This window comes from Hibiscus syriacus, unplaced genomic scaffold, assembly GCF_006381635.1.
Source record: "Hibiscus syriacus cultivar Baekdansim isolate YM2019G1 unplaced genomic scaffold, ASM638163v2 tig00112114_pilon, whole genome shotgun sequence".
In the NCBI taxonomy this organism is placed as follows: domain Eukaryota; kingdom Viridiplantae; phylum Streptophyta; class Magnoliopsida; order Malvales; family Malvaceae; genus Hibiscus; species Hibiscus syriacus.
In genome coordinates, this window is record NW_024063255.1 from 27,050 (window position 1) to 171,228 (window position 144,179).

Genomic DNA, 144,179 nt, shown 5'->3' on the forward strand with positions numbered 1-144,179 from the left:
GAAGGACCTATCCAGAGGTCACAAAGACCCCGGTAACTATCCAGAGGTCATAAAGATCCTCGGTAACTATCCAGAGGTCATAAAGATCCTCGGTAACTGTCCAGAGGTCATAAAGATCCTCGGTAACTGTCCAGAGGTCATAAAGATCCTCGGTAACTGTCCATAGGTCCCGAAGAACCTAGGTAAACTGTCCATATGTCTCGAAAGACATAGGTAAAACTGTCCATATGTTCCGTAGAACATAGGTAAACCCTCGACTCTTGGCATGCCAACTATACCCCTAGCTCTCATGACACATAACATGGGCGTTATCATTTATTTCATTTCACATATTCACATAAACTTGTAATTCACTTTCCCATATCACGTATCACATAGCTTCTTTTCATATTATCACATAGTCACGTAGTTCATGTTTTCATATAATTCTATCATTTCTCACCCAATCACATTTATTCATGTAAACATACTTATCATATCTTATTCACATAAGATCATATACTTCATATAATATATAGAAACACCTAGAACACTTTCACGTAGCTTATAGTCGTAGGTCTTATCTCATAACATGTACTTGTTTTCAAATATATATATTTCATATCATTTCTTATACCATCACATAATTCATTTAACATACATAACATATCAGGTAACATTATAATAGAAATACCTATAAGTCATATCACTTAGAGCACATATACTTATAGTCACATTGCTTATATCTTACTCTTATGCCTTCTCTTAGATATATATATATCCTCACGATTTATCCTAATATAAATCCTATAGCACTCTTATAATTCATATTCATATTCATCTATGGCAGACTTATAAACACATCTCACTTCTATTACTTCTTTATATATATAATCTAATCTGTTTACTTAAATCAATTTCATATAACTCCTATAATCTTCTCATATAACTTCATAACCTTTCTTATGTAATTACTTATACTTTATCATCTAACACATAAAAGAACATATCAATCCATATAATCAAGCATACATACATGCATATTCCACTCATGCCTTTAATCATGAATTCATGTGTAACACTTTAGGAAATAGACTCATCGCAAGTCTTATTCCCATCGCACATCGTATACTATTGAATATGCACTCACCTGGCCTCACTAGTCAATTCCAATCTCTTATCTTTCCCCTTGATCGATCTTACTTGCCAAACGTTCTGGAATTGCTTTATGCGTAGAATCTACATAAATGTACATTTTGAGGCAATCATTAGATACCTACACCTTGTAATTGGATACTAGCAACGTAAACGAACTTATTAAACCCATATTCACAATTTCCTTTAGGGGGAATCGGTTCCCTACTATGGGGGTATCGATTCCCTCAAGATATTCTAGAATTCTGTCGTTTGAAGGGGTATCGGTTCCCCTTGAATGGGTACCGATTCCCCTTGCCCAGAAATCATATTTCAGCCCGAAAATTACTTCATTTTCTCTCAAACACTTCATATATCATCCCCTTTTTCATTCTTAACTCTAGTACACATACTTAAACCAATCTATATTCATTTATTTCATCTTAAACCTCAAAATCCTATCTTCCATATGAGATTCAAAAATCATACCAAATTTTCAATGTGTTCTAATTCCAATTCTAACACTTCATACTTCTTAATTAGATTTATGACAAGTCAAATTCATTCTTAGAATTTCAAAAACCTTACCATATCAAAATTTCATCTTAAAACTCATATTGCAAATTCCTTCATAATTCCTTTATCTTATTGTTTAAATCCCATATAAGCTTTCCTTAAGCTTATTTAATACCCAAAGAATCAAAACTAAGCTTAAAATTCAAGAATTAACCAACTGAAATTAAACTTACCTTTGCATTGCTCTCCCACGTATGAAGAAGAAGAAAGGAGCAGAGAACTCTGGATGCTTCTCAAATTTCCCACGTTTATATTACCTTAAAAAAAGTATAAAAATCTTTCTGGTCAAATGACCATAATACCCTTAATTTCCTTTAATAATTACCAAATAACCTTCAATATATATTCAAATAATCATTGAATTCTTTCATTCTTCTACTTTAGTCACCAAATTCTGAAACTTTACAATTTGGTCACTAACCCGGTATTGTGGATGTTACAGATTTATTCGGAGAAAATTATTAAAATATGTTGAACGTCAAGAATTAAAGTCCTAAAACAATTTTATTCAAATAAAGTAAATTTGTTGAATCAACAAGAGTAAATCTTAAAACAGAATTAAATTCAACAATTGAACAATTTATGTTAAACTACGGAATTTAGTAAAACTAAAACCCGAAACAGAAATTCACAATTAACACAATTTTTGTTAAATCGGTTAAATGTCATGATTTAACAAAACTAAAATCCAAAACAAACCAACTTCTGTTGGACATCGGGATTAAAACCCGAATCAAAACCAATTTCTGTAAATGAAGAGAATTTAATAAATTAAATCTCAAAACATAATTTCAATGTAATATTATAAAAAAATATATGAAATGGATACACATACATTTTTGCTTTTTTTTTTTTATCGAAATTCACCATTCGTTACAAAAAAATACGAGCTTTATTATGTTACACCAAGGTTTGTGGATAGGGTAAAATTAGAAGTTCTTCTCTTTGAACCTACAAAAGGTTGTTAATGGGACTTTAACTTTTGCATCCATAGCGCCTTCAACTTCCTTAAGGATTGGAGCATGAAGATAACTACTCGTTGATCTTCTAAGAGCCTTTTACACGTGCAATGTATTTTCTATCCGGTCAGTGTGATTTCAACCACCACAATTATTAGCCATTAGAAATGACTCGTCAAATTATTCATTTCCTCGTGTAATAACGCCAAAAAGTAAATAAATCAATGAATTTTAATATGACATAAAACCCAATAGATATGTAACCTTTTCCAAAGTTAACATGACTTTACAAAAAAGCTATATGTATTTGAAAAATCATTATAAATTTATGTGATAGAAATTTCTCACCATAAAAGCAAGAGAAAATAACCTCAGTGACCAAAAATCTCATATAATATACGATTTTAACCAACTTTTTCCGGATTTGCCAAAATGACCAACAAAATCGCAATGTGATCGCTAATTCGCAACGCGATCTCCATTATCGCAAATCAGTTTCCAGATTCGCAACGCGATTATGACTATCACAATGCGATTTTCCAATTTCGCGTTGCGATTTTCCCAATTCGCAATGCGAATACGTAAATCGCAATGCGAATTTGGAAAATCGCAATGCGATACTGACTTTCGCAACGCGATAATACAAAATCGCAACGAGATACTGACTTTCGCAACGCGATACTGACTTTCGCAACGCGATTCTGACTATCGCAACGAGATAATACAGAATCGTAATGCGATTTTCAAAGCGCCATTAGTATCGCAACACGTATTTTATTTTCGAATTCCAAACACGAATATTAATATATTGGAAAACTGACCCGTAATCGCAACTCATAACCTAAAACCTAAAATCACAACTCAGTCCCATCTCCATCTCTCACTCTCTACGGCGACATCCGTCCCCATCTCCGACGAAATCCGTCCCCATCTCCGGCGAAATCCGTCTATCTCCATCTCTCAGAGCCACCCTCACAATCATTCACGGTCAGAAATGAAAAATCAACCATCGAGGGTTAGTTTTTTTAATTATTTTTATTTTGAAATTTTTGCATTATTATTAGGTTTTTCATACTGAAATTGATGATAAGTTTATTGGTAATTTCAATAATAGATTAACCATTTCATTTAGATTGCTTATTAAATTCATTCGATTGCTGCCAATACTGCTAAACTGTTTAGTCTTTAACCCTGTGAAGTTAGTATTTGTCTTTGTTTTGTCTTTTGGTTGAAGTAATGCAATCCATTCAAGTTTCAATTTTAGTATTTGAAACCGAGAATCGCAACACGAAATGAGAATCGCAACGAGAAAATGACTATCGCAACGCGAAAATGACTATCGCAACGCGGAAATGACTATCGTAACGAGAGAATCACAATACGAATTAAAATCGCAACGAGAAAATCGCAACGCGAAACCAAATTCGCATTGCGATTTTCATTTTCGCATTGTGATTTTCTCGTTGCGATTTCAATTCGCATTGCGATTTTCTCGCTGCGATAGTCATTTCCGCGTTGCGATAGTCATTTTCGTGTTGCGATAGTCATTTTCTCGTTGCGATTTTAAGTTTCAGAAACTATTCTTCTTCTGCAAATTGAAACTTGAATGAATTGCATTACTTTAACCAAAAAACAAAGACAAATACTAAATTCACAGTGTTGCAAATTTAAGTTTGAAGAATAAACTTCTACTCTTTATGTTTATTGTTCTTGGTATATCTTCACAGTGTAGTTTTTGGTATATCTAACTTGGTATGTTTATTGTTTTTGTAGAACTTTTATTCGGCTCAATTGACCTTAAGAAATAAAGTAAGCCTGGCCAAAACAATTGCGTCGAAGCTTTCACCTGCACAAAGAAAAATGTTTGAGGATACTTGCTTCGGGCCATGGCTGAAAGTACAACATCCCGGTGGAGATGCGATGTTGACACACCTGTTTCTTCAAACCATGACTAGCGATCTACCAGAGACTATACAACGTCGTGATGAAGAGATATGGTTTGATTTTCCACCGGCGTATACGTGTTTTGGGCGGGAGGAGTTTTGCTTAATCACCGGTCTACGCTTCGGACACGATGATGTAGGTCGGTACACTAGACATATTACCCGCCCATCATGGTCATCCCGGGTTTTTCCTAAGCTGTCAATGGAGAAGTCGAATCTACACGTGGAAGACTTGACGAGATTATTGAATAAGAAAGATGGTTTTACTCGGATGAATGACGTCGATGTTATCCGAGTATGCCTTCTAATACTTTTGCATGCATGGAACCTGTTTTCGTGGGGTTCGTATTTATGGAAAGCTACATGGAATAAGTTATCGTCTGCCTTGGATGATCGAAAAAGTTTGCATGGCGATGGTTCCAAATACACTTTGACAGGCTATATTTGGGCCTTTAAGGTAAGAATTTTTATATAATATTTCCAAAATTATAATTAATTATTTAACAATTACTAATGTTTGTTATTATATTGTTTGTAGATTTGGATATTTGAGGCCTTTCCCGCCATGCAGACATATGCAATAAAAACTTCAAATGATATTCCCAGGGCTATTTCCTGGAAGAGGAAACGGACCTTGCAATGGGAAGATTTACTACGGTATACGGCAATAAATAATGTAAGTTAACATAAATACTACCATATGTTTATAAACAAGTTATTACTAGTACACGTTTAATTTTGTTTGAGCTTTTATATTGTTAGGAGGCCAACACTCCATTACAGAGGCTGACACCCACGGAAGCTGAGCTTGCCACTGATTGGTGGCAAGCTAGTAAGCGTTTTTTTGATGGCACGGATGATGAGCATCCTCCACTTCGAGAGTCATCACCTCACCCAGAGCCATCACCTCACCCAGAGCCATCACCTCACCCAGAGCCATCACCTCCACAACGACAGCCATCACCTATTCTGTCACATCATCGAGCCTCTTCTCCACCATCACCTCAAGATAGGCGACCGACAAAGATGCCACGACGTTTATCTCCCTGTTCTCCACCTCCACCTCCACGGGATGAGTTAGGGGAGTTACGTGATGAGGTCAATGCCTTGCGTGAGGAGGTCGGTACTTTACGCAAAGACAATGGTGCATGGCGTGTTGAGGATCTACTTTACGTGGTGAGGTAGCCGCTCTACGTGAGATGATAGCATCGTTGCAGAATGAGGTTCATACTCTACGCAACGAGGTAAGTTTAAGATTTTTCATATTTAACTTGATGATAAATTTACTCGTAATTTTACTTAGATTAACCATTTCACTTAGATTGCTTAGTAAATTCATTCGGTTGCTGCCAATACTGCTAAACTGTTTATTCTTTAACCCTGTGAAGTTAGTATTTGTTTTTGGTTTTGTCTTTTGGTTGAAGTAATGCAATCCATTCAAGTTTCAATTTGCAGAAGAAGAATAGTTTACTTTCGCAACACGAAACTTAAAATCGCAACGCGAAAATGACTATCGTAGCGCGGAAATGGCTATCGCAATGCAAAATGAAAATCGCAACGACAAAATCGCAACGCGAAACACAAATCGCAATTCGAAACTAAATTCGCATTGCGATTTTCATTTCGCGTTGCGATTTTCATTTCGCATTGCGATAGCCATTTCCGCGTTGCGATAGTCATTTTCTCGTTGCGATTTTAAATTTCGTGTTACGATTTTAAGTTTCATATTCTATTCTTCTTCTGGAATGTTTATATATGTTATCCTTTTAAATGTTTATATAAGTGCTTACTTCTGGAATGTTATCTGATGCATTTTGTGAACTATGATAGAATAATGACTTGGGTGAATACAATGCAAGTTTGAAACATATTTGTCTTTGTTTAATATCATGTCTGTTTATTTACTAATTTATGTATTAATTTTTTTTAACGGCCCGATAAGGTGGATGCTTTACGTCGGGTTTTTCTTGCACGACGGAGTTCACGCATCAGACGGCGTGCACGTGTTATTACGTCTTCGTTCACCCCAATGGTGCGAAGACTCCGCAAAAAGAAGCCCGACTCTCCTGTCATCCCTCAAGAGTCCCCTCCAATCGTTCAAGAGGCCCCTATCATCCCTCAAGAGTCACCTCCCACCGTTCAAGAGGCCACTGTCATCGTTGAAGAGGTCTCTCCCACCATTCCAGAGCCCGATTCACATGGGGTAATATATCGAATTATTGAGAAACCCCCACCGTTGCCGGACATGATGGATGAGAGTTGGCTCTCGTATGAGTTACCGGCTAGTACCCTTCTGGTATCTGAAGTGGAGAGGAGACAACTACCGGAAACAATTCATGATAATACCCTTTGGGCGAAGACCGCAGTTGATTTTTATCTACATGAGCGGAGCCAAGGGTGTTACACTGACATAAGTAAACTCAACGATGATATGTATGTGTTGCTTAATCGGTCTTGGTGGGGTGTGTTATTAGGGGTTGAAGACAATGGCTATTTGGATGGGGAGGTAAGTCTTATATTTTTCTTATATATGATTTTGATTAATTTTTTTAAAAATTTATGTAATTCACTAATATATGTCTTTTTTTGTAAAACAACATATCGATGCGTGGGTGTCACGTCTTCTAATAATAAGGAAACTTAGGAAAAATAAAAAAAATTCGCGATATACAATAATGTCGGCGGCTTTTCACGCAGTTCACTTGAAGAATCAACGAGATGAATCATTTGCGTTGGGCAATGGACAAGCTAAACTTTATCCTGCATGGTGGGAGGTCAATAAGGTTAGTATTTATTTTTTAAAGGTGTTCATAAATAAGTGCGCAAATAAATGAATTATTACTTATGATTGCAGGTGTTTATCCCTGTTTTAGAACGTCGTCATTGGCTTCTCGTCCAACTTCAGCTCCCATCCCTGAAGATAATTGTATATGACAGCATGATAAATTACATATCATTGTCTGATTTGAGAGATCTTATTAAGGGATGGAGCTCTCATTTGGCTAAATTCTTGGATGGGATTAATTATTGGACTCATTCTGGACACAAGAAGCCAAAGAAGTTCAATGTTACAGTTGTTAGAGACGAGACCACGCCACAACAATCGTCGGGAGCCAGAGGGGATTGTGGTCCTCTCATATGCATATGCTTGGCGCGTTTGACGACGGGAAGCATAGAATTTCTACTTCCCACCGATAGAGATAGAGCTGCTGTAGGCTTGTGGTTTCGGCATTATATGGCTAGAGCGATATATTCGAGACGCTGCCTACCTGCATCCGCGTTATGAAAGTATCCATTGTTTGGTAAGTCAAATGCAAGTTTTGTTAACATATATACTCCTTTTGGTTTGAAAATGTTTGGTTAAGTATCTAGAATTCAATAATTTGCCGTTTGTAGGTTTTAGATGTGTAGGAAGTCTTGTTTGAGCAAATGTTTGGTTTCTGCTGGTTAATCCTTAAGTGAGCTGCATGAAATGGATGTATGGGTGCAAAAGTTGATTCAAGAATTGATGAGGAAATAATTCTTATTATTATTTTTTAATTGTTTAATTGATTTGTAAAAGATGATTTGCAAATGTTGATTTGTTTAATTGATGTGTATATAATTCTTATTTGTTCTTGTTTAATTAATTGAAATGTAATAGTTGATTTGTTGATTTTCAATCTGTATTATGTTGAAGGCAAAACAGACTATCGCAACACAAAACTGACTATCGCAACGAGAGAATCGCAATGCGAAATGAAAATCGCAACGCGAAACTAAATTCGCATTGCGATTTTCATTTTCGCATTGCGATTATCATTTCGCATTGCGATTCTCTCGTTGCAATTTTCATTTTCGCATTGCGATTTTCATTTCGCATTGCGATTCTCTCGTTGCGATAGTCAAATTCGCGTTGCGATAGCCATTTCCGCGTTGCGACGGTCATTTTCGCGTTGCGATAGTCATTTCCTTGTTGCGATAGTCATATTCGCGTTGCGATTTCCCCGTTGCGATAGTCAAATGAATGTATAATAAGTGATAACAACTGAACAGATCATAACAATGTTCAAACTCAAGTTACTAATACATGCCTAACTGAAAATGTTAAAAGTGTACACATAAAATACACATAATACAACGTTTGCATTTAAAAATCACCTAAGTTAACAGTCCCAAAAGGTGAAGCCGGTTGTGATTGGGATTTTGAAGATGATTGCGATTTTGATTGCCTTTTGCTTGACACCATATGAGCTTTGGATTTTGATGAGGATCCATATTTTGGTAGAGGAAAAGATGATTGTGACGGCACTGGTGATCCACATGTCAACCTTGTATGACCACTTTCCTTGCACCGACTACATGTCGATCTCTTCTTCTCTTCACCCTTAGATGGTATATGATCGTGACTTTTTGGTCGGCCAGGTAGCCTTTTGTCCATGGCTGGTGGCAAAACTGTTTGTAAGTCATATGGTATGTCCCACTCAGAAGGATGTGGAATAGGGTAGATAATCTCGGCATAAGTCTGTCGATATACTTCTGTAGTGTAGCAATCCATAGCGTATGCGCTTGAATCATCTTGGTTTATATGAAGAGAAACTTTTATAACATGGCCACACGGATAACCAGATGTTTGCCATTTCATACAACTACACGTCTTTGCATTTAGATCGACAAGCCCATTTAAGTTATTATCCAGTACTTCAAACAAAGTGTTTGAACATGGTTCAACTCTCCATGACGTTGACCTCACAACACGTTTCGTTATCTTTTTTTCAGTCCACGGTGCAACACGATGTTCTAATGTTCCTGTAAATTTAAATAAATAATACTTAGTAAAATATATGATAAGTTACGAATTCAAAGAAATAATACCTGCATGGTTTCTTTTCTTGTAGTACCACTGTTGAATAGAGGCTTGAAAAAACTCCATTAACATAGTAATGGGTAATTTCTGGGAATGACGACTTAGAGCGTTGATTGATTCTGCACTATTAGACGTCATGAAACCATATCTTGCTCCAAGTTGATGTACTCTTGACCATCTTTCAAACTCGACATCTTCTAGTGTTTGAGCACACTGAGGCAAAACACGTCTTAAACATTTTATATGCTTATTGAAATCCACTTCCCGATAAGCTTTTACAGCATTCCAGTATGTCCATTTGTGCTTTTTTATACCAGCAGACCTTGATTTTAGATTTCTATACAAATGAACACCACAAAGTCCATGAAAAGCATCTGGGAAACACCTCCTAACAGCGTTGTCAATTGAGTTTGCCCTATCGGATATGATTGTTAGATTGCTAATAGGACCTATGCAATCCCTAAGATGCCCCATAAACCATGTCCATGAATCAGAGGTTTCAGATTTGCCAACCCCGTAAGCTATTGACAATATCCCATTGTTAGCATCCATGGTTACTGCTAATAAGTTTACTCCAAGGTATCGACCTTTCAAATGTGCTCCGTCAACTATAATAACTGGGCGCATGCAAGTAATAAATGAACGAATCTACAAAATAATATACACAAGAAATATAATCATTTAAATGTGAAATGCATGTAACTAACAAAAATGAGTCAACAAAATTATATTGATTTACTAACCGCAGCACCAATGGCGATAAACAACAACTCAAATCGTCCATCTCTATCTGTTTTGATATGAGTTACCGACCCAGGATTTTTCAGCTTTAAATTGTGACAATAAGCCGACAGTTGGGCAAACGATGCTTCTGGCGACCCCTCAACAATTCGAAGGCTTAACATTTGGCTCTCCAAGCTTGAGAATATGATATACTAATCTTGAACCGAGCATTCATGTCAGTCATAATTTCATGTCCCCGATATACCCTGCCATTCAAAAACATTAACTCAGCCAAAAAACCACCCAACACCTTTTTGTTTGCCTGTCTATGGTGAGGAAAAACTTGGGTTCTTGAACATGTATGTTTATCAACAAAAGTCCTAACTTGAAACATTTCGCAATCTTTTATCCTCTTTGCAATCATACGCCACGTACAGTTTTTGTCAATCATACACCTTGTTTCGAAACGATCTTTGCTTGATTTGTTAACTTTTAGTTGATAGCCATCTTCCACACATTTCGTATACAAAGCTATCTTCAAGTCTTCCTTTGTATCAAAACAATCATCTTTCTTGATACGAATAACTTTTGTGTAACAATCAACTGCTTTCTTTACCAACTCTTCTTCCGGTATCTGAAGTAATTCTGGCATATTCCAGTTATACTCCCGTGGCATTTTCTTCTTTTTCTTTTCTTCGGGGACTTTTTATTCTTCTTTTTCTTCTTCAGGATTATATGAATTACAGAATAGATGTTCAACATGTTCATTCACAGTCGTAACTTCCTCCTCATTATCATCAACAACATCTTCCTCGGCAACGGCTGTTTCATCATCAAAATTCGGGTATTGACCAATATCAAAATCATTACACGCATGGTCTGTTTCTTCTTCTGAAACATCATCAAAATCCGAGTATTGACCAAGATCAAAGTCCGGGTATTAACCAAGATAAAATTTCGAATACTGACTAGTACTCACAATTTTTTCAGTTGGCTCATCATCGTCTAACTGGTCAATACGAAAACCGGAATTTGGTGTTGAAAGTTGATTGGGATTTGGATTAGAGAAAGGTTGTAGGTTTTGAGAAAAACTTAGTTGATTACTACCCGCTACTGACCCAACAATATTACTTCTAGGTTCAACAACATACAATGTAACATCATCACTTGAAACACTAATGTAAGCAATGAATCGTTCAACATCTTCATTGTCGGTTAACAAATAAACTTTACCATTTCTCTGATAAGATAGCCTAAATCCACTTAGAGGCTCTAAATTCAATTTCTTTGAAACACGTAACATTAGAGTTTCATAAGTTAACTTTTTTAATGACAGTTTTAGTTGAAGATTCATGGGTAAAGGCATATATTGTAAAACACCATGAACATTCTCCCATGACCCTCCAAAACACAAATATATCCAAACATGATCAACATTAGATGATTTCATGGTTGTAAATTAATTTACTAAACAAACGAGCTGCGAAACTAAAACCTGTTGCCGGATGGGGAAGGATGTAGGAATGGATATAGGAACGGATGTCGCCGGAGAGAGTGATAGATGGAGATGGAATGAGTTGCGATTTAGGGATTTAGGTTATGAGTTGTTGCTGCTGCGTAGATATATACCCAAAACATTTGTGTTGCGAAACTAAAACCTGTTGCGAACTTTGAAAATCGCATTGTGATTCTGTATTATCTCGTTGCGATAGGCAGAATTGCGTTGCGATAGGCAGAATCGCGTTGCGAAAGTCAGTATCGCGTTGCGAAAGTCAGTATCGCATTGCGATTTTCCAAATTCGCATTGCGATTTTCCAAATTCGCATTGCGATTTACTTATTCGCATTGCGAATTGGGAAAATCGCAACGCGAAATTGGAAAATCGCATTGCGATAGTCATAATCGCGTTGCGAATCTGGAAACTGATTTGCGATAATGGAGATCGCGTTGCGAATTAGCGATCGCATTGCGATTTTGTTGGTCATTTTGGCAAATCCGGAAAAAGTTGGTTAAAATCGTATATTATATGGGATTTTTGGTCACTGAGGTTATTTTCTCTAAAAGCAATATGTATTGAAGTGCAATTACACCAAAATCAACTCTAAACGCATAATCCATCTTCAATGTACAAAAGCCAACTTGATTTTTAAGAACCTTTCTTTGGAGATAGAAGTCTTTTCCATCATGTCTATTCTTTCTTCACTCTAAATGAAAAATCAACATGTAACTTCCAATTGCAAAATTTTTTTATTGCTTTGAACCACATTTTTTTTGAATTTACAATATGCATTGCAAGTCAATAGTAATCATTAGATACATTAAAGCAATGTTATCTTATAGATAGACAATGCTTTATCTTGCCCATTGTCATTTGAATATGTTTTCAAAACCTCAATTTATTATTGAGGAATATGGACTTCATCGCATAAAGTACAATCTCCATATAAAAAGACATTTGAATGCTCCTACTATGGCAATAATTCTTTTTGCTTCATTCGTACGATTAAAATTAAACTTATAATCAAGTTCATATCGGATTTAAAATAAGAAAGAATCTATCTTAAGATTACTAAACAAAATGTTAATCCGATATAAAAATAAAAATAATAAACAAATATTATTATATAATCGAACGAAGCACAATAAATAAAGAGAATTAAAGTAAAGAAATGAAATTTTTTACTTGTATGTAGGTATGAAATGGGATGAACAGAATTAGAAATCAGAAGAAGAATTTTTGTTGAGGCATGTATGAACAGTTTCCTTAAGACAAATTCGTCATATCCTCAGTTTGAGTAACGTTGGACGTCGGTCTCCCAGGATACAACAACAAACGATCACAACAGTAAGCACAACCATAGTGATCAGTTGAACACAATCTTGTCTTTCTCTATCACCGGAAAAAACGAATTTGGAATGAACTTTCTAGGTGTTATCCTAATTCAACTTTGTGAATTGTGTCTCAAAGTTGTCTTTGTAGCTTGTGCTGTGCCTTAGAATTGTGCAAGTAACCTTTATATAGATCGAAAGTACCTAACCTTTCAATTAAATGACTTATCCTTTTGATGAAAATGGCTTAACCTTTTCATGAAAGGATTTAATCTTTTTATGAAGAGATTTGTTGAATAGGTATGATTGAATGAATGAAACTTTAAACAAAAAATAAGTCTATTCAGTAAGTGACATGACTTATTATTAATTAGTTATAAATAACACCAATTCATTAAATAATTTTTCTAATATGCCCTAGGAAGGTCTCTGGTCAGAAGTGGGTTCAAAGGGGGTAGTATTAAACCTGGCATGTTGTAGAAGTAGAAGGAAGTGTCTGAAGGTGTTATTAAGAGTAAGGAGGCCTTGAGGGGACTCAAGTGGTTGTTTCTCCTTTTACTGATGAAGGGTGAGTTCTAAGTTAAGGGAGTTGGCAGGGGAGTGTGCAAACTTAAATGGGTATACTAAGGGTCCGGGTAGGTTGAAGAACTCTGAAAATAGGTTTGCTATTTTAAGTGAACCTATAATTACTAATTTGGATTACACGATACAGGGGGTTGGGGATGGTGCATGAAGTGTTATTTCTTTAAAGAAGCATAGAACAGCTGCTGCAGGAGTGGCTGAATTGGTTAAGGAGTTTAAACAAGATAAAAGGTTCCAGTTGGATAGGAGGAGGGGTAGTAAGGTGGTGCAGGCTTCCTCTGGAAGTATTTATTAATTGTTCTTAAAAAATAGTTTAAGGGGTGGTATTGTTATGATAACTATATGAATGCTAGCAATTATAGGATTTGGATCTTATAGAGAGTATGGTTATTCGATGTGGTGGCTTTATCCGAACATAATATCACTTGTAGGTTTCAGCATATCGGTGAGAATGGTTTTTTCACTATTTTTTATGGGCACATTGATGGCATTGGTAGAAGGTTTCTATGGAGTCACTTGCAAGGGTTGTGTTTGATCATGGGGGATACCCTTTAGATTTTATCTAGGGACTTTAATGTTGTATTATGACCGTGAGAGAGCTCTGATTTCAGTGGTGAGTTTGACTTTACTAGGGACATGGAAGAGTTTTAAGAGTGTGTCCATGCTCTTGATCTCCTTTATCATGCATTTGTATGCTTATTTTTTGTTGGTACAATCACCAGCTGTATCGACTCTTAAGTAGGAAATTAGACCAGGTTAGGGTGAGCTCTAGTTGGTATTTTTTCTTTCTCACTATTTTATTGAATTATTGGCTCTTGAAGTTTCAGATCACTGCCCTATGTTTCATATCTCAAATTTTGGGAGACTAAATTTAAAGTTTTATTTAAACTTGGTTCTAGATGTGAATTTTTGAAAGTGTAGGGACTTGTGCTTGATTAACCCAAATTTTATAGTATTGAAATACTAATATGTTCTTTCTTTCCTTTTCTTCTCATTTGTTCAACTTCTAAAAGGTTTTCTTGTCTCCCTCTTTTTTTGTCTATTGTGTTTTCGTTCATTTCTTGTTTTTCAGGCTGTTGTGAGTCTCACCGACGACATCACTTGACTCGTCTCGTTATTCATGTTCGCTCGGTGCCCTTGTTTCTTCCGTCGTCATTTTCGTTAGTGATTGAGAAGGAGGGATTGTTTCATGTTTTACAAAAAACCCATCTCCATCGTCCACGACCAAAAAATAACTTCGATAATGGATTCCTCGTCTTTTAAAATGCAAATCTAAAATTTTTGGTGTGGGTGAGGTTTCTAGCAGACCGATCAAATCGATTTGAGGGATAAAATCGGTCTACCCCAAACCAAACTTGAACTGATGACCCAAACTAGATCTAAACCGCTGACTCGAATCAGTCCTGAATCGCTGACCCAAACCGGATGAACCGTTCTGACCTGAACCATTAATCATTGACTTTTGGATAAAAATATAATTTTAAGGATTAAATTGAACAAACATTAAATTTAAAAAAATTAAATAATGCGTAGGGATCAAATTGAAACAATTGCAAAATGTATAGCTAAAGTTAATCAAATTGGACTAAATTGCTTTCATTTGAAAAGTTGGTGAATAAAATTTTATAGAGTTTGGAGATTACAATATTTATAGGGTTTGGGGTTTATTATGTAATTTATACGTTTGGACTAAATTATAAAAAATAGAAATAAATATGTGCTGATTTCAGATAAAAATGTAATTTTAAAGACTAGAATGAACAAAAATATCACCATATTAAAATTATCAGACTAAATTACAAAAATTAAAAAATAAATAGGGATCAATTTGGGTTGAAAGCTTGAATTTACTCTTAAATTTTGATTAAATATTAATATTAATATAAATATAACATATAACCTATAAAGTATAAAGTATAAATGTTGATTTAATATAATTATATAGATAAACTTTTATGAAAAGTTTCTCTCTTCTCTCTTTCCTTACTTTTTAAAATTTTAATGAAGCTTTGAAATATGAACTTTTTCTTTCTCTATTTTCTCCCTACATTATTAAATGGTTTATACTTATCGATATTTTAAAATCATTTTATATAATCTAATGTATAATCTAATAAAATTAATAATCAATAAATAAATCATTTAATAAAAATAATTTAAATAAATTAATTAATAATTTAAAGTTACTATTATTAGTATTATAAAAATATAAATAATTTATTAATTATTATTTACACAAATATAAAGATTTTTTTAATTTAATAGTTATATTTAAATTTATTATTCTAATGGTCATAATAAATTATGTGCTTTAAATATTGAATAATTATTTTTAATATATTTATCGATTATAAATTATTATTTTAATTGAACTTTTAAATATATTTATAAATTACATTATAGAAAGTAAACTTATTGTGATCCTAATTAATAATCTGCCTTAAATGTGGAAGAAATATTTTGTCAATTGTCGTGTTAGAATATCAGTGGTCAATTACAATTTACAAATTTACAACTTACAAGACAGGTAAATATCAAGCTGAATTAATATCAGACCAGTTTAACAACAAGTTGGATAATTTACATGTTCGATCAATTAACATGTTGAGTAAATTACATGTTGAGTAAAATCAAATCTCGGATAGTTTAAAGTCGAGTTTTATCAGTTATTTACCAGTTTAATATCGGGTTGAGATTCATATTAAGTCGGATGCATGTCGAGTTCGGTCATCACATTATCATATTCACTTTAGATTTAGGTTGTTTTCGGGTGGGGTTTATATCCAAAATAACTAGGTACAATTCGGTTCAAATCAACATCAATTCCGAATTAAATCAATTTTAGGTTATCATCACCTCATATTATAAATAGATTAAATTTAAATTAATTTTTAAGTCGAGTAAATTTTTACATCCTAATTATTATGGTTGATTTGATATTAAAGAAATGTGAAGAAATAAAGGAAATGGACCGATTCGTTCGTTTTTTTTGAATTAATCACTGGTATCTGATTTATTGACCGACTAATTCAGATCGGGTATTCAGAGGCGAGGGCGACCCTCCCAACCCAGTTTATTCCATTTGCAAACGTCAAGATTCGAACTCCTGATCTTGCTTAAAGAACCTAGTACCTCATCTCACTAAATCAATTAATTTCTTATAATTTTAATAATTAATTTTTTAACAAAATATATATTTTTTATTCATAAGTTTATTTTCCACACTTACCAAATATTGGCCGCTTTAGCTGCAGGAATAAAATAATGAAAAGTACATTTCATCCACTAATTTTATCACCGAATTATTGAACAAAGACAAACCGATCATTTATCAGAATATCTCTCGCGTATTGATTTCGTCATTCTCTTGTTGTTAACAAACTTATTCATGAAGAAGACTGAGGCGGTCGTTATTGGACAGCTGGGATTGTCAAAGGAAAGCAATATTAATATAAAGTTAAAAAAACGACACAATAGGAGATCTGAAAAAATAAACTTTAATAAAAACTGAAACTTAATATATTAATTATAATAACGTAACTGATAAACTTATTTGATCGGTAAATATCAATATTTTTCTATAAGTATAGATACTTTCGAATTAAAAAAATGAAAAATAAGAAGGATGCAAAGTTTTAATATTTTTCCACAAATATCAATACTTTCGAATTAAAAAAAACATAGAAAATGAGAAGATTGCAAAATATAATTTTTTTTAAAAATAAATATCGATACTACGATATGATGGTCGATACTTTAACATGTGATGAATGGTAAAAATATCAATATTTTTTCTAAGATTACAGTGGCAGCGGAGAAAATTTTACTGCTAAGAGGAGGCATCCTACACTATTCGAAAGACTCGTGGAGCTGTAACGACTAGGTGTGAGACAATTCTTTCCTAATATTATTCTTGCAGATATCTCGATATTTTTTGAGTGGAGGTTTCTCAAAGTCCCGTAGAGTGGTAATGGAATAATTCCTATCACTAGGAAGAATGCGTCCCCATTTTATCGATTCGTGTTAGGAAGAATTTGTAAAGAAACAAAGATATTTCAACGTTCTCGACCAATTTAAATGTGATAACTTAGTTTGTGGCAACACACAATATGTATAGTGAAGATATCTCCACACTCTACATGTATAGTGATAATTTCCATAAGCAAAAGATTAGTTTTGCTACATCAAGGTGCATAATTAATTAAAAAAAGTGAGTTTTTTTGCGGTTGGTTTGGTATTAAAGAAATAAGAGGGTTGACCGATCCCACGTTTTAATTCTTCTATTGTTTTATTATTCTTAACTTTAGCTGCAGGTATAAAATAATAAAAAGTCCCTTTCATCCACTATTTTTATTAGCGAATGGACATTTTTCCTTGATATTAAACCATTGATTTCGTCATTCTCTTGTTGTTACCAAACTTATTCATAAACAAGACTGAGGCGGTCGTTATTGGACAGCTCTTTCCAAAGAACGTCCATTTTTTTCTGACCAAACTGAATGTGTGAACCTAATTAAAAATTACAGACGAAATAATGTGGAAAAAACCTTACAGTTTCAGCACATAAACAATTAATTACTAGGCAGATGCATCTATAATCCATGTTTGATTCGCGTGGGTATATATGCACACACACATCAGAATGTTAAGGAAAACACACCAGAAAACACTAAAGTACATAAGTTTGTAAAGAAATTAAGCAAGCACAATGACAGAAGCAAAGGTTCTCCGTATGAATGCAGCAGATCATGAAATTAGCTATGCTAATAATTCAGTTCTTCAAATCTGTTTTTGAACATTATTACATGATTTCTGCTTTATTGATATTCTTTTTTCCAACAAATATCATACTGACCAGTCTTTGTGCTTTCAGAAAGCAGTGATATCAAAGATAACACCAATCATTGAAGAATCGGTCAGAGATATGTTCAAGGAAATGGCTTCTGCTTGTATAAGGGTGGCAGACTTGGGATGCTCTTCAGGACCTAACACCTTCCACACTATATCTCAAGTTATAGACACTATCCAAGGGATATGTAAGCGAGAAGCGTTGCAGTTTCCAGAGTTTGAAGTGCTTCTAAATGACCTCCCGGACAATGACTTCAACTCTGTGTTCAAGTTGGTTCCTGATTTCATTGAGAAGCTGAAGAAAGAGAAAGGAGATACGGTACAAGAAAGGTGTTTTATAGGAGGAGTTGCGGGTTCTTTCTATGACAGACTCTTTTCAACTAGAAGCCTTCACTTTGTCAATTCTTCCTATGCTCTTCATTGGCTCACAAAGGTTGGTCACTTGACCAAAACCATTCTCTTTGATCTAATCAAGAATCTATTTTAATCTCATTTAACTTTGATTTTATCATCAGCTCCCATTTGGGCTAGAGAACAATAAGGGAAACGTATACATGGCAAGATCAAGTCCTCCCAATGTCTTCCAAGCTTATGCGGACCAATTTCAGAAAGACTTCACAAATTTTCTAAGCTTACGCTCCAAAGAAATCATACCCCAAGGCCGTATGGTGCTAACCTTTATGGCTAGGAAAAATGCCGACCCTTCCGACGAAGACTATGGTTGGGAGCTTGTTGCTAAATCACTTGTTGATTTGGTTGCACAGGTGCCATATAATCCATTTACTCTATTTCTACAATTATTCAATTGCAATAAATTAACTTAATTAAGAATTGCAGGGACTTGTAGAAGAGACAGATGTGGATTCATTCAACCTTCCTTTTTATACACCTTGCAAAGAAGAAGTGGCTGAGATTGTCTCCAAGGAAGGATCATTTGAAATTACTGATCTGCAAGTTTTTGAAGTGGACGCGGATCCTGTAAATACAAATGAGATACTCTGTAACAAAGACTTTGGTTTCAACATTTATACGCAAATGGGGAAAAATATTGCGAATACCATCAGAGCCGTTATAGAGCCAATGATCTGCAGTCATTTTGGAGATGCTATAATTGACAAGTTATTCACAAGGCTTGCTGCCAATGTGGAGGACGTTTTAATTGATTCCATGCTCAATAGGAGGGTTAACATTGTAGTTTCCTTGAAAAAAAAGTAGTTAATAAAGGAATTGATGGCTCAGAAGGCAACGAATAATGAAAGGTTTCTCAATTAAAATTTTTAAATATATTTTGAGTTTGAACATGTGTGTCTGATGTTGTATTCCCTCTCTCTCTATATATATAAATAAAGGTTGGTTTTGTAGCAAAATGATTACTGAATAAATGAGAGCAAGTGAACTAAAAATTCTTGCATCATATTTGCAAGTATTCATTTGTTGTATATAATGTTTTTACTATCTGCAACTTAAAACTGGAAATATTGATAAATAATAAATAAAGATATTCTGGACATAATATAAATACAATCCGTCAAGAGATTAATTCACCATAAATCCAACAATACAAGAGATTAAGTCCTCATCACATGAAGAACTATGCTCTCTTTCAATGCCTCCCTTTGACACAAGTTTGCTTAAATAGACTTCGTAAAATCGTCTGTGTTGGTTCAAACTCTGTATGGCTTTTTTCTTCACATGCGTTTGGGTTAGTGCCCACTGGGCCAACTATGTCTAAGTGTGTTTATGCATATTTTAACTTGTATGACACATAAATGCACGTTGAAATTTCAAACTGGGCCCATTGGATGAGTTTTGCACGTCTCAAGTGTTTTCCTGCTATACTTTGAATTAGTTTATTTCATTGTGTTTTGATGAGTTTTGAATTCGTATTGATTTGAAATTTGTATACTTTAGACTATAAAAGGAGGCAACCCCTTCTCTTGTACACACTATTTTAATCATTTTCTTTCTTGAATATATATACGTTTGGAGTATTTTTTTTTGGATAAATCAGATTTTATATCCAAAGAGCAAAGATTGCTTCAAAATTACAATCAGAGTTCCAAAACAATTACAAAATACTTACAAAAGAATCAATGTTCTTCAATACCCCATTGATTACATAAAGTAATATTAACAAGATCAATTCTATTGATATTTTTACCCCTTAGAATCAGACTGACAGTGTTTTTAATGGCTTGGATAATATCTTCAGCAGACCGAGCTCTTTGTTGGAACACCCTTTTGTTCCTCTCTTCCCAAATCAAGTAAACGGTGACGTTGAATGCTATCTTCATGATCATTGTGAGCAACGACTTACCTTTCCAAGTGGAGCTTGCCCAAACCGTGAAAACATCCCAAGAACAATCAGGGAAAATTAAACCAGAGAATGAGAACACTGCTTTCCAGATAAAGACAGCAGTAGGGCATTTAAGGAAAAGATGCTCCCTAGTTTCCGGAGCAGAGTTGCAGAAAATACAGTGGCTTTCATTGATGAGCCCTATTTGTTGAAGACGGACCTTCGTTGGGAGCTTATCAAGGAAAGCCATCCATGTTATCAGGTTGTGTTTAGGAAAGTGCAGGGGGAACCAAAGAAGTTTCTGCCAGTAAACCTTTGCCTTCTTCTCCCGAAGAGAATCCTAGATTTTACCAGCTTTGTTTGCAGCAGGGGTAAGAATTTGTTGAGCCTCAGGTCTGAGATTAAGGAGTTTTTTGAGGCTGCAACTTGCTGTGGAATTGATGTCGACAGACCAGAAGTCCTTATCCTTGAAGACGTAGTGATATAGCCAGGCAACCCAAAGGGAACATTCCCCAGCTAGAATGAGTTTAATAAGAGAGATCATGCAAGCTTTGTTCCATGATTTCATATCCTTAATCCCGAGCCCTCCTTCGGATTTCAAGAAGCATATATTTTCCAGCTTACTCTTGCTCCAGAAGCAGCAGTGTCAAACCCTTTCCAAAAAAATCGAGAGCAAAGTTGCTCTATACGCTTTAAGATCGAATTTGGCAGAAATATTTGTCTACACCAGAAATTAGAAATACTAGACAACACAGTCTTAATTAGCTCGAGTCTTCCAGCATAGCTAAGGTTCTTTGTGGATCAGTGGTGCAGTCTTGATTTAATGTTATCAATTAGGACCACACAATCCTTTTCAGAGATTTTCTTTGTGAGGAGTGGAATTCCTAAGTATCTCACTGGCAAAGTTCCTAGTTTGAAACCTCTTCTCTTATACACACACAATTTTAATCATTTTTTCTTGAATACATATACTTTTAGATTTTTTTTGCAAGTGATGATCCTTGTGCCTTCGAAGTTGTTCTTTAACATATTCTCTCTTCCCAGTTTTCATAATGAATTCTATCTTCACACATCGAATTGCTAAGAATCTATTCTTGGAGGGTCTTAGTGCCTTTGGCTGAGTTTATTTGAACAATCATATTCAAGAGGATTTCTAGGACAAAACCAACATCGCACCATCTTCATCTTCAAACTATCTCCATCACATCATGTAACCCCTAAACCTGATCTAGACGTTACGACCAAATCTAAAAGGTTACATTGATCACCGAAGTGATAAAATTTTGATAGATATGAAATCAGATTTTCAAATAATTTATAAAGTTATTATCACTTGAACAGAAAATAATTTTTTTTCTTCAAAAAAGTAATTTAAATTCGAGACTATGGTCCTCGAGATGTCAATATGGTCCTAACATCTTGAAATATCTAAAAGGGAGAAATAAAGGGACTGAGATATAAATCTCAATGCAGTCAAAATATGCGAATAAATAAAGTATTCAAAAAAAATCAATAAGCATAATCACAGTCCGAGTCATAATATTTATAGTACGAGTAAATATGCAGATATAAATGCACTCATACACCGTACACCGTCCGTAGAGTAGGTTCGAATCCGAAGTGAAAATCACCCCGTCGGGTGAACACACTAAACTTCCCTATCAATCCCAACCCAAAATGATATGATAACATAACATATATCCAATTTTCGATCTAATCCGAATGTAAAAAGAATTACATAATCACATAATCCAAATATATAACATAAAGTCGAAATTCAATAGACCAACGTGCGTCACATAACATATAACCAATTTGCATCTAATACACACAATTTTCACAAAACAGTCTTGCTTCCAATTCAATTTCCAATCAATCAATCAACAAGGAAAAAAAAAGATATTCATTTATATCACCACTATATCGACAATAATTTAATTATTCCAAATTCAACGGAAAAATTATCAAACATAATTGAAACAATTATAGCACGGCAACTAAATTACGCTTTGGACTAAATGGTTTATTAAGCAAGTGATTACTGACGACCAACTACTGCAAAACTGAATTGACACGAATCAAACTCATGATCACTAAGCAACATTCAATCGACTTCCTTACCGCCGAGGATTAACAATTTGAATGGATTAAAGGCTTGAAGACGCGGCAAGGGAAAGCTACAGGAATTCAAACAAACGGCGTTATAGAATTTAAAAATCTTATATAATTCAAGGAATTAAAGACGTTAAAAATCTTATATAATACTTTATAAAGTAATATCCACAAATTAAAATAAAATAGAATTTTAAAATGAATTCAATTCCAAAATAGATAATTCAAGGAATTTAGAAATCAAAATGTCTTTAAAATACCAAATTTAAAATTAAAGACGTTAAAAATTCTGAGACTAAAATATTAAGCTCGATTTTAGAGTTGTTTTCCAATTCTAGTAAATTCCAGATTTTCCATTTTATTCACTTTGCTCTTTCTTCTATTTTGATTATATATTCTTTTCTGCATCCGGAAATCTATTATTGAATAACGCATGACCACTTGTATTTTGTTGTATGTGTCGGTATAGAAAACAAAATATGAAGAAATAAAATGGACATTTTATTTATTTACTTCAATTTCAATATTGTTGAGTATAGGTAGTTATTATTAGATGCGACAGTTGAATCGTTCGGATTGTGTATGGGTTTTTTTTTTTTTTTTTTTTGTAAAATTGATACTTTGTATTCAAGATCACAAAGTACACCACCCAAGAACCTCGTTAAAAAACCCTCCTAGGCCTAATTGAGGGAAAAAGAGTGAACATCGGGATGGAAAGAATATACAGTCTTGAACCTTAAATCATCATAGCAGAGGTACAAAAAGACGAAGCTAAAACAGACCATAGTATCTACACAAATAAAGGTACATACTGCCCCCTACAAGAAAACTAAATTGAAATAGACACAACCAACCAATGCACATTTCCTGCTAAAGCGTCCGAGCAGCATAATCTGGAAACAGAACCATTGCTTCAAGATACCAGGCACTAGGAGGGTGAACGTCGAACGGAACAATTGTAAACAAATAACACAACCTGCAGAAAAATCTAACGCCGTGAAGAAGATATGCATCGACCAGGGAAACTCAGCAAAATTGCAACAGAAACACGAACAATAATTGAGCTATCGCAAAATATATAAACCCGGACAGACTGATAACCGAACCAAAACTGTATGAGGAACCGCCAACTCAGCATATAGGAAATGCTTCCTGGGCAAGGAGCAGAGACAAAGGCTGCACTGCTAGCAACCACCAGCAACAAACAGGAAATAACAAATCCCAACAACCGAGCAGACGACCATAAACATAAACAAAGAAGCACAACAAAAATCAGCAGCATCCAATCACTAAGGATTCGAGGCAGCGAACAAAGTCTTGCACACTCTGAATCAACGATGGCCAATTGGAATAAGCCCAAACACCTATTTGAATCATAGCTAAATTGAATATCTGATCAGCCGAAAAGGGGTTACCTTGAAACCTTATTTTATTCCTACAAAGCCAAATTTTCCAAATCAAACCGAAGAACCCGAGATTCCAAAGATCCCGAAGTTTCTTTTTGATATTTTGTGAAACCCAAATTTGCAGCAAATCCTTGACATTGCTAGGAAACACAATATTAATTTGCCACACCGAGCACCATCTTTGCCAAACCTTCCAGACGCATTCACAGTGACACAAGGTGATCAGAGTTGAGCACTCCTCGCTTTACCAGCTCTGTAGAAACCGGCAATCTTTGATGCACTGCTTTCCAAACAAAACCAGAAACTTTTGGAGGAACAAATTTACACCAAACCGCTTTCCAAATAGAATCTTCCATTTTACTAGCAGTAGCCACCTTAGAACAGAAAGATTTAGAAGTGTACCTGCCATTTTCTGCCCCTAACCAATGCAATCTGTCTTGAACGGGAGCTAAACTAACAGCTCTCGACAGGACCAAAAGAAACTCAGACCATAGCTCTTTTTCCCATTCGAAAAGCTCTCTCCTTAACTCAATATTCCATTCCTAGACCCCGTTCTCCCAATTCCCAAACTCAACAATCTTACCAGATTTTTTTAAAGCCAAACTGAAAATTCTGGGGAATGATGATTTAAGAGAAAACATGTCAATCCAGTGATCTGTCCAGAATTCAATTTTAGCACCATCTCCCATAACGCAAATAAAATCCGCAAACATGTTTCCTTCATTAGAAACGACAGGGTTGACAATATTACGCCACACCCAAGAAGATTTGTGCTTACATACCACATCTGGAACAATAGAATCTGGCCCGTACTTATATTTAGCAACAATTACTTTTTTCCAGAGACTATCATTCTCCTCACCAAATCTCCAAATCCACTTATTAAGCAATGCACGATTCCTAATTTTAACATCATCAAAACCCAAGCCCCCATGAGATTTGGGTCCACATATATTTTCCCACTTTAACCAGTGAATACCCCTTTCCGAATTACCCTTCCAAACAAAAGAAGCTATGACTTTATTAATGGCATCAGCTATGGACTTAGGAATAGGGAATAAGGACATATAATAGACAAGTAAATTCGATAATACTGATCTAATGAGAGTAATCTTGCCCTCAAAGGATAAAAATTTACCTTTCCAGCCCTGTAATCGAGAGTATATCTTGTCCAACACAGGTTGCCACAAGGCCGAAGAGTTCTTTTTGTGACCTAACGGAAGACCCAAATAAGTCGTAGGAAACGAAGCCCAACCGCAATTAATAGTATCAGCCCATCTAATAATTCTGCTTTCTTCAACGTTAATACCAAAAATCTTAGACTTCTTCATATTTAATTTCAACCCCGCAACCAACTCAAATATTTTAAGAACACGATTGAAATTCTTTAAACTATTTTCATTTGCTGCTGAAAATAATAGAAGATCATCGGCAAATTGAATATGCGAAATTTCTACATTTCCAGACCCAACTCCAACACCACCGCACAACCCAGTAGCGATTGCTTTGTTTAACATGACACTAAGGGCCTCTCCCACAACGTTAAATAGCAGCGGCGATAATGGGCAACCCTGCCTAAGACCCCTTTTATTACAAAATTAGTCGACGGGCAGCCGTTGACTAAAACGGCAATGGACGGAGACGAGATACAAAAATGGACCCATTCCTCCATCTTTTTTCGAAACCCATTTTCATTAGAATCAGGTTCAGAAAATTCCAATCTACTGTGTCATACGCTTTACTAAAGTCTGCTTTAAAAAGCACTGCCTCTTTCTTGCTTTTAGAGAAGTCGTCAATAACTTCGTTCGCAATCAAGATACAATCCGTAATCTGTTTACCGGAAGTAAAAGCGAATGGATTCTCCCCCACCACTTCATTAAGACAACTAGCCATTCTTTTTGCCATAACTCGAGCCACTATTTTGTACAAACTCCCCACCAAGGAAATTGGCATGTAGTCCTCCGGGAAAATCGGCTCATTTTTTTTCGGGATGAGCGCGATATAAGAGTTATTAAAAGAAAGATCCTCAACTCTGTCCCAATAAAAATCAGTCATGAACAACATGACATCAACCTTTATAACCCTCTAGAATTTTTTGAAAAAATCCAAGCTACAACCATCCGGACTCGGCGCTCTCGACCCATCAGAAGAATTAATAACAAGGTGTATGGGTTTTATTATTTCAGATTTAAACTGTATTCAGTTTTATAAATTTTTAATTATAAATTTTATTATCAGATTTTTAACTATAAATATAATATTTTCATTGAATTTTTATAATGTAATAATTATATTTGAATGAATATTGATTTAACTAGTTTTATACATGAGATAATATTTTCGCTTTAAATCATAAGTAAAAATAAACTATTTTTATATTAAATTTAAGTAATAATATTTTTCATGTATGGAAAAAAATAAAATGATTTAAAAAATTATGTAATTGTTTTGAACTCTAGTTTTCTCTTTTTTTGTGCCGCTGTTATTTTTTTTTTCCCCCTTCATTTTTATAACTGGGTCTATATTAGTCTTAAATTTGATTCACTTCAATTTATTTGGAGTTGGAAATCAATTTAAACCATCGTCTATATCAAACCTCAAGTCAGATAATTGCAATCAAGTTCAAATAAAATTTACCAGATATAATTACTACCTATACTTAACATGCGCAAGCTAGGGTTTCAAGTTGTAAATACTCCTAAATAATATAGGGTAAAAACCACGGGCAACGGTAGAAGAATTTCACTATGAGAAATTAGGAATTACAACCTCTCTTGATCGACCAAGGAGAAAACAATGACAATTCTCTCTTGATAAAAAGAAGAAAACAACTCTCAAGAAACTCTCTAAATTCTCTCTAGTATTGGGAGAAAGCTAGAATGATATGAGATGATTTTGAAACTAAATGTATTAGGGTATTTATAGTTGAAACTTGAGGATAAATCTTATAAATACCCTAAATTTGGTAATTTTCCCTTACTAAATTTTTAAGAAAATCAGGTGAATCCTGAATTTGACCATGCACCTGCACCGAAAAAAAAAGTGACTTTTAACAAATAATAAGAAAAAGTAGCTTGTTAGTCTTTATCGGATAGCTATGTTCAAAGAAATACGTATAGAAGACCCTTAGACTTTGAATATATTTTCACAGCAGAGTACAAAGGAAACGCCACATTATATCGATTTTGTAAAGAAGTTGATTAAGCAAAAATGGCAGAAGCAAAGGTTCTCCGCATGAACGAAGCGGATCATGAAATTAGCTATGCCAATAATTCTGTTATTCAAGTATGTTTTTCAATATTATTCATTAATTTCTCCATTTTATACCTACTTTTCTTCAACAAATATAGGTTAAAACACTTGTTTGTGCTTTTAGAACGCAGTGATATTAAAGGTAATGCCAATCATTGAAGAATCTGTCTCAGATATGTTCAGCAAAACTGTTCCAACTTGCATGAAGGTGGCAGACTTGGGTTGCTCTTCAGGTCCTAACACCTTCATGACTATATCTAAAGTTATCGACGCCATCCATGGGATATGTAAGCGACAACAGTTGAAATTACCCGAATTTGAGGTGATTCTAAATGATCTTCCAGAGAATGACTTCAACCCTGTGTTCAAGTCATTTCCTGGTTTCATTGAGAGGCTGAAGAAAGAGAAAGGAGATATGGTGAAGGAAAGGTGTTATATAGGGGTTGTTGCAGGTTCTTTCTATCACAGGCTATTCCCAACCAGAAGCCTCCACTTCGTGCATTCTTCTTATGCCTTGCATTGGCTGTCAATGGTCGGTCATTTTACGAAAATCATACAATTAATTATCTTCGATACCTGTTTTGATGGTATGATCATGCTTGTGGTTAGGTCCCAGTTGGAGTGGAGAACAACAAGGGCAACATATGCATGGGAAAATCAAGCCCTCCCAATGTTGTCAAAGCTTATGCACAGCAATTTCGGAAAGACTTGACAAATTTTTTAAGCATGCGCTCTAAAGAAATAATACCCCAAGGTCGTATGGTGCTAACCTTTACAGCTAGGAAAAACCCAAATCCCTCCAACGAAGATTATGGTTTGGAGCTTGTTGCTATATCCCTTCTTGACTTGGTTGCACAGGTTTGTTTTGATCCGAAAGAATGTTGGCTACAGTTATTCTATTGTAATAAACTAACTTCGTGAAGAACTGTAGGGAGTTGTTAAAGAGGCTGATGTGGATTCATTCAACCTTCCTTTATATGCACCTTGCAAAGAAGAAGTGGCTGAGATTGTTGAGAGAGAAGGATCGTTTGAAATTGAGGAGCTACGAGTTTTCAAAGTGGACGTCAATTGCTTAAACAGAGATGAGCAGCTCCGTAACACAGACTTGGGTTTCAACATTAATATGCAAATGGGGAAAAACTATGCAAATGCTATGAGAGCTGTTTTGGAGCCAATGATCTGCAGTCATTTTGGAGATGCTATAATTGACGAGTTATTCATAAGGTTTGCAGAAAATGCAGCGAATCCTCCAAAAAATTCAATGCATCAAAGTAAGGTTAACATTGTGGTTTCAATGGCAAAGAAGTAGTTAATAAGGGAGGACCTTAATTACAACTAAATGATGGTCCAATACGCAATGGATAAAGAAAGATTTCCTAATCGGGACTTTAACTTTTATGTTTAAGATTAATCGTGTGCATTATGTAATAATCCATTTTATCATATCTACTTCGTATTTATTGTGCCTGTATGTTTCAATTTAGTTTAGTGTTATAGTTCTAACTATTTATTTATGTTTTTTTATTTATGCTAGTACATATTTTAATTTTGTAACACCCTACATCCAATGCATGTCTACATTAGGTTTAAAGTGCTACGTTCAAGCTCACCCAAAATCCACAATATAAAAATTTCTGATTTAAAATTTCTCAAAAACCATCTTCAGTATTTTAAATACAAAATAACTGAGATAATTAGTATACAAAATATGAAGTTCCAACTCATTTGTGATCCACAAAATATGCAACATTAAGATACGACATAATTCATAAATGTTTGGATATGTATTCTTTATCTAACCTGAATTACACTAAGTTTAATACCTACATCGAAAGAAAGGGAAAATTATCCATAAATAATTTTAGATATTAATTTAGAATCAACTCATAAAATTTTTTTAATTTGTTAATTCTAACCTTCTATATTCGATGTTTGAATTCTAAATTAACCTCAAATTTAAAAAAGAGGGAAAATTATGAACTAAAACAAGATAATTCAAATCAGAAGTTAAATGCAGAAAATAGCTTACCTGGTCAAATTCATTAAAATATAATTTTCTTCGTTCCTAATTAGCATAATGCTTACCAACCTAATATCTGCATATCCGCTGTTGTAGATGCAGGAATAAATAATAATACTATTATTGACTTTTCTTATCAATTTTTTTTTTATTTTGATTCATTATTATTTAGAAAGAAATTACATAAATTTTATTTAAATTTTATTATTAATAAAAATATGAAAAATATATTTTAAAAATCTTCAAAATTTTAAATATATATTTTATAAGATTTAATTGTTTAAAATAATCATGATCAAAGTTTTAAATTTTTAATTTAAAAAATTCGATAAAGAACAAATTTTATAAAAGAAAGCATGTTGGTCGATATCTATTGGAATAGACAGTTGTGCGTGCTTAATAAGCTGTTAAAGTGTTAGAGGTGAGCAGTTAAGGTTAGCTACACGGTTAGACTGGCTTTGTAAATTTTTTATAAAAGCACTGTACTTGTATTCAGAAAAAGTTAAGAAATATAATCATTACTTTCTCATTCCTCTTTTGTATTTTCTCTAATATTCCAAGAATATCGTATAGCTATGTTCAAAGAAATACGTATAGAAGATCAGTTGTCTATGGATATATATATTTACAGCAGAGAATAAAGGAAACGCCACATTATATCGATTTTGTAGAGAAGCAAAATGGCAGAAGCAAAGGTTCTCCGCATGAACGAAGCGGATCATGAAATTTGCTATGCCAATAATTCTGTTATTCAAGTATGTTTTTCAATATTATTCATTAATTTCTCCATTTTATACCTACTTTTCTTCAACAAATATAAGCTAAAACACTTGTTTGTGCTTTTAGAACGCAGTGATATTAAAGGTAATGCCAATCATTGAAGAATCCGTCTCAGATATGTTCAGCAAAACTGTTCCAACTTGCATGAAGGTGGCAGACTTGGGTTGCTCTTCAGGTCCTAACACCTTCATGACTATATCTAAACACTACAACAAATTTATTTATTTGTGACATCTAAAATATTGTCACTGAAACTTACATTTACGTCACAATTTATATTTTGTGACCTAAAAATTGACGTCATAGGAACGTCACGCTAAGTGTGTCACTAAATATCAAATGTGACGATATATATATATTTGTCACATATTATTAAACATATAGTGACGTTAACACATAATGTCACATTATAATTTGTATTCAATGACAATTAACTATTGTCGGAACCGTCTTTCGGTTGGGCTCCGGAATCGGGCTTCGACTTGGATTAAATGAATTGGAGTCGCCACCGACCACTTTAAAACAAATTTAGGTGGGTCGGACACCATCTTACATGATCTGCATTTTACCAGAAACGTGTCGGGCTCGGAAGTCGGTTACGGTCAAGGAAGGATTAGCACCCTTGAACCGTCCTTTCCGTACCAATTAATTTGTCGGTTGTCTTAGTAGCGAAAATTAAGAATTTAAATTGAAATTTAAAAATTCGATTCGAATAATTACCTTTGATTGATCGAAATTACCACTGAAAATGCCAAAAAAAATGTTAGATGATAAAATAAAAATAAATACGAGAAAAAAATTCTAATATAAAATAGGTAACAGAGATAATTAAAAGTTAGTGAAAAAAGATAATAAACAAAAATAATGAAATAATGAATAAAAAATTAAAAAAAAAAAGAAAATAAAATGAATAAAATAAAAAAGTAAAAGGGTTAGTTTTTTTTAAAAAAATAAAAAAAAATAAAAAAAATATTTAAACTAAATCCGTGAAAGAAAAAAAATAATAAATAAAACAGAAATGACTAAATTAAAATAAAAGTAAAATAGAGAGTCCAAAATAAAAACAAATGCAACTGATGACCAAATTAAATGAAATTTAAACATAACTCCATAGCTAAAAATGTGGAACTCTCTAATGACCCATGTCCTAGTTAACCCGAAAAGTCTATGGAAATAAAAAACCTTTGATATCACGCGTGAATTCATTTCTTTCAGCTGTGCCTCTCCTCCTTTTGCTTTTCTCACTGCGACGCAAAGAGAGAAGGAAGCCATCGTCGCCGTGGAACGCCGAACGTACCTCTCTCGGCCACACCAAGGTAAGGTCGTAATATTTTCCTTAGTTTTATTCTATTATTTCGAAACTAAACATGCATGTAATATATATATATATATATAATACCTCTTGGGAAATGTTGCTTGAATCTGATTTCTTTGGAATTGATTTCGAATATGAGTACAAGTTTTTTCTAATTCCCCTCTTTTCGAATGCTTCCCCAATCTCTTCGTTTTCTCTCGGATTTCTTCCTTTTTCCGTGTATCTTCTGCTCGTATTTTTTGTGTAGTCTGTGTGGATCTCGTGTAAAGCTCGTAGTATTCACTGTCTTTTGCTCGAGTATTTCGTATGTATGGGTGTAAAAAAAAAAGCTTGTATTTCGTATTTGTTTCCCCTCCGTATTTTGCTGATGTTTCGTATATTTCCCAAAACTTCCCCCCTCTCTGTTGATTACATGTATTTATACTAGAAAAAAAAATGACAACTTTGAGTCCTAATCAAACTCTATTGTTCTTGTTTGTTTCCGGATATCTCGGGACCGAGAGTCGTGCAGTCGTGGGAGGCGCGAGGATGATGTTTGACCGAGCAGCTGGGATGCGTGAGGCGTAAGGGCTTCTCGAACAAAGTCGTGCGGCGCTAGGGTGAAGCTCTTGGCTAGGGTTTGAGACAACCCTAAATATCTCCATTATAGACCGTTGGATCTCGTCTAGATCCAACGGCCACTGTTGCTGGCGGCTGGAGGTAAGAGTAGGGTTAGGGTTTCTGGAAACCACGGGTTTGGGCTACACGTGATGTTGGGCAGCTTAGTTGTTTGTACTTGGGCCAACCACTGTTTGGGTTTTGACTTGTTGGCACTAGGCTTTTGGACCTGTAAAACCAATGGGAACAATAATGTAATAGATATATTTATATAATATGACCTAAGGTGTAAATACATTATATAATGTAACAACATTAAAGGACATATATTATATAATGCAACAACATTAAAGGACAAAATTTGGTGTCTTCAACTATGTTATGAAATAATATAAAATTATGTCATTAATTATTATTATTGTCACTGGTAATATAACAATTTTATTGTATTAATGATGAAAAACATATCGTCACAATTTCTTTATTAAAAATAAAATCCATAAATTACGAGACTAAACTTCTGGAATTTACAATAAAGGATAAAACATTTTGGAAATTATAATAAAGGAAAAACATTTTATAATTTTCAGTTACATACAAAACTATTTATAAATTACAATAAAATACAAAACTTTTTGTAAATTACAATAATTTACAATTTTTTTTATAAATTATAATAAAGTACAAAACTATTATAAATTATAATAAAGTACATAACTATTTATAAATTACAATAAAGTACATAATTATTTATAAATTATGATAAATGTTTGTCCCGATCCAAGCTACTACTGCCACTGCTCCTATGCCTATTGCCCAAGCTTTAGACCATCTCCAATTTAAACACTGAAAAACAAAGAAACAACTGGGTTAGCAAATTGGAAAACCAGAAAAGAAATTATGCACGATGATAATGCAGAGAACAAATCGAGTCATTAGAAATTATGATTTAAAGTATTAATTAATTAACTTCCACTATTAATAGAATACCTATATGATAAACGAACTAACGAAGATCAAGGGTGATGTTCTTCCTTAGTGAATTGAAATTTGTAAAGTTTTAATTAAACCCTACCTATTTTTTAATTTCTCTTGCCAATATATATAAGATATAATTATTTTATAAAATGTAAATTCAATACTCAGAAGTTGGAGATACCAAAAAATATCCAAAAACTTTAAAACAACAAGTAAATCAAACGACAAGAGTATTTGGAAAATAATGGTCAAAAGCAGTACAAAACCATATTTGTTAATGAAAAATCAGCACAAAACCACATACAATAAGTCACAACAGATTGGATCAGAAAAGTTATTGTATGATGAAGATGAAGAACATAAGGATTTCTAGTTGTGTTTATATATAAAGACAATGTTATGAGAGAAATACCTGACATATTGAATAGTGAAAAAAAGATAGACCAGCCACCATGGCTATTGTAGAAAGCACAAGCAAGCTGCAATAGTTGGAAATTCTAACGAAATACCATAAAGAATTCATCAACAAAGCTTTTTGAAATACGCTAGTAATATAAAGATAGACCCGTTAATCATGTCATAATATGCAGGCCAAACTAATAGTAGTTTCAATCATTCTCGTTTCTAGTAAAAGAAAGAAAGGAAAAAAGTGAGAGACGCCAATCATGGGAATAAGACATAAAAATTCTTTTACATGCAACAAATATCCTAGTGATGAGTCCATTGATAAGAACAAATAATTAGTTAACAAAATTTAAAATTATTGAAAAGTATATGAGGTCCTAAACTTTATCTTTACCTTTTCTCATTTGTTGTCACACACTGTTCGTAAAGTGACATCCATATATGGTTAAGATTATAATCAAAATACAGAAAAAGCTATCAAACCAATTGCTTATAGAGACAATAATGTTTCTATCAAATAACTATTTTCAGAAATCATAGATTAATTCTAAAAGAGTGAAAAACAACTATTAACATCAACATAAGAAGAAGCATGATGGTGATAATTAGTCCATGAAATTTTCTGGCCTTTACGATCCAAGAATTAGCGTCTCACACCCATCGTCCATCACTGTCCTTTGTCCCAACTCTACACTCGTCATCACTCAAATTCATCACCTCTCCAACAAAACAAACCCCCCAAAACATTGTAGTACCTTAAACCCAAATATGTAAAAAGAAAAAAAAAAGTGAAAATGGAGAAATCAAAGAAAAAAAGGCTTACCTCCGATCGTTGCCACTTTCAGGTGATCAAAGTGATGAAAGGACAATCCCAACTGTAGGGAGTCTCTATTCAATGAAAGGATTAACATATGTGAAGATGGGCTCTATCGAACAGCGGAATGCGGAGATCATAGGTAAGAACCCAAAACGTTTGCGACTAATTTGAGAAAATTGAGGAGTTTTTCATTGAAACCAAGGCTGAAATTGTGATTAAGAGGCCCAAGAGAAATGCTGGTGCATTTTTTGAGTTCAACGGCTCTGCTGACGGCGGTCAATACCATGGCTGGCGACGCAATACAGTGGGAAAGAGAGGGTTTTATGAAGAGAGGAAGTAAATAAATATATAAAAACAAAATATATAAAAAGGAAATATAAAGAGTTGCTGGACCAACATGTTTTCTTTAGTGTCGGGTAATTACATCTTTGGTTCTCCTTAGTTTGTAGCGTTTCTAATTTAGTCCTTAATTAATATATTTGATTGCTTTTTTACCATTATTCTTTTCTATTTTCATAATTTAGCCCTAATCAGTTTATTATTAATGTTATTATTATTGTAATCAAAGAAATGAAAAAATATATAAAAGAGAGGAAAGAAAAAAAGTTTTGCATCCAAATCAAAAACGAATTGTTGGTTCAATTAGCGGCGAGTATCGATTGTTTCCAGTTCAATTAAAAGTACAATCAATTAAAAGATTCGAGTTGACGTGTAATATTTTATAACTCAAATTTTATTCGAAATTATTTTAAGTGAAATTGAGTTTTTTCGAATTTCTCTTTAAATTTAGCAATAAATATTTATAATGTTATAGTACTAATTGATTTCAATTTAAGCAATATTTTATAACCATATACAATATACACATATATTTATTCATATTTTTTCGTATGTTATATACTTATATCATGCAGAGTTAAGAGACGACACGAAGTTAAAAACGAAACCATTAATTACTAAAAATTTTGAGTTATTCGAGTCTTATTTTATGATTCAAACTTTATTTTAAATTTTGTAAGTTGAATCAACCTTATGAAATTATGAGTCAATTTATAACAAATCGAATCAAATCAACTTTATTAAATTTTAATTTTAATCTGAACGTCATTGAAAAGTTTCCCACTAATTTTTTCGGAGGTAAATTTTGGCTCCAAACATATAGTGACGAAAATTAATGACCATTTTAAAGATTATCATAAAAGATATACCATCAATCACTAAATGTGACAAAAATTAAAAAACATCACCTATATAGTATATTTTGTGACGTTATATGCAGCGTCATATAGAAATTTCGTCATAAATTGATAAATTTGTTGTAGTGGAAGTTATCGACGCCATCCATGGGATATGTAAGCGGCAACAGTTGAAATTACCTGAATTTGAAGTGATTCTAAATGATTTTCCAGAGAATGACTTCAACTCTGTGTTTAAGTCATTTCCTGGTTTCATTGAGAGGCTGAAGAAAGAGAAAGGAGATATGGTGAAGGAAAGGTGTTATATAGGGGTTGTTGCAGGTTCTTTCTATCACAGGCTATTAGAAGCCTCCACTTTGTGCATTCTTCCTATGTGCTGCATTGGCTGTCAATGGTCAGTCATTTTACGAAATTCATACAATTAATTATCTTCGATACCTGTTTTGATGTTATGATCATGCTCGTGGTTAGGTCCCAGTTGGGGTGGAGAACAAGGGGAACATATGCATGGCAAGATCAAGTCCTCCCAGTGTTGTCAAAGCTTATGCACAGCAATTTCGGAAAGACTTACAAATTTTTTAAGCATGCGCTCAAAATATATAATACCCCAAGGTCGTATGGTGCTAACCTTTACAGCTAGGAAAACCCCAAATCCCTCCAACGAAGATTATGGTTTGGAGCTTGTTGCTATATCCCTTCTTGACTTGGTTGCACAGGTTTGTTTTGATCCGAAAGAATGTTGGCTACAATTATTCTATTGTAATAAACTAACTTTGTTAAGAATTGTAGGGAGTTGTGAAAGAGGCTGATGTGGATTCATTCAATCTTCCTTTATATGCACCATGCAAAGAAGAAGTGGCTGAGATTGTTGAGAGAGAAGGATCGTTTGAAATTGAGGAGCTACGAGTTTTCGTCAATTGTTTAAATAGAGATGAGGAGCAACGTAACAGAGACTTGGGTTTCAACATTAATATGCAAATGGGGAAAACTATGCGAGCTGTTTTGGAGCCTATGATATGCAGTCATTTTGTAGATGCTATAATTGACGAGTTATTCATAAAGTTTGCAGAAAATGCAGCGAATTCAATGCATCAAAACAAGGTTAACATTGGGTTTCAATGGCAAAGAAGTAGTTAACAAGGAAGGACTTGTATTTTTTATGTTAGTGTGGATTTGTTTTCAGGAATTAGCTAATTGAATGTACGTTTATCAAAAACGTTGAATTTAAATGTGTATATTATACACAAGAAAGTTTTACATTATACTTGAAGCTTATTTGCATGTGCTAATACAGTATAGTTGTAGTTGTTGTAACAAATGTTGGAATCCGAATTGTAATAAGTAAAGAACATAACCACAAAAATAGATTGTCGGACTTCTTGTTACTGTTGATGGTGTAATCGGATCCGGTGGTTTATTAAGGTTCAACTTTATGGGGTTGGTGTAATGCCCCGAAAATTCCTCAGGGACTAAACCGATAATTATCCAAAATATGATGCGGTTAATCAAGTAATTTTGGGTAATTGTTAGGGTTGGATATAAGTTTTAAATTTAGAAATTTGTGTTATGAAAGTATTCAATGAGAGATCTAGGTACTACTAAAGCTATTAGGTCAACCCACTTTTACTAAAGATACCAGGTCAAACAATAAAAAAATTAGTCAAATATGTTGAAAACTCCACCACATTCATGCACACCATTTTTTATTTTAAATCTCATATCGCTCATAACCTGCTGCCTTCCACCATCCCGTGTTGCCTTCCATAACCGAATTTTCTCAGTAAATAAAAAAGAACAGATTATTTTTATATATTAAAATACTAAAAAATTAGTCAAACATAAAATATATGATGAAAATATATAAAAATATATATTATACAAATAGATAAAATATTAATAACAAAATATATCTTCGACATTTTTATATATTTTGAGTTAAATCAGAAAAAATTATGAATTGAGAATATATATATTAAAATAATAAAAAAATTAGTCAAACATAAAATATATGATGAAAATATATAAAAATGTATATTATACAAATAGATAAAATATTAATAACAAAATTAAAAAATTAAAATATATATATATTAAAATAATAAAACAAATATATAAAACATAAAAATGTATATCAACTACTTAGTTGGCAACACTTGTGTATAATTAAGTATTAATGTTCCACGCATATTACAATAAAAAAAATTAGTCAAACATGTTGGAAACCCCACGACATTCATGCACACCATTTTTTATTTTAAATTTTGGTAGGTTTAGTAAAAGAGTTGGTATATTTAGACTAACCCACTAAATTATATAAAAGTAATTACACAAGTCTCAAATAAAAATAATATTTCTTAAATATTATGAACACTAATGCAAGTTGTTGATTAATAGCCATTGGATTAGAATTTTCATTTCAAAGACAATGAATTAATGTGTTAGGTATTAATTTAGGACATTGTGAGGTGTTAATCCTTTCACATATGTAATCAACTCTTGAACTTATTTTCTAGTTAAGCAGGCTCAATTGTTACAAATTTTCCTAAAAACATAGTTTACTAAAAAAATTAAGTGATCCGGTCACACCCTAAATAACCTCAAATCATATTTTTGATTTTAAAAAGAAAACCTCAAATTTATTGAAACGACCTTGTTGAATATTTTTAGAACATTTCGACTTAAAATGATTAATATCATAATCGTGTATCATCTAAAAAGTTCACACATCAATATTTTCGGTAACCATAAAAATAAATCAATAATTGATTTTATTATTTTTATCATTTAAAAACTTTTAACAAGAGAATCTTACTCTGATATTATTATTAAGAAAGTTTCATTAAAATAACATTTTCTTTAGTTTCTATTTATATCTGTTTGAAATTTTTATTTTAGAAAATTTTAAATTATTTGTTAGGGGCGTATAAGAAAATTGAGTGACCCACCAGCAAGAAAATGTCGAAATCGAATTTTCTCCGAATAAAGAAGTAATTAAATTGAATTAAGACATAACATGTGATGGCTAAAATTATTGTTATATCTTATATATAGTTCAGGAACAAACACTTAACGACACAATTTTAACATAGTCACTATTTTGCTCCTTTTTAGTAATGTACAAAGTCATGTTTTCTCATTTTTATTTCAATTAAATGGACCAAAATAGAATTCATTGTATAATACAAGAATTCCAATGATACTTTTACCAATAAATGGACCAAAATAGTATTTAGTAAAAATCGAAATTCCATTTGCATCCAATCAAATCCAAACTATAATGTTGAGGGTATATTACATCAGTTTCCGGACATTCCCATACGCTGGCCTTGTTCTTGCTCATTATTTTATTAACTCTCATATGTATAACTGTAACCCTCAATTGCAAATGCATTGTCCAGCCAATTATATATATTGACAGGTAATTGTGTATATATTATAAGATTATGGATCATATATGTATTAATTGTAGGGAGGGATCGAGGGGTAGAGTGATTCCCTAAAATTTTCAAATTCTATTATATTTTAGATTTTTTATGTTTATTACTTATTGATAATTTATTTTCCCTAAATTAATCATCAACAGAAGATTTTGCGTCCGTCCGTGATGATATGCATGATAATGACATTGTTATTAGTTTGCAAATAAATATTTTGAGCATATACATTTTTTAATCTAAGCACCTAAATTATTTTTTGTCAAAACAAATATTTAAAGTTATTATTTTGGTCAAAATAAATATTTAAAGTATTTTCATATCAAAATAGGTATCTAAAGTATTCAGTCTTTTTTATCTTAGTTCTAAAAAATTGACAAATGTCATTAATTAAAGAATACTTTAGGTACTTAAATGGAAAAATAGTATACTTTAAGTACCTATTTTAACAAAAAATAATTTAGGTATCTATTTTGATCAAAATGATAACTTTATGTATTTACTTTGATAAAATAAACACTCTAGAGAGATTTAAATTGCGGTTGCGGTCGTATTTTCGATTGTGGTTACGAATATAACATATGCTATTAAGGTTATTGTGAGTATTAAAACCTTGTTTTTTAAATAGTTGATTTTTTAAATGAATGAGCTGATTTTTTTTATAAAAAAATAGAATAACAGAAAAATAGCGGGAATAGTGACCCTTTATTTCCGTGATTGACCGCTACACGTTAAATTACGGTCGCAATCCACCGTTATTGATATGATTCCGTTTTATATTGTTATTTTTCGTAAAAACAGTTTTGAACGTTGCCATTACCATTATATAACAGCCATTATTATGCTACTCGACCACTAATTGAATCTTTATTTTAAGTTTTTAGATTTAAAAGATAATATACATGAGATACTTACTATATAAACCTTATTATTTACTCCCAAACAATACCATAGAAAAGAAAATGAAGCAACGACTCAGTCTGAACCAAGAAATGAAAACACTTCCAAAATGGAATGAAAGATACATGCATTATACATACATACAAATCATTAAACATGCCGGCCGGCCTCACAGCTCAGCCTTAACAAGAACTTTGTCAATCCCACCCACAATGTCCTTTTCTCCCTTCCAACCATTACCATATCATCTCCTCCCCTTTCACCTGATTGATTAAGCTACCATTACCAAACCTAAAACCCTTCACTTCTCAAAAAATGGACCGTATTAAACCATGTTATTTTTTGTTCCCATTTCTATTCACATTACCATGCTTCATGGGACCAACATGGTGTCACACCGAGGCCGAGATACTACTCAAGTTCAGGACCTCTTTAACCAATTACGACTCTCAGCTAGACGATTGGAACGCGTCGGGTCCAGGTCCATGCACCGGAGACAATCCAAACTGGACTGGTATACGCTGCAGCAACGGTTCTGTCTTCGGGCTAAAGCTCGAAAATATGGGTCTAGAAGGTGTGATTGATATAGACACGCTGAAGGGATTGCAACTTTTGCGTACCGTGAGCTTTATGATCAACAGCTTCGCAGGTCCATTCCCTGACGTGAACAAGCTTGTTTATTTGAGAGTCTTGTATTTGGAAAACAATAGTTTATCGGGTGCAATACGTGATGACGGTTTCGCAGGCATGAAGGCGCTGCAAAAGGATTTTCTCGGATGGAATAACTCGTCCGGTTCAATACCGAAATCGTTGGCGACATTGCCGAAACTGTTGCAGTTGAGCCTTGAGTGGAATCATTTTGAAGGGCGGATACCAGATTTTGAACAGGATAACCTGAGTTTAGTTAATCTAGCTTATAACAACCTCTATGGTCCAATACCCTACGGATTGAGCAACATGAACCCAAGTTTCTTCGCAGGTAATAACCTATGTGGCAAGCCACTACCCGAATGCAAATCCACTAGAAAGAAGCGGACCATCATAATAATCACCGTCGTAGCCTGCTCGTTGGTTATCTTAGCTCTCATCGCAGCTGTTCACTATATCCTCAAAGATCCAACCATAGCATCCCAATTCAAAAAAAACAGAAAAGAAGAAATCAGGCAACAACGTGACAGTGGGGAAGATCAGTGAAGACAAATCAGCCAATTATTACAAAAAACTATGGGAAAATGCGAGGCTGCATTTCGTGAGGAAGGAGAGGGAGAGGTTCGAGTTGCAGGACTTGCTTAGGGCATCGGCGGAGGTGCAGGGAAGCGGGAGCAGTGATTTCGGATGGACGAGGCATGGTGGTGAAGAGGTTCAAGCAAATGAACAAGATGGGGAAAGAGGAATTTCGTGAGCACATGGATAGACTTGGAAGGTTTTCACACCCTAACGTGCTTTCCCTTATAGCGTTCTATTGTAGAAGAGAAGAGAAGCTTTTGGTCTCTGATTTTGCTCCCAGTGGATAGGGTGTTCATTCGGTTAAAACGGATCGAACCGAATACCCTTAACTAAATTAATCGAACTTTTTTTCTTTAACTGTTAATCGAACTGAATTTTTTTTTGAAAGTATTAACCGAACTGAATAAATTTCGGTTAATTTTCGAATTAACCGATTTTTTTTAGAATTTTAGAATTTAATATTTTTTAATTAAAAACAATTTACAATTAATTTAAATAATATCTAATTATAAATAATATCTAATTAATTTGATTCAAACAATTTGTATTTAGTATTGAGATTATTTTAATTAATTAATATTGATTTGGGTTTTAAATGGGTTTTATATGGATTGGGCCGGCTAAGTCTCTTAGTATAATTATATTTAAAGGTTAATTCAGTTAATTAACCGATTTCGAACCGAATTAACCGTTAACCGAATTTTAAAAAAATCCTTAACCGTTAACCGAATTTCAAAAAAATCTTTAACCGTTCCCCGACCGAACTAAATCGATGGCCGATCGAATTAACTGAACTAATTCTATTCGTTCGATTAATTCGGTTAAAACCGAATTTTGAACACCCCTATCCATGGAGGCCTGACTACTCATCTTCATTGTACGTTCTCCATAACCCTTAAACTTGATTTTTTTAGTTTATTTTTTTGAAAGTTCGATTTTTTTCGTTTTAATCCTTTAAAATTTAAAGTTTTAAGCACAGCCTCTTTTAATCTTTATAGTTAGGCCCATGTCCCATTAATTTTTCAGGGTAAAATAATTAATAGTATAGCAACCTCAATTTTTCATTCTCTTTCCCATTAATTAATTTAATTTAAAATTAAATATAACCATATTTTTCTCTGTTTCTCAAATCAAATCTTTCAATTTATTAAATATTTTTCACTCTTCTTCTCCAATATCAATTCATTCTTCAATTTATTAAATATTTTTTAACTCTTCTTCTTCATACCATATCCACAATTCAATTCATTCAAATTCGAGAAGAAGAAGAATGAATATTTTGGGTTTTTGAATTTGATAATTTTCGGAAGAACAATGTCTCAAAGAATTAGAGAAAAAAAATTCTAATTTCTGAAATTATTTGGTTTAAAAATCAAGTTGTGTTGCTCGTGCTCTTGTCTATTAATTATTTGGTTCAAAAATCAAGATGTGTTATTCCTACTTATTTTTGAGTTTTTGCTCAGGGCCTCGAAAATTTCTAAAACAACTCTAGTTTTAAGTTAAGATAATGGTTAAATTGCATTTCCCCTAAATGATACACTTTCATTTTAGTCCTTTAAAAAAGATTATAAGATAATGCAATGATAATTTTTATAGAATTGGAAAATGTTACGGAAGACGGCTATCGGATAGAGCAAAATCGCAACTGATAATTTGAGAAAATAAATATGAAGATAAAAGAGACACAAAATTTACGTGGAAAACCCTGAATAATATAGGGTAAAAACCACGGGCAACGGTAGAAGAATTTCACTATGAGAAATTAGGAATTACAACCTCTCTCGATCGACTAAGGAGAAAACAATGACAATTCTCTCTTGATAAAAAGAAGAAAACAACTCTCAAGAAACTCTCTAAATTCTCTCTAGTATTGGAAGAAAGCTAGAATGCTTTGGGATGATTTTGAAGCTAAATGAGCTAGGGTATTTATAGTTGAAACTTGAGGACTAATCTTGTAAATACCCTAAAGTTTAGGGACTCAATTTGGTAGTTATGCCTTTATTATTTCAACAATTTGCAGCTACTTTATTGACTCCACAATTCCACTTGCACACTTGCACATTCGGTGCATTAATGCACCGAATAATTTGTTGAAATTTCAATAATCTCCCACTTGAAGATTTGATTGGAACAATCATATATTCACACCATTCTTTCTACCTTGTACCATCATGTTGCTTACGTCTCTGACAGGTCACAAGAGGATCGACACCAGGTAAATTTATCAGTATTGATCGCCTTCGTCATGAAATCTGCTATGTTCTCTTTGGTATGGATCTTCTGCATATCTACCGTCCCTTCTTCCACCTTTTCACGAATGAAATGGTACTGAACTCGTATGTGCTTTGTCCTTGAATGAAATGTTGGATTCCTTTCTAGATGCAAGGCGCTTTGACTGTCACAAAACAGAGAGACATACTCTTGATTGTGCCCAAGCTCCTCCAATAGCATCTTCAACCAAATTGCTTCTTTACTGGCTTGTGTAGCTGCTACATATTCTGCCTCTGTTGTGGACGTAGCCACAACTGACTGCAATTTTGAAACCCAACTTACAGCTCCACCAGCAACTTTGAACACATATCCTGTAGTAGATTTGCTTTTATCCAAATCCCCTGCATAATCAGAATCTACATACCCATTTATTAGTAAGTTTGATCCTCCGTAACATAATGCAACATTTGAGGTCCCTTTGATGTATCTCAGGATCCTCTTTACTGTATTCCAATGCTCTTTTCCTGGATTCGCCATGTACCGACTAATTACTCCCACTGCTTGTGCAATGTATGGTCTTGTGCATATCATAGCGAACATTAAACTTCCCACTGCTGATGCATACGGTACTCGAGACATCTCCATCCTCTCTTCTTCACTGCTAGGACTCATACTGGAGGATAATTTGAAGTTAATAGGAAGAGGGGTAGAAATTGGCTTACAATCTTGCATGTTGAATCGTGACAAGATCTTCTTCAAGTAATTCTTTTGTGAAAGCCAAATCTTCCTATTACTTCTGTCTCGGTGAATTTGCATCCCTAGAATCTTGTTTGCTGATCCCAAGTCCTTCATTTCAAATTCCCTAGCCAGTTGTGCCTTCAATTCTTCAATATGATCTTTGTTGGGTCCTACAACCAACATGTCATCCACATACAACAGCAATATAACAAAATCGTTATCACCAGACCTCTTGAAATAAGCACAAGGGTCTGCATTAAGTCTGTTGTATCCAATGCACATAATGAAGGAATCAAATTTCTTATACCAACACCTCGGCGCCTGCTTTAGACCGTACAGAGATTTGTTCAACCTGCAAACCAAGTTCTTCTTCTTTTCTTCTTCTTCAAAACCTTCAGGCTGGAGCATATAAATCTCTTCTTCAAGATTTCCATGAAGAAAAGCAGTTTTAACATCTAGCTGCTCTAGATATAAGTTCAATGTAGCACGCATTGCCAAAACTACTCGAACTGTTGTTAGTCGAACCACAGGAGAAAATATTTCATTGAAATCAATACCTTCTTTTTGAGCATATCCTTTGACAACCAGTCTTGCACGATATCTCTCAACTTGATCGTCACCATTTCGCTTGATTTTGAAGACCCATTTGTTACCAATTGGCTTCCTTCCTTGTAGTAGTGGCACAAGGTCCCATGTATTATTTTTATGAAGAGCTTCGATTTCTTCTTGCATCGCCATCATCCACAGTGAAGCATCTGAGTTGTTTATTGTCTCATGGTATGTTGATGGCTCACCGTCCTCTGTTAAAAGGCAGTATGCAACATTACCTTCTATAACATAATCTGAGTGCCAATTGGGACGTCTTCTCGCATGATCTGATTGACGAGTTGTTAGAGCTTCAGAACTCTCTGGTTCTTGTTCATCATGTGCTGGTTCTGCTTCTGAAAAATCTCCTTGTTCAACCTCTTTTTCCACATGTATCTGTGTAGTCTCTAACTTTTCAGCACTATCATCGTCTTCTTTTCCTTTTAGTTTATCTTCTACAAAGATAACATCCCTGCTGATGATCACTTTGCGGACAGTGGGATCCCACAAGCGATACCCCTTTACTCTATCAGCATACCCCAAGAATTTGCATTTCCTGGATTTTGGATCCAGCTTTGAGATTTCTTGGGAGTTGTACATCACGTACACAATACTTCCAAATATATGGAGGTTTGAATAATCAGCTGGTTTACCAGTCCACATCTCCATTGGTGTCTTCAGCTCTATTGCAGTTGATGGAGCTCGATTCACCAAATAACAGGCGGTATTGACTGCTTCTGCCCAGAATGATTTTTCTAGGCCTGCATCTCTCAACATTGCTCTTGTTCTTTCTAACAAGGTTCTGTTCATCCGGTCTGCCACTCCATTTTGTTGAGGAGTGTTTGCCACTGTGAACTGTCTTTTGATGCATTCTTTCCTGCAAAAGTCATCAAATTCTTCACTTGTGTATTCTCCTCCATTATCTGTTCTGAAACACTTGATCTTATTTCCAGAATCAAGTTCCACCCGCGCTTTGAAGTTTTTGAAAGTGGAAAACACATCTGACTTCTTCTTAATAGGGTACACCCAACATCTCCTAGAGTAGTCATCAATAAATGAGACAAAATATTTTGCTCCGCCTAGGGATATAACTGGTGTTTGCCATACGTCAGAGTGAACCAATTCTAGAACACTTTTGCCTCTAGAATTTGATGTGTTGAATTTCAACCGGTGCTGCTTACTTGTTATGCAATGCTCACACAAAGGAAGTGATACCTTTGTTAAGCCTGGAAGTAGCTTTTGCTCCACAAGGACTTTCATTCCTTGTTCTGACATGTGTCCAAGTTTCTGATACCATAACATTGCAGAATCTGAACTACATGAGGCAACAGAGGCTTCTGCTTCTAGCAAAGTTTCTCCCTTCAGCATGTACAAGTTTGTTGCTATCTTTTCGCCTTTCAACACCACAAGCGCTCCACGAAACACCTTCATGATTCCTTTCCGTGTTTCAATCTTGCTTGCATTATTATCCAATAATCCGTAGGATAATAAATTTTTCTTCAGGCCTTTCACGTGCCGCACATCTCGAACAGCTTTAATCGTTCCATCATACATCTTCAATTTGATGGTTCCCACGCCAACGATCTCTAAGGCATGATCATTGCAACTATACACAGATCCTCTTGAGACAGGTTCATAATGATGGAACCATTCTCTTCTTGAGGTCATGTGATATGTTGCTCCCGAATCAATGAGCCATATATCTGTAAATCGTTTTCTTCCTTCCACGGTGGTTGACGCTTCACAGCATAGAGCATCTCCATCATCTGAAATGTTTGCGGTATTGCCTTGTGGATTGGAGTTTTTATTTAGACTCCAACAATCCTTCTTCAAGTGACCCTTCTTTCCACAGTGGTAGCACTTTAAATTCTTCTTGCTCCTCGACTTCGATCTACCATGTTTATGACTGCTGCTTTGGCCACGTTCTGTTGATCTCCCTCTCATCGTTGTCAACACTTCTGCTTGTTGCAGATTTACTTGTCTGTCTTCCTTGTTCTTGCGCCGATTTTCTTCTTGTAGAACAGCAGCTGCAACGTCATCGAAGACTAGACTGGTGACATTACTGTTTGTCAAGTTAATGATGAGTTGATCGTACGAATCTGGTAGACTTTGAAGTAGAAGTTCAGCACGTTCTTGTTCTCCTATTTTACAGCTTAAGGATGTAAGCTGAGAAAATAAGGTGTTTAGTGTATTTAAGTGCTCCGTCACTGAAGTATATTCTGGTATACAGAGAGTGTACAATTTCCTCTTAAGGAAAATTTTATTGTGCAACGATGTGGCCTCGTACAATTTGGTGAGATGATCTCATATCTCCTTAGCTGTCTTTTTCTCCTCGATGCTTGACAATACTTCATCTGCTAATGCTAGATGAAAGTTTGTCATAGCATTTCCGTCCATTTCGATCCATTTGTTGTCATCTGTGAAATCTATCGGCCTTTCACTGATAGCTTCTAGACAACCGTCTTTCCTCAGGATAACCTTCATCTTCAATTTCCACAATGAGAAATTTCTCCCATTGAATTTTTCAATATCAAATTTCGTTGCCATAGTTTCTTTTACGGATAACTCCCACGATTTCACTATCGTGAATAGTTATCTCGAACCTTCAAAGAATGGGTAATAACTTCTTACTTTCTTATGTTGGAGGATCCACCTTTTGGTGGCAACCACAAAGACAATAAGCAGATATTACACACTCAAATCTGGCTCGGATACCAATTGTTGCGGAAGACGGCTATCGGATAGAGCAAAATCGCAACTGATAATTTGAGAAAATAAATATGAAGATAAAAGAGACACAAAATTTACGTGGAAAACCCTGAATAATATAGGGTAAAAACCATGGGCAACGATAGAAGAATTTCACTATGAGAAATTAGGAATTACAACCTCTCTCGATCGACCAAGGAGAAAACAATGAGAATTCTCTCTTGATAAAAAGAAGAAAACAACTCTCAAGAAACTCTCTAAATTCTCTCTAGTATTGGAAGAAAGCTAGAATGCTTTGGGATGATTTTGAAGCTAAATGAGCTAGGGTATTTATAGTTGAAACTTGAGGACTAATCTTGTAAATACCCTAAAGTTTAGAGACTCAATTTGGTAGTTATGCCTTTATTATTTCAACAATTTGCAGCGACTTTATTGACTCCATAATTCCACTTGCACACTTGCACATTCGATGCATTAATGCACCGAATAATTTGTTGAAATTTCAATAAAAAAAAGGGTAGGGCTTGAGTCCTAAACAATGGATGTCAATACCACTTAATTAGTGAGATAGTAAACCTTTACAAAATTATAATGCACTTATTTTTAAAGACAAATTTATTGCTTAAAGTAGGGTTTAGGGGTTTATATTCTTGAATTTTGAAGTTTAAAATTTATACTATTTAAGTGTAAGGCTTGAGATTCATTTTTAGTTAATGAATTTGGTTTGTATGAATCTATAATTTATTTATAAGAATTGCCCGTCCAGCTCAGTTGGTAGAGCAACTTGGTGGGCAATTCATAATTCTGATTGCCGGAGGTCTCCCACGAAAGCTGCTCTCAACCTGGTGTTAGGGGCAGCCTACTATCCTACCTCCCCTTACCCCATTACATATGGGAATAGGGTAAGCTAATTTTTTTATCATTTATTTATATCCCTATAAAAAGGCATATTTTTATAAGATGCCTCAAAAAACTTGGATTAATATTTTAGTTATATTGCATTATATTATTAGTGCCAACGATGAATTAAACTTTTTTCCCTCTTTTTCACTATAGCAAGATCTGAATTAACGTTAGGGTTGACATACTTTTGTCTGCTAGGCGTGGTCCAGGGCAGCTAGGGCTGGATTGGCCAACAAGATTGAAGATCATCAAGGGAGTAGCAAATGGTTTGGCCTACCTTTACAATGAACTCTCCAACCTCACACTACCCCACGGACATCTCAAATCCTCCAATGTGCTATTAGACCACACATTTGAACCCCTTCTAGCAGACTACGGCCTAATACCCGTCGTCAACAAAGACCATGCTCATCAGTTCATGGTGGCCTACAAGTCCCCTGAATTCTCCCAATACGACCGAACAACACGGAAGACCAACGTATGGAGCCTCGGAATACTCGTCCACGAACGCCTAACGGGTAAGTTCCCTGGCAACTACTTGAAACAAGGTAAAGGTGGCAATGCAGATTTGGCAACATGGGTGAACTCGGTTGTTAGAGAAGAATGGACTGGCGAGGTATTCGACAAGGACATGAAAGGAACGAGAAATGGGGAAGGCGAGATGCTTAAGCTGTTGAACATCGGAATGTGTTGCTGTGAATGGAATATAGAGAGGAGATGGGATTTGAAAGAGGCTTTGGAGAAGATTGAAGACTTGAAGGAGAGGGATAGTGATAATGCTGAAGATTATTCTTCGTATGGCAGTGAAGGGGAGGTGTAAACGTCTAGAGCAGTCACCGAGGAGGATTTTTCATTCTCAGTTCAGGGATGAAACCAGTAGATTTATTTTAAGTGTGATTTGGAGCTCAATATTTTCAAGGATTTGCAGACACAACGTGCATGTAACGTTAGACTCAAAAATGATTGTAATAACCTTCAAATTAAGAATTAAATGCGTTGGCAACCTGTCTATCATGAACACAACCTAAGTGAAAGTAAAACTCAAAAATCGTAAGGGCAAAGATGCTTCAACAAGTAACGTTAGACCCATTTCAACTACATGACGATGTTTTCTTTCAGTTGTCTCATTCTGTTTGAAAGTGCTCGGATAAGAAATTCTACGTTGTATGTCATTCGAGACCAGCCAATTTGCAAGGACTTGATATTCTCCTCCTTCATCTGTTTGTAACGCTTTAATTTTACAGCCAAATTGAATCTCAACAAGCTTATGAAAGTTGAACCTCAACAAGTACAACCCTCGTCCCCCGCAAAACTTTTTAATTATTAATTAATATTAAAAATATATATTTTTTTAAAAAATAAATAAAGAAAAAATTATTAGCCCCTCAACTTAAAAAAATGCATTTATAGAAAATAAAATATATTTTAACGCCGCTCTAATAAATTCCTAGTTACGCCCTTGATTCCATACGAAAAAAAATAGTATTGAGCCCAATGAGATATGGTAGAATCTCATGATTAATCGTAGATAGAAGCCAACAAACTGGCAGCTTATCTTATTGATGATGAACCAAGAACGCTTGATTCTTAACAACCTACCCAACATCATCTATAACAAACTTAAATGGAATCTTGTACTCTTCAAAAATATAATTCAGGTAAACCATAGCTACCAATGATTAGCATCACTTGATGCCTCCAAAGAACATAAGTACTTTCAGACAATTTTACTGTCAAATTTAGAAAGTTGGTGGATAAAATAGAGATTTGAAGTGGTAAAAGATACATTCCCACCTGAGATGTTTGGACCTGGCATTATTCACATCTTGGAGATCTTGACTTGTTTTCAAATATGGATTCACATTATGTGGTTCACTAGCATTCGAGATTATAGTCATTTTGATCTTGAAAATTTCAAACAGACAAAGAAACAAACATATGGAAGATAAAAACAAGGGACTATCGTCCAATCACAAAGTTCGTTCACGCAAAACATCAAACACGACTTGTGCAAGAAAGAAAATCAATTTAGCGATGAATCAAACGAAAAAAAAGAACTCCAACAGTTTAATACACAAACACATCTACAACTGAAGACACCCTATCACTATAACATAAGACAAATACTATTGAAGACTCCAAATATCAAGAAGCACGTCAAGAATTTCAACCAAATAAAAAAACACGAAAGTTTGGTCATCAAACTCTTCAGAAACACACTAGAAAATAGCTCTGATACTATGTTATAATGAGCATAAAGAGTTGAGACCAGACAATATATACAAGAAGATTGAGAGTGTTAGTTTAGAGAGTGGCTATTAAAACCGTCCTAACCACCTCTAACTAAATATAACAGTAAAACTAACTCCTAAACCTAGACTCACAACACGGAGAAGTCTTTAACCAGAAGAATGGCATTCTCGTCACTAATAGAAAATCACAGGTAGTGATGAGCTTGATATTTGACAGGAGCAATAACAGAGACGACCTTGAGAGGTAACAGAAAAATCACGGTAAACTCCTCGCTAGAGCGATTAGGTCAGCCATAGAGAACCACAATATTAAGTAAAGGGAGAACATGGAATCTGTGAACCAGAAAAGGCAGGAATCTGAAGGTGATCATAACCATGAAGGTCAAACACGACGAAGGGAGTGACACCGTCAAACTTGCAATAACAAAGGAGCCAATAATCATCACGAATAATAAAAAGGAAAAAAAAATATGAAAGGTCACCAAGAAGAATGAAAAAAATCGACTATCCCTTTTTTGGTCCCTCGAAGTCTTTTGTTAACGACGAGGGATCACTTATCTTTAACACAAAATAAAGCTCGTGTCGTGCTTAAACTATGGAGGCCGAGGAGAAGAGCTCTCGTTGACCAGACCAAAAGAAAACATTAGAGCCACCGCGAAATGAAAAGGGAAGAAAAATATATAATGTGACGTGATAGTTAATAAAATTGATATGATTATATATATAGTCTTTATTATTTATATTAATTTAATTTTAATTTTAATTTAATTCAAAAAGTTAATCCTCCAATAAAATTGGAGAGTTATTTAATTAAATAAAAATGCCACCAGAGAGAATTGGACCAAGAACCATATCTTACTCTAGACATGCATTAACATCTAAGGTAAACCTCATATTTGATATTACATTGCAAAATTGTTTATATATCTTGTTTTAGATTATGTCATAAAAAATGAATTAATTATGCATTCAAATGATATGAACTTAGGACTCTAACCCGGAGTGTGAGCACTTTAACCATCAGGGCAAATCACAAATTTGAAAATTACTTTTATACATATATTACAAAAAAAATAATAAAGTAAGTGAGGTCTCAAACCTAGGCCAATAAGGGACATGAAAGTACCTAAATCTTTGAAACAAATCTCATAAATAAATTATATTTCATATATATATTAAATTGTATTTAATACCAGATTTAAAAATAAAAATAAGTTTATATTTTTCTAAGTTTTTTTCTCCCCTCAAGGCCGTCGCTTACTCCTTTTTCATCATTGTTTGGTCGACGGTAACACTGATCTTAATGTTGGTTATTAATCGTTAATATTCATTTTTTTCACTTATTTTCTTATATTACATCTTAGTTTCTCCTTTAATTTTTAGGGTTTAATAATTCTACATTTATCATACGTTTTTGTATATCTTTATGGTATATTTATCTTTTACTTTTAACACGTTTTTTATTCTTTATCGGTTGTTTGATTGTTCTTTTCGTTTTATCTTTTTTCTTAGGATTGGATTTGGCGATGTCTCAACTGATCAAGACACTTATTTGTTATCCTAATTATCTTTTATGCTTTGGACCCTCAAATTAGGTAAGGATATGTGGTTGCGTTCGTGGATAGTTTTCTTACGTCTCTCGACTTTGATATGCAATTTTTCCAATGTTATTTTTTCTTAGGGTTGGATTTGATGATGTCTCAACTGATCAAGTATTTTGGTTGGGTTTTTAACTTTTTTTCCTTATATGGTATTTGTATGATCTCAAGTGACTAATTTCTTGTATCAATGGTTATAAAAAAATTCTAATTACGTGTTTAGTTTATGGTTGTAATTGTAAGCATTCATCGTAATTCTGAATTTTTTTTAATAAAACTAATTGTTTTTATTCAAAAATAAAATAAAAAGGAGTGAAAACGTGGCTTCCACATCAACAAACAACAGTCCACGCCAGTGAAAAGTTGGCCATGTCACTTTGTTGGTTTTTATTTAACTCTCGTGTAGGACAATGCCAAAGTTGGACGAAATTTATAATTTACCCTTTTTAATAATTGTTTATTTTCTTGTGTCAAAACACGAAATTAGAAAGATTTAATAACCGAAAGGGGGTTGGACAACAACGATGTAATCAAATTTCTCTAGCAATCGTTCAATAATCTCTCTTTTGTTAGGCGCGTGATTTGAAGACTTTCAACTGATTATATGGCCAACTAACGAAGACGACTCTTTAGTTAATATGATTGGGTTTTCACAGTATTCTCCATAAAGATTCTACCTTACTTGGCCACTAAAGATTTTCACTCTTTAGTTAATATTGATTTATTTTTAAAACAAAACTCAGAGTTTGGAATTCAAATCTTGTGTTGAGAATTCAAGGACGAAACGAACTATCTTAATAATTAAAAGGATGGTTGTTATATCTAGAGGTCTTAAGTTCGAACGCGACATTTGCAAGAGTTGATTAAGAATCTTTTATACAAATATTATCTTATGATCACCCCATGCTTATAAAAAGAATATTCTAAAAAAAATATAATTTTATGTACCCATATATCCTTCTCACTATACTATGTAATTTTTACAACAATAAAATTATAAACCATCATCGTATCAAAATCTTTCAAGAATTACATTTAGAGATGATAGACGATGTCTTGTGGTCTTGAGTCTTGACCCCAACCTCAAACCTTACATTTGCCATATTCTGTTAGATTTTGATCCGTCTTGAAAAGTAGTAATGTTATTGTACTCATCCCGAGATTTAAAAAACAAATTCTCTCCATTTATAATTTATTATTTTTTATGAGATAAATTTAATTTAAGAAAAGTCAAAATTTGATAATTATAAGAGACAAATTTTTTTAAAACTAATAAATTTTTTAATTAGATGACAGAAAATATTGTTAAGCATAATATTTAAGAGCACAAAGAGAATATGAGTTTTTTTGGATTAATCTGGACACTATCTATTAAAAAATAACTATCATTTGACATTGAACACTCACACTCCTGACATTTATAGTGGTCAAACCCAAAACATTAAAGAATAACAACAATATTTTACCACCAAAGTCGCTTGATTCGTACTAGCTCGAGCTTGAGATACGAGGGTAATGTGAAATTTATCCAATTGAATTGCTTTTGGGGGTCAATGAGTGCCCTTCACAAGGGGTTGTCTTTCCTACAAATCTATCCACTTTCCAAAACGGAAATGTGACCATTCTCCTATGGTGTTTAAAACACACAATCACCCATTTTAACCCACAAAACAGACCCAACAAAAATGAAAGTAGCAACTTCGCATGCACGTAAGTTCAACCTTCTGCCATGTGCATTTAATTGTAGAACTCGGGTAGTTAAGTCTGATATCCGAATCCCTCATGACATTTTCTGTACTACTCAAACAATATGGGCTCCACTCCAAATGGTGAAAAGATCCCCTCAGTATATAAACAGTGACAGTAACATGTTTTACAGTGGTTATTGTCGGTTTCAGTCATCTCCTCTTCCCATGTTCACCATTGTTGATATCTGTTATTTAAAACAGACATTGATTTCTTTTATCAAGACGACATAGTCACAATCCGTGAGACTCACGCGGGAGCAGAACCTGTGCACAGGAGGGGAATGGCGGCCTCTCAGAGTGTGACACTTGTCCCTACGAGTGGAGAAAGGGAGATATGATAGTTGAATATGGAGTCTTTCCCTCACATCACTGCATGAGTGACATTCAATAATCTCCTCTACATGGATGCTTTCATCTCTATTAGGACCATTTCTCAAAATGATCCTTTGGAGTATGGAGAACCATTTAATAATTTCCAAACCAGCAGCTAAGACTAAGGTCCAAATGAGCCAGAAAATGAAAAAACAGTAAGCTCAAGGCACCGCAATCCGATAGCCGGATATTTTCAAGTTTAGAGAGGGGGAGTCCTTGACTGAAACGAAACCCATTTTTGACGAAATTCACCAGAAATACAACTTTAAAGTTTAAACAATACTTAAAAGACATAAGAAATGGTAGCAGCTGGTTTGAGATGCTCCATTAGTCTACGCCTAGGACCATACTTTTATTCCCACATCATTACTCCAAAAAAATTGAGTTGAATGCCACAAGGAAAGAATCTTGAATGACTGAAGAACTAGCAAAGCTACGGAGAAAACTAAAATCCCAATCACATTAAAACTTCTGAATTCAAACGAACAGTACCTTTTGATGTCAATAAGGTCAGTCTATGAACAACCCAACAAATAGGACAGGGCACGGTGTAGATCAGCAAAATCTGTATCACAACGTTCCACTACTTTCACCAGCAGATATTGAAGGGCCTTCAGATTTCACTAAGTGTGTATCACGACTACTGATATCAAGCCCCTCCAATCGGCCAAGGGGATCTTGCTGCATCATATCAGCGAAGGCATGTGATCTGGAGGCAGCTACCACAGACTGATTAGGTGTCAACATGTTGGATTGCAAGGAATGAAATGGTGGCATTTGTATATTTTGGGGTTCAACTTGCCGTGGCTGGGGAGGAAAGAAAGAAGATTGGGTGAATGGCATATGGTGCATTCCCAAATTAAAGTTATCTGTGGGTGTCGACATTTCCCCGGTAGCCATCTTGAGCCTCTCTACTTCCTTATTCAGTGCTTCATTTAGAGCTGTAGTCAGAAACAAACAATGAGAAAAACTACATGTAATTACAACTTTCTGCAGTAATTTTTTGGTGAAATAGCAGGCACATGATACAGACATGACTGAATATCTCCATGTCATATGGACAATCACAAATAGTACCCAAAGATTGAGCTCTAAAATAAATAAGAACACCACCAAAATGCAAATCCCTGGGTTTGACCAGTTTCATGCAAGTTTGTTTTGCTTCTCATCATTATCTATATACGGTAAAAGAAAACTTCTCAACTTGCGCAACATACAGACATATCGATAGACAAGCTAAGTATAAGCTTTTAAAGTATGTCATCTTGAAGAGAATTCGGTAATTAAAATAGTTTGGACAAAACATACCATCCCGTAGCTGAGCCTGCTGTTCCATGGCTTGTAGCCGAAGCTTAAGCTCAGTGTTCTCACTAGTCAAGCCTGTTGTATCTCTCTAGAATAGAACACAAAAATAAGGCTGTTAAATATTCCAGTATTATCAAATAAAGAAGGATAAAAGCAACGTAACAAGGAACATATCCAAAAGTAATGGCAATTTCTGAAAATCATAGTCCTTTAACTGAGAGTTACAAGCATATTTAAACATGTACATACAAAAGAACGAACCAAGAAGAATTAAAGCTCCGATTGCAAGAAGCTTATATTAGAAAGTAGAACAGCCAAACATTGATTGTTTAATATGTAGACCCGAAATTCTAAGGAGGAGGAATGCAAATGGTCACCACAAACAAGCTCCAAAATTATGCAATGAGAAAATTGTTTGGCAAAAACCTGGAAAAGGGTTAGTTGTGCAGAAAGTGTAGTAGCTTCTGTTTGAAGTGTTTGGACTTTCCTCTCCAGTTCAGATATATATCGGGCTTTTCTCTCTTTAGAGCGAGCAGCTGACTGCCGATTTGCAATGATCCTACACAAATTATGAACATTCTTAGCAGAAGCTTGGATGCAAACCCAAATCTCACCAAACAATATGAGATTGTTCTTATCCATTCCAACTAAAGAGCGAAGAGACGCAATTGCTCTACTCCAGCCACCTCAACAAATGCTGGTGCATTTAAGGCAATATAAACCTCTTGAATAATATATAAATAAACAGACTCGAGTTTAGAGACTCTCAATTACTACAAATAATGAACGGGAAAAGGTTATAACATTCTAAAAATAGATACCTGTTTTATTATTAATAAATTGATGCACTCTTTTCCTCCTTCCGCTAGTTGGTTCTTGCCTTAGGGCAGAGGACTACTATGAGGGAGGTTTTTAATGAGGCATCCTATTCCTATAAAAAAAAAATAGAAAACCTGTAATCGTATGACCTTTACAAACCCATTATTGCACATTCTGAATTTTGTAAAGAACAGCTCACTTGCCCAAAAATAAAACTTATATGAAACAACAATTGTAATGTCATCCTATTCCTATAAAAAAAAATAGAAAACCTGTAATCATATGACCTTTACAAACCCATTATTGCACATTCTGAATTTTGAAAAGAACAGCTCACTTGCCCAAAAATAAAACTTATATGAAACAACAATTGTAATGTCATCCTAGTACTACATGAAATATAGCGACAAAACGACAAATAATTTTAAAAGGCAGGGTGCGGAATGATAAAAATATTATTAAAACTTTCCATCAAGTTTGAAGAACATGATAAAACTATGAGAAAAAAAATCAGAAAACCATTTAAGGCCAAGAGTGTGAAGATCAATTAGTGCAGAATTTTGTTATGAAGCAAATTTTCAGTGATACCTAAACAATATATTTCCTACCCATAGTGTTACGACATTAGACGGTGAACAAGAGACCCGAGATGTATTTAGCAATTTGACATGGAGATTCTGTAATAGAAATTCAGATATAATTAACTAATACCAATATTCCGTTCAGTACTTATTCTTACTTCAAAATTTCAGGAAGCATTTATGTCATCTCTTAATCAGGGTACAAAACAAGAGACCCAAGATTTCGGAAAAATAATTGCGATGCATTTTCCTCGTAAAGGAAACAAGAAAGAAGCCAAAAAAACATAGTCCATAGAATACAAGCATAAATAGAATACAACTTACAATGCACATGAATTTTTCATAAAAAGAAAATACTTTCAAGAACCTCTCCGGAACTGAATTTCCGAAAATAACAAAACTACATCCTTCAAGGATGAAAACAGTCAGAGTAAACACTACATTATTAACAAAAAGATTTTCAACAATACAACCATAATTTCCATGATAATGAGCTAAGAAGTATGCAAGATCCATAAAAGAACACCTAAAATTAGTTAAAACTCATAATTGACATCAACTATTAGTTACATAAAATTGCATAATTTTCAGTTTCTTTCAAATTCCACCTTCCCAAAACAATATATATTTCCATGTCCAACTTCTTAATTTCTTCATTTTACTTCCTAAATCGCGGAGACAAAAAGATGAGAAACAGAAAGTCAACTTCACCACTGATAAAAAGAAAGAAAAGAACATCTAAACAAAACAATCATAACGCCCACGAAAATTTAAATATATATAACCAACCAAAATGAAAACAAATAAAAATCATCAACTTTATATACCAAACCAGCAATACGATATCTTTTCATAAAGATCTTAATTTATTATAATAACTTTCCCCCAATAATCTACAGAAAACAAACAAAAACACAAACTTTACGCCAATAGTTACAAGCTTACAGTTGCCTTTACAATTGCATGAGTATCCAAAAACAAATTCACTAAAAAAACCCCGAAACGTGGAAGAAACGAAGAAATAAATCCCAAACCTTTTGGCTCTCTTTGGGTCAACAGTCCACAATTCAGCAAGCTTATCAGGAGCCATAGCTTTCTTAGCTTCAATCGACTCCATTAGCGAACACCCGTCAACTGAATTACTATACCTATGCCTTCCCTTTCCCCCTTCATTAGTCTTGTCCCCCATCCCCGACCGGCCACTGATTTCTTCTCCCTTGGGGTTATGACCCGATCCAGCACTGGAAGACCCAGCAGCGCCACCATCATCGTCGGGTCCCTTAGATGATCCACCCAGCTTCTCGATGTCCATGTAGCTGCAAAACAAGTCGTCTTCGGACCCAATTCCTTCGAAGGGGTCGGAGACGAGATCCAGGTCGTCGGGGATCCGGAATTGAACATCGGACTGGGCTCGCCTGTGGTAGGAGCCTCGGAAAGTGGTTTGGGTGGTGGAGGATGCATTGGAGGGAAGTGGTGGATCAGGGTTTGGCTTGATACTTGGCGGGTCCTGCATTTTGTGTGTCCTTTTTAGATTCAGATCTCAGATCTCAGAACTCAGAAGGACAATGAGAGAGAGCTGACTGTTGCAAATATTTTTCTTCTTTTTTAGCTTTCTTCTTCGGATATTTCCTCAGCAACACGACACCGTTTTGATCACTACTTCAAAAATAAGAAATATTTGCAAAAGTTATTAAACTTCTTTTATTTTTAAGGATTTAAATTAGAGAATTTCCATACAAATGGGAAAAAATATTCACCACTCCATCCATAATCATATGTTAAAATAATTAATTTTACATCAAATTTTTTATTTACCAATATTAATAGTGAGTATGACCAACTATGGTTAAAAGTTTAAAACTGAGTTCAAATCAACTCAAAAGCTTGCGAGCTTAAAACTGTCAAGTTCGACTTGAAATCGAAATCAAAAATTGAATCCCGACTTGACTAGAAAGTTCGCGAGCTTAAAATTTTTAAGTTCGACTCAATCAAAAATTGAAGCTTGATTTGAGCTCAAAAACACTTGAACTCGATTGAAACACAAACTTAGCTCGATTGAAACACAAACTTAGCTCGATTGAAACTCAAACTCAATCTCGGTTCAAACTCGAACACTCGAACCTGAACTTTAGGAACATAAAAGTCTTATATTGTATTTTTTATTAAAAAATATAAATATTAATATTATTAATAACTTAATTTAAAAAATGAGCATATCGAGTTGAGTATCAAGTAGCTTGCTTCAACTTGTTAAGAACTCGAGTTTGAGCTCAAATCGAGTCTACTCGATTCAAACATTAATTGAACTTTGATTAAAACGAACTCGAGTAATTTGTAATCTGTCTCGTCTTATAACACTATATGTGTGTAAACATGATAATTGATAACTTAAATACAAAATTTGAATGGACTAATAATACTATGTATGGAGTAATACACATGATTTTTTTCATACTTTATTGTTATTATCCATTATTTATTTTATACCTCACTGAGCTCAAAGTTCAGGGCTCATTTCGTTTCTGTGAGAATATACAAGTATATAAATTTTGTAGTGTTCGGGCCATGTCATACGAGCTAACTACAACAAAACTTTTGAAAGTGTAAAAACAACTCTTAGATAGGATATTGGATAGACTAACCTAACTTTTGAAGGTGTAAAAACAACTCTTAGATAGGATATTGTTCACCGAGTCAAATGAACGTACATGGTGGATGACAAACTATGATGATAGCTTTATAACATGATATTGTTTATTGTAATGCAACTTGATGATAATTATATGATTGTGTCTTATATGATGTTATGAGTATGTGAATTTTATATGGAATATTATATTTTACTATAACAATTGAAAAACTTGCAAGGTTCTTAACCTTGTGGTCGTGGGATCGAGTCTCACGGTGGGCAATTCATAATTGCCGGAGGTCTTCCACGGAAGTTGCTCTCAACCTAGCGGGGCAACCTACTACCCTACCTCCCTCTTACCCTATTGCATATGGGAATAGAGTCAGCTAATTTATAACAGTTGAAAAACTGTGTAGAAAAACTATTGAAACAGAAAGCAGAAGATTGAAAATATGCTTTCATTCAAGTAGTAAAAGAATGGTACAACGTTGATATATATATAAAAAGTATTCTTGGCTAATTTAACTAACCCTAACAAACTTATAACTGATATAACAGCTACTCTAACATTTACGGATAGGATAAGATGATAAAACTAGTTTATTTGACATTTGTTAGTATTTCAAACATGTTCAGTGATGCATTTTTAAGAGATTAATCTTACATTATTTAGGATCGCAAGAGACGCCGGATCATGGGCTTCTCTAAAGTTTTAGGGGTTTGTTTAGTACTTAATGCAAAATTGTGGGGTATTTTCGAGGAATTGTCTATTGCGTAGAGGTTGAATTTACGATTGGTTGTCGTCGAAACTGAATGCAAGGAGGCCTTGTCGTTGATTGGGCGGTGAAGGTTCGTCGATGATGCCACACATTGTTCAACTCATCAAGCGGAGCTGGAATCTGCGGTTCGAATTTGCACCTCGTGAATGTAATAGAGTGACGGATGACTTAGCGGGTTTAGCATGGAATCGTTCTTTTGCCTTCATTTTTTCATGAGCCACCGATTGAAGTAGGGGAAGCTGCTAATGGCGATGCTGAAGCTTTGTGCAATGCGAGATAGAGGCTGCTAGTTCTAGCCATTTAGTTTATTTCTCTACTATTAAAAAGGCTTGCTTAATTTGTATAAAATGTGTTGAGCATGCTAAATCTTGATGCCATGGTGATTTTGATGAGTGATACGTATATCTATGTTATGATATATAATTATGATGTGCTCAAGGTGTTTGCACATGATAGAATATACATGTTTAGAAGCAAAAATGGTAAGTTGTTGTGCATATGAATTTGATTATTCGAATAGGTTCACATGTTATATTTTAGATATTCAAGATAATTCAAATAATAAAGAATGTAATTACTTTTTAAAGTTTTAGGCTTCAGCATTACGTATGGAGAAATAGATACAAGTAAAAGTTTTAGGCTTCAGCATTACGTATGAAGAAATAGATACAAGATTTATGTTAGAGAACGAGTTTCTAAAACTTTAGAAGGGAGACAATAAATTTATCAATTAAAATATATCATAATTTAAAATTTTCAAAGGGATGATTGCTCTAGTTATCTATTTCGATTCATTCTTATATTTTTTTTATTGGTCTAAAGTGATTACAATTTGTAGTATTTGTTCTAAAAACTCATGATCATTTAACAATTAATGCTCAAAAAATCGTTGGTACTCTAACTAAAAACTTCTAATAACAATCATTCATTTAACCACCAAAATTGTTTAGTTCGTACGATCCATCCCTATATATAAATATTTGTATCAAGTTAAATTGTATATCATATAATTAGTTTTTATCTAATGTGTTAGAAGTTTTACATACCAAAAGAAGAAGACTTTGTGCACATTAGAGGTGAGAAGAAGAAATGGATAATAATTGATGTGTTTTGGATCATTGTGATTGATGTTTGTACTCTTTTCTTTCTAAGAAAGACTCTTCATTCTAGGAAAGTAAATAGGGAAATCGTGTGATTTTCTCTCATGAATGTTTACAACATCAACTCTAGAAGATGCATATATGGACAACATTAAGTTATTTGTCGAATCATGAGATTTTACTCTTACGATAGAATTCTTTTATGGGTAAACTACAACTTTAGTATCTCAACTAACATTTTTGTTATGTTTTCATCACTCACTATTTTGTTTTTTAAAATCATATCAACATTACATTTTGATTTCATTTTAGTCGCTCACAGTTAAAAAATTAACATAACTACTGACATAACATTTTTCCAATAATGATGTGGCATTATCTAGTGGCGGATCTAAAAATTAAAAAATGGGGTTCAAAAATTTTATTACTCTTTTTTTTTTGTGTGGTTAAATTGTTGTTGTTTGATAACTCTTGAAAAGAGTTGGTATTTGTTTGACCTTGAGTACAATTTAGTACTATTTTAGTTTATTTTTATTAATTTAGCATTATATTTGAGAATTGGTATTTTTTGCTTGGGAACTCATTCGCAGGCATTAAGTAACATTGCTACAACAATGTAGATGCTTTTGATTAATGTTTGATTGGCTATAATATGTTGTGTCTGAATTGCTACTTTATCCAATGATTTATTGTCTTACTTATACATTGGAAGATGACGAGTAAGCCTTAATTCTGGGAGGGTTGTTATTAACTGAACTCAAGTTGGATAATTTAATCATCATTTCTAGGTTCTAGGAAACTAAAACACCCTCCTTTCTTTCAAAGATTTCTCAACTACTTCTTCAATTTTTGGGAATCTCAGATAACATCATACATTGGTAGGTTGGTATTAAGAGAAGTGTGTTCTTGATTTTTCTCTAAACATTAACCAAGGATTACGACAATTACAAGTTAAGTCGTTCAAACAACTAAATTTAGAGGGATAAAGTACCCTGTAAAAGAACAAACACGTGCTTTAATCTCCATTTCTAATAATCTCCTCTGAATTTAAAATTTCAACTTCTTTCCCTATTCAACACAAAATTATGACCACTTTTCTCTATGCTTTTCTTCCATTTGAGTTACAAACAGTCAGGGTGAATGTTCAGGACGATATTCAAAGTTTTGATAGGTATTGTTGGAGAAGAAAATGGATTAAAAAGATTCTAAAAATAATTCTTAAATTTTAATATGTATTAATGAAGAAATTGATTTCGAAAATAAGTGTGTAAATGGCATGGAAAAAGGATTGATGTGAATTATTTAAATTGGTTGGGACTATTGATGACATGACCTGAGATGTATGGGTCGGGTTTTCGGTCAATTCGACCTGACCCGAAAATTATACTCTCCACCCGACCTGAACCCCACCAACAACAGTTATTGATTCAATTTAGTTTTCATTCATTCAATTAGTGACACGTGTCACCATTTGATTAGTTCAAAAATTTATTAAATAAAAATTATTAAAAATTCAATCACACGGCGACACATGTCAATTTATTGAATTAAATACAAGTTAGGACCAAATTAATAGAATGTGTAAGTAATGAGGACTAAATGTGTAATTATATAAATTTTATTAAATCTCACGTCATCTCATCCGTTAATATTTAACGACAGGTGGTTTGATTAACAAGATTTAAATAGTTAGGTGACCCGATTAACTAGACTGAAAAATCAATAGTTAAAGTAAAAGAGATAATAGTTAGTGGTCAATGGTATAGTTTGCTCTAAAAACTAATGTTTTATAAATATTACATTTTAATTAAATTATATTTAGATTTTTAAATAATTTATAATTATACGTTTAGTACTTTATAATATAATGTTTTGTAAATTAATTTAATGATATTCATTACTAACGGTACTCGTCGAACGTGACAACATTATCCTTTAGAATATATCTAAAACAACATTTTATCTTTTCAGGTAATGTACACTAAAATCTTAAATTCAACTTTACAAAATTAATTTTAAAAATCACATTCTAACAATACTTTTTAATGTACTTTTAAAAAACAATGCCGATATTTGCACTAGAATATCTTTTCGCCCATAAAGGAGTATACTAAGCGTTTATGCATATTCGATTTCACGACCTATTATATATACTAACAACATATTATCGAATTAAATTTAATCGACAAATTTAAATAAGATAACACAATCTCCACCGATCAACTACAATCTCCATCATCAGAAATAATACAAATACAAAGAACTGGTTGTTCTGCAGGGGCTTAAATGCTTACATTATTTCGTGTATGAAAATGGGAAAAGGGCAACCAACATAGAGAGCTAACTTGCTTTCATCGGTGGCGGGCGGAGTGGAAGCAAAACTAGAAAAGGCAGCAATTCCATAAAAGTTGGCCGAGCTAAGGCATAGGAGGAAAGAGCTCAGGCGATGGTCAGCTAGTGGTTGGACGAAAGTAGAGACGATGTTTGATAACCGACGACAAGTAAAAATAAAGATTGAAATTAGAAAATGTAGGATTTTGAAGTTCTTTTTTATAATTTTAAAGAAATTGAGTTTTTTTAATTTTTGATTTTTTAAATAAATTTTTTAAAAAATTTAAGCATGATATGTATCGCTTAACATACTCAATGATTGTAACATTGGACATTATATTGATCAATAAAAATTTAAATATATAAATAAAAATAAAAGTTTTTATTATATGAGACTTCCGTTAACAGGGCTAATTAAATTCAGTATAAAAACTATTTTAAAATATATCTAATTTTGTACAAATCGCTTTGAACAAGAGTTCTACATCTGATCCTACCTATGCACAGTAAATAACTATTTATAGAATTCTCTTGTTGAAGATGCAATATAGAATTCTTACAAGCACCGACTCTAAGATCGGATTATACAAAAATAAAAAACTGGTCTTCGTTTCAAAGCTGAAGATTCTCCTTCTGGTCTTTCAATGGCCGACACCGACACCGAGAGGAACAACAAAGACGACATCATTCCCAGTCTTAACCACAAGAAACAGGGTGACTTTCGCTTTACTCTCACTTCTATTTTTGTCATTGATTTAACTACTTTCTTATTTCTCAATCCATCTTCTTACTCTTCTACTCGGCTTCAAAGCTTCTTCAAAAGTTCTTTTTACAGATCCAACTTTTCCTCCCATTTCTCTCACTTTCTCCCCAACTCTTCCCAACCCAATCACTACCCACTTCCCCTTTCTCCGTTCCGGGAAAACCCTTTTTATATTTCCAAGGAATCTGAAAGATTTCATGGGAAAATGATTCTTCTTTGTCAAGTGAAGTTATCAATGGAATCCCTTCTGAGAATTTGGTGGAAAAGATGGGTCTTTTCCTCAGCCTGATTTTAGAGCAAGTGGGAAAGAGACAGTGGATGGAAGCATTGATGAACTACTTGAGAAGCAAAGAAAGGGAGATTTTGTGGAACTTATAAATCAGTGTAGAATATTTGATGGGAAATGGGTGAGAGATGAATCTTACCCTCTTTATCCCCCAGGGTCTTGTCCATATATTGGTGAGTCTTTCAATTGTTTTGTTAATGGCAGGCCTGATAGGGGCTATGAGAAGTACAGATGGCAACCCAATGGATGCATCTTGCCAAGGTAATTCACCAACTTCATATTTAGATTCACATTTTGTTGGTTCATTATCTGTAAATGGGTTGTGCTAATATGCATAAGTAGTTATGTTTGTTGAAAAATGATCTTGTCTTGGTTAGATTGAATATGGGTGGAGTTCATGCAAATGAATTGTGCTAATTTGCGTCTGTAGTGGCAGTTCTAATTTCTTTATGTTCATATGTAGTTATATATATATATATATAGACTACATATGAACCATAATCATGGAACTCAGATGAAACGGGTTATGTTGTTGAAAATGATCTTCTTATCTTGGTTAGATTGAATATGAGTGGAGTTCATGCAAATGAATTTGCATCTATAGTGGTACTTCTAAACTTCTAATTTCTTCATTCTCATATGTAGTTTTTTTTATAATGTTTATTGAAATGATTTTCATATGTATATATATATTGCTTATTTCTTGTTAGCTTTTGCCTTAGATTGGTTTTGGTGGAGTTGTCATGCAGGTTGAATGGAAAGCATATGCTGGAATTATTGAGAGGGAAGTGTGTAGTTTTCGTTGGCGATTCACTCGGTCAGAACATGTGGGAATCTCTTGTTTGTGTCCTTAGAAACTCCGTTGAGGATAAAAGCAGTGTTTTCGAGGTCTCTGGTGGGGAGGAATTAGGAAAAGCTGGTTCTCACTCCATTGCATTCAGAGTATGTTTGTCCTTTACCCTTTCGTTTTGGTATGGACTAATTTCTAAGTTGCAGTAAGTGAGGTCTTCTTGTGTTTTATATACTAATACTAATTTAAGACAAATGAATGAACAGGGTTGTAATTGCTCAATTGAGTACTTCCGTTCGGCATTCTAGTTCAAGAATGGGAAACGGTCGGGAGAAACGGATCAAAGAAGGAAACACTCAGAATTGATATGATCGATCAATCATTTAAGAAGTACAAAAATGCTGATGTTCTCATTTTCAATACCGGACATTGGTGGACTCATGATAAAACTAAGAAGGGTACCCCATACGCTACCTAAGTGTTCATTTGAGAAGATAAATAATCTTATGTAGGAGCTCTTAACGGTTTAAACCTATTTGCAGGAGATGATACTATCAAGAGGGAACACCATCTATAATCATTGAATGTTAAAGTAGAGTTCCGAAAGCTTTGACTACATGGGCAAAATGGATAGATACTAATATAGATTCTATGAAGACCCTTGTTTTCTTCAGGGGCTTATCTGCCCCATTTCAGGTAAATCGAACATCGAAAGGAAATGTTAGGTTGAACCCCGTTATTCATTAGCAAGTGCCTTCAAATTGTTTTGCTTGTTCCCAGGGGTGGAAGGTGGAATTCTGGTGGGCAATGTGACGGTGAAACTGAACCTATCACAAATGAGAGTACTTGAAGAAATATCCATCGAAGATGCGGATTTTTGAGCCAGTGAGAAATGGCATGACTACACCGGTCTTGTATCTTAACGTTTCGAGAATGACTGGTTTCCGGAAGGATGCTCATCCGCCAATTTACAGGAAGCAGAACTTAACCGTGGAAGAGAAAAATTCACCTACTAAAATCCAGGATTGCAGTCATGGTGCCTTCCCGGTGTTCCTGATACTTGGAATGAGCTAGTATACGCTCATCTCCTTGTCAAACATGATCGTGATCGGCAACAAGTTCTGAATCAAGGACAACAACAGAGAAAATCCTAGGTAAAATGAATGCAATGGAACTTTTTAAATCAGTGTTATTCCCTAGCTTTGTCTTGATTGATTTGTGGATGTTCTATTCATCGGTAAAGTTTTCGTTGGAGAAATGTACAATAATGCATTCTTTGGAGGGGAAATTAGAATAAAGAAATCTGTTTACATGCCTCCTCCATACATGGTACTCGAACTCGAGACCTTAAAGAATAATCATAAATCTTTTAACCATTAAAATTGTTTAGTTCATGTCTAAAGTCTTGAATTTAGACACGTGAAAAGTACCTAAATAGTCCACACTCACCAACTATAAAACCGAACACTTCCTTCGCACAAATAAAACATTGATCAACAAGACAATACACCTTGAGCGTAATTCGAAATCATGTAGCCACAGCTGTTCATTTCTCTATGGCAAACAACAAAACCCAAGATCCTACAATCCACCACTTGTTTTTTGTTTTTTAGTTGTTCAAATGTATCTTTGTCGATTTTAATGCTTGTTTTTAACAGCTTTCTACTTAAACATTGTAAATTTGAATTATTAAGTGGTATCAATAGTTAAAGAAAGTGTTATTGTCCCTTGAAATTATAGATTCAAGTAATTATATTTGTAGGATGTGTAACATAAACTTACATAAATATAAACACGACGCAAATTTATAGATATCTTTCAAATCTCGTCGAGTAACAAAAATTAGTATAAACATATACAAAATATCTTCTTACAGCTTGTGGTCCATCGCTGACAAGAGGCAAGGGGAAACACCCCATGAATTTTATTTTTCTTTCCTACAATAATTGATATAAAAAATAAATAATCATTTCATCTGAATAGCATATTTTCCATTTGAATGATTTGCAGTCTCTTTGCTTTGTGTTGTTGCTGGCCTTGGGATGCTTTTGTTACTAATAAAATACATATTATTTGAATAAAATTTTGAATTAATCATTGATATCCAATTATTGACCGACTAATCCAATCGAGTATTGCAGAGGGAAAAACAACCCTCCTAACTTAGTTTACTCCATTCACAAACGCTAAGATTCGAACTCCTAACTTACTTAAGAATTCTAGTGCTCATTCCACTAGACCAACTAGTTGTTGATTTTAAAATAATTTTAAGTAAATTACACTAAATAATATTAATTTACCACTAAATTATTAATCACTTCAATTATATCATTAACTTGACAAGACATAATGACGTGGATGTTAAAACAAAATATCACCGTTTTGTTAGAGGAAAAAATGCAAAATATACACGATAACATTCGAACTAAAGATATTAAAAAATAATTGGTGAATTTAAAAATATTTTAAGAGTTGATACATTAATAAATACCATAAAATTTTTATATACGGATGAACACAAAATAAATTTAAGGTGAACATAATTGATACCGATGGTTAACATAAAAAGTGTCTACCATAAGCCATATAGATCCGTTAGTGCACATAACCACCAAACCAACTTAAAATGTTATTTTAGTTTTAACAAATAATATATGCTATACGGTCTCGAAAACAATTAGTTCTTCGTTAGTTTAGACCTTTGGAAAGACTTCTCCGTTGGCTAAGCTACCAGGAATTCATTCCTCCGTATGCATGAACTTCATAATCTTTAAAACCAATTACAATGCAAAAATATTTTAGACAAGACCTCTAAGAGGCTCGCTTTACCTATTCTAACAAAATCTAAGATCTGAAAATCAGATTTATCTAACATGTGGTCTACGAGTAGTTTTGATGACCCTATACCTACACTATCAGTTAAGACCACTATAAGTACCCCACAACAACGACCAAACACAGAAATACAGACTCCTCTGAACTTTCCTCCTCTAATATTTTTTTTCTCTCACACAAAGAAAGACAGATCAACGGCCGTTAGCTCACTAATCATGATCTTTATCCAGCTAAAAGGGATAAATCGTCAATGACGACGAGAAAAATTTATTCTCATCAATAATATATACATTAATTGTAATTGAAAATAAATTTATTTATTTAATGATATATTTTATAATATATAATTTATAAAATAATATTTATAATATAGATTGTGATGAATTTATATTTTGATCTAACAAATAATTGTAAAATTAATTTTGTACTTAATTGAATTATTAAAAAATTAAAAATAAAATCAAAATCAACTTAAAAAGTATGTTTTAAATGTTTTTCAACTTAGTTAATCTTTTCAAACAATTATTCAATCGTTTTTGTACTCAAAAGTAAGTTTTTTAAGATTTTTGGTTCAAAGGATCAACCCTTTATAAAAAAATATTAATCATTTGAATTCTAATAGTCATTGGATAGATCCACTTTAAAAAGGTTGATTCTTTTCTAGGAAAACCTAAAGGATTGACCGTATTACAAAAAAGATCGATCGTTTTTATAGCAACGATCATATCCCTCTCATAAAAAGGATAATTTCTTGTCATAAATGCTATTTTGTAGCTACTATTGTATTCCAACGACTACTAACGTTAGAATTCGTAGAGAATGTATAAAACAATATCAAATATTCCAAGAACAACATGAAGCGTCATTGAAAGCAAATATCAACATCAAATAGTTTTTGAGAACCTAATTGTTATATATTTTATTAAATACTTGAGCTAAATTATTCATATCGTTGAAGTTATTTAAGTAAAGCTATTTGTTGTAAATTTATTCTCTTAGTGAGATTTTTTTATTGCTATTTTCTGTAATTCCTTTGTTGGAGAGAATACATTAAGATTTTGGAATATAAATCTTGAGGTATTTAAGCTTATATTTTATCCTTAAATGTTACCACATTTAGTGGATTTAATACTGTTATTGTGAATGTTAAATAGTGGATGTAATTTTTTTAAAAGACAAATCATTTTAAATTATTGTGTACCTTTTTTATCTTTCGATTTCTTTCACACAAGTTTTTCAATTCACATTTTTGGTGATCAAAGAGCTAACAATTGATATAAGAGTTTGACTCATTTTAAGGCCTAACAACATCTTGAGATGATCTTTAAAGAACTCTACCGATTTTTATATCAACTTTGATGGCCTCGACTTCAATTCTTATTAGGTTAAAGATGCATTTATTCTTTTGGGGAAAAAAATTATAATTATGCTATTTATTCAGAGAACCTTTTGGCGGTATGGGATTTTTGCTCGATGGTCTATCTATCCCTAAAGAGGAGTTTGAGAAAACCAAAATAAAAGATGAAGAAAGAAATATCCAAGTCATGCTAAAATAATATATATCCTCTTTTGTACATGAATTGGATGAATATAATTAAGTTTCATACTTAAATCGATAATAAAAATAAATTTTTAAAAAATTCTTCCAACCCATTAAAACCAACAAATAGATATACGACACAAATTTGTCATCCAAACTCATTCATTTACAAAACCTTACAAAACCTTAAATCGTAGTCTCAAAAGTAACTGGACTGAACTTGTAAGAGTTCAAGCTGAGCCAACAATTTGCAGTGGTTGATTTCAACCTTGGGTCACCATTTTGAGCTAAATCAATCAGCACAACTTGCGCAGATTCGCCATACTTGACTCTGTGTTCTTCCACTTGGAAAACCCTTTCTAATATCCAAAGCGCTTTTTCCTGAGCCTTTACACTTGCACATTCCATGATCTTAATGATCGCTTCAACGCCTCCTTTTTTAGCAAGCAATCACTTCCATTTTCCCAGATTTCGTCTTGCAGAAGCGTCGCCATCGCGTTCAAAACTGCTTCATCCTTCCCTTTCTCTAATATCCAAAGCGCTTTTTCCTGAGCCTTTACACTTGCACATTCCATGATCTTAATGATCGCTTCAACGCCTCCTTTTTTAGCAATGCAATCACTTCCATTTCCCAGATTTCGTCTTGCAGAAGCGTCGCCATCGCGTTCAAAACTGCTTCATCAGCTTCCCTTTCTTTGCCTTCCAAGATCTGTATCAATGGCTGAATGGCACCCGCTTTGACCAAACAAAACGTGTTTTTAACTATGCAGTACCCCTCGTGAACTTCGCAGAATGCGGTTGCTGATGGAGAGACGCAGAACCAGCTCGTCTTTTTCGACTTCCGAAGTGATACCGAGTTCTGGGATAGCTGCGCAAGTGCGGTCGCAGCTCGGCATTTAACAACCAATGATCCGGACGACAGCAACTTCACGAGCAATGGGATCGCCTCGTTTTGTGCCGCGAGAAGCTGTAGTCTTTTATCAGATGGAACCGTGAACCGGATAAGTATGCCCGCAACACCTTCTGCTATTGAATTCGAAATAGATGATATGGTTGAAGAACTTGAATTCATCATGGATGTCAAAATTGGTAGCAAATTGGCTTTCTTAAGAACATCGGTCACTTTCTTATTGCTAATTGGTACGTTGCTCAGTATGCCAACTGCAGCAGCCTTATCAGTCTCCAGTGGTGATGATGAGATAATGTTAACAATGATGTTCAAGTGGCTTTCTCCGAGCTGTTCCGTCATTTCCTCCGGTAAATATTCGAGAGTGTGTAAAGTAAATCCAACGCTCCGGACCTGATTTTCGTGTGCTTTCGGTTAGAAACGGCAGAAGAAGCTGAATTGCACCGTTTTCCTTCATTTTTCTTCGAACTTTCGATGCATTACTATGGCCTGCAATGCTATTCAATGCTTGCAGAAGATGATGTTGAATTATTGGATTTGAGAGATTAAAAGAGACACATTTGCTGTGCTACATCTTGATTAACAAGAATCGATTCCGACTGTGCGATTCGGACAAGAATTGCCGAAGCTGGCTCCCGGAGAGTCATGAGCACAGATGTAACGGAGAAAAGTAGTTGAAGTAGACATACCACGATACCCGAATTGATCAACCGCTGTATGTTTTCCAACAGATTCGACAAATTTTGCAATGCATTCAAAGCTGATAACTTTGCTTCAAGCTTTCCGGCATTGAACATCTTCACTAGAGGATCAACAGCTCCATCATCTCCGAGGGCAGCTACTTTGATCTGTTAGTTCCATTCTCGACAGCGCAGTCGCCATGAGGATCTTACTCATGTCGGAGCCTGTCAAGATATCGGAATTTACTATATATTCTGATGTGGACAATCAAATGCAGCAAGCAAAGGGTATTTCCGATTTACCTTCTTTCAAATAGTGCACTAACGGCTTAAAATAACCGGCCTCGGCCATATGAAGCGCATTCTGTGTATTGCTCGATAATGCATTTAACAACTTCCTCGCATCGCTTGAAGCAATCGGATCGTCGCCATTAAGCATAGTAACTAACATAACAATGCACCCTTGAATTCGGCCAAGCCGTCTCCAAACTGCTGGAAGATCCGACAGATCTAGCAACAACCCTACTGCTTCTCTCCTCTCTTCTTTGTCTCGGGTCAACGATTTCACCAATGCCGATAAGGATGCCGCATCGGCCATCTTCTCCTGTTAACTAGCATACTATGTAAGACAACTAACAAGAAAAAAAATTCAGTTGAAAACGTCAATGGAAACCAAAGAAAAGATTACCTTGTTTCCGGAATCTTGGGAAGCAAGTTTTCGCAATATCTGAAGAATGATCAAGCGGTTGTTCGGCTCACATGAACTCAACCTATTAACTAGAACCAGAACAATGCCTTCCTCATTTATCCAATCATTTGTGATCAACACTTGCTTAAACGACTCGTTGAACGCGGAAAGCGCGAGGTTGAAGTCTTCATCATTGCCATACTTGAGTTGCAAGATGACATCGTCGATCGAAAGATTCGCTAGTTCCTCTCCGATTTCTGTTATTCTTCCTCAATTTCCTTCTCCGATGCAGTGGCAGAGACAAACTCGTCTTCATTGCATGGACTAGGAGGCCGGCTCATTCTCGAGCTCGGACCTGAACTCGGACTCGGGGTAAAGCTTCCATTAAACCTCACATTCATGAATTCCTTATGCAATGCGCTAATCTTTTCTTTCATTTCCAAATGAAGGTCAATGCTAGCAACAACACAAGGCCTAAGGATCTCCCAAGATCTTGCATCACATTCTCAATCCATAAATTCGGTTGTTTCGAATCGGGCTTTTGATCAAAGTCTTAGCACGCTGAAGCTCTTTCTGGATAGATTCGAATGCTTTTCGGATTGTAACTGTGTCCATGATATCTTTTTTATCTTTTTATCACTCAAAATCAAACCAAGTTTATCGAGAAGACTTGAAAATTCAATGAAAAGTTCCTTTTCTGAGTCTTTGCAATCGATGATACCTCTTCCACTGAGGCTACTAGCTCTGATATAAGCTCAGGAAGCTTCTCAAATCAGTTTTTCTTCATTTTCAAGGATTGGGTAGTTCTTAAAATCAATATATCAATTAATTCCTGAGAAAAGTAAAAAACAAAAAACCAGAAAACAGAGGATTTTCTTGGGGAAACAGGGATTTTGCAGGGTCTAAAGGGGTCAATCGGAACTGGGGTTGTAAATTTAGAATCAATAAGAAATTTGAAAAACTCAAATATCACTCAAAGCTAACAAAAAACCAGATAAAAATGATTCAATAAATGAAAAAAATAACCCCAAAAAAGAAAGGAAAACAGAGATTTTTACAAGGTTGTGAAACAAACGTAAAACAAGAACAGGGCTTCAAATTCAGAACCAAGAGATAAGTCTACAAAACCGAAAGATCTTAAACATGAAAATTTACAAACAAACAAAAAAATTCTACATAAAAAAGTGGAAGAAAAAGATGAGAAATTGAGGTGAAAAGAGAAGGAAGTTAACCTGAAGTTGGGAAGAAAAAGAGTGATAAGAAACTGAAAACAGGCCTTGAATCTTAAGACGCCTTGAAGACGAGACGATTGAGTAAAATAAAGGGAAATTGAGGACTGGAAAATTGATGAAAATGTTGCACATGGAAGTTTGTAGCTTGTAGTTATGTGGTAGAGTATCTTCCATGGCAATGTCGATGTCAGCTGGCTATTGACCTTTCCATCTGCCTTATTTACTACTAGGGATCGTTTTCTTTCTTTTCTATGGAAGACTAAGTCAACCAAATAAATAAATATGATTCATATGTATATTTGTTTTTTGCTCATTTCCACGTTTGATGATTTACTTTTAGGAAAACAATATCTACTTTTCAAATTAAATGATGGATTTATTTAAAAAAATCATATTCATTTGAATCATACAAGATAAAGATGTGATCAATAAACGTATCTTATTAAAAATTATTAGTTGACAACTTCTTAAATCTACGTGGTTGAAATGATGACATATGTCGTGTATTGGAAACATATTCACCCAAAATTGCTCGACAATCGAAATTGAATTATAACTTTATAAGGTGGGTTTAGGTCTTCCAAACAATAATTAATATGTGGATGATTTTTAGTTTACATACTAGGTATGGTTGAGTAGTTGATGTATTTAGTGTGCTAGAAGTGCGTATAAAGTATATGGTATGCCAAAATTTGCATAAGATGTACAATTGAACTAGGTAAGTGTGCTACAAAATACACTCAAATAAGGGATTGGAGATCTAAATTCTTTAGTTTTTGTACTAGAAGAGGTACGTCAAATGAGAGCTTCTGCTGTGCGGTGCCTAAAAAACGGTTAAAAAATGGTGTGACATGTTAAATAAGTGACCGATTAAAATTTAGATCGGTTATGTTATATCATTTAACCAAAAATATTATCAAGTACAATAATATATTAGGTAGCGCTTATATAATGTAATAGGTAACGTTTATATTGACTTATTTTCTAACTAAACATGTATATTTAAACCGGTAACATTACAAATTTACCTATTACATTATAATTATCGGTTTTGATGTTTTGGGATTGATACAATTTTAAATGTATCAACACTTATGCGTGCATCTCGTTGTGCTTTCATTTCGGGAAAAAAATCGACACATATTAAAGAGTGTCGATACATAATGTAAACCTATTTGCTAATTAACCAGTATATTTTTACCGGTTACATTGTAAATTTAATTGTTACATAATAATTATCGATTTTGATGTTTTTTGGATCGATACTTTTCATAAATGCATCGACACTTATGCGTGCACCAATTTGAGTTCTTCAATCAACAGTTTCAATGACACAAAATTCTAACAAAAAAATAAAACTAAAACTGACCTAACTTTATCCTATAGAGATAATAGTATATCATAAGTTTGCGTTGAAAATGTCTGTTTCGGGTTTTTGTTCTTGAAAAATTAACATGGTGGGTTTCCTAATGTTATTCTTTGTTACTGCAAAGTTTTGTTCTTTTCTTACTGGGTTTTCTTTAAAATATCCAATTTTTGTATTAAAAATGAAAAATCTGAAATAAAAATGGCCACACAAGCACACTTTTTACTATCGATTTTGTCATTTCAAGATCAATTTTGTCATATTTTTACCTGTTATATTGTTATGGATCGATACATTTTTATAAAGTATCGACACTTTATTGGCGCTATAACTTATTTTCTTTTAAATTCCAAAAGTGTCGAAACTTATAATAAATATCGACACTTTTAACATATCCGGTAGCTCTTTACCGGTTTTATCATTTCGAGACCGATTTTGTCATATTTTTATCTGTTATATTGTTATAGATCGATACATTTTATAAAGTATCGATATTTTATTAGCGCTATAATTTATTCTCTTTTAAATTCCAAAAGTGTCGATACTTATAATAAAGTATCGACACTATCAACATATCTAATAGCGATTTACATGTTTTGTCATTTATAGACCGGTTTTGTCATTTTTTTACCTGTTATGTTATGGATCGATACATTTTATTAAGTATCGACACTTTCAATATAGGTAGCGCTTTACCTGTTTTGTCATTTATAGACCGATTTTGTCATTTTTTACATGTTATATTGTTATGGATCGATACATTTTTATAAAGTATCGACACTTTCAATATATCTGGTAGCGCTTTACCTGTTTTGTCATTTATAGACCGGTTTTGTCATTTTTTTTACCTGTTATTGTTATGGATCGATACATTTTATAAAGTATGGACACTTTCAATATCCGGTAGCGCTTTACCTGTTTTGTCATTTATAGATCGGTTGTGTCATTTTTTTACATGTTATATTGTTATGGATCAATATATTTTTATAAAGTATCGATATTTTTAATATATCTGGTAGCGTTTTACCTGTTTGTCATTTATAGACCGGTTTTGTCATTTTTTTACATATTATATTGTTATGGATTAATATATTTTTAAAGTATCGACACAACCCGACAAGTTAAATTTGTTGGTTGTCAAATTTTTTAATATTTCTTCATGATTTCCACCTATTACATTATTACTCGATATTTCCGGTAATGCTAAACTGAATTTGTCAAATATATTTTAATGTATCTGATAATACCGTATATTAACCATATATTAATTCGTCTTTCCTGAAACATCCCACGTCAAATGCACCTGACCTTCTTGTTTAATTGTTGGGACGGAATCGAGCCCCATGCTTCTAAGAGAATATTTTATTAGGGTAAATAACAAAGTGTATAGAAAACCAATTAAATTTCATGTATAAATTAAGATGTAATACTTCTCATGTTTTGGAAAAACAAATGTATTACATCAACCTAAGGAATCATCAAGTCAAATTCAAAAAAAAAAAAAACTCATCCAAAATTTTCTTTTAATATTTGTGTGTCTCTCTCTTTTCCTTTAATTTTTGTTTAGTCGGCGTCGACATCAATCTTAATGTTATTTGTCGACCGCTGGTGATTATAGTTCTCTTATTTTTTTTTTCTTATTATGTCCTTTGTTTTCCTTCTTTTTTCTTGAGACTTTTTTATACAATCTTAAATAAGAATCTATGTCTTTGTGACACTCTTGTGGCACACGTTCTTTATGCTCTTGTGACATGATCCTTATAACTTTTGTTACATTTTTTTACACACATTACAGTCGTTTTGGTGCTCGTATAAAGACTCTCACGATATTTATTTTTTGATTGGTTTTGTCGGTGGTCACATATATCATATCTCATCTTTGATAAAAGGTTATTTGTTGACATAATCAGAATTGTGTAGCAAAGCACCTATAAGATAGTTTGGTTCACTCACCATTCCTTATCATTTCGTAAAGCGTCTCGTTTGACAGCGCAATGAATTTTTATGAAGGTTACTGAATTTTTTTGAGGTTGGTTGTCATTCTCAAGGGAATGTTTTTTTTTTGTTCTGTGTATATTTGAGTTTAATATTTTATATGAATTTTTGTGTGATTATTCTCCTCATTTTTCTCTTTGCTTGGGTGTGTATTAATTCTGATTATTTCTATTGTTTTATTAATAAAATTCAGTTGTCATTTTTAAAAAAAAAAACCTATGAATCTTTAATAAGGTCAATATAAAGTTTTTTTTTATTAGTATGAGGTAAATACAAGATAGTTTATGTTTGAAGACTTTTAATCATTTGGTAATAAATATTTATACAATTCTACAGATGTCGTGTTCGAGCCTGAGACCTATAATAACAATTCTTTAATCAATAAGATTGGTTGATAATGACGTGTCGATAATGTGATAAAAATAAAATAGAAAAGAATTATCAGACATTTCCGATCCAAAGTTGAAGCTGTTAAAAACGAAGTATTTGCAGAGTCAAAAGTTGAACCTGTTAAAAAATACTTGGAATCACAAGAGCTACTACTTAAATCCATTTTAAAACACTCGATCCCCTCTTTGTTGTGTTGATCGACATTTGAATACTTCTGCATTGAAAGAATCTGCCCCAACTGTATACTTACTTCTTCATCATTGGTCGCATCTTCCCACTCAAGCTCAAGCATTGGTATGCAAGTTTAGCCAGCATCATCAGTTCTTCACGTTTCGCTTGCTTCATAACTCGACCGTCCACAATGTCCAACACTCGATTCTCTTCCACTGAATCGATGAAATACGAGGCTAAATTTCTACGATTCTCTTCCCTTTCGAACGAAACCGGCTTTTCCCCTGTTAGTAACTCGACAAGCACCACTCCAAGCTATAGAACGTCACTTTTCTCCGTGAATTGACTTGATTGAAATACTCGGGATCTAAGTACCCAAACGTGCCTTGCACATTCGTAGTCAAGTGAGTTGATCGATGGGAATTAGTCTCGATATCCCGAAATCCGAACTTTCGCCTTAAACTTTTCATCCAACAAGATATTCGTGGACTTGATGTCCCGATGATAGATTGGAGTAGAGGCTGAAGAGTGCAAATACGATAGGGCTTCGGCAGTTTCTTGGCGATTCTATCCGTGTTTCCACAACATCAAGAATTCATCACTTTGGTCATGCAAGTATTGGAAATGGTTCCGTTGGAGACGAATTCATAACCAGTAACGGAACTTGTGTCTCAAGGCAACAACCTAACAGTTTAACCACATGTCTGTGGTTAATTTGAGAAAGAATGGTGACTTCATTGATGAACTCTTCGACGTTCTCCGCAACCATTTCTTTGGACCTTTTAACGGCGACGATTCGGCCGTCGGCCAGCATTCCTTTGTAAACGGGTCCGCCTTGGCCGACCACTCGATTCTTGTTGAAATATCTGTAGCTTTATCCAACTCCTTGGAAGTAAATATCTTGGTGTTCTCTAAACCGCCTTCCTTTGCAAACATTTGTTGTTGTAGTAATAACCCACCATTGCGTTTGAAGAACTTTTTCTTCAACTTGATTTCCCTTCTTTTCTTTAAAAATTTGTATAGCCACCATCCACCCATCACTAAGCACAATGTTCCAAACCCAAGACCCATCCCTTGAAAAATATGCATTAATTATACCCATCACAATCGTTACGATAATAAAGATAAAACCTAATAACAAAAAAATATCTTTTTATATTCATTAATTATATTTGTGAACTAAAATTATTAGTTAACAAACAATTAGTACTTCAAAATAAGAATATTTTTGTCATAAAATAAAACGTTAGAGGTTGAAATACTACAAAAGATAATAATAAAGATTAAAGTGATTATTTAGTTATACGCTAGGAACTTTTGTATGAAATATTGGGCTAAAATACTTAAAAAAAGAGATAAAGTACACAAATGATCCCCTTGACTATAGGACATCTCTTTTGAATTTCTGAATATTAAAAGTTACAAAATAGTCCCTTGACTATAGGGCATTTCTTTGTTGAATCCCGGAATATTAAAGTTACAAAATGGTTCCTCGATTATTCATTTGTTCGAAACTCGTAATTTTTCGTTAATATATTAACATCAATTTGAGTTGGACGTTAACTTGTTGACTGTGATATGATGATCCTTTGAGATTTTAATATAATAGTCAATAGGTTAACGTCCAGCTCAGATTGTCATATATTTTTTAACAGAAAATGACGAATTTAGAACATATGAATAGTCAAATGATCATTTTATAACTTTTATTAATCGTAGGACTCAGTAAAGCAATACTCTATAATCGAGAGGTCATTTTGTAACTTTTAATAGCCGAGAGACCCAACAAAGTAATGTCATGTACTCATGAAACCATTTGTCTACTTTATCCAGAAAAATAGGACAAAAATTATTTTTGGTGGAATGTTATGCATATTTTAAGGTTATGCCACAAAGATATTAAGTGAAATACGCACGGAGAGAGATTACAGTGGTGATAAATACCTAAAGGAACAGCCCAAGTTTTTCTTCGTTCACATTCGTAAGACCCAGGCCTATTGATACACTTCACTTCTCCACAAGGATTTCTAGTCTCGTCCACGCATTCATCAACATCTAAATCATTTCATTAAAGCAAATTAAGACACCATCAATACATAGGTGATTCTAGTTAACAAAATGTTGATTTATATTATAAATAAACTTAAAATTACTATTTTTTATTTAGATAACTAAAGTCTTTTTTTTTTTTGGTTAAAATAAACAACTTAAGTATTCAATCTTTTTCGTATAAATTCTAAAAAAAATCACATAACATTAATAGTAAAGCACTTAGATATTTATAATTGATAAGTCTAAAATATTTGTTGGGAAGGAAATTCATACCTTGGCATCCATTAAGAAGATATGCGTTCCCTTGGTAACCATGATTACAATAACATCGAATTGATTTGTCCAGATGAGGCTCGTCAAAAACTAAGCCATACTGCTTACAATTATATTCTTTTCCAGATTTGCTCAACTCGAAAGCCTCATCGGGTATTGCCCAATCAATCACAGCACCAACAGATCCGTCCGCTGTATACGAATCCCTCCAGTTTTGCTCCACCAAGTAAGCCGAGTTGCACCCATCGGATCCGCCATCGAACCTAGCATCAAACGTTTTGAGAACAGATGCCATTACAGTCTCGCAGCACGTACCTGTTGGATTAAAATCCATCATTAACAACACATATGTATAATATTATCATAAAATATGACACAAAATTAATTTTGGTTCTAACAGTACCGTCGTAGCAGGTGTTGCTAAGATTACCACCGAAGACTGCGCCCGAGGTACATGCTACGATCCTGTTCCTGAACTCCGAAAAGAAGAAAGGGCTGCCTGTTAGGTTCACCCCATTGGCTTCGGTTCCCGAACAGTTCATCGAAACGGCCGGACTCTTGACACGATGGAACTCGAGGTCGGAGTCGTAACCGGAGGATCTAAGGAGAAGTTCAATACCTCCATTTGTGTTCTCTTGAGTAAGATTGTGGGAGGGGTTGAGGTTTCATTGCAAGAGACCTCAAACCATGAATTCAAGGAACAATCGAGTCCAATTCCAAAAGGGTAGGGAACTCTAGCGTTCCCATCTTTCTTTACAACCAGGTTTTGCAGTGGAATTTGCTGCTAAAGCTGGATTGGTAATGAGCAAAAGCAATAAACTCAAACATAACGCAAATCTGGCGATCATTCTCTTTTTGATTGCTCCTATTTGGATCATTTAACAGAATTTTATAGGGAAAACTAAAGAGAAACAGAGGATGTTTCTTTTTAACACGTTAAAGCACGAAGGGAGGGTCGTGTCCTTCAGTCTAATGTGGATTGCAGGAAAAAGTCAAGTTAGAAACAACTGAACAATAATCTTCTACTTCATGATAAAAAGTTCAACACGCGTTCTCTTGACAGGGATGGGTCATATATATAATATATATATATATATATAGTACAGCAATATAAGGGTAAATTACGCCAATGGTCATTAATGTCGGAGTAAAAAAATTTACCACTTAAGTTTAAAAATTACATTACAATCATAGGGTATTTTAATAAAAGGTAAATATCTAATTGAACCTTAAACTATTATTGGAACAACATCTAAGTCCTTCAACAAATTAGTTCTTACAGTTTTCATTTCCCTCTCAATCTTCCACTACTCAACGATGCCTACTTATACAACGGGTATCTGGTTCTGGTTCTGGAAGTGAATTATATTTGAAACTGATGAGATTTCGAAAAGCCAAAACTTACAAATCCTGCAACTTCTCTATTTTCTTCACATTTCCATCACTAACCTCAACTCATAGTTAATATTGTTATATTTTCATTACTTTCTTAGATCCTTGGAAAACTCCAACATTTGAATAGAGCCTCCAGAAGTTTCCTAAAGACACCATATCATCTTTTGTCGAGATTGTTCTCCGAAATTCATATTCCTTAATCATTGACGTGACCTTTGAAACCAAATACAAGTATATTTGCATAGTCTGTCGACATATTAACAGTCACGCCGATCTTAGGCCAACACCAATCATCCTATAACAAAGGTTTTTATACGCCGAGGAAAGGTTGAAAGAAGGGCTCTCTCCCCCTCTTTTCCACTCTTTTATACATTATTCTTCTCTCTCACATTTTCTTCTTCTTCCTCTCTCACTGAGAACCACTGGTTAACAGTTATCCTTGCACTAGTTGCGACTCTCCATACAAACCAGAAATGGTGAATTACCAACAGTCGAAACAATCCACTTGTTCCCATCAACAATTGGTGCGGTGAATATGGAGAACTTCGGATCGAAAAAAGAAATTAATCTACAATTGGGCGACATGTGTCACCATCTTATTAGATGAAAATTAATTTGATTAAATAAAAAAATTAAAAATATCCTCTAATCAGGTAGTGACATGTCACCATCTAATTGGAGATTAAATTTATTTTAACAGAATTAAATTATGACTAAATTGATATAATGTATAAATATTGAGGACCAAATATATAATTATACTAAATTTTTTTAACTATCATGTCACTTCTTCTGTTAAAGTTAACGGATAATGACTTGATTGAAGCATTTAAATAGTTGAATAGTCTAATTGATTAAATCGGAATATCGGTAGTCAAAATGAAATCTGACAGTTAAATGGTCACTAGTGTAGTTTACCCTTATCTTATTACAGACAAGAAAGATATATCTAGTCCTTATAGTGTATATATGGAAAATTTTGTGATTGGTTATATGATTCAACTGAAGAAAAGCCAAACTGGTTGTTGTCGAAGATTTACCGCTAATGGGAAATTGGTGATATAATCAGCAAACTAATTCATTGAAATTATTTAAACCACAAGAACAATTTAGGGGAGCCTGTTTTTTTCTGACCTTTTCATCAGTAGGTTTTCGACATTGAATTCTACAGTTGAATTTAGATCAGCAAGTTTTCATAACAAGAACTGCATCTTCACCTTAAGTTAACTCATATATCTTTGTCCTAATAAAAATGTTTAAAGGCTAACAACATTTACCATTTGTATTATCGTATTACCTCAACTTGTTTTTGCAGAGATTGAACATTGTTGATTACTTCATCAAGCATTCCAGTTTTTCCAGTTATTTATTACAACCTGAGACTAAATCTTGTAAGCTCATCTTCTTACTAATACTTTCCCTTCTTGCCTGTAACATATTAGACCATAGAAGTTGATTTTACTTGACAATAAAAACCCAAAATTCTAAAACAAAAACCACATCTGTCATATCTCAAATTTTAGGACTAAATTGTAAGGTTCTTAAAGTTTTTATGCCTTTTGTAAGTTCTCAAGAATTTTAGGACTTTTTGTGTAATTTTCCCAAACTTAGGTAAACTTAAAAATTAGATTCCCTTTTTTTTCTTTCTTTTCCCTGTCCATGCGCCTCTCCATCTCTCACTAAGGCCGTAAATGAGACGAGACAGATCGCGAGTTCTTAACGATGTTTAGTCCTAATATAAATATCGAGATGTTCTTAATATAAATATTTATTAGTATTTATAAATGATGTTTTCTTAATTCATAATCTACTTTAATATAGTTTATATTTCTTTAAAAGGGTTGTGTTTTTATAAGTTATAATTGTGTGATCTCTGAGATTCAACCATAATGTTTAAGCCATGTCTAGGGGTTACAATATTTGTATTATTTATGCTAAACTTCGAGCAAAGGAAGATTGAGAGAGAAATGAAAATCCTAATAATTAATTGGAACTTGGTGAAGTCTCCAAGAATCACATACAAAAAACCTCAATAGCATAGACACATGTATCTTTCATCATTATTTGAAACATGAGATTTTATGCATCATCTCTTGCACATTTGCTACTTTTTTAAAGTACTCAAGCTTAAAATGCTTCCAAATCATATGACAATATGTAAAACATAAATGAAGTCGACACTATTTTCTTTAATGACATATTGACTCTAAACTACAGATAAACAAAATATCTTTACATCTCCTTATGTCCTACTTCAAAAGCGACTCATCAAACCATATTAATGTCATGCATAAACTAAAATCATCATTTGCATCTTTATATGCTCAAAACTAAATTAAATGAATATAAAAAAAAATATCATTCTTGGAACTCAAAATAATGATTTAAGCTATTCTTAAGCTCCTATTCAACACCTCATATTGTGCTAATAAGAAGACTCATAGAATATGCTCTCATGAATAATCAAAAGCCTAGCGAAGCTTCGATTTTCCCTTCTCCTTGCTTGTGGATGTCTCTGATGAATCTAACACTTCACATACATGTTAAAGATGACAAAATCACATCATTTAGTGCTGGAATTCATGTTATTCAACACCAAATCACACATCACAATTTTTCAAAAATCTCAATCATGAATACCTAAGAAAAATCATTAAATCTTAGGTTTTTTTTATTTTTCCAATTAAGTAAATTTAGAAACCTCTCAACAACATGAAAATTATTCTAAAATCATTTAGAAACCAAATATTAACCAAACAAAATGCAATCATTTTAGATTAAAATCTCTCGATATATTGTTTGGATGGATCAATTCTTTAAAAAGAAAAATCACTCAAACAAGTGATTAGAATATAGAATATTACCTCAATTGAAGAAGGAAAAAGCAGATTAGAGTGGTTTCCATGAAATAAAAAAAGCTTTGGAGAAAATGAATATAAACTCAATTCGAATTGACCCGAAGATCCGAAGGAAATGACTTGACCGAATCCGATCCGAACGACTCGTTTGCAACTCTAGATCGAATTATAATATCTAAATTTTAAGGACTAAATTTATAATATGTCAATATAATTAACTGTCAAGCCAATTTTTCATCTAAATTTAACATTAAGTGACTAATTTAGAATTTTAATAAACTTGAGTGACTAATTTTAACATTTATACTCGAGTAACCCAACTAATATATCATAGTCAAAGAATTATTTGCATATTTAACCATAATATTAAATTATAGGATAATTTTATCCATTAATTATTATTATTATTATTATTTATTATTTATTATTAATATATAGTTAGAGTAAAATAAATTAAATTCATTAAAAATAGGTAATTATAAAACAAAATCTCACATTATTAAGGTAAGGTAAGATTACACGAAGAGAAGGTGGTAAAATAAATAAATAAAATAGTCACAGCAGATAGAACCTTAAAAGAGACGAAGTAACAGTGACTCAAAACAGTGACTCAAATCAAATAATAACTTCAACAACACTTACTAAAAAAAACCTGCCCGTGACCTAATAAAGAATTATTCAAACTTCATTCCCCAACAGAGTAAGAAGCGTGTCCTTGTAATCCCCTCTGGTGTCCTTATCAACAGCCTCTCAAGACGCACACTGCTTCTCCTACAATAAAGCTCTTTGATTTCCTTAAGGTCCTTTTCCGCCCTTGTAACGATCACTACCGTTAGAGCATCCTCATCCGTTCCTAACCTTTGGATGGAATTCCGCAAAACCTATGCCGCACAACGCCTAATTTGAGTTATGTGTATTACATCGATGATATTGTCGCTGGCCTAGAGTTTCAACTAGCTGATCCGTGCGTTCTTAGACACTTTCGGTTGAATGGACGCCTAAGTAAGTGAAGCTAGTCAAAACTCTAGCCATGTGACAGTATTAGGATCATAGTGCTTCTCACCTTTTCGAAGTACTTTTTCGGGTCTTTGAGGCATTGAACCGTGACGCAGTGTTGCAAGAAATTCCTCTTTAGATTTATTTGGCAATTCTGGAACAACGGAGGTTTAAGAAGAATACATAGCTTGCTGTTTGAAATACATTGGAAGCTTTGGGTACTTCAGTAATGGGAGTGCCTTCTTCTTCTCTATAAAATTGAAAGTGGCTTGGAGCTGCGTTTTGCTCCTGGAAGTAATGATCCTAATAACATCGTCGTTGTTCAGTTTGTTGTCTTTGATAGCTTCATGGAGTTCTTTGGCTTCAGATTTGCTAGTTTTTTTTTATTTCTTCCCCTCATATCTAAATGCACTCACCAACGCAATCAAGAGGTGTAAACAACAAGCAAAACTTCCAGAAATTATGCCTGCCGAAGCTTGGAGCTATTGCAGTAGACGCAGCTAGGTCGTAGGGTGCCCATTGAAGTCAAATATAGTTGACTAAATTAATACATTTTATTTACGCGATATTTCATCATAATTGTTTAATTGTTGACGTCGCATCATCATTATGGGTTATGTGACGAATGTCATGTCATAATTTAGGTAACGCAACACATGACACATCATCACAATGGATATGTGATACATGTCATGTTTATCATTTTAAGTTGATCAATTAGAATGTTTAAAAAGTTTAAGGATAATTTAGAATGATAATCATAGTTTAAGGAGAAATTGGAAATTTAAAAGTTTAAGTACAAAATTAAATTAAGGTCATACTTTGAGATATGTGATGTAATTACTCTTTTTTAATACCTTTTTATATTTAAAATATTATACATTGAACCCTTGCCCCTTGGGGTGATCCCATACTAAAAGTGAATTTATTCTCTTTAGATAACCTGAGTTGGAATAGCATAGTCTATATGTTTTTAAAAATAATATAGGTATAGAGCGAACTAAATTTGGAGAAGAGTCTAATAGACAAGTGTTTAAAAAACAAGCACTCCATTAAAACCAAACCAAATGTAAACAAGCATCGTCACGCCACAAACAAACTTAAACAGATGAACATAACAGTGACTCATACCGATAAGGTCCCAACACCAACACTTAATTTAAAACACCTGAAAATGGCCAAATAAGATGGTTCAATCTTCTTTCCCCCAGCAGAGTAAGAAGCAATGCCTTGTAATCCCCTGAGGTGTCCTTTGCAACAGCTTGATCAAGAGGCACACTGTTTCTTGCGATAAAGCTCTTTGTATCTTTCAGATCCTTTTCAGCTCTTGTACAATCACTCTGGTAAGTGCATCCTCATCAGTTCCCATCCTTCGGATCGAATTGCAAAACTACAGCGGACAGCACTGAATTTGAGGATATAGAGAAAGATTATGCTGGTGTTACGAGTTTATGATCATAAGATATTAACCTTTTCGAAGTACTTTTTCGGGTCATTGAGGCATCGAACAGCGGTGCGCAGTACCAGTACAAAATTCATCACCTGGCAATTGCTGGAGAAACAGGAAAGCAAAGGCTAACTGAGAAACACATTTGACATAGACATCAAAATAGAGCTGATTTTAAGGTAATTGAAGCTTTGATACCTTCGTAATGGAAGTACCGATCCTGATAACTTCTTCATGGTTAAATTTCTTGTCTTTGACAGCATCATGGAGAATTTTGCTTCAGAATTTGCAAGTCTGGTGTTTATCTCCTCCCCATCATACCTAAATGCAGTCACCAAGGCAACCAAGAGCTGCAAACAGCAACCAAAACTATCAGTAATTACTTGTGTTGTTGCCTGGAGGATCGATTTCGAGCTATTATAACCACCGAAGGTCACCAGATCTCTGTTATACATCAATAACTTGTGGCCTAAGTATCATCGACCTAAAAAATGGAGACAGAGAAATACAATAAGATCGATTAGGACGTGCCTTTCGGGTGTCTCCTTGGTGTGAGCAGCAACATCTTCCTCCAAGGAATGTTTGTATCGAACACGGCATCTCGATTTGCAGCAGATCCAATCCAATATCCACGATACACTGCTCTCTGCACATTCCACAACAATAGTTCTTAATGATCAGTGAAAATATATGATGCTGACATTGTTAACTACCTCGAAATCACCGGAAAGCTCCGATTCGAGACGCTTGATGAGATCTTCCTGGTACAGTTCTTCATAAGCAGCCCTGATTTGCTTCCTTTGAGCTGCATTTCTATGACCCAACACTGAAATTATCGCCTTCTCATCTGTCCCCCATCCTATCAAACATTACAAGAACAAAAACATGTTTCATATTTAAAAATATCTGCCTTGGCATAGTGAAAAAACACAATCTTTTTATTATGAAGTTGGATTATAAGAACAAGTAATGATCATGCATAGAAAAATTTCAATTTACAATAACCTTGGCAAGCCTTTCTAAGAACTTGTGCATCTTGTTGAAATGAAACCTGCTTCGGAGCTCAATGGTGGCCATTTTTTCCCTTTTGAACTAATTTCCTCTTATCTCTAGTATCTATGTTTTAGAGGAGACATCACTCCTATTATAGCTCTAAGTTACCAACAACGCTCTATGTTACCTAAATTTTAGAGTAAATGTAATATTTGATATTTTATATATTGGATCATATATAAATATATTTAAACATAAGTATATGATTATAAATTATAATTCTGGTTTGAAAATTATATTTTTATGTTTTCTATTAAACTGGGTGATAATAATGTAGTATTTGTTCGAAAAGATTTACTATTTAACAATGAACACTCATACACATCTATAGACATGTGCTTGGACTTGAAACCCCAATGGATAACAATCATCTCTTAACCACTAATATCGTTTGGTTCGTGCAATTATTTTTTTTGTTAATATTTATAACTTTTTGTTTAATTATTAGATAATATTTGACTGGATCGGAAGAAAGTCATTTATGCTGGGTTAGAAAATAAACACCTAACTACATGACATTAATTGATTTAGTGTTAATAGACTGCATTACTTGTGGAGTAATTTCAAAGTACAGTGTTTAGGGATTAAAATTAGGTTTTAAAATAAAGAAAGTGATTATAAATTTGAGATTCAAATTTTAATCAAATAAATATTTATTATTTTAAAATAATTTTATGAATTAATTAAATTAAATTTTGGTATGAAGGTATTAGTATAGGTTTTGGAGTATTCTTTGTTATTTTTTTCTCTATTGATTATCTAATAAATGGATGCTTATATTGCTATGCTAAGTTATTTGTGTTAGGTGAACAAAATAACCTAACATTGATGGGTTTTTTTTTTCTGAATTTCTTCTTTATACATTGTTAGCATTTTTTTCTGAATTAAGATAAGGTTCTTATGCACTTTACAGCTTGAATTTCTTTTAATAATAATAAGAAAATTGACATATGAAGCTACTTGTTAGTATGGCAATAATAATGTACTTACCATGTAGAAAATGGGGTGTTTGTGATGTCAAAAAGGAAACTTCCCAAAAATTTTAAATATATATTTAGTACCATGAATTTTCATCACTTTATTTGGTATCTAAGCCTAATTATTTTACTAAGCCACTTTATCTTTATCGTTTTTGTTTCATTTTCATCACTCAACTATTTTTGATTTCAAAATCATATCCACATTATATTTGATTTAATTTTAATCACCCACCGTTAATTTTTTAACGGTGATGCTGACGTGTTACAATAAAATAACACCACATCATCATTAAAAAGAATTTAAAATATATCATGCCAGCAGTTTTGTTAATTTTTTAACGAGGGAATCAAAATAAAATAAAAAATAAACGTTACGTAGGATTTAAAAAAAAATAATAGTTAAGTGACTAAAACAAAACAAAAGTGGTAATCGAGGTAATAAACGTGTGGTTTCCCCTTAATAATAAGAACCCAACGTTTAAGTGACGTCTATGATGCTTTTTTTCTTCTGTTGTTTTGTGGCCAATTAAAAAGAAGAAAGCAGCTGCTTTTGTTTCAAATGAGTTCAGTTTCATTAATTTATTATATGATTTCGTGCATGGATGCAAAGTGTCGGAAATATTTGGATTCTCCAGATTTCCCCTCACGTTCTCTACGTTTCTCTTTTATCTTTCTGGTTGGCAAGGTATCATCTTTTTTTTTTTTTTAATTTCCATTAGCAAACATAATTATTAATGCTTAACGTTGAAGTATTAGTGTTGTAGTTTTATGGTATAATGTAAAAACTAGTCACCAATGTTTATTAAAATAATCATTTTGGTCTCTATTATTTGTTGAAGCATTTTGGCCCCAAGGTTTTACTTTATGACAAAAGTAGGGGTGAACAAAAGTCGGCTCGACTCAAAAATTAAATTTTCTACTATATTTGAAAAAACTCAATTAAAAAATTTTCAGATTTGAGTTGAGCTATAAAATAAAACTTGAATAATAACTCGAAATTACTAGTAATTAGTGGAGTAGTTTACTATACCATTGTGAAGCACATGATCGGCTTGTTTACTATATACCATGTAGCCACATCAGTTCACCTGTTCTTACATTAACACCATATTCATCCTTCAATTTATACCATTGTGATGCAAGAGGACTATCAGGGGAAGACAAGTTGGAATATCATGCAAAGCAATCGTCATTTTACCAATCATATCCTCATTCATCACAGTGCTCTCCATAGTTAGCTTGCAAACCATCTCGTGCAAAGACGAACACTTGGTTCCATTCCGAATCTGCTTCCGTATCGACGCACTTCGTTGTCGCATTATAGTTTCCACTTTTTTTATTTCGACAAATAAGTACTCCGTCTGCTCAACAAGACTGAACGAAGATGTAAGGCTTTCATTGCCCGGGACTCGGTCACAACCGATGTTCGGTCTGGTTTCCCTCAATTATGTTTAAATAATTACAGTATATTAACTTAAAATCCGAGGATGTTTTTTTATCAGATTAACTTTACGAAATTCATATGTAATTGAATACAAAGGATATACTTTAAGAATAGGCTGTTTCCCAGAATGGCATCAGTTTGAAGCAATCCTAAACATTCTTATAAAGCATCAAACAACAGATCGGTACTGTTCATGGAATACATTGATGTAAGTAGCCTTCACCACCTCTCCTTTCTCCAGTCCATGGTATCGAGCTATTGGGTCTGTTTTCACCCTATGGGGCGGCTGAAATTTTATAACATTTACACACAGAAAAGAAGTTACCATCCTCCCAATATATACTTCTGTTCTTCATTTAATCGTGAAAGGTTCGTGTCCTATGCATATTCAGACACCGCAGATTACCTGCTTATCATCTTCCAAATCGTACTTGTTCAGCAAATTTTGTTTTTCTTCAGCACTCAAAACCTGATGCTTTGGCATCAAATAGTGCTTGGTTATGTTAACATACAGGTCAGCAATCTGCAGAGGGGGAAAAGAAGGTATATTTACTGATACAATATTAACACGCACTTCTTACATGCATTTCTCCATAACCCATATCCATGGCAGTTACAGTACTCCTAACCCTTTATTTCTCCTAATATTCATGTTTGAAATCCGTATACGACGTATATTAGAATATGGTTATGGGGTTATGGTTCCCGACTTATAAGAAAAAGGCTCGGAAAAAATTGGATACAGACGCTCACTCACTTGAGTCCGAATACGAAAGAAGAGCAAAGGCATGAGGTGAGGTCATTTACATGGAAAATCTCCACTTTAAAAGGAAAACCATCTAGTTCTTTTTGAGCAAAGGAATTCATTTTGCTCTGCAGGACAAGTATGAGGCTACTTAAGCTTTGATTGAGAATCTGACCACGAAGAGCTCAGATAGTTGATTTTCTTAAATCATCTGTCCCCATGAAAACAACCGGGATCTGCAAACAACTTAAAAATGCAATGTTACATATAGTAGAAACTTCAAAAATAATTCAACCAAATTGGTTGAAAGAACTAACATACCAAAGGAAAAAGCTATTTGTTTTAAAATGTCAATAGGCTGCCGAAAAGGCTAAAAACAGAGGGAAGTTGTAAGATCAACAGTTTTTTTAAGCAACTTTAAACATCAGTAAAGGAATCTTGTTTACACGTAATTAGTAATTTACGTGAGGAGTATGTACATAAGTAAAGCCTTTTGTTACCAAAAACAAGAAAGAAAAAAAGAACCTTTTCCTCACACATTTTCTCATCGTCCAAACAGACATACAGTGATACAACCCTGCAATACCATCAATCACCATGAAGTTTTTGTGTACATACATACATGCCTAACCAGTAACCAAGCACATGCATGCTGCCATGCACATATCACATAAAACAATCATATGAAGTTTACATTCATACATTTCTATACATACACCCATATATGTACCTTGCACACAGACAAATTTACATACAAGTATACATATGCATACCCGCTAACATATATACATACATTTACATATATACAGGCATAACGATGTACCTATATATACATAAATACAAACTCTTACTTAGATATCTGAATAAAGGGAAATATTTTTTCGCTTCCATAAAAGAAAGAAAATGAATCTTTTTTCTTCCTGTTACATTTTCTATCATTTTCATTGAAACCAAACATTTCCCCCAAACAAAGTCTATGAAGTTTACCTTTTTGGAAGGGTTAGAACACAGAGAAGCGTGAATACGGAGACGATCGAGGTCGGGTTTGTCTCCAAAATGGAACGGAACTCCCGAGTGTGCGAATTAACTCCGAGTCAGGCACGGAATAACCTCGGTCTTCGAGCATTTCCCAAGCAGTCTTGCGTGCCAAGTAAAACCTTTGGCTTTTCACGCTACCCTGGTCCAGCATGCTTCTGATGCATACCCGAGCTTCCTCAGCTCTGCGATTATAACCGCCGTGACCTGAACCTTCGCCGCCATCACCATAGTGTTTGCCATTTTTTTTTCACCCTTTGACTTCCGGCGACTGATGGTATAGTGTAAAAAAGGGCGATGGGGAACTGGGGCTTTTATACAACATATCAGAGCAATGCAGTACATATTTGCGTAAATAATTTTGGAGCGTAAATTTGGTTAGACATGTGTACATTGAACGGTCAAGATGACTTTGGGGATTGCTGGGTATTTTCTTCATGCATTATGCATGCACAAGAGTAAAGATAGCGGTGACGCTATAATAATCGTCGAATAATCTAGACGTATTTCAAAAATTGTCATGTAATTTAGACGATTTCTAATAGATAAAGACAAAATTTGTCACACCCCTATTTTAATTTTAAAATATATTTAATTTAATTAAAAGACTAAAATTGATAGTTTTGAACATTTTAGGTTAATCTCGTATGTTTGGGAAGTTCAAGGGCTTACTCATAATTTTTTCCATTTTTGAGCTATAGAGAACATTAAAAAAATGGAATTTGGTGGCTGTGATGGTATGAACCCATGACCTAGGGCTTGGCCAGCTATCACTCTATCAAAGGTTAGGCCAATGTGGTGTAATATAATAATAAAACCTAATTTTAAGGGATTAGTCTCGTTTAAAAATACCCAAAACCAGAAATCCCCTCCCTCCATCGTGAACCAACCCCCTAAAAATCTCCAATTTTTCCCTAACCCCACCTCTACAATTCACCCAACTCCGGCCACCGTTGTTGTGCAATCGATCGATCACCCCGACCCCGTCGCCGCCGTCACGCACCGTCGCTTGCGTGTGGGGCACCTCCTCGGTACAGAAACCTTCTAGAACCGAATCGAGTCAACTCAAATCGAACTGAGTCAGCCTAAACTGACATGAGTCAACCCGAACCGGTCTAACCCGTTAATTTTGACTTGCTCGTTGACTTTGACTATGACTGTTGACTTTGACCAAAAAGTCAAAATTTTCGAAAAGTCATATTTTATATTTTTCGACGTCTTGAGTCCGAATCCGAAGTACGCTTTGCCAAATTCAAACCCGAGAGTCTCCAAATTGACTCATAAACCTGAATATTTGTATGTAATTTAAGTATTTATTTAAGTGCATCTAATTTAATTGAAGGGTCAAAGTCTACTTTATGTTATCGTATATTTAAGGTATTCGTGGATCTCTTGACCCTTCATCTGCTCGACCCGATTCCTCTCGATCTGTCAGTCAGCGTGAGCCCGTGATTACTCATATAGTTTCTGTAACCCTATTTGATACTTAATTTAGTGTACTACTTCTATAGTAACATTGTTCTGATGTGACTTAGGTTCTGATACAGTCGAAGAACGTAGTGAAGCCAGTGCTCAGTAAATCCTCTTGATTGAATCTTTTTACGAGGTGTGTTCCTTGTGTGCTATATATATATATTTTAAATATTTGTTTGAAATATCATGTGCACATGACTGTTTTACCTTATTTGCAATATGGCTAGCTGACCTTATTTAATTTCGCATTATTTATGTTTCAAGCCTGATTTTTGATTTACTAAAGTTTTAAGCATGTTTGTCTGATTCATGTTCTATGCTTACTGTTTTTACTGAATTGATATTTGTTTGAGCTATGATTTCCTTGTTACTGTTTGAAAACGATTCTCTTTAGGGTACTCTAAGATCTAATATAAAGTCTCTGCATGTACAGCTTCGATCAAGCTGGTAATTCCTCATGCAAGTTCAACACTGACCAATTTGGTAATTTCTTATGGACTTAAGGTGACCTTTGGGTGGATTCCTCAGCCCAATGAGCCTAGTGGTAAGACCCTAAGGTACTCCCTTAGGTGACACATCCACTATGTGCATTGATAAGTCCTTATGGGCTTGAGGGCACACCCCTCGGGTGGGCACCTACACTTCAACTAGGGTAAGACTTTATGGACCCAAAGTGCTCCTCTACTACGCCCTTTGGCCTAGAGTAAGTACTTATGGATGAGATTAAGGTGAAATTCTTGAAAAGAAAAAGGTAAGTTTTTAAGAAAATATTTTTATTTAGAGTTAATTTTTGGTTTAATATATATAATATATCAAATTTCTCAATATTTTACGAAATCAATGAATCAATAGAAAGTAACATGTGAAAAATTTGTAAAATAAACTCTTCATTTACTTAAGGCATAACTATAACATTAGTCTTTATTGTTTCATTAACTTTTCAGTTTCATCTTACTCCTTTTACAATAATAATTTATTATTAACCCACCCAACAACCGCATGTTATTCAAAATCATCCTAATAAAATCGTATGAATTTGTTATTAAAATAAATGATTAAAATCCGAGTTATAAATGGAATACGAGTTTAAAGTTTAAGCATTTTAATTGAATGAAAAATGTTTAAACGTCTTGAAAAAAGATATATAGTTTGGACAATTTTTTTATATTAATCCTTATATCTAATAGAAAGTTGTGGAAGTTTGAGATAAATTTTCATTAAGTATGTCAATTTTTATCGTAATTTCAGTAGTTGTTTCAATTATCTGATCGAATACATGCTTGATATTTTTTTTATGTCATGTTAAATTTATTTTTCTAAAATCTCTTTATTTTTTATGTTCCTCAATTTTAATTATTTATTCTTTTCATTTTATATTGTTGTACTAATATGAATTTGGTCAAATCCAGAATATGTTTTAATATTTTAAAATTAATAATTTTGATAATGAGATTCTTAAATAGTATATTATTTAGATATTGATCTATTTTTAAATATTAAAATTAGTACTTTAAATTTATATTTATTGAATAATTAAATACAATGTCTACACATGTGTCGTGGTCTAACTCGTATAAACATGTATTTTGACACATGCCACACATTTTCTTTTCTGATTTAAAAAATATACTTTTTCACATATTTTGCTTCTTTTTATTTTCGGGTATCTGAAATGTCGGATATCCAGAATTTTCGGATAACAAAATCTCAATCCATGTCCCGACCCATAAAAGATGGCTACCCGTAAGTTGGATACCCATAAAACCCGAATATTTCACATTTTAGGGTAATGAGTACTCGTTAATATTTATTTTATTTTATTAATTTATATTATTTAAAAAAATTCACATAAAAACTTAGAATTTTACAATACATACTATAAACATAAAATTTATAAATCTAAATTATATAATCTAACAATAAAATTTAAAAATATAAAAAGTAAAATAAAATAATATAATTAAAACAAAATTTAAAATACTTTGAGAATAAAATAAATAATTTAAATGTTAAGGTGAAATAATTTGAAAGATAGAGATTTAGAATGTGAGAGTGAAATAATTTTGAAATTAAAAATGAAAAGTCTAATTTAAGATAAAAAAAAATAAAAAAGAGAAATCGGGTGAGTCAGTACCTGATTTAGGGCAATTTTGTGACCCATACTTGATCTAGAAATCCACTTGGGTCGACGGGTTGACGAGTCGGATAATTTGTATCGGGTACTTTTGAACACCCCTTATATTTAAGTAAATATGCCTAAAATTTAAATGGTTAAAGTATAAAAATAGTCCCTCAACTATATGACGTTAGTTTTTTTAGTCTCGTAAAAGTTACAAAATGATCTCTCAATTATAGGATGTTGTTTTACTGAGTCCACTAAATATTATAAGTAACAAAATGTTCACCAAACTATTCATATGTTTCAAACTTATCTTTTTTGTTAAAAATCGACGGTTGTTTGAGTTTGACGTTAACCTGTTGATTGAAATTAATAAAAATTATATTTTAATGATGCCTACTAGCACTACCATTGCTTTCAAGCATTAACTCAACGACATAATATTTAAAGCACTAGCTCGATGATGTAATGTAAACGAAGAGTCGATCTATAAAATACAACTCAAACGGTTCTAAGTTTAAATTTTATCATATCCCAGTTAACAAGAATGTCCACCTCATACAACCGTCAATTTTTTAACGAAAAATTATGAGTTTAGAATATATGAATAGTCAGACAATCATTTTGTAACTTTTGATAGTTAAAGACTCAACAAAGTAAAGTCCTATAGTTGAGGACCTTTTGGTGTACTTTACCCATTTAAATTAGCTTAGTTTTATTTTCTGAAAAAATAAATTAATTAATTAAGTTGCGTATATTTCACGCGCAACAATGTTGGTCATTCTTGACCCAATAGTGTCTCTGCTGAAGTAGGCACTTCACCTATCATTTCAGAATTAAAATATACTAATACCTCTACATCCACGCTCCTTCTTAATCGAACTAGGAATGACAACAGGGCGGGTTCGGTGCGAGTTTTGTTCTTCCCGTCTTTGAACCTTAAATGAATCCCCATCCCTGATTTGATTTCCGTCGGGTTTTTTATTTGGACGTCTCATCGGAGATTTTTTTTGCCCCATTCCCGAACTCAAAAATATTATATATATAATTAATATAAAAAATATAAAATATATATATAAATTAATATAAAATATAAAATATATATAATTAATATAAAAATATAAAATATTATATATATATATATATATATAATCGGGGCGGGGATACCTTGCCCCGTCCCCGACCCAAAAAATTCCCCGATATCCAACCCGATATCATTCAAATCCGACCTGAACTTGATCGAATTTCGAATTTTCCCCGTCAGATTCGATTCATTCTACCATCCCTAAATCGAACTTACATATGTGTAAAACCCACGTAGAAATTTCCCTCCTCAAACCTTAAAAAGGTAAAGTGCAGTAGAGGTCACTAAACTTTATTAAAATAATTTGTTTGATCATTAAAATCTAGAAAATATAAAATAATTATTAAATTTTATAAATGATTAAAAAAGAGCCACTATGATGTAATAATAATAATAATTTAACAATTTTAAGGATCTTTTATAATATTTTGATACAATTAATATTCTGCTGGTATCTTATCTAGAAATCTGGAAAACATCAATCTGTTACAGGATTCAAACAAGGTTTTATACCTGTTAGATACCTTGGTGTTCCTCTTGTTACTAGAAAGTTAACAGCTAAAGATTGTCTGCCTCTTATTGAAAATATCAAATAAAGGCTTCATCATTGGTCTGGGAAATTACTGAGTTATGCAAGTAGACTAGAGCTAATTAAAATTGTTCTACACAGTGTGGTTAACTACTGGAGTAGGCAGTTTTTACTTCCGCATAAAATCCTTAAACGACTGGACCAACTCTGTTCTAGATTCCTTTGGAAAGGATCAGATACGGCTGCTACAGGAGCTAGGATCGGTTGGGAGAAATTATGCTGCCCCAAATCCGAAGGCGGTCTTGGCTTAAAAGATCTCAAAACATGGAATAAAACCTGCATGGTTCATCTTATTCGAAAAATTCTTGCAGGAACAGGATTTTTGTGGGTTGCATGGATTCATTGCTATGTGATTAAACGCAGTAATTTCACTGATATCAATGAACTCTCTTCTTATAGCTAGTGCTTCAGGAAACTTATTAAACTAAGAAGCGAAGTACTCCCTATCCTTATCACTGGAATTTCGAATACCAGAGACCTATGGGAGGAAATAAGAGTCCATAAAGCAAAGGTATTGTGGCACAAAGTTATCTGGTTCCCACTTCACATTCTGAAACTGAGTATTATTTCATGGATGGCTATTCTGGATCGACTTCCTACTAGGGACAGACTCTCTAGAATAGGAATTGCTTCAGATGATTCATGTATTCTATGTCATGAGTCACCTGAAACAAGAAACCACTTGTTCGTTGATTGCTCTTTTACTACTTCTCTATGGAACTCTATCACGAGTCTCACTAATATGTACAACACCCATAATACTTGGGATTCAAGGATTCATTGGGCTTCTTAGCAATGGAAAGGTAAATCTCTTCCCTCCACCATTCTGAAACTTTCTTGGACAACTTACATATACTCGATCTGAGATGAAAGGAATAGATGCATCTTCAGAAGACCTGATCAAGTCCTCAAGACCATTGAGGACCTTGTTCGAATCAAACTCAGTGATAGAAGCTTCAATAGAACTGACTTTGTTAATGTAAATTTATGTAATTATTGGGGTATAGAGTGAACATTTTTGTTGTAAGTAGTTTTTTTACCCCAATTGGGACGTTTTGATGTATCTTTCTCCATTGGATAATAATAAAATTGCTTATCCCAAAAAAAAACATTTCGATAAACCTAATAACTATTGTATAATCGTACTACTAATGGAGCCGCTCACCTGTTAGCTAGCCTAGTGTCTACTACTTCATCGTTAATATTATTTAGAGGGTTTTTAATGAGGTCATTTTCAAAAAAAAATGTCACCGTAATTATTTTATAATTGTTTGATTAATTAATAATTATTTTATAAGAGAGTATAATAACCATAATGATTATTTTATCATAATTCAGTGACCTTAAAAAAGAAAAAGACTTGAAATTTTTTGAGTCAAATACACAAATGGTCCCATAATTATTGGATATTATTTTGTTGAGTTCCTTGACTATTAAAAGTTATAAAAAAGATCCCTTAACTACATGACACTGTTTTGTTAAATCCTCCTATTATTAAAAGTTACAAATGGTCACCCAACTATTCATATATTCCAAAATCATCATTTTTTGTTAGTAAATTGGCGGCTATTTGAGATGAACATTAACATGTTGATTGAGATATGATAAATTTGATCCCAAAATTGTTTTATCTGTATTTTATGGATCAAATATTCGTTTATATTATGTCATCAAAATGCTTGAAACATTATGCTAGCGAGTCAATGCTTGAAAGCAACAGTGGCACTAGTAGACATCCTTAAGATATGATTTTATCATATCTGAATTAGCATGCTATTGAATATCATTTTGTAACTTTTAATAATCAAGAGACTTAATATAGTAATACCATATAGTTGAGAGATCATTTGTGCATTTTATCCATTTTTTCTTGAGATGTTTCTCTCTTCCAAACCAATTCCGAAACCTGACGCTCCTCCCTCTAATTTTAAATTCACCGGTTTCATTTCCGTCATATTATCCAATAAAATATCTAAAAAAGGGGAAATTAAAAGGAACGCTTGCCCATTTCTTTATACAACTTTTGTCTTTTTCTTCTTCTCCTCCTTCTTGGACCGCCTCCACTCGTATTTGGAAGGTTTTTCTGTTTATTCCAATGGGTTTTTGGGTATGAATTGAAGGTAGGTTTTCTGGGTTTTCTCTCTATCTTTTTTTAGTGTGTTTTTATTTCCTGGAATTTTTTTTCTATCGTTGGTTATAAAGTGTTATTTTTTTAGAATATTCTGAATCTTCTTGATTCCTTTAAGTAGTTTTATTTTAAGAGAATGTAGTTTTTTTTCTTCATTCTTTTAGGGTTTCTTTTCATGTTTATTTTGGTTTTGAAAAATCCATTTTCCAGCTACATTGTCACAACTTGTAACGATTACGATGTTTTAGTTGGATATTTTCGAGAGAAAAAAGGTTCTAACCCGATTTTCTGACAAATATTGTTTTATTTTTGGATAATTAGGCTGAATTCTTAGCTGACCGGTGAATTCAAGAGAGAAAAAGGGAAAGGATTGGAGTTTAATAGAATTGGGTGGTGAGAATATTTAGTCCTTTTGATTAAATCTTTTTATCAATTTTTTTTTATTTTGATTGAATTGCTGGCTCAATTGTAAATTTGACATGTAATTATGGTTTCTTAAGCAAGTAAAGTAGTTTTTACCCATTAATTGTTAATGGTGGAATATAGTTTCAGGAGGGGTTAGTGATGATGGGTGGAAAAAAATAAGCTGAAGTATTAAATGAGTATTTCTGACTGATTATCGATTCAGAGTAGCCATTTGACATAATAACTTCTTTTGAAAATTTGATGCGGATAAAACAATTTCATAGTATGCAAAATGTTAACTGATTTTGTGCTTTTGTCTTTGTGCTTTCAGTTTAGATTGTGCATAGATACTAGCATGGCATCTGGGAATACGTTTTTTGATGACTTGCGGAGCAAGCCTGAGGTTATTATTGATCCTCCAGAAAATGAAGACATTTTGGATGGTGAACTTGTGAATGATCCTACTCAACTCGCCACAAAACCAAATTTGGTTGTGTCGAGCAGTGTGCGTCAATTGTTGGAGTGCCCTGTTTGCTTAAACGCAATATACCCACCAATTCATCAGGTTTGTTCATATGACACGTATTTGATGATTACTTTCAAGAAATTGTTTAAGCAAACAATTTTTGTGTCTGCGGAAATCTCTTGCTACCATAGAAACCTTACTTGCTATGTTATGCGAGTGTTGGTCATGTGTACTACAAGAACAATGAAGAGTCTGAACAACATATCTTAACCGTTCCAAATATATTTTTGCACGCACTTTCAGTTGAGCATTACCTTACACCTTATCTGGTCAAAAAGGCTCCATGTGTTTTTGTGGTTGTTTATCTTGTTTCGCTCTAGCCATTGATCATTAATTTACCTTTAAGCTAGTTGTAGTTTGGAATTATTTTATTGATTTGTTTAGATAAACATACTGTTAATTTGATATGGAAGGGTATAAGGAAATTTCAATCAATGCCGATGTTAATACTCCCAGAAAATTGAAGCTTCGATTGGAGCATGACATGAAATTCCTGTGTTAATACTCTCTTTATTGGTTGTGAATGCACACACATATATTTATTGTGTTATCCTTTTTAACAGTGAACATAAACACAGAAAAACTTACTGTTCGTTTTCTTTCTTTGTGCAGTGCTCTAATGGACACACATTGTGCTCTGGTTGCAAGCCAAGGGTCCACAATCGGTGCCCCACATGCAGACATGAGCTCGGGAATATTAGATGTCTTGCATTGGAGAAGGTTGCTGCATCTCTTGAGCTTCCCTGTAAATATCAAAGTTATGGGTGTGTAGGCATATATCCATATTACAGCAAGCTAAAACACGAGTTGCATTGTTTGTATAGACCGTATAGTTGCCCTTATGCTGGGTCAGAGTGCACAGTCGTTGGTGATATTCCTTTCCTTGTTGCTCACTTGAAAGATGATCACAAAGTCGACATGCACAGTGACAGCACCTTCAACCATCGTTATGTCAAATCAAACCCGCATGAGGTCGAGAATGCTACATGGATGCTGACGGTATTACTACCTTCTTTCTTCATATTCCCCTTCATATTTTGATTTCTCTTGAACCTTGTTATTTTATATTTTATTTAAAGATTCTATGAGAGGTAGGCCACTGAATTTTGGATTTCTTTTCTCGATTTTAGGTTTTCAGTTGCTATGGTCAGTACTTTTGCCTGCATTTTGAAGCCTTCCAGCTTGGGATGGCTCCGGTTTATATAGCATTCTTGCGGTTTATGGGTGATGATAACAAGGCAAAGAACTATAGTTACAGCCTTGAGGTGGGTGGGAATGGGAGGAAGTTAATTTGGCAAGGGGTTCCAAGGAGCATAAGAGATGGTCATCGTAAGGTTCGTGACAGTTTCGATGGTCTCATCATCCAACGCAACATGGCTTTGTTCTTCTCGGGCGGAGACAGTAAGGAGTTGAAGCTTAGAGTGACAGGAAGGATATGGAAAGAGCGGTAACGGAGGGGGTATGTTCTGTCTTGCCATAATAGGGCAGTAGATTGGTTTGTTTTGGTACAATTTAAGGGTCTTGTGGTCATGTATTTCTTTGGTTTGTTGAGGGGCAAGCTCTCTTTGCTTATCCATGGATCAAATACATGATGCTAACTTTTATGTCTAAAAATCAATTTATATAATTAGAAATGCAGATTTGTATGGTGCTAGTCAATTAGCGTTTGATGAAAGAACCTCGTGTTACACAGATGTAGTGCATGGCCTCTGCATCTTTTTTATTTGTAAAAAAGGGTCGAGAAGAGTAAGTCATTGGATCAAATGGTTGGATTATTTTGGGGTGTCGCTTATCTTGTTCTTTTTGGGTTTAACCATTCAGATATTTTTTATCGAATTATGTAGAGGTTTATTATGTAGAGGTTTATTATAGGATGATCCTCTTAATCTAATTTATTTCATTCGTATACATCAATATTCGAATTCTATACACGTGATAATGGGGCGTGAAATGAAATATCATAAATACGAGTTAATATGAACATTGAATACAATAAAACCACTATAATTAAATAAAAGATAAATTATACCAAATATCATTGAACTTTAGACGTTATATCTTTTATAAAAATGAATTAAGTTATAAAAATGAAAATAAATAGGGTCAATTTAAAAGTAAATAATTTTTTTAGAGATTAAACTAAATAAAAATAAATTTAAAAGAATTAGCATATCACTTAATTTTTTAAAATCAGTTGATCAAAACTGTCACTTAAGACGATTTACTCAACTAAATTTTATTAAAGATTTAAAAATATAAAATAACAGAGATAATATCTTAAAATGTAAACAATAAAATATTATAAAAAAGTAAAAAATAACTCGATAAAAACATAATTAAAGAGATAAATGGACTTTTAATTTTTTTTATTAATCTAAGATGCTTTTAAGTGATAATATATATTCTAAAAACTCTCATTCATTTGACAATAAATACTTAAATATCATGTAATTATTAATGCTTGAACTCTAAACCTTTAGAACTAATAACCATTCATTTAGCCACTAAAGTTACTTAGTTCGTGCGACTTTAATATTTTATAAATATTATATTAAATAGTAATTTTTTTAGATAATATAGTAGAAAAAAGATTAACTCATTTAAGATGTTGGAGAAATTATTAGTTTATATAAGGTGTTAGTTACAATGTCGGTAGAAAGACACGCAGATTATATGACGTCTTTAAGAAGATGTCTGGAAGACACAATGTCGGTAGAAAGACACGCAGATTATATGACGTCTTTAAGAAGATGTCTGGAAGACACAACGTCTTCTCCAAACAACATGCAATCATAACATTAAGTCTAGTAGAGTAACAATCTAAAAAACGTTGAGTAGTCCAAATGTCTTCCCAAATACATCAAATAATTTGTACATCTTCTTATTAACACTTTATGTCAACAAATAAATTTCCCAACACACTTAATGAACAATTTTTCCCAACCCATTACCTTATAATTTTTGCAACATTATACCTGTATGATCTACTCAGAGCCGGCTATTTGGGTGCACGTCTCTAATTTTTATAATCTCATTATTTACCTTCATAATTGAGACCTTTAGTTTTTTTTATTCTCACTTTATACATTTACAATTGAGACTCATAAGTTTTTCAATATCACTTTCTACTTTTATGATTGAAGCTCCTAATTTTTTTATTCACTTTTTATCTTTATAATTGAGACCCTAATTTTTTCAATCCAACTTTTTATTTTTATAATTGATGCCCATAATTTTTTCAATCTCACATTTTAGCTTTATAATTGAAGTCTCTAATTTTTTAATATCACTTTTTACCTTTATAAATGAGGTTCTTAATTCTTTTAATATCATTTTTTATCTTTATAATTGAGGCCCCAAATTTTTTCAATCTCACTTTCTACCTTTACAAATAAAGCCTCTAATTTTTTTAATATCACTTTTTACTTTTATAATTGAGGCTTTCAATCTCACCTTTTACCTTTATAATTGAAGTCCCTATTTTTTTAATCTCACTTTTTATATTTATAATTGAGACCCTTAATTTTTTTTAATTTTACTTTTTACATTTATAATTTTTCCCTATTTTTTTAAACTTATTTTTTAGCTTTATAGTTGAGGTCCCCAATTTTTTAATCCAATTTTTAGTTTCATAATTTAGGGTCCTAATTTAATCATTTTTTTAAAATTTATTAATGTAATATTAAATTAATTATTCTAAGTAATAGAATATATTTTAATTTTATAAATACCCATCTTTTAGTTTTGTTCAGTACTATGGATGTATTTATTATATATAATACGTTAACTTAAAACAAAAGAGAGGATGTTTCGCGTGCACGAAAAGCTCGTGGAACTCTTAGTTCTGTAGCATCGTGCGTCTGGCAAGAAGCAAACCAATACCAACCAAAAATGGCATTTAAGTTTCGAGCTGCCATTACAACTTTGAATTTTCCCAGAGAATTATCCTTTTTCACATTCTATTACTAAAAATTAATATAATCTCTTTTAAAAAAAAAGAAATAATGAAAAAATATACTCAAATTCAATCAACGTTTTCTTTTTTCCCTTATCCATTTCTTTTGATTCTCGCGGATTTGTTCATTTCATATTAAAAAGGAGAAAGAGAATCATCCCCTTGTTCAAAGTAAACTTCTCATTTTCCTATGCAAACCCTTCGTTGATTTGGTAATTTGGTTTTCCAACAACGTAAGAACAACCCATTTTTAAATTCTTGTTTTTGGCATTGGTTTTCTTGTCCTTACCTTCAATTCTTAAATACCAACATTTTTCTGGGGGGATTTTTTATTATATTTGATGTAGAAGAAAATTTTATCATTGAAGGCTCACTCTTCAATCCGATGATCTTATGTTTAACAGAAAAGGCCAAATATTTAGAATGTAAGATTTTCTTTTTCGGAATCGAAATTATTGTTTTTGTTTTTTTTTCTTTAATGGGTGTTCATGTTATTTTAATGCAGATTAAGGAACTCATAAATGGGATTTTCCAGATAATAGCAGTGATTAAGGTCTCCAATTTGAAGGCTGGAGATGTCTACCCAACATGTAAATTCTGATCGCAAACCCCCTTCTGGTAATGATTCATGCAATCCATTCAAAGACAAGAGGCTGTCTTATTTTTTGTTGTGTTCTTTTATCTTGACAATAATTTCCTACATTGAATGATTATGATATCCCCAAGAAGGAGTTGATAATCTCAGACTATCTGAATTGTTGCCAAGAAAATGGAATGCCTATATATTTTTTTGACAGCATTGTTGTTGAAATGAAGAACACGTGTTTTTCATGGTTTAAAACAGATGAAAAAAACACTATTGGTTGATGTCCATCGATGAAGATGACGGTATCGATGGTTATCTTCTATTCTGGATCGATCTTTGTGGATACCCTTTTATATATTCAGATGTTTCATGGACTTCCTATAGTGATTCTCTAATTAGAATTCTGCTTGCATGTTTCTGGAAATCAATGCTTTCAGATAATATGTTTGGCTTATTTTTATGTTGCCTTGCAGGATCCAGTTCTCGCTTATACGATCTGTTATGTCAAGAACAACTATATTGGAATCAACCAAGTGATGCAGGTAGTACACCTTGGTTTATGAGGAAGGACTCATGGAGATCATCTAGTATGTTGCCTTTAACTCTAATTTTGTGTTTGAAGCATCATATCCCGAGTTATCAAATAGGAAACTAAAAATTGCAATTGCAAAATAAAATTCAGTGATGCATAAAGGACATAGGACCAAATTCCAATATGCTATGATGTATTGGTCCTATCCCGGGTGATTTTACAGTTCTTATATACGTACGGAACTGTATATCCATAGTCTGTGGAAGCACACAGGTTTTCCTGTGTGCATTCAGTAGTTTGGTTAATCCCTTATTCCCTTTTAGGTCCTCGGCCTGTGTTCAAATATGGAACTGATAGTAACTGTAGTATCTCATTTGGCTTCCCATTACCCTATTCATTTATAAGTTTTAACTTGTATTGTTCATTAAACAGGCGCAAAAGGAAGGCTAGAGAGATTGATGCAGGAATCTGGAAACAGTGTTTGTGCAGACTGCAGATCCCCTGATCCAAAGTGGGTGTAAGTGTCGTACTTTGATTTGTTATGAAGTTTTCTTGTCTCATATTGTTCATTTCTAGGGTATAATCTGAATTTCTCCAGACTTGGGTTTCGGTAGCTTCCTTTATGGAGCAGCATTTCAAGTTTAGTACACTTTTTCTGAGCATATCAGTGTTGGATACATACCTAAATCCAACCCTTATTCCAAGTTCGTGCAGCATAGGTCTATGATTTATTTAATAATTATATTTTTATTTTTCCATCCCTCTCTTTTGTTTATATTGCCTTGAATGAAAAGTTCGCCACCATATCTGTTATAGTGACAGTAATTCATTTGTTGGCCTCTTTTTAACTGTTGCTCATTTTCATATGTGTTTAAAGTTTGGTATATTAACTCGACATTGCCTTTTTTATGACAACTTTTTCCCTGTACATCAGTTCATTAAATCTTGGAGTATTTATTTGTATCAAATGCTGTGGTGTTCATAGAAGCTTCGGAGTACATATATCAAAGGTATGGTGCTTGGATTATACTCGTATTTTACTTGAATGATTTTTCAACTGGATTATATCACCTATGTCTTCTGGTGTAAAAGCATGATTAGTTGCATTAATGCATCATGAATCTACCATCCTAATGTCTGCTACCTTTAGTCCATCGTCATTACGGAACACTAAATGCTGAGGAACAGGATTATCTCATATTATGAGGACTTGCACGGATTAATCATCTTCAGTACTTGGAAGTTGTCACATAAAAGGCTGTTAGATTAGATAGAACAACTAGCTATTAGGAGAAATAAAATTGGTATCTAGTAGTTTTCCGTGTAATAGAATGATATCGAGGAATAAACAAATCCAGCACTGTGATGATATACTTCATTAGTAAATTTTTTCTGTCAGATACTCTGAATCGAAGTGCCAAATAGATCCCATTGGATCAGTTCCTTATCTTTGATCTTGATAAGTTATTGAGGATTATCCTAGTTACTCCAAGGCTTCATTTTTGTTGAAGTATCCGTACAACAGCCTTGTCTCCGCACATGCACTTATCTTCTAATTTTCTAATTTGATAAGCAATTGTGATAGGTTTTTTCAGTGAAGCTCGATGAATGGACAGACGATCAAGTTGATTCTCTGGAGAATTTGGGTGGCAATAATGTAGCAAACAAAAAGTATGAACCTCTGCTTCCTGATAACATCACAACGCTGACACCAGATTCATCCAATGAGGAGCGTGCCGATTTCATCAAGTAATGCCTAAATAAACTTGCCGTTGTCTTTTTATCCGGCTAGAATTCTTAATTTTTTTATACTCAGTATTGTGCTGCCTGAATGCTTAGGAGAAAATATGAGATGCTGCAATTTCTCGATGGCAATGATCACGAGATTTCCCCCCATCCGCCTCATCAACGTTCTCCTTCGTCGTCTTCACAGAGTTCTTCTCCCACCCTGTTTGCCCAAGATAAAAGACAGTTTGAGAAACAACCAACCAGACATCGTATAGGGCAAAAATTTAGAAACAGTTGGTCGAGAAGAGATAATGATCATCACAAGTCCATTAAGAAAAGCAACTCATTGGTAATAATTACTTTTTTATTGATACTTATTTTAATTTTCCGATCCCAGAAGCACTTATTCCCTATAGAACTGGCTGGTTGATGCATATATGCTAGTACTATTCTCGTCAGATACATTTTATTTCTGATGCAACTTTACTGACGAGCAGATATCTCTAAATCTGACCTGATCTTCTATACCTTGGATCCCTGCGAATTAAGTGGTAGTATAGCATGGTTACTTCATGTTAGCTTTCGGAAAATATCAATATGATCGTAGAAAACATATCATTTATACGCTTTCAATATACTGGAATTTGTATTGAAGTGGATGCTGTTTTTTCTCTATATGTGCTGTTTATAGGCAGGTATGGTTGAATTCATTGGGATGATTAAGGTGAATGTGGTCAAAGGCATCAACCTAGCTGTCCGGGATATGGTTTCGAGCGATCCGTATGCCATTCTCACATTGGGTCAACAGGTATACTTATCATTTTCACGAATACAATGTTATTATTATATGAACTGAAATGGACAAATCCAGTGAAGCAACTTAACAGTGTGATTTGAATTCTTAGTGATTTCTTTTCTTGCAGTCAGTCAAGACCCGAGTTATAAGGAAAAATCTAAATCCAGTCTGGAATGAAAGCCTGATGTTGTCCATTCCAGAAAACATTCCTCCTTTGAAAGTGGTGAGTTACATTCTTTAACAAAAAACGGAAAAACGTAATGTGTGGAAAACACAAGCATGAAATGGCTAAAGTTTCTTTGACACTTTACAACATTAGTTTTGTTACACTGGTAATTCTTTGTTTGCCTGCAAACCATTAAGAATATATTCACTCGGTTGAAGTAAGTAACTTCTTTTGGAAATGATGATTTATAGTCTGAAAATGGAACCTTAAAACATTTTTTCCGGTTAGATGACGGTATTATGCTTCTATGTTGCTTCGACTCTTCGTTTTCCTTGAATTACCCATCTCCGGCACATATTCAGACATCAGTTGGGGAATACCCTCCAAATACATGAAAATCTTGGGTCGGGTACGGGATACATACCCGTGTGTGACCCAAGTCTTAGCAACATAGGTTTGCCTTGTCCTTTTACTTGTTAAATACGTAAGTTCAGTGTTTCTTTGAACGTCATCATCAGTACTGTTTTGGTTCATTTGCATTTGAAGGCATCCCTGAATGAAATGCTGATTATGACTTGGTTTTTAATCTTAAGAAAAAATTCATAAACAACGCAGGTTGTGTACGATAAAGATACTTTCTCATATGACGACTTTATGGGGGATGCGGAGATCGAAATTCAACCGCTGGTTACTGCAGCGCAAGCCCATGAGCGTTCCGAGATTCATGAATCGATGCAGCTCGAGAAATCGGTTGAGGATAAAGAAAACACCCTAGAAAAAGACGGCCTTATTACTGTGGTAGATGGGAAAGTAAAACAGGATCTGTCTGTTCAGCTACAAAATGTCGAGACAGGAGTGCTCGAGATCGAAATCGAATGCCTTCCTCTTACTCAATAGCTGTCCAGTTTGAATGGATAAATGTAACGTAGGAAAAGATCATCAAAAATGGCTTTAAACAATGCCTGGATGATGATTAAGCGCCATTCATAGAATGAAACAATGATGTATAATTTTGTAGCACTTGGGGTGAGTGTCAAATATAGGTATGTCAATTTTTTTTCCTATATTTGGGGAATCATATCCTATATATTTGAATATACGAATGATACGAATTCTTCAACATGAAAATGCAGGTCGACGTATGGAGCAAAATTTGGAGAAGTATACTTGCATCTAAATATGTATCAAACACACTTTAGATACGGATATTTTAGCGAGTAAGCATCACTTGAAATTATTTTCACAGTTCAGGTTCTTTTCTTTGGCTTTAGTTGATACTTTCCTATGATAATTATGTCACATCCCATCAAATTGAAATAGCTTTACCAATTTTACTTGGAGAATGATATTATATTTTATCCTGCTTCCTTTTGAATCATCTTTAGCAGAGGGCAACTAAAACGATGACCCCAAGAGATGGGTATGAGACGTGGACAACTTAGGTACGTACTCGGGGCGTCCCATGCTCAAGGGATACGGTTAGAGATATATTGAAAACAACGTTTGATCTTTAAACTCGTACCTAAGGTTATTTTTTAGATTTGACTTAAAAATAAGGTTATTTTTTTATATTTAACTTAAAAATAATAATAATAAAAATAGGATTTTGTATAAGTAGTTGAAGTCAATTTTGTAAGCTTCGAATATTAGCTGATTTCGATGAATTTTCAGATAAGATTCGGATGTTTTTAAGTTGGGATTAGGGGTGGTAATTTAATTCGAAATTGTCGAATTTTGACCCAATCCAACTCAATAGGATCGTATTTTTACAACAACAAAAAAAATTGGGTTCAGGTTGGATCAGATTAGATTTCATAAAGGAGTGAGATCGGGTCGGGTTCGGATGGAGGGTGAAAAAACTTCGACTGGACTCAAAGATAATAGTATAATTTCTCCATTGCTATAAAACTCCTCTATATTTTTTTTAATTAAATCCTTATTTTATATTAAATTTATACTCTAAAAATTTAGATCGGTAAAAGATATATATCTTTTGGAACGGAAGAATATATATTTTCGGGTTGCATCCGAGTGAAGAATACTTATTTTTCAGGTGGGTCGACCAAAAACCCAACTCGTTATCGTCCCTCATTGAGTGCCTAAAAATAAAAAGCTAAGATACATCCGTTTTAACAAAAATATCGTCAAAATTAAATTAATCCCCAATTTTCTCGCTAGTACTCATCAAAGTTATAACACAAAAGGAACGACAACCATAATTATAAACTCCAAATATCCCTACAGCTTAAGTCTTTGAAACTTGAATTGATATTGGAGGCATTCAACAAGGAATACCCCTCCAAAAATTGGCGTATGCCGCTTGAAGTGGAGATGGGTTTCACAAGTCTTAAAATTTATATATTTTATTAATCGATTTCCAATACAAAGTTGAGATTCTAGAGATTATTCTTTTGAAATTGTAGTGGAGAGCTAAGAACCTGTGAATAAGTGAAATTCCAAGGAAGCTAGAGCTAGAATTAGCAGTAATCATTCCTTTTGATTCATTGTACTAGGTTGGTGGCTTTCATTGCACTCAGAAGGTGCGGTGCACCTGCCAAATGAAATGGCTATGTTTCTGGGATACTTGATGAAGGAGGATCCTTTTGAACCATCTTCAGCCAAGGGAAATACAACAACCTAAAGAATAGGAAAGATGATTAAATGACAGAAACATTAACTAGGAATCGGGAAGGGGCTTGCGCAAACGCAGGCCCCAACTGCCACAAATAATGACGTAGGCTCGCCCTCTTGGGGAGACTTAGGCAGGTGCACCTTCTGAGTGCAATGAAAGCCACCAACCTAGGCCATAGATCTTACTGATTGCCCATTGACCCCGCCCAGGTAAGTATGTTGCAAAGGTCACCCATATTCTTTCTTTATAAGCATTGCTAAACTCCCCTCTTTGCTGCCCTCCTGATGTGGGCTTGGAGTTAATTGTTACCGGACTATCGGGTCTTTTTAACACGACTACGTTCGATTTGTTTAAAACACTTGTCCCACAAGAAAGGTACAGAATGAAGATAACAATAGTGTTCTTCTAAACTATCCGGAAGTAATTTACCTATGTTACTCTGAATTCGACATCCATATTCGATACAAATATAAGGATAGGACTCTCCGCAGACCTAAAATATGGAAATACTTAACACTCAAAGCAGATATTGCTTACAGTTTACTCCTTCCTTAAACTAAGAACAATCCTGGAGCATTAAGCGATTAGATATATCAAGCTTAAATCCGTAAACAAACCAGAAATCAATCCACAGTCTGTATGAATGAATGAGAATTCAAGTATGTATGACTGCAGCTTCTATAATTACAAAGTGAATTCAATAGAAGAAGTAAAGCATAAATGACACTTTATTCTCATTACAATCTGTCAGAAGATATGTGATTCCATTACATTAATATAACACTAAATATTTGCAACGAGAAAATTCGGATCTCCTTCGGAAATCGGAATCGAAATGCCAAAACCATATATGGCATTTTGATTTTACATCACACTATCATTGTCAACATCCAGTTGAACAAGACAACAGACGATCATCAGCTCTCTGCTAATGAAACATTTCATACCAAACACATAAGACTATTGCTTGCAACATCTACATAAACGAGCTTCTAAATCTGCTATCAAACCAACGAACTTCACCATTAAAGACATCTACTGATCCACATATGCTAAGGAAGATGAAAACGAACTTCTAAATTATACCTTAGCACCATGTAGCAATAGAAGCTTTAAGAGCAACAATCCGGGCAACGAATCAAGCCATTTTCATTGCACTCCAAGCATCTTTTAACCAACTCTTCGTCTTCGTCGAACACTTTTCGACTCCCACTACAGTTCCAACAAGGCACAAACCTGGCATCCCCACAACCTTGACAAACAAACCCAGGTTGTCTCCTTGGAAACCCATCAAGAATCTTAGCCAATTCCCCAACTTCAAACATGCTTTTAATCACATCAGCACCACCGATATACTTTTCCTTGATAAAAACCTGAGGCAAACTCACTGTCTTCAGTTTCAAAACACTTTGCAACTCTTTCTTGTAAGCAGCATCCATGGAAATATCTCTCTCATCAAACCAAACTCCAAACCCTCTAAAGATCATCTTAACAGCGTAACAATCCTCGTAAGTCCTTCGAATCCCTCGTAAGCTAGTTAAATAGACAACAATTCGATCTTCGGTTCCCGGAAACCTTATCAAAGAGTTGTTAAAGCTCAAAGAAAGAGAAATTGATTTCGAGGGTCTTAAAGCAACCTTGGGAGAAATTTCCTTAGGACTTTCTGAGTTCGATGAAGACTTGGCGGATTCGAATAAATTGCAAAGCTGCTTAACTTTACCTTTGATGGAGCCGAATGAATTGTAGAACTTGGAAACGGAAGCTGCTCGATTAAGAGACGATGGGTTATTGAGAAGAAGATGAAGTTTGGGGCTTTTCGATTCAGCTGCCGTCGGGTGTATAGTAAACGAGCGGTTCAAGACCAACGGTTCAGGTGATGATTTCTCCTTGTTTTCCATTTCTGCCACCGATCCAGATCAGAGAAACTCACAAATTAGCAAATGAAAAACAAAAAAAAATGATTTTTTTCAAGAATATTGGGATTTGATGGGAGTTTTAATTTGGTTTGTTGTGGATTGATAAAAAATGAAGGCTTCTTTTGTTCTTTAATTTTATTGTTTGTGGAGAAAAATAACTGAAGAAAGCAGAAGCTTTGCTTTTTCAGTTTTTCTTCTAGGCGTAGCATCAAAGCTAGAACTTCTTGTTTTTATACTTTTCAAATTAAAATTTATTATATATTATTCTTTAATAGTGAGAGTTCTTAATTCATTAAATAAGTATTTTTTTTTATTTTATAGAAAATATTATTTAAATTCAAATCATTTAAAAGAAATAATTATTTTTTATTGTTTAGATAATCTCAAAAGATCAAAATAAATATTTTTTAAAAAATAAAAATATATAAAAATTATTTTTTAGTTAATTAAAAAAATATTTTTCATCCAAAAAATAAATAATGGTGGACAATTCATAATTCGGAGGCCTCACACGAAAGTTACTCTCAACCTGATATTTGGGACAACCTACTATCTTAATTACATCTACCCATTACATATGGTAATAAGGGTCAGCTAATTTTTTTTAGTTTAAAAGAATCTTTGTAATAAGAATTTAAAAAAATGTTTTTACCTAAATTTAATTTATTTTTTAAGATAAAAATGTGAAAGAGAATATTTACTTTTTAGGTGCAGAGGAGAGCAGGAACCGTCTCTTTTGAATCGGTTTTAGCTTTGGCTTTCTTTGAATTTTTTAGTGTGCCTTTTTTGACCAAAGTGAATGCCTATTTATATATTTTTATTATTATTTATTATACAAAAGCTCACGTGTATAACACGTGCTACCATAAACTAATAGCACATTTTCAAATTATGCATTTTTTTTAATTATTTTTAAAACTCCTAATATGGTAACAATATGATTATTTATCGTGTGCTCTCTTAGTTTCACCCCCATTGTTTTTTATTTTAATTAATTTATTGACATATTTTACACTTGTTACTGTGTGCTTGAAAATTAGATTTAAAACTAAAAAGAAACGGTTAATTAGGCAAATGGTTAATGTGATATGTGTATATATAGAGAGGTAAAATGAATATAAAATATATTATAATTTTATTTTGTTGTCCTCTCAATTTCAAGATTTTACTCTAACTAATTTGATTCAACACTTATTTTGGATTGACCTACTTTAACGAACCCTTTGGTTAATTTTTTTTTTTAAAAAAAAAGAAAATTAGTTAGTTGTTTCTTTAATTGTACATTGTTATAGGAATATAATATTTGATTTATTACGACATCTCAATTTACACTAAATATAGAATTCGAACGTCAGATAACTCCTATCCTTTCAAAGGTCTGCCTGAATCGTTGTAGTCGCATGGTAAGTTAGGTTGTGTTTGTTTTTGCAAAGGTAAAATGTATGTAGTATGCGAATCATATTTGCAGACATCTGCAGTAAAAGAGGTGGATCAAAAGTCTGGAGTCTGCAAGCAGAAGACTGTTTGTTTTTTAACGTCTGCACTGCTAAAATGAACTAAAATATAAATAAACTGATTTTTTAAACTTAAAAGAGTTTTGCAATACTGAGATTTAAATAATCCATACAACTACAATAATAAATTATTTAAAATAAATCAATCTATATTTTAAAAATAAATCAATACATACTAATAAATTATTTAAAATAAATCAATTCTTACAACTACAATAATAAATCAATCCATATTTTAAAATAAATCAATCCATACAAATAAATTATTTAAAATAAATCAATCTATACTAATAAATTATTTAAAATAAATCAATTCATATTTTAAAATAAATCAATCCATACTAATAAATTATTTAAAATAAATCAATCTATACAACTACAATAATAAATCAATCCATATTTTAAAATAAATCAATCCATACAAATAAATTATTTAAAATAAATCAATTCATACTAATAAATTATTTAAAATAAATCAATTCATATTTTAAAATAAATCAATTCATACAAATAAATTATTTAAAATAAATCAATCCATATTTTAAAATAAATCAATCCATACTAATAAATTATTTAAAATAAATCAATCCATACAACTACAATAATAAATCAATCCATATTTTAAAATAAATCAATCCATACTAATAAATTATTTAAAATAAATCAATTCATACTAATAAATTATTTAAAATAAATCATTTTAAAATAAATCAATCCATACTAATAAATTATTTAAAATAAATCATTTTAAAATAAATCAATCCATATTTTATAATAATTTATTTTAAAATAAATCAATCCATATTTTATAATAATTTATTTTAAAATAAATTATTTTATAATAAATTATTTTAAAATAAATAACCTTATTAAATTATTTAAAATTATTTTAATAAATAACTATATTTTATCATTATTCTTGAAGAGGTTTGGAGACCTTTTAAGACATAAAACCATGTCTGCACTAAGAAGAGCTCGCACAGACGTTTGAAGAGCTTCTGTCTTCTAAAAAACAAACAGTCTGTGAAGCCTAATGTCTGCGCGTGATCTGCGCGGAGCAGACATAAGTGGTTTGAAGAACTTGCACAGTGAAAACAAACTAAGCCTTAGTGTCATGCAGCAGCACATCATTTTGGCCTTGCATATATAGATTCCAAATCAATAATAAAAACTCCAAACTCTCATGACCAAGCACTTCAAATGTCAAATTCTTGGCATACCTATAAAATGGCACTAAATATAATCTCTGTACATATGCTTTTTATTCCCTATAGAGAATCCAAAATCACATGCATATCTAGCATTCCAAAAGATCCAACTGCAGCAAAAACTATGATACATGACATCTAAATACATATGAATGGATAAATAATTTGCAAAATGAAACACTGAGAAAATGATGAGCAAATGTGAATATGTTCCGACTATACAAAGAACACCAGAGGGAATTAATTGCAACATGTTAAAGTATACTATAACCACAAGAATTTACTCGAACAAAATATATCATATATGTAAAAAGCCATTAAAATTAAGCTTCTCCCCATGTTATTCCACTCTTCAACCCCACCAATAACTATGTGGAGGGAATAGGAAAGGAAGCTGATAAGCCTCACTATTAGGACTATGGGGAGGGGAATGAAGCATGAAATTGTTCATTATCCACTTCATATATTTTCTTCTTTGTTCCTGATGTTCTTTCACCATCTTCTCTACCAACAACATTTCCCATTACTGTTAAAACACAAAAAAAGAATCATCAATTAGTTAAATGATCTCTACAATAACTAATAAAAAAACCCATTGTTTCCTACAGAATCAAATTACAGAATAAAAAAATGAAGAAGAAAAGAAAATACCCTGAGAGCAAAACTGATGGAGTAAAGGTGACGTTTTACTCACCCATGAATGTAACAATCACAAGAAAGCATGCAAAGAAACTAATGCAAGGATCGTTCCTTTTGTTTTTATGACCAATTTGTTACTTTTAAAATCTTAGTGGAGAAAATAAAAAATTATTCAAACATTAGTAATCATTTATGTAGTTTACCCTTTTTAATTTTATATATTCGTTGTTCCACATCGGCAATCCGTTAAAGGTCTAACGACAGTTAACATTTAGTGATCACATCTTAATTAAATAAAAACAAAATGTCCAAACATTATGTTTTTAAATTTAGTAAAAAAAAAGTGTACAAAATTTAAACGAAATTGATCAATCATGTAGTTTACCCTAAAATGTTTTTAAAAATTTCCCAAATTAAAACATCTATTTCCCTTATCTTTTTACGAATTATTTCTTAACCTGAAACATAATACATTACAACCAAAACAATTTTAGTAAACATTGAATTAACATAAACAAAAGACGATGATAAATTCCATCCATACTGAAAAGACAATATATGTATAGATACATGATACATAATAAATTATCACAAGAATGCAATCGATACAGTCCAATATCTTACAAGTTGTCATACCATCAGATTTAGATATTTTGAACCCTACATCTACATGAATCCATAATATAACTTGAAACTCAGAAGTTTTGTTTCTTTAAAGCATTTCAGAAATAATCGATCGCCTCGCATTCGAAGCCCAAAAACTAAAACCGTCCAACCTTGTGAGCTTTGCATTAATATTTTTTTCAAAGTTCAACTTCTTCTTAAATTCCCATATTCGCTCTTAAGGATTACCTTTTCACGATTTTTAAGATCTGAATTAGACAGACAAAAATTTACTAAGTCGCAGTTATCAGTACCCTCATACTTGAGTTTTTTTTTTCTTCCATACTTTTACACTTTATGAAGTACTTCGTTTCGTTCACGAGTGGTTTTCCTGAGAATTCAGCTAGCCTCTTCGATACTTTAACACTATTTATATCTGTGTATAAAATGTAATGAAATACCGAACGAATAGGAAAATAATTAAACTGATTTAAAAAATAATAAAAATAATCCATGGAGCAGGGTGAAAAAGCTTTATAATGAGGGATGTGTACAAAAGAGATGAACTTAGATGGTAGATATGGTAGAATCCTAAGCAGTGGTTGAATTTGGTGTTGGTCTAAAACCGTGGCCTGAACCACGACAAAGAGGGCAAGTTCTATTCTGAAGCAACCATTCATCTATGCAACATCGATGGTATACATGCTTACACTTGGAAAGAGCCTTGCAAGAATCGCCGTCTTTGAACTCTTCCAAGCAAAGAGGGCAGTTGGATTCGGTTTGTTCGTCATTCTGGTACCGGATCGTAATCGACACTACAGCAAAACTAGCTTTTTGCGGCGTTTTTTACCTATAGCGGCGTTTTTAAGCTCCGCAAAAAGTCATAACGTCGCAAAAAGCATCGCTGAAAATAGCGTCGCTAAAGTTCGCGGCGTTTGTGAACCAAAAACGCCGCAATATGTCTTACAAACGCCGCAACAAGTTCTGATCTTTAGCGGCATTTGTCTTACAAACACCGCAATAGATTTTGACATTTTGCGGCGTTTGTAATAGGTTTTGACATTTTGAGGCATTTTTAGTGTACAAACGGCACTACAAATTCGGTATATAGCGGCGTTTTTAGGATACAAACGTCGTTGATGGTCTGGAGCGGCGTTTTTAGTATACATACGTCGGTAAAGGTTTGTATATAGCGGCGTTTGTAACAAAAAAAACGCCGCTATAGGTGTTAATATTTTGTGGTGTTTAAATAAAAAATCTATGCGGCGTTTTTTTGTCAAAATGGCACTAATGATTTGAATAATTTGCGACGTTTGTTACCAAAATGCCACAATATATGAACCCTCTTTCGACGCTATAATACTAATTTATTACGGCGTTTATTAATAAACGTCGCTATATGTCTAAAGTTAATGGCGTTTAAATAAAAAACATTTAGTACGAATTATTTTCGGCGTTTGTTACCAAAACGCCTCTATATGTGAACCCTATTGTAGCATTTTTTACAAAAACGCCACTATATGTCTAAAATTAGTGGCGTTTGAGGTATACATGCCACTAATTACCTTTATTTAGATAAAAATAAATGATTTTACATATTTAATTTCTACTCTACATCAGCTAAATTTACTGATATATGTAGCTTTATCTATTTAACAACAATCATACATTTTAATTAACCCACAAGTTATGCAGAATAAAACCTAACAACAAAATAAATTAAAATTGATAAACATTAAATTAAATGTATGGTTGAACCTATTGCGGCGTTTGTTGTAAAAACGCCAATATAGATGAACCTATAGCGGCGTTTCTTGATACAAACGCTGCTAAATATATTGATTTATATAAGATTAACATTTTTTAAATATTTAATTTATGCTCTACATAACATAAATTTACTATCTTGTAGTTTAACCTAATTACCAACATTCATACATTTCAATTAAGCCATAAGTTATGCATAAATATACTTAACAAGAAAATACATTAAAATTTAGAAACATTAAAGTTATGCATAAACAGTCTTCATCATATTGTTCACTAGAATATATTTAGTTCTGCTCCTTTGTGGGGAAATGACGTAGGAAAGTTGTTTTCCTTGTTTGACAACGCATCGTTAAGTTTTTTCTCCCTGTAAACTCTATATGGAGAAACTGTTCATCCATTTCACCAAATAAATCCCCTACCTCCGGTTCACCAAGAAGACTCTTTGCGCGCTTCAGTGCTTCACTTGAAACAGATAACGAACTTCCACCTACACCATGAAACTTGATTGGAGGTGGCTAGGGAAATGAATCAAACAGTAAAATAAATTTAAGTAGATGATATAATTTTTACTTTGAGTAACAGTAGAGGCAACATCGTCTTCATTAAGGATAGATACTGTTTTTGCAATTGAAGATTCTTTCAACGCCACAGAGTTACCAAATTCAGTTCTAAACATCGAGTATTTATCCACTCCTCTATCATCGTTCTCAATAAGCTTCAAAGATCCTACATGCGTACGATCTATGAAATTTTAGTGACCATAGAAAAATAGTATATATCGGCTTAAAGATTTATAGATTATTACCTTCAAGTAGGAGATCGACCATGGAAGGGTATAGAGCAATAGAATTTCTTTTCGGGTCATCATCGAGTTTCGACGGCGAGACCGGACCGATAACCTCTCAACGATAATTTGATCCATCGTCAAAGCAAAGACGCCACGTAGATATTCCTATGATAATTTCTCTTACTCAAGGCAACACTTACTCCTTTTTTCTCTAATACGTTAGCTTTCAGGGTTTTCCCATTTTCAGAATACCCATAAAAACAAAAATGAAAAATATCATTAATGATAAGAGGGATCAAACTGTGCAATTATGCTATAGTTCATCGATCAGAGGGCCGATTTGGTCGCTGAGACATTCAAAAGATGACGTCGCTTGGAATCGTGCTCAGCCCGTTGTTGTACCAAAGAAGAATGTTTGAGGGAAGAAGAGTTGAAATGATCTTAGGGTTCAGGTAGGAGAAAAATGAGGACCATATATTTAACATTTTGTGGCGTTTTAAAAAAAGGGCCGCCACATCACATACTTTTGCGACGTTTATAAAAAAAACGCCACTATTGATTAACACTATTGTGGCTAGTTTTGTCTAAAAATGATGCGAAAATATTAATTATTATGGCGTTTGAGGTATAAACGCCGCTACATTACCGTTAGATTATGGCGTTTGCCCTAAAACGCCGTAAACTTTTTTCTCTATTGCGTCGTTTATTGTTAAAACGCCACTATATGTCCACTATATTGCAACTTTTGAACATAAAATGCCACTAAAAATAACCATATTGCGGCGTTTATAAAAAAACACGCTCCATTAATACTCAATAGCGGCGTTTGTATAAAACGCCGCTAAATGGCTACTCTTTTGTTGCGTTTTTTTATAAAACACCACTATAAATAACTCTATACCGGCGTTTGTGCCATAAACGCCGCTAAATTACCACTCTATTGTAGCGTTTTTTGTAAAAACGTCGCTATATTATCATTTGGCGGCGTTTGGATTATAAACGGCGCTATATTTCAAAATATTGTGGCGTTTACTCTCCAAACACCGCTAAAAACGTCACTACAGAGCACTTTAGCTGTAGTGCGACCCTGAAGTTTCGTCCGGCTACCACTGTAATGGCTGCCTCGGTAATCTGCTTTCGATATCATGTTCGGTATCTCCGTTGGTCTCCCGGTGAATACGAAGAACCAGTCCTTCACATATCATGAAATAAAGCATTACCAAGTAAATAGGCGATTTTCCGATATATCACCGGTGATCGGTAATATTACCGATCTAACACCGGTCATACTATATTTCCCGATCTAACACCCTTAGCAGTAAAGCGCGCCCCCTGCGCCGCGCTATACGATGATTTGGCGCCACGTGGAGTATAGTGCGCCCCCTGCACCGCTCTATACGGTGAGCTGGCGCCACGTAGGTATAGCGCGTCCCTTGCAGCGCGCTATACCTGTATATCTGACACGTGGGGTATAGCGCGGTGCAGGGGGCACGCTATACCCCTAATTACCGACCCCTCCCCTCCCCCATCCTCCCTATAAATACCCCCATCCTCAATCACTTTTATCACACCAAATTCTCTCAAATCTCTAAATTTCTCTCAAATACTCTCTTTTTAAGGTATATTTTATAATATTTTTACTATTATGTTTGACAATGGCATTTTGTTTTGCCAACCAAGCTTTTTTATAGGAGACAGTGTACCCATACTACGATTGTATAGCTGAAATCAACACTGCAACATCTATATGAGAGCTTGCTTTGATCATGGGCATGATGGCTTGACATATCACTTCAGAGTCCAAGTTGGGATGATCTTGGTTGATCCCTCCAGCACAACATGTGTGAGGACCGTTGTATACTGTTAGTTCCCATCTGTTGTTTTTCCTCTTCCTCTTCGATACGCGAACCATCCAATTGCATCCGTTTTCGTGCTGGGCACAATAGCATACATATTTTTCGGTCGTGGAGCGGTTTACTATGGACTGAACAGAATTACGGATATTGTAATTTTTGATAGCCATCATCGCTTCTTCTTTGCTTGAAAACTCCATGCCTAAAGATAACTCACCATTATTTATTGATGAGTAATACCCATAGTCACCGAGATGAGGCATATCGCAAATTCTGGCCCGTACATTGCACCATAATCAGCTTCATACATGTGTGCAGGAAGGTCAGTTTGTGCCACATTTCCTGGAACTTCATCATCATCGGAGTTGAATTGTGGTGATTCTGGGTCAATGAATAGTCCAGTCTCAGCACCATTCGCACCAGGCTCACGAAGCGGTTCTTCTGGTGGAGATGATGGTTCCTCCATGCTCTCCACATTTAGGTCGAAGAACCTACTACTTGCACGCCTTCCCCTTGAACTGGAAGGCATATCGACATTGAGATCGAAAAAGCTCGCAGTCGAATGCCTCCCCCTAGAGCTTGAAGCCATCGCGTCAAATGGAAACTGCACAGATGGTTGCGTCGATGGCATCTCCATATTAAGGTCAAAGGGATTTGCAGATGAATGCCTTCCCCTTGAACTGGACGCGATGTTGCCATACGGATTGTTCATCGACCTACCTCGGTACATATCGTAAGGAGTTGCGGATGAATATCTCCTCATTATGGCATTAAAATCATTACACATTACTGTCGTCGGGCTGTCAACTTGTTCAGTCAGCCCATAGTGGGAGCTTAATGATTGACCCGAACAACACGCACTTGAACAAAATGTGCATACATCTCAATAGCGGCGTCTGAATAATTACTTTGAGCTTCAACCATCATTTCAACATCATCATTGTTCGAAAGTTCGAACGTTGTATAAGTTAATGGCAACAATGATGTTGGAAATCTATACTGCAACGACGACACTCTTCTACTACTTCCAACATGAATCTTCCTCGAAATCTTCGTTATCAGCTCCTCAAGAGTTATATTTCTTTTGAATGATATTTTAACACGCTCATTTGATACGAAAACAACGCCAGTTTCATCTTCTCGAATTTCACCATCATAATAAACAATAGCTGAAAGTCGCGTCATTATTTGAGTTTAAAAGTGCGGCACTATTATATCTGCAAAAAAAATAAATGAAATAAACCTGATTTAATAAATTATATATGAACGAACATATAACACAATAAAATTTTTACACATCAACGTAAATAAATTAAATAATATAATTTAATATTATTACCTGCACCGCAAAGCTATTTCGACGTATGCTCCCACTTTCCAATTTTACAAACATAAAAATTAAGTGAAAATAATTAATATAATTTTTTTCAAATAATCATAATAAACAATAATATAAAAAATTATAACAAAATTACCATAACGAAAAATCGCACAAACTTCTAAATAAAATATGAGAAGATTGCCAGAATTATTGACTCGTTGACAGAATTGTTGTATTAATTTATAAGTTGAGAGGAGAGAGCGGAGAATGGTATTTATAGCGAGGAAAGTTATACAAAACGCGATACCTGCCCCGCGCTATATAAAATTATGTCAGGAGTAAAGGTATGTCACGGTTCCTGCCCCGCGCTATATAAAATTATGCAGTAAAGGTATAACGCGGTACCTGATCCGCGCTATACCCCTACGTGGCGTATAGCGTGCTGCAGGGGTCGCGCTATACCCACGTGGCACCAGCTCACCGTATAGCGCGGTGCAGGGGGCGCGCTTTACTGGTAAGGGTGTTAGATCGGGAAATATAGTTTGACCAGTGTTAGATCGGTAATATTACCGGTCACCGGTTATATACTTTGCGACGTTTATAAAAAAAGCCGCTCCATTAATACTCAATAGCGGCGTTTGTATAAAACGCCGCTAAATGACTACTCTTTTGTTGTGTTTTTTATAAAACACCACTATAAATAACTCTATACCGGCGTTTATGCCATAAACGCCGCCAAATTACCACTCTATTGCAGCGTTTTTTGTAAAAACGTCGCTATATTATCATTTGGCGGCGTTTGGATTATAAACGGCGCTATATTTCAAAATATTATGGCGTATACTCTCCAAACGCCGCTAAAAACGTCGCTACAGAGCACTTTAGCTGTAGTGCGATCCTGAAGTTTCGTCCGGCTGCCACTGTAATGGCTGCCTCGGTAATCTGCTTTCGATATCATGTTCGGTATCTCCGTTGGTCTCCCGGTGAATACGAAGAACCAGTCCTTCACATATCATGACATGAAGCATTACCAAGTAAATAAGCACTATAATGATAACAGGCATAAAATGTACGAGCATATGTAGGACGATTTGCACAAAACCAGAAGGTGGCATCGGTGCTGGCGACGTATCATATTCATGCTTGCAAACTGCTTATCTAAACTAAAATAACCTGCTTTTCTACTCTATAATCTATATATGTATCTTTATTGCTTACTCCTAATCTAATTTGAATTCTATTTAATTTGTTTACACTTTTCTTCCCACGTTTCGATAAATAGGTTCGTTATTAGTACGATAGAAAATTCATATAACAATTGGATTTTAGGACTTTATCTTATCCTACATACAGTGACGAAAGGAAACGTAAGTAGTGTAATTCTTCCTATTCTAATTTGATATTAAATCATGTTCCATTGCACTATTTTATGAAATCATTGATTTTGTATTAAGCATTGACAGATTTAGAATATTTCTTTTAAGGTGATGAGCACACATTTATTAATATATAAAATTTTCGTATAAATAAATACAAATACAATTAATAAAATAAATAAATAATAAAAAAAATCGTGTATACCTTGGATTAAGGTATCACCGACTTAAAGAGATTGATATTTGTGCTTTAGCACTATTACTATTTGTTGTGTATCTGCGTAAATTGTTGTTGTATTTACGTGTCAATACCATTACAAATATACAATATTCATTAATACAATTATATTAAATAAAATTTAATATGGTTATTAGATATTTTAAGAGTATAAAATATCAAATCTCAAAGTAAAAAAAAATATATATCTATGAGTGTTTTATATTTTATGAATATAATAAATTTAAAAAATAATAAAATTTCAAATTTCAAAATAGAAAGAAATATCTATAAGTATTTTATATTTTATGAATATAATAAATTTAAAAAATAATAATAATAAAATAAATATATAAGGTAAATATTCTAGAAGGAGGGCTTAAACCTCTTACCTTGTGGTTAATAGCCACAAAGTCTAACCAACTGAGCTATTACAGCTACAATCAATAATAATATCATAAAAATTTTGTATATTAAGTTTTAATGAATAACAACACTGTTAATTAATAAACACATTTATACTATTAACAAGTAAAAGTTGTTAGTATATCTATGGGTAAAGAATACAAATGGTCTCTTGATTGGAGGATGCTACTTTGTTGAGTCAATTGACTATTAAAAGTTATAAAATAGTCATCTACTATAGAATATTGTTTTGTTGAGTCTCCTAATTATTAAAAGTTATAAAATGATAACTTGATTATTCATATGTTCCAAACTCACCGTTTTTCGTTAAAAAATTGACGGGTGTTTGAGCTAGATGTTAATATGATGACTCGGTTATGATAAAATCTGATCCCAAAATCGTCTGAGTTGTATTTTGTGGATCATATTTTATCATATCCCAGTCAACATGTTAAAATCAAGTTCAAACGATCGTCATTTTAAAATAAAAAGGATTATTTTGGAACATATATGAATAATCAAGTGATCATTTTGTAACTTTTAATAGTCGAGGAACTCAACAAAGTAATATTATATAATCAGATGACTATTTATAACTTTTAATAATCAGAGACTTCACGAAGCACACCCTATTTTGTAACTGATTTTTAACCTTAACCTTTGAGTTTGTTTTAATATAATTTATACTTTACTTTCTTCCCAGGTTATAGTAAACTATCGGTCGTTATATAGCGTAAAATTAAAAAAAATTACATCAGTTGGATAACTGCATCTTATCATAAAGCAACAACAAGTTATTGTTAAATTGTTATTATACCAAAAAAGTAACATGAAAGCAATATAATATTTATAGGAAGAGAAATTTCTAATATACTATGAGTTATCTGTCGACGATACTCCCAACGCTACAAACACCAGCCATAACTCCCACCAAACATCTCCTTAACTTACTAACTTCGACCTCATCAACATAACCCATAACTTCCTTTCTGGCAACACCCACTAGACTAGCCTCTATACTATGAGTTTTTACCTGAGATGAAGAACCCCCCATTTTTGCTTTCCAAGACTTAGGATCACCATTAACCTTTGGGACCTCTAACATATATTTGGTTAAACTCACAGAAATGCGATTGGCATACACCCTAATACCGTTCAAACGATCCCTAACTCTTACAGCTTCAGTCATATTACAAACTTTGACGAAACCAAACATTGTGCCTGCACGACTCCTCTTCTTAGGAATAAACACACTCAGGACCTCTACATAACGACCTACTATCTGCCACAACCCCTTCCAATGGATATAGTTTGGAAGATAATCCACAAACAGAGAAACAAATTCCGATGGAGCCACAGCGCCTTTCATTTGTAATCACAGTTGTAGGACTCTTGTCTAGTGTGTCTGCATTTTCGTGGTTGCTACGTTTCCTCTTATACCACACACAATCTAATTTAAATTTTACTGATACTTGTTCTTGACGGTTTATTACAGTGCTTGCTGTTATTTAATGCAATTCCTAAATAGGTCCATCAATGGTAATGTACAATAAAATTCTCTTTTTCTCTTACTCATTATATTCTAATTTACAATCACAATTCTTTTTTTCTAACTACAAATGCAAATTTTCGCCTTAGTGTCTGATTGATTGATATTGGTATATATAACCACCAAACTAATGTAGTTTTATATGTTTTTGTAATATTTTACACCAAATCCATATGAAAAAAGAGGGTGATATTTTTACGGTATTTATAGTTGAGTACAAGTTATAACGAACTAGCAAACGAAATAATAAGATAATTAAACTTTCATTAAAAAATTAAAAAATGAAACAAGGTGGAAAAAAACCTATTAATGAGGGATGTGTACAAAAGAGATAAACTTAGATGGTGGATTTTGGTTCAATCGTGATCGTTGGTTGAATCTGGTGTTGGTCTAAATCCGTGGCCTTCACCACGACAAAGAGGGCAAGTTCCATGCTGCAGCAACCATTGATCTATGTAGCATCCATGGAATACATGATTACACTTCGAAAGAACCCTGCAAGAATCGCCATCTTTGAACTCTTCCAAGCAAATAGCGCAGTCGGTTTCAGTCTGTTTGTCATTCTCGTACCGGATTGTGATCGACCCTGAAGTTTCGTCCGGCCGCCTCTGCGATGGCTGGCTAGATAATTTGCTTTCGATGTCATGGTTGGTATCTCCGTTGGTGTCCCGGTGGAAACGACTACGTATCTTGTAATAAAGCATTGCCATGAAAACAAACAACATAATGATAAGAGGCAGAAGTAGTATGAGCCGATATATGATGTAATATTCTCTCTCTCTCTCTCTCTCTCTCTCTCTCTCTCTATATATATATATATATATATATATATTGCTTGGGAAACAAGCAATTAATTTTGAACCTAAACTTTTGAGTTACTTTTTTATCTTATTTTATACTTACATTTATTTATAATGTAATAAATATGCAATATATATATATATATATATTTAACCTAAATTCCAATATAATCATTTTTTGTTTTAATCAATATTAATTTTCAACCTAAACTTTTGAGTTTCTTTTAATCTTATTTAAAACTTAAATTTATTTATAATGTAATAAATATGCAATATATAAATATTTAAACTAAATTCCAATATAATCATTTTTAATCAATTGAATCGGTGGATTTTAAGTCATGTTTCAATAGGTTAGTATTAACTGTAGTCTATAGTCGGTGGTTCTTGTTAAAAAAATTAAGAACAATTAAAACTACACACTATAATTAAAACATTTTTACCATCCTAATTTAAGAGTTTCGTCCCGATTAATTTGGACTGACCCATATCCCGCACTTGGCTTTGGTAAGTGATTTTCCCAACAGGAAACTTTTACATACACAAAATCTCAAACTCGAGACTGCTAATATCAATAGATTGGAATGAGGCGGGGCAAGTGGAATAATCATTCCCCTTAAAAAAATTAATTTCTTATATATTTCATATATGTTCAATGTATTTTCTATTAATTTTTTTTTTCATCCTCCCTAAAATTTTATTAGTTCGTCTCTTCTTCAAAATTTATAAGTTCATATTCCCTAACATAAAATCATATATCTGTCCCTATAACTCAACTAAAATAATGTATGAATTTTTTTAAAATTTATATCATAAACACATCTCATGATATTAATTATTAACTTCAATTAAAAGTACTCACTTCATAGTTTTTCGTATTATTAATATATATAAATTGTGACCCAAATAGCTGCTTGTAAAAATGAATTATAGAGAAAAAAGTAGTGATGTTTTAGGTTTTTATTAGTTGAGATTATAATTAACGTGGTAGAGAGAGGTAATGATATAATTTTTTATACCTTTTCAATCATGTATTTGATAGTAAGCATGTCACTTAACTAACAAAGTTACTTATTGATTTCATAACTAAATTATTTTATTACTTCTGTTATTATTTTGATTATTATTACTATTATTTTAAGAAATAATCATTTTAATATTGAAACTATTATTATTTAAATAACTATCACTATTATTATAATTTTTATTATTAAAATTAGTGATGTCTTATTGGCAAAACATATTAGTTTGCATGTACTGTTATTGGTACTGTTATATTTATTGTAAGGTCGATTTGTCTATATTGTTATTATTTGATTTTCATTTAATATTTTGGTTATTATCTGCATCATTAAATCACGTTAAACTTTTTAGCTTACCTCTTCTCTGTCTAATTAATCTTTATTTAATATCATATTTATTATCTACGATGATTAAACACACTAAACTTCTAGTTCATCTCTTCTTTGTCTCTTACTTTTGGATGCTACAAGACGTTAAGATCATATCAATATTTAAATTAATCATAGTATTGGACATTTCTTTTAATTTTAATTAAATACATTCTTTATCTATTTTGTTCTCAATATGTATCATAGGGTTTTACTAATTTGTTTTGGATATTTATTTACGTGCTCTGCAGTTAATAATAATTTTAAGGTAATTTAAATAAATTCTAAAATTTTACAACAATTAATGTTTTTAATGCATTTTAAGACACGAAAATAAATTATAGTCTACTTTAGTGATCAATGTGACATTCGACTGTAATGTCTAGGTAGAAATTAGGGGTTACAATTAAATTTATTAAATTATTTAATACCAGATTAATTGATTATATAAATTTTAAGGACTAATATTATTATTATATCAAATCATGTCACTATATGTCATGTTTGTAACAATATTTTAGTGACAATATAGTCTATAATCTATTAATTTAGAGGATCAAATATGACTAATGATATATTTAATGAAATATTATAATTTTTTTGGATTTTGGAATGATGAGTGTGACACCGGAGGATGCGAGGTCGGCTATAATCGGGCACGTTGTTCATATGGTGAATCGGGATTACGAAGCAATGGCTCGTGATTACTATGCTCTGGATTTCTTGGCGGTGGATGTGGATGTTTCTCCCATTGTGCCAGCTCTTAGGGACTTCTTTGACGATGCGCTGAATTACACTGTGAGCGAACTCAACTTCAAAACACTTGTTGATGGCCTGGGAAATGTTTTATATCAATACCCTTTTAATGGTGAGCTGATAATCTTTTGTTTGGTTGGTTTGTACGTTATTCGAATTTGGGTGTGACTTTACGATATTGTATTTGTCTGGCAATTTGAAGCTTTTCCGGATTCTTGAAGAGTCATATGCTCATACTCAATTACTCATATATGAAATTATGTCAAATAAGAGTGTCATATACACGTACTTCAAGAAAAGAAGAGAGTTGGAGCAAGATTGCTAATGTTTATTTTTATATGATACTTGTGAGCCCTATTCTCAAGTTTGGTTATTGTACGTTATGTTGCTTCAACTCTTCATTTTTCTTGAAGTATTTACGTTCGACACATATTTAGATACGAGTACGTGTTAATTTCTGATGTGGTCTAATGGTTTGGTTATCAATGTTGTTGCAGTACCTGCCTATTATGCGCTGATATTGAGATCACTTACAGTGCTAGAAGGGTTAGCCCTTTATGCTGATCCCGATTTTAAAGTGTTGGCTGCCTCATATCCTTATTTTGCTAAAAGGCTTCTCACTGATCCGAATCCATATCTCAGAGACGCTCTAGTTGAGTTGCTTTTCAAGGATGGCAGGTTCAGGCATGTATTCACCTAACCTAATTGTTTGTACATCTTCTGTTCCTCTCTGCATTTGAATTCATGAAATCTAGCTACTTCGATTGTGCATATTCGGATACGATAATATGAGTTTCTGGCATGAATATGTTCATGCATTTGGAAGGGTCTTAGAGCATTATACTCCCATACTTCTGTCCAAATATATATCGGACATGTAATCGGGTTTAGATATTTGAAGGAAAATGAAGAGTCGGAACAACGTAACTTGAAATGCATGTGATATGTTTGCAACAGGTGGAACAGACTAGAAGACCTTCTTATTCAGGGAAGAAAGGACCGGGATTTCTCAGCAAAAGCTGCATTGCAACCTGTTTTAAAGCTTCTACTGGCACCAGACGGTGAACAACTTCGGGCTTAACAATTAAAGAGGCCGCTCGTGTCACCGAGGCCGTTATTTTAGGCTCGGTCGCTGATACATACAACTCGGCACCATCTTTTGTTCAGACGCTGATGATCAATGACAATGGCAATGGAGCGATTGCAATGAACGGTGCTGATTTGGAAACCATGATGGAGCTTCGGAACCAGGTTTTTAGAATCTGGGGGCTTCTAAGTTCCTCTGAAAATTTCGATCCAGCACTCTTGCAGCCTATTTTACAGGTTAGTAAACCTTATTTGTGGTATAGTTTATTCATTCTTTCATTTTTCTTGAATGATTCAAGTTTCAATGGAGTTGGCTAAGGAAAGGGGTTGTGGAACAGGTACTTCAACAACCGGAGGGACGTAGTCTAGGGGGGCGTGTCGTCGGCGGGATCACTCAGCGTCTTTCAGCTCGCTTACTGCAACAACTTCTTCGAACACAAAGTGTTCCTGCATCAAGTCTATGAGCATTGGAGTTCCTGGTAAGGTTCATAAATGCATGTTTATGAATAGGTCATATCTGCAAGTGCTAATTTCCCTGCGATCTAACATTACAAATATGAACCAAAAAAGATATATTGTAACCAAATTAATACACTTTTTTGGAATGTATAGTTTTATCAAATGAAAAATAGGAGCTACTGGTAAAAGTTTCAGGGTTATATATTACAGAATTCAAAAGAAGCATCTGGCAAACAATTAATTCTACATGCAGGTACGAATCACACAACGTGTAATTTAAGTATTTCTTTTATATTTAATAATTTCTTTTTGTTTCATTTAAATTTTATAACATAAAATCTTACCCCGTCGTTCCATACAAATATGATTTTGGAAACAAACAGTATGTTCGGCAAACTCAATTCAAGTGCAACTCCTCACAAATGTGATCTAACCGAACTAATCGACTGAATCAAAATGACATACTATGTTCCTCGATCTCAGATGTGAGTGCTCAACATTGGTACATTTAGCCTTTTTTTTTCATGATTCCCGCACAATTGAAGAATTCTTAAAGCACGAATTAAACGACATTAATTGTTGAAGAATTGTTGTTATTCCTCGAGGTCTCGAGTTCGGACATCACATATGCAGAGATATGTGTTTTTAACATCAAATGATTAAGAGTGTTTGAACAAATACTATCGGATTAAATTTGATTTAATTGTAAAAAGTTTATAACAAAATTTAAATTAACTTGAATAAAAAGTCATAAATCTAAAATAATATTGAAATTGTGAGGACTCAAATTCGAAATTACTTAAATAAATAATTCAAAACCTAAAATGATTATAATCTAAAATGATCCAATTACATGATTATTCGAACAGAAAATCCAAACTTTAAATACAACTTATTCTAACTCCGAAAAGTCCTAATTTAAAATTATTCTAATCTAAAAATTATATGTATCTAAATGAACTAAAATTTTTAGAAATTAAATTGATCCAATCCAAATTGTCTCAAATCAAAACCAAATCCGCCTATCTTATAAACATCTGGATTTATCATATTATCTATTTTTATGGTTTTTTTTTATAGTTTTCTCATTCTAAATAAAATTGAATCCACATTAAAAACATGAACAATAAAACTAATAAAATATTATCATTCCTTAATTTTTATTATCTGAATTGAAATAATCCAATTTGAATATTTAAGTTAAATTTTAGTACTAATTGAATTAAGAAATTAAATTTAGTATTTAATTATAATAAAAATAAAATATAAAATTGAACTAAAAAATCAACTTCATGTAACATTCTAAATTTAAAAAAAGGTTCAAATTTATATAGCTATTTAGATTATAAAATTTTAGGTATCAAATTTAATATTAAAACCAAATTCGGATATCAAAATATATATTTACCCTATAAAACGGATTAATCCGCTTATCTTATAGATCCTAACCCATTTTAATAAATGGACAAAAGACCGAAACCCGGTTGATTTTCCTTTCCCCATAGCATAGGGACATAAATATCTCTAATTGACTTTAAGAATTGTTGGCTTAATTTGATGTGAAAATTTTAAAATTAAGTTCGAAAATTTGTTTCAGTCCTTGCTTCCCTGGTCCCAACTCCCAATTCCCCCTAGATAATTTAGGGTTTAGAGTTTTGTTTCAGTCCTTTGCAAGCACACTCACTGAAATTCTTCACCGCCGTGTGAATTAGGATCTACTCTGGGGTTTTCACAATGATGTACGGTGATCTACAGCAGCAGCAGGAGAACCAGCCGCACCTGCAAGGTGGCGAGTTCCAGAGAGGCCCTCCGCCTCCGCAAATGATGCGGCAGCCCTCAGCTTCTTCGACTAATCTTAACTCAGAATATCACCACCATGCTCCTCCTCAGAATCCGCCTTATGACAGTAAAATAATAATTCCTCAGTTTCTTTTGCTTACAGTTTTGTATTTTTTTTAGTTCAAATTAGTGGACATTGTAAGAATTCTATTGAAAATTAGTTACTTGGTTCTTGAAATTCAAAGTTTAGGTGATTGCATATTAAAACATATCTAAAAATAGTTAATTGCTTCTATTGGTTGTAGGCCTCATGTATTTACACGTTTAGGTCCTTTTTGCACCATGAGCCTTATGTTGTGGTAACATTTCTAGGTCTAAAAATATGGCTACTCTCAATTGCATATGCTTAGATGATGAGTTGCAATTCACTTAAGAATTAGCTAACTAACACTTTTGTTTTACTTTTAAATACTTTTTCAGTTCACGGTGACAATTTTGCTGCAAAAAGAATGAGAAAAATGACCCAAAGGAGGGCTGTTGATTATGCTAGCACTGTTGTGCGATATATGCAGGTGATATTTTCATGTTTGGTCGCTTCCATATGAGTTTTTATACATCTTTCTATAAGTGGTTGCATGGTCAGCTTAGCTTGGTGATTCTCATTAACATGGGTGCTTATGTTTGCTGTCAGATGGCTTAGACTGATGTCGCTTGAACTTTTGTAGTTAATGGCGTGCTCTTATATCATCATGGTCGTTGATTTCTCTAACTTAGGAATCCGCCTACCTTTCCCTTCTGTAGCATTATTCAATTTGCTTGACTATTGTATTTTAAAGTTTTGTCGCTTTGTAGCATTATTCTTGTCCATAATTCTATCTCTATCATTGCTTAAAATGTCACTTATGTAGTTTTGTAACCATAGTGCTGCTGGAAAATCCATCTTAATATAGAGACAAGCAGAACTTGGGCCTGCTAGTCAATCGTGTATGGTATTAAGCTGTACATTTTTTGCGCTTCACGGGACAAATACAATATTAAGTTGATGTCTAGACACACTTTTTATGTTATATTGGAATGTTCATAGTAGCTCCTCTTAATTACTTTTTGGTCCAATATCAGTCAACCACGTGTATATAATTATTCAGTTCATGATTCTTGAGTAGATCCTACTATTACACCCATAATCACATTTCATGATTAGGGGTGTATTGGTTTATATTCATCGGAAAAGTAACGCTGAGAATCTGAATCATAGCTTTTATACCTGTGTTTATTTTGTTTGAAAGGCATGTTCTCTTATACGGATAGAAAACTCGATTTTTTTATTTCCTTTTGAATCTCAAATGAAGTTATACTTGCAATCTAATAGCAGTGATTCTGCAGATTCGAATGTCACAGCGGGATTCACGTGACAGGACAACATTGCAGCCTACACCAGCAGCAGCAATCGATGTTACTAATTTTTTTCTTTCTTTTGTTTATTGGATTATGAATTGTAAGATTTAACTCGTACTTCTGTTGATCTTTTATACAGATGTTGCCTGCAGCTGCCTATTTAGATAATCCATCCACAAGCTTTGCTGCCAAATTTGTTCATACATCTCTGAACAAAAACCGATGTTCTATAAATCGTGTTTTGGTGAGTTAGATTGGAATAATATTTTTTAATGTGTTTAACATGATCACATACCCATCAAATTAAATTAACTTCTAAAAGTTTTGGTTTTCTTGTTTACCCAACAAAGGCTGTCTCAATGAACATTTGGATATTAGATAGATACAAACCATCTGACTTATCTTAATTATTTTTATCCTTGGTTTACAACTAGGTACAGTTAGGTAGTGAGACCTAATAGAGGCAACTGCCTTTTTATACTTGCATGTTTGCATGGCTCATCTCTTGGTGTTTTTATGCGTATGAAAGCTGATGCTATGTTGTGGGAAAAGCTTAACTGTTGTTTTTTTCTGCTTTGTCTGGAATACCAATTTAGTTTCCCTACATCCCAAAGGAGAAAAGGCTTTTGTTTGAAGTTGCTAAATTTAGAGCTGGTATACTGAATAATTTTTTTCTTTAGTGGACTCCTACAGGTAGACGTCTCATCACAGGTTCTCAGAGTGGAGAATTTACTTTATGGAATGGACAATCATTCAATTTTGAAATGATTCTTCAGGTATACTTCTATTAACTGACATGATTATCTTATTTAGTTAGGATTATTCCTTAGAGAATCTAAATTGATGGCTTTTGGACCTTGTTTCCCCTCAAAATACTTAGGCCCATGATCAAGCCATCAGGTCTATGGTATGGAGTCATAATGACAACTGGATGGTTTCTGGTGATGATGGGGGTGCAATAAAGTATGTATTCTTCATAGTCTTTCGTGTGATTTAACCTTACTGATTTCCTGCTTCTGAATTTTTGTTTGGCTTAGGCATAGTTTTTGCTGATGTAAGTGTATTTGCTAATGTACCCTTTAGGTATTGGCAGAACAACATGAATAATGTTAAGGTCAATAAGTCTGCTCACAAAGAATCAGTACGTGGCTTAAGGTACCTTTTCTGACATTCCTTTTTCTTTTAAGAGTTTTATTTAATATAGAATTTAAGATGTACTCTTTGAACAGTTTTTGTAGGACAGATTTAAAATTTTGTTCCTGTTCTGATGATACTACTGTAAAAGTATGGGACTTTGCCAGGTGCCAGGAAGAGCGTTCATTAACCGGTAATGTTTCTTGGCTTTTAAAGTATTAACTATAAGAATGACTATGTTTCCTCTTATAATCTTTTCTTGATGGTGTTTTTTGCCTCATTAGTGTCTCCCCTGTATAGATTTCTTGTATGCGTGAATTAACCTAAGAGTTTCATACATGTTTTGAACTCAGGCAGGCCATGGGTGGGATGTCAAAAGTGTTGATTGGCATCCTACAAAATCCTTACTGGTTTCAGGTAAGACAAGTTTTGTGAGTATTCCATAATAGCCATGATTTTAAATATTTTGAGAAGTAATGCAAGTCTTTTGCAGTCATGGCCATAAAAACACAGTCCATTGTGTCAATGGAATCAAAATGGGAATTGGGTATTGACTGCTGGAAAGGATCAAATCATCAAGGTTAGCTTCTTCTTAATCACTGAAAAGCTGTTATTTGATTGATGGGAGTAGATATATAAATATATTTACTTTTTTGTTCTTTTTTCCCTATATATACTTTGTCTTTTTCAGCTTTATGACATTAGAGCTATGAAGGAACTTGAATCTTTCCGAGGCCACAGAAAGGATGTGACTGGTTAGTCAGACTTATTTTAAGTGGAACCCTTGCATATGGATACTACTTAAAGTACCTGATCATTGAAGACTTGGTTGATTGTGGCTTATAGTTATTATCGTGCTTGATCATTTAATTATCTTGCATGATTTCTATAAAGATAATTCTTAACATATTGATCTTTGACTTTTCCAGCATTGTCTTGGCACCCATTCCATGAAGAATACTTTGTCAGTGGGAGTTTGATGGATCCATTTTCCATTGGCTTGTTGGGTAAGGGTTCTGATTGAAAGTGCTGGCTGCTTACTGAATTCCCTAATTCTGTCCTATCCTTTATGCTCCAGGTCACAAAGTTTGTGTGATTTTATTTGTTTCACTATTACCTAGGTTTGTCTCTTGGAATTTATGTTTAAGATGTGTTATTTAGTTGGCCTGTGACAATGCAGATTATGAGAGAGATCAAAACACTTGAAAAGTTTATATATCTTGATGAGGTTAAAACACAGTTAGAATTATGAAGGCTGATAATACTGCAAGGGAACTAGAGTATTTACTCAAAAAGTTATCCTTTTTATAAGTTTTTAATGTTAAATTTTTCATATTAAAAATCATTTTGTGATGCTTATCTTTTGTTTCTCTTTTATTTCAAATATTATCATATATTTATTGTTGTTCTTTGGAAGGAAACCAAAAAGTCCTGAACTTTATTACATTACTTAAGCTTCTATACATTTATTATACCCAAATAAGTTCTTAGTCTTTAATTTGTACCTTAATGAGCATTTTAACCTTTAATTTATAACCAAATAGGCCTCTAACCTTTAATTCGCATCTCCATTAAAAAAAATCAAAGAACAATCCTTTTGTTTGGAATAAGGGTTTATCTGGAAGCAAATTGAAAGCTAAAAACTTATTTGGGTACAATAAAAGCATAAAGGCTTACTTTGAAAAGTGAAAAGTTAAGGGGGATTTAGCCTCTTTGGCATTAATGATGGGTGATCTTTTACAATTTACGATTGCTAAAGATTATTCTGATGTACAGGCATGAACTCCACAGGTTGACCTTCCCAGTGCACATGATAATAGTGGTGGGATGTTGCTGGCATCCTATTGGATATCTTCTATGCAGGTAAACCCATTCTAGATTTATGATTGTCCTGCGTGCTTCTTGTTGATTTCCTTGTAATTTATGGATATCATTTGAAAATTAAAGTAGTTGTATGCATACCTATGATTATATTTGTTGATATGGGTACACAGTTTGACTGCAAACTAGTGTTGCTTTATTTGATTGACTTTTTGAGATAGAAACTGAATGGAATTGGTTTGTGGACATCTGTGAAATTGAAATATTATCTGACCCTCATCTGACTCAATGCTATTTGATCAGTGAATGTTGTAAATGGAGTGTTTATGATTTAAAAACAACAAAATTTCTAGAGTTGTAAATGGAGTGTTTATATACAATGGTTTGATCAATCCCTGAAGGTGACAACTCTAGTTTGAATATATACTAACGGAAGGGTCTAAGGCTTGTGGAGAGTAATTGGGATCTCTAGAATGCACTCTAAACTGATTGGAGAACAGGCTAAAGCTCTATGATTAATGTGTTTCTCATTCTTATGTATTAGTTATTGCACTAGAGGGATTGAGCAAATCTTTAAATTTGGACATATTTAACACATTTAGACTTAAATTCTTGTCCAATTAAGTGAAGTTACCTCTTTTTGAATCCATAATTTTCAACCCAGTTTTGGTTTCAAAATATAATTGTTGAATTGAGATCAGCGGACAAAATTCATATATAGCTTTGAGTGTTTAAACATTTGTAGGTCTGAGTATGTTGTATCATCATAGTTTATTTTATTTTTCAAAAATTTAATAAAATATGGATCTGTTAAGTGTATAATTTTATGAGATGCTGTAGAACACATTATACATTAATTTATATTTTTTAAGGGCCAAGTCTCTTGGTATGTTGTGGAAATGATATTTAGTTTATTGTCCGTGTACATGTGGACAAGGAGTGTAGTATTTATGCCACTCTGTGTATGCCTGTATTGTTCATGTAAGCTAGTATTCAATGCTGATATGGCCTGAAGCTGTAACAATTAATAGCCATGTGAATGGCTGTGCCAAATTTTTGTAACAAGCTCTTACAACTCCTATATATTCTGTGGAACAAGAATACATCATGTTTCTTAATGGTTACTGTTGTTACTGTTTTTACATTTTTCTGGTTTTTGTGCTCAAGTTAATCTGGTATTATTGGTTTCTATTCTTTTTCATTCTAGATGTATTTGTTCCAGGCTACATCAGTGTACTGATAAGCATTAAGTCTTATCAATCTGTAAGTTATATGTCAAGCCCATCATCAGGGAGTTTAACTTGTACTCGTAATCATGCAGTGGTAGCAATGATCACACAACCAAGTTTTGGTGCAGAAATAGGCCTGGAGATACTGCTCGTGATAAATTTAACATTGGTCAGAATCAAGGTTTCTACTGTTGCCCTTCTCTTTTTGTTTTACCTCTTCTCCATCTGGAAAAGGAATAGGCAGAAGAAAAAGATGTTTAAGCTGTTACAAAACCTCTTAAATATGCCGGAGTATTTATACTTTGTTCTATACTTAATAGCATTATGAACTGTATCTAGGCTATGGTGAGCAAAATCCTGCATTAGCTGGTCGCATGCCTGGCAATTTTGCAGCACTGAAGGTCCAGCCACCCGGGACTGTTTGCAACTCGAAATGAGAGAACGATTCCTGGTATTGGAGTTCCTATGCCATTATCAGTTCCATCTCTTGATGCATCTTCTCAAGGGGACCAAAACCAAATTCATCCGGGTTCCGTGCCTTTTGGAGCTCCTCCTTTCCTCCTGGACCACATCCATCGCTTCTAGCCAATCAGCAGCATCAATATCAACAAAACCCTCAACAAATTCAACAACAGCAACAACAGGCAATGCGACAGCAAATGCCACTCCAAATATGCACAGCTACAACCTCCATCTCATTCCCATATGCCTCTGCATCCACATCCTCATTTACAACGCCCTCCTCCTCAAATGCCTTCGCCTGTTCCATCCTCAATGCCAGGATCTTTCAATCCACACCAATGCCTGGTCCAATGGTATGACCTTGTAATCAGGCTCTACTACATATTTTCCCTTTTGCAACTATGGTTTTCACTTTCAAATATATGCTCTGATGTCGTAGTTGACTTTTTTTTTCCGACTTGGATGCCATGCATATGATATTTCCAATGAAACTGGGTTTTTGAATATGGGTTATGATCGGAGAAATTTAAGAAGCTTGATCAAACTTATTTCAAAATTCTAGGGCATGCAAGGCACAATGAATCAGATGCCTCCTCCATTGCCACAAGGCCATTTCATGGGCAGGAATCCTATGCACTCAGGGTCCTTGCCTACTAGTGGTGGTGGCCCTTCAGTTGGAGGATTTCCCAGTGGTATGCAAAATATCCAGGGCTCAGGTAATATGGGCGGTGGCCAATATATCCGCAGGGTGGTGCATTCAATCGTGTACAAGGTGGTCAGAGGCCAATGATGCCTGGGTACAATCCTTATCAGGTAAACGATGCCATTCGCTCCTTGATCTTATTATGTATGTGTCCATATTTTATGACGGTGACTGGGTTCATGACCAAATCAGTGATAGAACATCTCCCCCCTTTTATGACAATTGGTGATAACCACGAAGCTTAAGCAGGATTGCGGTTTGAACCCTGACCCTGCAGGATCAATATGAGCCACCGGACCAAAACCGTTGGTTCCACTTCAATTCTCTCTTTAGTTCCAGTGAATGAAAGCTCAAAAAGCTATTAGATTCATTCAGCATGCTTTCACTTTCCCCCCCTCAAACCAATTCGATTGAGTGATTCTTACTTTCACGTTCCCTGACAGAATAAAATAATAAAGGAAAAGCTGCAACTCATGTTAGATATTCCACCGTTATGACCACTAGAATTCTTTTGTTTTACCTATTGTATTTCTTTTATGATTCTTCATCACTATTTTTCTTCAAGTATCTAACGGGGGTGGAGGAATATGACCTTCCATAGATCTGAAAACTTGAAAAATGAATTTATCCGTGCTGGATACCTACGAAACTATGGAACTAACTTGTTATTGCTTCCACTTATTGCAGTCTGGTGGCCGGTCCGGTCAGCCATCGACAGGCGCTCCGCCTCGTGGCCAAATGCCACAGTGAGACCTATGATTGTAGAGTATTTGTACTCTCTTTTTTTGGCTTTCTGAAGACTTGTTTTCGTGGGACTTGAATGTTGCTACAATTGGTATCAGTTAGCAAATGGTTATTGTTTATTTTTACGTACACTTTTTTTCTGATTTAGAGAGGTATTACATTTTTAAGGCAAATGTCAGAATTCAACATATATAAGGTAGGACAACATGAACATCCTTGACGTACATTAATGGATAGAAATTGAAATGCTTATATTTCTATTTAAATAAAATAGTAAACTACGGGATTGATTACTTATGTTTTAATTTTGTACATTTTTCCTCATTCAATTCAAAAAATATAACATTTGATTACTTTCATTTTATTTAATTAAGTCGTTGTCACTTTTATTTAATTTCCTCACTTTTTCTCACTAACGACAGTCTTAATTTTAGTGACTAAACATTTAGAGTTGATAAGGTAAGTAATCGCATCTTAATTAAATAAAAACAAACGTGATAATATCTTGATTAAATAAAAATGAATGTGATATATCTTAATAAATAAAAATGAAAATGATAAAATGTTATATTTTTTATTCAGTGAGAAAAAATGTACAAAAATTTAAATGAAAGTGACCAATCATATAGTTTACCCTAAATAAAAGGGGTGAACACTAATGGTTTTGTAGTTAGGTTGAAAGTATATATTTATTTATTAATTTTATTTTTTTTTATTTCTCAAATTTTATTTGAAACATTTTGTCTCTATTTGTACATAATTATACAAAATTTTAATTAGACTATCTACTAGTTTTTTATTTTTATCGGGATCCAAGGAGCAATTCTATTCTAGTGATAAAGAAAATATTGATCTTCCTAAATGACATATTTGAGCAACTTCAATTATCTACATGTGTACATGAATTTATATACATTTAAAATTAGATTAATAGTTTTAACCATCCAAACCTAAAATTTATTTCATATTGAACAAATTTAAATAAAAAAGTTAGGTTGATATGTTTTTTAATTTTTTCAATAAAATGCACGTAAAAAATTATATAAGTTAAATTCATCGTTGATCCTCAATATTATCAAAGAATCAATATGAATATTTTTCGTAAAAAGAAGAACTGATTTTGCATCTCCAACAATGATATTGTTGCTTATTTAAAGAAGAAAAATAGAATTTACGACGGAAATAACTAAAATGATTACATATTAAGAAATTAAGAAATCTAATTTCATTTGTTTGAACATTTTCTGCCACAATATCATATGAAACAGATTACACGGTGAGTATTTCAATAATTATAAATATCTCCTTCACTCAAATTCATAAATTCAACAGATGCATTTATGGTATTTTTTTATATAAAAAAAATCAATCAAATAATTGTATCAAATCTGAATTAGTTTATACATAAGAATATTCATATTCATATTTTATTTTTATTTTATTTTATGATTCTTGTTCAGAGTTACCGTTGCTCTTTTCAATAGTATTATCTTTAAATTTATATATTTTTATGAATTTATTATACCTTCAGAGATATTTCCGAAAACTACTAACTTTCCGTCAAATCCTCTGTCCTAGATAGACTCTTTCGTCCAACGAAATTATCAAAGGATCTCTAACCTCTGAGACAAGAGTGCCATTAACCTTCATATAGGCTACAATACATTGACAAGATCTTTGGCAAAAAACCTTGGCAGACACACATGATCTACCAGTGCAAAATCTAAAATCTTACTACTAGATCTATCTAGCATGCTGACCTACGAATAACCATAACAGTCTCATATATGAAGCTATCAACTAAAGACCATTATAATACCCCAAGTCAAGACTGATAAGGGGCTAGAACCTTCCCAATCCACACTGTTTCTTTTTCGTGATCAAGTCTTTTATAGAAAATCTTACTACTAGATCTATCTAGCATGCTGACCTATGAATAACCATAATAGTCTTATATCTGACGCTATCACTGAAGACCACTATAAATACCCTTAGTCAAGACTGATAAGGGGCTAGAACCTTCTCCAATCCATACTCCATTCTTTTTATGATCAACAATCTCTCGTAGAAAAACATCAACCAACGATTGTTTCCTCGTCGATCATAATTCTCTGTCTAAATCAGAAAAGGATGAGCCACCAATGACAGACGAGACCAATTTATTTCCCTCAATAATTGATGTAGTAAGCATGAACAAACCTCATTACTGAGAGAATCAGTTGAGATCTCCCCAAAATCGAAACATCCCCTCACCCCAGGCCCTTTCCTAAATCTCTCCCCAGGTGTGGGCTATTCCCGACCGTCAACCATAATTCGTTCCGCAAAACTTGCATGCACGACGAGTGAATCATATGGGAAAAACAAGGGAACGACCAACGCGCTTTGCTATCCCCAATTTCTCTTTTTACAAGCCTTGGAAAGCTGGTACAACACTACTAGTCTTGAAGCCTACTGAGTTTATTTATCAAGAGGCGATATAAATTGCCATCATTGACACCAGGGACACCTTGGACAAGTACAACGTCATTGGATCAGCAAAGTGTACAAGGGAGTATCTTCGAACCTAAGAGAGTCGCTCCTTGGACGACGCTACCTTGAATGGCTGCCTAGAAAAGCATGAAAAGCTTTCACATTGCCTCGCGGACATCAACCCATAAACATATAATAACAGTTAAGTACTAACCTATTTATGATAGGAACATCCCTCACGAGAAACTATCAAACTACTCCCAACTCAAGTACTCAATGAAATCATTTAGGAATAAAACGTAACATTTCAACAATTGACATAAATAGTTACGTTTTATCCTAAATGAGATTTCACTGAGTACTTGAGTTAGGAGTAGTTTGATAGTTTCTCGTGAGGGATGTTCCTATCATAAATAGGTTAGTACATAACTGTTATTATATGTTTATGGGTTGATGTCCGCGAGGCAATGAAAGCTTTTCGTGCTTTTCTAGGCAGCCATTCAAGGTAGCGTCGTCCAAGGAGCGACTCTTAGGTTCGAAGATACTCCCTCGTACACTTTGCTGATCAAACGTAACATATGTGATATCTCAAATTAAGCGCCCGACCTCATTGACGAAGAAATGTCAAACCCAAGAAAAGCACCAAGGACAACAGACGAAGATACTCCAAATTGACATCATTGATATCTTCTATCCATAAAAAATTCTCTAAAACACAAATTTCAAATTCGGCATGAATAATAATTATTCAACATTTAAGTGTGACAGTTATTCTTATGATATATCATATTTCTTCATATTCAGTCAGTAATATGCATAATGCATGCAGATTGTAAATAAATAATAGACAATAATATTCAATGAAGAGAGGAGTAGGTAAAAAGCTAAGGTTTTACCAACGTTTGTTGAGACAAAATATAAGAAATTTTTATTTTTAAGAAATATCTCAAATGATTTCTGTTGAAAATTCAATATTAGCCTAAAAAAGTTCACACCTAAATTAATTGATGTCATTGCTTACATCAATTTAGTTTTTTACATCAATTTAGTTTTGATGTAATTGCTTACATCAATTTAGTTAGGTGAAAATTAAGTATTTTTCTCATGTTTTAATTTCAATGGTTTAGATTATTTAGTGGTTATTTTAATGAGTGGTTTAGATTGTTTCTTGTAACCTAAAATACCCTACTTGTATTGAGTTTTATCATCCAACAATCAAAGCTTAATTATAAGCATTTGAAAGCTTATTAAGAGTTCTTCCCTTTTGCAATTTTGTGAGATTATTCTAAAGAGTTTTCTTCTTCTCGATCAATTAGAGTTTTACTCTATTTTGATTCAACAATTGGTATCCGAGCCACGTTTTTAAGGTCTCTTGAAATTCTGAGTATGCTCTGTGGCTGCAGTTTTTAACTGATCTTGCACATTAGAAAATATTTCTTGAGTTATTGTCGGGGTTATTACAAATCTTTTGGAGCTTCTTGTGTTTAGAGTAATTTAGTACTCTGCACGTTTGTTACTCAAGCTTTGTTCGGTGTAGTCAAAGCCTTGCCGTTAAGATGGGTGATCTTCAAGTAGTTGGAGGGATCAAGAAGCTCAACAACAAAAACTACAACACGTGGGCAACATGTATGGAGTCATACTTACAAGGTCAAGACCTTTGAGAGGTTGTCGGTGGTGGTGAAGTTACACACAACCGGCGACAGAAAATGCCAATGGAATCTTGCGAAAGTGAAAATTAAAGCAGGCAAAGCAATGTTTGCTTTAAAGACCATAATTAAAGAATAAATGTTGGAGCACATTCGGGATGCTAAAACACCAAAGGAAGCATGGGACACTTTTGTTACACTCTTTTCGAAGAGGAACGATACAAAATTGCAACTTCTCGAGAATGAACTTCTATCAATGGCACAACGACATGGAGGTTGCCCAATACTTTCACAAGGTGAAGTCGATATGTCGCAAATTTCAGAATTAGATCCGACAGCTGCTATTGGGGAAGCCAGGATAAAAGAATAATTGTCCATGGTTTGAGACCCGAATATCGAGGGTTTGTTGCCGCTGTACAGGGATGGCCGACACAGCCATCGCTTGTTGAGTTCGAAAATTTGCTTGCAGGTCAAGAAGCCATGGCCAAGCAAATGGGAGGGGTCTAGCTGAAGGGTGAAGAGGAAGCGCTCTACACCAGCAAAAGCAGAGGCACTTTTCAGCGGTATACTGGCAGTGGATCTAAAAAGGATGGTGACAAGGTGAAAAATTACCAAGGAAAGGGAGGCCCTCATTCAGGGGGAGCATCCAAGAATCACAGTAATAGTAGAAAGTTCGATGACAAGTGTTATAAC

At 33.6% G+C, this 144,179-nt stretch overlaps 7 protein-coding genes, 1 non-coding gene and 9 pseudogenes across 11 annotated transcripts; 9 read left to right on the plus strand and 8 right to left on the minus strand.

Moving 5' to 3' along the window:
• Positions 1–18,238: 18,238 nt before the first annotated feature.
• Positions 18,239–19,673, plus strand: LOC120174589 (salicylate/benzoate carboxyl methyltransferase-like). Its single transcript, XM_039181387.1, has 4 exons — positions 18,239–18,358; positions 18,449–18,852; positions 18,935–19,183; positions 19,257–19,673. The coding sequence occupies exons 1-4, from the start codon at positions 18,280–18,282 to the stop codon at positions 19,632–19,634; spliced, it is 1,110 nt and encodes a 369-aa protein (XP_039037318.1). The 5' UTR covers positions 18,239–18,279; the 3' UTR covers positions 19,635–19,673.
• Positions 19,674–27,443: 7,770 nt separating this feature from the next.
• On the plus strand, positions 27,444–28,799 carry LOC120174588 (S-adenosyl-L-methionine:benzoic acid/salicylic acid carboxyl methyltransferase 3-like). The gene is made up of 4 exons (XM_039181386.1): positions 27,444–27,518; positions 27,610–28,017; positions 28,095–28,343; positions 28,417–28,799. Exons 1-4 carry the CDS (start codon positions 27,444–27,446, stop codon positions 28,792–28,794), a joined length of 1,110 nt encoding a protein of 369 aa, XP_039037317.1. The 3' UTR covers positions 28,795–28,799.
• A 1,386-nt stretch (positions 28,800–30,185) lies between these two features.
• On the plus strand, positions 30,186–36,730 carry LOC120174626 (annotated as a pseudogene).
• A 3,572-nt stretch (positions 36,731–40,302) lies between these two features.
• LOC120174627 lies at positions 40,303–49,171 on the plus strand (annotated as a pseudogene).
• Positions 49,172–54,704: 5,533 nt separating this feature from the next.
• LOC120174516 (bZIP transcription factor 18-like) lies at positions 54,705–58,584 on the minus strand. The gene is made up of 4 exons (XM_039181333.1): positions 58,010–58,584; positions 56,002–56,134; positions 55,579–55,663; positions 54,705–55,211 (listed from the first exon to the last, which is right to left on the minus strand). The coding sequence occupies exons 1-4, from the start codon at positions 58,486–58,488 to the stop codon at positions 54,841–54,843; spliced, it is 1,068 nt and encodes a 355-aa protein (XP_039037264.1). The 5' UTR covers positions 58,489–58,584; the 3' UTR covers positions 54,705–54,840.
• A 6,244-nt stretch (positions 58,585–64,828) lies between these two features.
• Positions 64,829–66,965, plus strand: LOC120174570 (annotated as a pseudogene).
• A 3,586-nt stretch (positions 66,966–70,551) lies between these two features.
• Positions 70,552–76,246, minus strand: LOC120174629 (annotated as a pseudogene).
• Positions 76,247–76,363: 117 nt separating this feature from the next.
• Positions 76,364–81,692, minus strand: LOC120174630 (annotated as a pseudogene).
• A 3,021-nt stretch (positions 81,693–84,713) lies between these two features.
• LOC120174631 lies at positions 84,714–89,830 on the minus strand (annotated as a pseudogene).
• A 294-nt stretch (positions 89,831–90,124) lies between these two features.
• LOC120174632 lies at positions 90,125–91,979 on the minus strand (annotated as a pseudogene).
• Positions 91,980–98,947: 6,968 nt separating this feature from the next.
• Positions 98,948–101,690, plus strand: LOC120174697 (E3 ubiquitin-protein ligase DIS1-like). Of its 3 annotated transcripts, XM_039181465.1 has the most exons (5): positions 98,949–99,120; positions 99,450–99,521; positions 99,865–100,098; positions 100,672–101,058; positions 101,190–101,690. In XM_039181465.1, exons 3-5 carry the CDS (start codon positions 99,889–99,891, stop codon positions 101,508–101,510), a joined length of 918 nt encoding a protein of 305 aa, XP_039037396.1. In that variant the 5' UTR covers positions 98,949–99,120; positions 99,450–99,521; positions 99,865–99,888; the 3' UTR covers positions 101,511–101,690. The 3 variants fall into 3 exon arrangements, with proteins under 3 accessions (XP_039037397.1, XP_039037396.1, XP_039037395.1); XM_039181466.1 differs by lacking the exon at positions 99,450–99,521 and having other exon boundaries at positions 98,948–99,120; XM_039181464.1 differs by lacking the exons at positions 98,949–99,120; positions 99,450–99,521 and having other exon boundaries at positions 99,741–100,098.
• A 2,409-nt stretch (positions 101,691–104,099) lies between these two features.
• On the plus strand, positions 104,100–108,727 carry LOC120174696 (probable ADP-ribosylation factor GTPase-activating protein AGD11). Of its 2 annotated transcripts, XM_039181462.1 has the most exons (11): positions 104,100–104,247; positions 104,362–104,439; positions 104,520–104,632; positions 105,074–105,187; positions 105,565–105,649; positions 106,067–106,142; positions 106,718–106,881; positions 106,972–107,209; positions 107,552–107,668; positions 107,784–107,879; positions 108,438–108,727. In XM_039181462.1, the coding sequence occupies exons 3-11, from the start codon at positions 104,590–104,592 to the stop codon at positions 108,717–108,719; spliced, it is 1,215 nt and encodes a 404-aa protein (XP_039037393.1). In that variant the 5' UTR covers positions 104,100–104,247; positions 104,362–104,439; positions 104,520–104,589; the 3' UTR covers positions 108,720–108,727. The 2 variants fall into 2 exon arrangements, with proteins under 2 accessions (XP_039037393.1, XP_039037394.1); XM_039181463.1 differs by lacking the exon at positions 104,362–104,439.
• A 1,784-nt stretch (positions 108,728–110,511) lies between these two features.
• LOC120174731 lies at positions 110,512–110,671 on the minus strand. Its single transcript, XR_005521196.1, has one exon. It is a non-coding gene; the product is annotated as a U1 spliceosomal RNA (small nuclear RNA).
• Positions 110,672–111,291: 620 nt separating this feature from the next.
• On the minus strand, positions 111,292–112,512 carry LOC120174698 (uncharacterized protein At5g39865-like). Its single transcript, XM_039181467.1, has one exon. The coding sequence runs from the start codon at positions 112,350–112,352 to the stop codon at positions 111,567–111,569; it is 786 nt and encodes a 261-aa protein (XP_039037398.1). The 5' UTR covers positions 112,353–112,512; the 3' UTR covers positions 111,292–111,566.
• Positions 112,513–125,968: 13,456 nt separating this feature from the next.
• On the minus strand, positions 125,969–126,322 carry LOC120174633 (RING-H2 finger protein ATL14-like). Its single transcript, XM_039181427.1, has one exon. It carries the CDS (start codon positions 126,320–126,322, stop codon positions 125,969–125,971), a length of 354 nt encoding a protein of 117 aa, XP_039037358.1.
• Positions 126,323–128,403: 2,081 nt separating this feature from the next.
• Positions 128,404–130,137, plus strand: LOC120174634 (annotated as a pseudogene).
• Positions 130,138–131,662: 1,525 nt separating this feature from the next.
• Positions 131,663–139,566, plus strand: LOC120174529 (annotated as a pseudogene).
• Positions 139,567–144,179: the final 4,613 nt, after the last annotated feature.

Excerpts from the sequence above, each read along its gene's own strand:
- LOC120174516 (XM_039181333.1), bottom strand. The coding sequence starts at position 58,488 with ATGCAGGACCCGCCAAGTATCAAGCCAAACCCTGATCCACCACTTCCC. Across the intron at positions 56,135-58,009 it reads GACCCAAAGAGAGCCAAAAG|GATCATTGCAAATCGGCAGT; the intron begins GTTTGGGATTTA and ends TAATTTGTGTAG. Across the intron at positions 55,664-56,001 it reads CACAACTAACCCTTTTCCAG|AGAGATACAACAGGCTTGAC; the intron begins GTTTTTGCCAAA and ends GTTCTATTCTAG.
- LOC120174633 (XM_039181427.1), bottom strand. The coding sequence starts at position 126,322 with ATGGCAATGCTTTATTACAAGATACGTAGTCGTTTCCACCGGGACACC.
- LOC120174698 (XM_039181467.1), bottom strand. The coding sequence starts at position 112,352 with ATGGAAAACAAGGAGAAATCATCACCTGAACCGTTGGTCTTGAACCGC.
- LOC120174589 (XM_039181387.1), top strand. The coding sequence starts at position 18,280 with ATGACAGAAGCAAAGGTTCTCCGTATGAATGCAGCAGATCATGAAATT. Across the intron at positions 18,853-18,934 it reads CTCTTCATTGGCTCACAAAG|CTCCCATTTGGGCTAGAGAA; the intron begins GTTGGTCACTTG and ends TTTTATCATCAG. Across the intron at positions 19,184-19,256 it reads TTGTTGATTTGGTTGCACAG|GGACTTGTAGAAGAGACAGA; the intron begins GTGCCATATAAT and ends TAAGAATTGCAG.
- LOC120174696 (XM_039181462.1), top strand. The coding sequence starts at position 104,590 with ATGTCTACCCAACATGTAAATTCTGATCGCAAACCCCCTTCTG. Across the intron at positions 106,143-106,717 it reads TCGGAGTACATATATCAAAG|GTTTTTTCAGTGAAGCTCGA; the intron begins GTATGGTGCTTG and ends CAATTGTGATAG. Across the intron at positions 107,210-107,551 it reads TTAAGAAAAGCAACTCATTG|GCAGGTATGGTTGAATTCAT; the intron begins GTAATAATTACT and ends TGCTGTTTATAG.
- LOC120174588 (XM_039181386.1), top strand. The coding sequence starts at position 27,444 with ATGGCAGAAGCAAAGGTTCTCCGCATGAACGAAGCGGATCATGAAATT. Across the intron at positions 27,519-27,609 it reads CCAATAATTCTGTTATTCAA|AACGCAGTGATATTAAAGGT; the intron begins GTATGTTTTTCA and ends TTGTGCTTTTAG. Across the intron at positions 28,344-28,416 it reads TTCTTGACTTGGTTGCACAG|GGAGTTGTTAAAGAGGCTGA; the intron begins GTTTGTTTTGAT and ends GAAGAACTGTAG.
- LOC120174697 (XM_039181464.1), top strand. The coding sequence starts at position 99,826 with ATGTTAACTGATTTTGTGCTTTTGTCTTTGTGCTTTCAGTTTAGATTG. Across the intron at positions 100,099-100,671 it reads TATACCCACCAATTCATCAG|TGCTCTAATGGACACACATT; the intron begins GTTTGTTCATAT and ends TTCTTTGTGCAG. Across the intron at positions 101,059-101,189 it reads ATGCTACATGGATGCTGACG|GTTTTCAGTTGCTATGGTCA; the intron begins GTATTACTACCT and ends TCTCGATTTTAG.